The sequence below is a fragment of the Copadichromis virginalis genome, linkage group LG8 (genome assembly GCF_057382275.1).
Source record: "Copadichromis virginalis isolate Kocher_CV1m ecotype Utaka linkage group LG8, C_Virginalis_male_GT1.1, whole genome shotgun sequence".
In the NCBI taxonomy this organism is placed as follows: Eukaryota; Metazoa; Chordata; class Actinopteri; order Cichliformes; family Cichlidae; genus Copadichromis; species Copadichromis virginalis.
This window is the reverse complement of record NC_140625.1, coordinates 1,957,954-2,102,132: the sequence shown is the minus strand read 5'-3', so window position 1 is coordinate 2,102,132 and position 144,179 is coordinate 1,957,954. Positions and strand designations below refer to the sequence as shown.

At 43.7% G+C, this 144,179-nt stretch overlaps 5 protein-coding genes across 7 annotated transcripts in view; 3 read left to right on the top strand and 2 right to left on the bottom strand.

Moving 5' to 3' along the window:
- The first annotated feature begins 5,147 nt into the window (after nucleotides 1–5,147).
- LOC146702496 (uncharacterized) lies at nucleotides 5,148–9,742 on the top strand. Its single transcript, XM_085465401.1, has 4 exons — nucleotides 5,148–5,916; nucleotides 6,655–6,782; nucleotides 7,088–7,158; nucleotides 7,944–9,742. Exons 1-4 carry the CDS (start codon nucleotides 5,894–5,896, stop codon nucleotides 8,031–8,033), a joined length of 312 nt encoding a protein of 103 aa, XP_085321527.1. The 5' UTR covers nucleotides 5,148–5,893; the 3' UTR covers nucleotides 8,034–9,742.
- A 26,138-nt stretch (nucleotides 9,743–35,880) lies between these two features.
- LOC146702493 (signal transducer and activator of transcription 5B-like) lies at nucleotides 35,881–137,058 on the top strand. Of its 3 annotated transcripts, XM_085465398.1 has the most exons (23): nucleotides 35,881–35,951; nucleotides 38,146–38,227; nucleotides 38,677–38,780; nucleotides 42,207–42,322; nucleotides 43,190–43,292; nucleotides 88,035–88,169; nucleotides 88,431–88,587; nucleotides 94,688–94,777; nucleotides 95,660–95,837; nucleotides 105,944–106,074; nucleotides 107,150–107,301; nucleotides 108,602–108,757; nucleotides 109,807–109,986; nucleotides 110,080–110,167; nucleotides 111,835–111,957; nucleotides 112,075–112,167; nucleotides 112,661–112,867; nucleotides 128,530–128,624; nucleotides 128,822–128,964; nucleotides 129,238–129,393; nucleotides 129,486–129,537; nucleotides 130,680–130,787; nucleotides 131,891–137,058. In XM_085465398.1, exons 6-23 carry the CDS (start codon nucleotides 88,042–88,044, stop codon nucleotides 132,012–132,014), a joined length of 2,361 nt encoding a protein of 786 aa, XP_085321524.1. In that variant the 5' UTR covers nucleotides 35,881–35,951; nucleotides 38,146–38,227; nucleotides 38,677–38,780; nucleotides 42,207–42,322; nucleotides 43,190–43,292; nucleotides 88,035–88,041; the 3' UTR covers nucleotides 132,015–137,058. The 3 variants fall into 3 exon arrangements, with proteins under 3 accessions (XP_085321524.1, XP_085321526.1, XP_085321525.1); XM_085465400.1 differs by lacking the exon at nucleotides 42,207–42,322; XM_085465399.1 differs by lacking the exons at nucleotides 35,881–35,951; nucleotides 38,146–38,227; nucleotides 38,677–38,780; nucleotides 42,207–42,322; nucleotides 43,190–43,292 and adding an exon at nucleotides 81,411–81,606.
- On the bottom strand, nucleotides 48,090–49,280 carry LOC146702495 (fatty acid synthase-like). Its single transcript, XM_085465397.1, has 3 exons — nucleotides 48,815–49,280; nucleotides 48,334–48,729; nucleotides 48,090–48,182 (listed from the first exon to the last, which is right to left on the bottom strand). Exons 1-3 carry the CDS (start codon nucleotides 48,922–48,924, stop codon nucleotides 48,152–48,154), a joined length of 537 nt encoding a protein of 178 aa, XP_085321523.1. The 5' UTR covers nucleotides 48,925–49,280; the 3' UTR covers nucleotides 48,090–48,151.
- On the bottom strand, nucleotides 56,627–58,835 carry LOC146702494 (uncharacterized). Its single transcript, XM_085467184.1, has 4 exons — nucleotides 57,999–58,835; nucleotides 57,743–57,900; nucleotides 57,241–57,331; nucleotides 56,627–57,038 (listed from the first exon to the last, which is right to left on the bottom strand). The coding sequence occupies exons 1-4, from the start codon at nucleotides 58,098–58,100 to the stop codon at nucleotides 56,694–56,696; spliced, it is 696 nt and encodes a 231-aa protein (XP_085323310.1). The 5' UTR covers nucleotides 58,101–58,835; the 3' UTR covers nucleotides 56,627–56,693.
- A 5,778-nt stretch (nucleotides 137,059–142,836) lies between the features above and the next one.
- The window catches only part of naglu (N-acetylglucosaminidase, alpha), a 13,930-nt gene continuing 12,587 nt past the window's right edge, over nucleotides 142,837–144,179 (top strand). The window contains exon 1 of the mRNA XM_085465396.1: nucleotides 142,837–143,529. Within this exon, the coding sequence (XP_085321522.1) occupies nucleotides 143,117–143,529 (413 nt within the window). The 5' untranslated portion in view covers nucleotides 142,837–143,116. The remainder of the gene's footprint in view (nucleotides 143,530–144,179) is intronic.

The window sequence follows — 144,179 nt, the reverse complement described above, 5'->3', positions numbered from 1 at the left end:
TATACGTGATTGTTAGGTATTTTAGTACCATGGGAGCATTTACTGGATATTGTTTTATAGTGACATTATGCAGGAAAACTCTGTCATTCAATAAGGCCCCTTTGTTTTAGTTATTTTTCTCTTTGACCCAAGAATTGATGTGTGAGAATCACAGGCTGGTACAAGGTTGAAATACCACAGAGATCACTCCCTCAGCTACATTAGTTTCTTAATCTTTTAGGAGACGCCTGTTGAAGGCCAGATGGTTTGTTTCAGAATTCACTAATGAAAGAACTCTTTATTTCGTGCCTTGAAAATATGTCGCTGAGATAATCACAATTGTAGCTGAACTGATACACTATACAAAGGATGCTTCTTCACCCAAGGGCAGAAAGACGCTCCCTTATCTTGGTCTGTACTGGTTTAAACTGAGAATCTGCTGACTCATGAATTTGTCCCTCTATATAAACTGTTGTACTTGTGAATAAAGTTGAGTCAATTTGGGAAGACAACCTGAAGCAGTCTCTGTTTTCTTGTTCTCCCAAGCTGCTCCCGAGCTCGTACTAACACGCTGAATGGCATGCTTGAATATTACTTGAGAATATATTTGACTGTGTTACAGACTAAGGTACATTCTCTGCTGATAGACGTCCACGCCTCGGAGGAAGCCGATCCACGGATTAGGCCCTGGAAGCCGTTTCCTTCAGTGATAATGTAACACATTATCACAGTTTAGCGCGTTGGGTTGTGTTGGATTGTTACGTTTTTAAAGCTTTGTAATGCGACAGGTGCGATAGCCGACACCACACCTTCACCTGACGTACAACGTGACGTATGACGCACACGTTGGGTATTCACTTTCAAAACAACACTGGGGATAGAAAATAGTGCTCGAGGTGGTTAATGCTCCTTTCGCTGGTTGCCAACCACCATTAAATAACAACAAGAAGAAAATATTGATCTGCTTCTCTTAGTTTTGCACGTTTAAGCCGCAATTCAGACTCAAAAAAAGCTGCAAAGCAGGAGAACGACATGGCCATCAAATATTCTGTGCCACAGATACAGTTCGCTGCAGCACAGAGTGATGATGAGACCGTTAACATGTGCAACTTAGAAGTAGTCAGAGGTAACTGGATGTTCAATCGGGTTAAATGCAAGGTTGATTGGATTATATCTGAAGATCGTATGCTATTCGTGGTAACTCTGCTAGACTCCAAATTGCTGCTCGTCCATGCGGGAGTATCTCAAAATTAAATGAAACCACTTAACACTTTTTCCCTAAAACGGACTGACATGGGACACATTAAAGTTGGATCGGAACCTGCTAATCAGTCTGAAGGTAAGTGTTTTTTTCACTTATTCGAGAGAAGTCCGAAATGCGTTCTTAGTACTGTTTGTTTTGACTTTTAAGCTACCCTACCAGGATATTTTCATTTAAAGACAAATTGTCAATATCTCTGAATGTGGAGACTCAAAAGACTAGTTAGGTAATTTGCCGATGGATTTATGAGACTTGATAGAAACTTGGACGTTTGCAACAGGTGAATCGGTGAACTACCGAGGTTGCGCCCAAATGCTTAAAGCTGTTAGCTGGTCAGTGTTTTCAGGTGTGCTTGTACTACCTGTACGGTCATGTTAAACCCATTAAAGCGTCGAGCTCAAATATCTTTTCATTTTTGTGCACTGTTCTCTTGTTGGCACACATTTTCTGTTTATTGAAGCCTTTTGTGAATAATTTTGATCATGTAAAAACTGGGAATTGGTCCCTATTGACAATACTCTTATTTTTTGCATTGAATATGTCATTCAGGAAAGGTAATTGGTCACTGAAGTTTTTGCAACTGTGTATTTCTAAATTTTGTGGCTTCAGTGCACACAAATTTATATTGTTCAGTTTGCATGTTAAAAGCCTGCCAAGCACCCCAAGGCTGATTATGCTTGGTAAGAAGTCATTTATGACATAGAGCTGATTAGACCATATTAAAATTTCTGTTTGGCACAGGAGCTTTTCGTGGACACAGGTATCCAGTCTCTGTTTTGTTAGCTCAAATTTCTGTAATTTCCTTTATAAACCAAGGTTGTTGGACATGTGTCTCAGTGAATCCAGCAAAGTAACAATATCAAATTTCACATTACATATTACTGATCAACAGTAGTCTAGCTACACCAACAGCAGAAATACTGAAGTCAATACTGTAAAGTTTAACAGCAGCACAAACTATAAACTCCAAAATAACCATACAGTTGATTCACCTCCGGTACTTTAACTGGGCTGACTCTTTGTTAGGTGTGTTTAATGTGCAGAATAATTCCCAATTATATACAATTATAATATGTTAAAATGGACCTATGTACACAAGGCCATTAATAATTAACTGTACGTAGGTATTTGCTTTATGACTATCTAGACAGTGTGAAGAAGTGAAGTATTGAAATTATTTTATGTTGCATAATGACAACATGTTGCCCCTATACATTTAAGGACAAAGTTCAATGACCGCCACCTGCTGGATGGTGAGTGCAGAGGGGCGTGTAATTGTTGAGCTGGACAAAGAGAACACCTGTGCTGATGCAATGTCAGTCTTCTTTGGTTCATTCTATGTATTGAACCTGGAATACCAGGAGTCAGCGGGTGCAAGGTTTTTTGTAAGGATAAACCCTGAAGAGGGAACAAAATGTACCTCCAAGGTTGGGACAAGCAGGAAGACTGGGACCACTGTGAAGCGAAAGGTTGTTCACATTAACCCTCATGTCACAACTTTCCTCCAGTGGCTTACTGAATTTGAGTGGAGAACTTCAAATTAGGGAAATTAGTAAATTTCTTGTATAATTTAAGTGACCAATGTGTTGTTACCCATGTCTCCACAGATGATCCATGGCCCATGCTTTCTGGACATTTACACAAGACGAGCAACAATGAAGACAAGCTCTCTCGCCATCTTGCAAGACGCTGTCTCTGTCCAATAGGTTTTTTTGAGTGCAACAGTTTTGATTTTTTTCCCTTCTTTTACCCATCCATCCATCCATTCACTTCCGCTTATCCTTTTTCAGGGTCGCGGGGGGCGCTGGAGCCTATCCCAGCTGTCATAGGGCGAAAGGCGGGGTACACCCTGGACAGGTCGCCAGTCTGTCGCAGGGCCAACACACAGGGACAGACAACCATTCACACTCACATTCACTCGCACATTCACACCTAGTGGCAATTTGTATTATCCAATTAACCTATCCCCACAAGCTGCATGTCTTTGGACGGTGGGAGGAAGCCGGAGTACCCGGAGAGAACCCACGCAAACACGGGGAGAACATGCAAACTCCACACAGAAAGACCTGATGGTGGAATTGAACTCAGGACCTTCTTGCTGTGTGGCAACAGTGCTAACCTTCTTTTACCCGTTTGTTAAAAATTATTTCAGCTACTTACACTTTAATTGTCACATGTATTGGCTCACCCTACAAATCAATGAACTCAGTCCACAAAGCAAGATCAGGGTTCAGTGCAGGTCAGTCAAGTTTCTTCACACCACACACGCTCATCCATGTCCTTGTGGACCCTGTTTTGTGCAATGATTTGGTCGTGTGAGCCAGTATTTTGGACAAAGTGTATATAAAGGCAGACGTGTGGGGCTTGATATTATATCCATTACAATTCAGTTTGTTTGTATGGTGCCAACAAAATGAATGCCAAGGCACTTCACATTGTAGGTTTGAGACCCTACAAAATATAAGTAAGGAAACCCAACACTTGAGCATGTGTTGTCTGCCATGATATGGATATGACATAATATTGTTATTGTTTGTACAACCATCTGAGAAAATAATGGATTACATGGTTTAGTAAAAACAAGTGCTTCCTCAATGAAAATATGTTTTCAGTTCTTTTCAGTTTTTGATTTTGGAAATGTGTATTTCAGCAGGGAAGAATCAGAATTGAAATAAAGTGGTGTAAAGCACATGAATTATATTTTGTGTGTGTGTGTGTGTGTGTGTGTGTGTGTATCCATCCATCCAACTTTTTTGGAACCCTCCAGTCTCTTACAGTATGTTACTGTTAACTGAAATTACGGTAAATTACGACCTTTTAAAAGAGTAAATGACCGCCTGTTAGGACACGGTGTCCTCTAGCAGAGATGAATATTTTTGGTACTGATGATGCGTACCAACGGTAAGTTACTGGTTAATATATTGCAGTTTATTACCTTGCAGCGGGCTTACAGTGACATACCGTGAATAAACGGTAGTATACCAATTTATTAATCACAGTATGATGTTACTTTGTTGACGTAATTTACGACATAACGACATAACGGTATCTCACTGACATAACTGTCGCCAGTGAGATACCGTAAAAAAGGCTACGGTGCGTTACCATAATTTGTCCAAGAGTATTATACCACACCAGCAAAAAACGGTATCATCCTGCAGAAAGGTAAGCTACCGTAACACGGCGTCACGGTATGACGCTGGCAGCAGTGACGCCAGTATGTTACCGTAAAGTGGCGATGAAAAGTCTAACGGTGCAGATACACGGAGTAATCAGAAAAGTTTAGCATGAATCTGGACATTAGATTTAAGATTTAAGTTTTAAGCTTATCAGATATCACTTGTTAGAAGCTCCTTACCGTTTGAAGAAATCTCTTCTCAATCTGCTGTCCTCTTCTGCTTGCATCTTTTTTTTTTCATCTAACACTGACGTTATTTTTTCTCCGTGAAAAACACAGCAACTCATCTTATCCCGGGGTGCCAGGAAGTCGAGCTGCGGATCTCAGCAGAAAACTTTTCAAACTGATTGCAGGTTGATCCAGGTATACATTTGAAACAGGTTCTCCTCGGTGACGTGACAGTCGGAATGCATCTGCGTAACCATAGTTACAGGGGGACGCTTTGGAGCTCTGCTGCTCAGCAGCAAAATATTTCAGATCAATATGTAAATACTCCAACTCTAAAACCAAGTAAAATAAATATGCTGCATATGTGTATAGTGCGTTCATGTGTGTGTGCGCTGCGTGGTGACGTAGGCGCGTGCATGTGTGCCCCGGTCACAGCTCCTTTCAGCATGGCCGGAGGTAAGTCACTGCCACGTTGCTCTCAGCTAATTAAAGTTTGTTCAGATCCCAAGCTGCAATGTGAATACAGCCAAACCGCCGCGTTTTTGTTTGTCATTAAGAGACTCATTCGGGACAAGTTTTGTGGAGGGCGGAGTTCACTAATATACGCTTATGAGTTTTAGCCGAGAACGCAGCTAAAATGCTAGCATGCTAAGTTAGCCTGATTGCTAGCGGCTACTCGCGGCAGTCTTTTTTTAACAGCATGCACTCTTTTTTCCTTCGTCAGGAGAGGTGTACTGGCAGTCGCGTGACACACACAGATCAGACACATATTTCTGTGTTGCAGGTATGGAGATGTTCTTATGTTTTGGAGATGCTGTCTTTCATTCATTGTTTTTATAAGTACAGTGTTGTACTGCCTGTTAGATGGCGGTTATTAATATAATTGTACTGAAGTATAATGTTTGAACTATAAGTACCAGAATATTGGGTCCTGGTTATTGAATTGTATTTATCTGACTGTTTATTTGTTTTTGAATTATTTTGTTTATTGTTCTTATAAGTTGTTTTTGATGTTTTTTCAGTGACATATTATTTATTTTGTGCTTTTTGTTTTTGAGAGCTTAAGTTAATGTTTTAAAACAATTTGTTGTATTTGATTCATTATATTATTGTAGTGTTAATGAAGCTGCAGACACAGCTGCTTTCAACATGGCCGGAGGAGAGGTGTACTGGCAGTCGCGTGACACACACAGATCAGACACATGTTTCTGTGTTGCAGATGTGCAGTAAAGAGCCAAAGACCCAGTACTGTCTCCTGCCTCTTACTTTCACGCCAGAACACAACGCAAGAACAACAGGCGTAACACATGAACGGGTTACACATACTGAGGTGAGTTGTTGAGGATATGTCGAGCTGTCGATAAGCACGGCTGTTTCTGTGCTCTTATATACTGTTAGCCTGTTTTGCTAGCGTTAGTGAAGCTGTTTTCAACTGGATGTAACATTGTTGAACTCTGATGATTAATGAATAAACTCTCGATGTGACGATGTGAGCATGTAATTGTAACCCTGTGTTCATTTAGTCGTTTGATACCGTTTAATATCCATTACATCTATTGGGTGTTTTATAACATGCCCTGGAATCATTTTAAGTTTTACAATGCCGGTGATTTACGACTCTTTCGCGACAGTCAACTGTGGCGTAAACTCTGGCGGGTCTCAGAGCTAGCTTATGTGAGCAAGCAGTGACATCTATACATGCAGTAGCCTTAAAATACTGATTATTTATTCTCCTGCTAGGTAAGAATTTGTGTTTTATACGTTTATTGTCACATTGTGCGCCATGTTATTGTTTCGGTGAAATGAATTTCTACAATGGCGGACTTAGACAAAATAGTGTTACTGTTAATTTGACTCTCTGCAGTGTTTAAATGCTTACACATACACACACAGTTACTGTCCCTCCACACGTAGGACTCAGTTCTGCTTCTATGCCCCATCTTTGTTTACTCTTTCCCACCCAACAAGTGCATAAATAAGATGTTAAAAACGTCATCATCATATCAAACATGATCGATTTGGGGGGAGTTTGTTTGGCACATGCTGACTGCATCCTAATTATAACCAGAAGAGGAGGTGAGAGGAGAGAACGAGAGTGCAGCAGTTTGGTGAAAGGAACAGGTGAAGAAGAGGTGAGCATCCAAGAGACGAGCAAGAGGACAGTTTCAAAGCAGACATTATGGCACAATAAAAGCTGTAAGAGCAGAGATTCATTCATATCTTTACTATTTTTCTTTAGCTTCTACTCCCGCTGCTTACAATAAATCCGAGATAAAGAACAAACAAGAACAACTCACATGGCATTGATTGTTTAGTTCAGTGTCACTCTGTGATTGTTTGACATTTCATATAAATGTGACTCTAAACTATAGCCAATAATATTAAAAAGCTGCTGTTACTGAGTGAAACTTGAAGGATTATGATAAACTTCAGTTCTTACTGAATCTGTAACATTGCTTTTTTTAAAAATTGTTAAATGACTTTTGTGTCACTGTGCACAGTGAAAAGCTCACCTGATGGTGGTGTAGTGGTGAGGCCATGTTCACCACTAGATGGAGACAACCTGGCACAGGTATTTTCTATACACTAAATTTCACACTGAAAAGCCTTGGTGGGAATTGTTGTTTCATAGAAAGTAAAGGAAAACATGTCTTGAGGTCTTTTTCCTGTGTTTTCAAAATTGTGTTTTTCACATACACATCAAAACTTCACACAGACAAACACACACAGAAAACAATAAAATATGTCAAATTGCATGCACGTGTCATTCATTTTCTGAGAATTTCAACACTTTTAGTTTTTATGGAAAATAACTTTGTCAGGTCAGTGAATAGCTGCCACATAAGTACAAATCTAAATCATACATGTGTATTATAGAAAAAAGCACAAACCGTTGTGCTGTTAGTTCATAATAAATGGTAGGGGTGCATAGTCAGTAAAAGTCACCAAGGCTCTGCAGAGCTCCAAACCTGCTCTTCCACAGACAGAAGCATCAAAAATGTGCGCTGGGAGCTTCATGGCATGGATTTCTACAGCCAACTAAATCTATATGTGTGTGGCCAAGAACCTTAGTCCATGTAGGGCATCTTAGCACAGTTTACTTGTGTCAGCTAGTGGGAGGGCAGAGAGGGCAGCCTTTACATTGTTTTATTGTAGAGTGACAGGAACTGCCTATGAGCTTCTGATCAAGCAGAAGTGTTGACGGAAAATCTATCAAAGGAAATACATTGATGAAAATCAAAGAAGAGAAATATTTATGTGATGTTCCATTTTCCTGAGAGCTGATTGGCTGTGATGACTCCTTCAAGTACTACATGCTACTTTGTCCTGCTAGTTAAGCCTGCTGTATGTTCTCAGGCCTCCTCCTGCTTCACTGCCATATATCCATCACCAGAGGGCTCCACTGACCTGCCTGCTGACATCAGACCACACCCCTGTGTCATGTGACCTGGCAGGAGTAGCAAAGCTGGACTCAGACCTGGCCCAGGCAAGTTCAAAGGCAGCTGTGGTAGAGAGAGTATATGGGCTCAAATTGTGGTCATAAATATTTTGTACTTGTAAATCAGGATTTGTGTGTGTATGGGATCAGAACAATGCCACCTTGACATGAAACCGAAAAAAATATTGAAACTGAAAAAAATATTGAAACTGAAAAAAATGTACAACGCGGCTGCGGTCATTGGTCATTATTTTCCTGTATGAATCGCTGTTACAGTAAAAAATGTCACTTGCATATATCATATAGGAGACACACACATTGATATACACTAAATAGTCATTTCATTTCTCTTTTTTTGTGTTGCCAATTTTTCGCGGGACACGCAATCGTGTTCTCTGATTGGATAGTTAAATTTGTGATTGACATGACATTGGCCAATCAGATGAGAGGAAGAAAAATAGGCTCAAAATTCGTACTTGTAACTTGAAAGTTTAGTGCAGACTTTCACACATATTTTTTGGATAAGTCCACACACAAATCTTTTTTACACACACAAATCCTGATTTACAAGTACAAAACTGATTTACAAGTACAAAATATTTATGACCACAATTGAGCCCATAGTAGTAAAGCACTGGAAGGATGAGGTGGAAACAGGAAGTGTGTAGATACAGTGGACTTGGCATCCTCCATCTGCCTCCATGCTCTCTTTACTGGTCTTCTAAAAACTTCTCCTGTAGCTGTTTAAATGTTTAGGATAGCATTTAGAATTCAACGTTTGTCATTACACATGTCTAAATACAGGGTAACAAAATACAGTTTGCATCTAATCAGTAAGTGCAATAAGAGCAGATTATGTATAAGTTCAGTAGAGAGCAGATATACAGATGTACTGTTGTATACATATGTACAGATATACAGATGGTGTAGCATACAGATGTTCTGTATTGCTGTACAGATGGGCAGATATACAGGTGTACTGTGAACAAATATACAGATGTGCTACATATATGCAGATGTATCGGTGTGAGGTAAACAGATCTACAGAGTGCTATGAATATATCTACAGCAGTGGAAGCGTAGCTCTCTGAACAGACTGTAACAGTGAACAGTGTAGGCACTATAACAGAGACTCTGTCAGTGTCGTAAAACTATAGCAGTAACCAATGTGAGCATGTGGTGAATGTTGTTACGATCCAATGTTGTCAGTGTTTTGTGTTAGGCGTGACTGTTATGTGTTTCCTGTTTTACTTTGAAGGTCTGTCTTATCTCAGTGTGTTCAGGTTACGCTTCCTTGTCTCGTCAGTTCTGATTTGCCCCAGCTGTGTTTCCCTCCTGTTGTCCGTTCCCTGATTGCTCCCTCTATGTATTTAAGCCCTGTGTTTCAGTTTGTCATGCGTCGTGATCATTGTGGTGTTGGTATCGTAGTTTTGTATATAGCTGTAAATAGATTTGTAAAGTAGCAATTGAGTTTTTTTTTTTTCCACCTTGTATTTTTTCCACCTTTTTTCCACCACTCTCCCAAACACGTCACTATAAGACTGGACTCTCACACACGTCACCACACGCACCACCACACATTTCCTATAATTCTATAATTCCTATAATTTATAATCCTTATCTTTATAATCTCTTCTGCTATTTGCACATTCTTTACTGTAAATTCCTAAGTTAATTTGTAAATTTTTGTAGTAAATTGTAAATATTGTAAAACTTTTCTTCTGTCATCTAATGGTCGGGCATTGTACAGCTACAAGCATTTCACCCCCATGTCATACTGTGTATGGTTGTGTGTGTGTGACAAATAAAATTTGAATTTGATTTGAATTTGATTTATATATTGTTCACTGCAGCAGCCTAGTAGGCGTGAGAAGCCATTTTTGTTGATTAAGTTTTCTCCTGTTTTTCATGTAGCGAGTTAGGTAAGTGAATTGTCTTTTGTTTGGTTTTTCATTTTGGGTAGGAAAGCGTAGGGACCATTAGGGAGTTTTGTTTATTTTCGGCACTGCTCACTGCTGAAGCAAATAAATGGCTGCTTAGCATTTTAAAAGATACTATTGTTTGGGTTCTTGTTTTGGGTGGAGTGTGGTGGGCCAATGTTGTGTTGCGTTCAAGACACGCCTAGACTTAGAACGTAACAATGTTGAGAATGAAATCATGGTCACTGGGAGGAGGAGTGTAGAAGGGTTCAGTGAGTGTGGATGGAAAGGTTCAGCGGGGGCTGAGTTCAGTAGGGTGACAGCTGTGGGGGAGGAGCTGTTCCTAAACCTGCTGGTTTTAGTCTGAAGGCTCCTGTAGCACCTTCTGGGGGGGAGGAGCTGGAGGAGTTTATTGGCAGGATGAGAGGAGTCCCTGAGAATGATGCGTGCTCGGCATAGACATCTCTTCTTGTGGACATCCTCAATGGCAGGAAGTGGAGTCCCTGTGGTGAAAACTGCCCAACCCGCTGCAGTGCCTTGTGGCCAGCAACAGTTCCCATACCAGAGTGTGACACAGTTGGTCAGGATGCTCTCTATCACATAGTGGTAGAAGTTAACCAGTATGTCAGTAGACAGGTGGTTCTTCTTCAGTGTCCTCAAGGAAAAAAAGGCGCTGATGGGCCTTCTTGACCAGGCTGGAGGTGTCAGTTGACCAGGACAGATTCTCAGAGATGTGGGTCCCCAAGAACTTGAAGCTGGAGACCCATTCAACAGCTGTGCCATTTATGTAGATGGGGACATGGGGGTCTCTGTTCTCCCTCCTGAAGTCCACAATGAGCTCTTTGGTTTTGCTGGTATTCAGGAGCAGGTTATTGTCAGCACCACACAGCTAGGTGCTTTACTCTTCCCTGTAGCAGACTCATTATTGTCTCTGATGAGACAGTCACCGCGGTGTCATCTGCAGACTGGATGATGGAGTTGGATCCGGACCGAGGTCTGCAGTCATAGAGGAACGGGCTCAGCACACAGCCCTGTGGAGTGCCAGTGTTGAGTGTGATGGTGGTAGAGCAGTTATGGCCTGACCTTACATGCCAGGGTCTGTTGGTCAGAAAGTCCATGATCCAGGTACAGATAATAATAATAATAATAATAATAATAATGGATTACATTTATATAGCGTCTTGTCTAAGGACACAACGACCAGGGGGATCAAACCGGCAACCTTCCAGTTATAGATGAGCTTCCCAATCCCCTGAACCATGGTCGCCTGGAGTTGCTGAGTCCAAAATCCACAAGTTTGGTGATCAGCTTGGAGGGAATGCCTGTACTGAATGCTGAGCTGAAGTCAACAAACAGCATTCTTACATAAGTATTGCATAAATATCTGAGTACACGTTGCAAGAAACTGCATTCCCAGATCACATCCACTGTGTGCTGGAAAATTTGCAACGATTCTACAAAAAAGTTCCACGTGGTGGGTTTTTTTTTCTTCCTACTGGTGATGATCCAGTGGAGCTCCAGTCACTCCAGGCTCCCTTGTGGTTCCACAAAACAAACAAACTCGTGCGTCCATGACTGATACTCCTGCTTCACTTCTGTATGAATTGATCTTTTCATCACGGTTCACTTTGGACAAGCAGGGCCCTATTTCAGGAAGCCGGTTTAGAAAACTCAGAGTGAAAAACGATACTCAGGGTTGAGTAACCCCGAACTGTCCAACTCGGAATATTCGGTTTCAGAAAGGCTGATAACAATTAGTTCAATCAACGCGGAGTTGCTTTAACCCCAAGTTAAGCGCGCGCACGAGGATACATAAAGCCCTGATTAGTGGAGCACAGATTAAGCGAGTCACCATGGAGACGGAGGGAAAGAAGGCGCGGTCAATGTATCTTACAGCGCTTCAGGCCGAAATTCTGATGGCAGTATATGCCGATAACATGCAAATTTTGCGGGAAAAAAGTAACACAGCCTCAGCTGCAAAAGAAAGGGAGCATGCATGGCAAAACAAAGCCGACAGAGTCAATGCATGAGTGTTAATTTAAACATTGATCTAGGGATTTCCACCCATTTAACACGTTATCTTATTATATTTCATTATATTTTATTTTATTTTTTATTTCATACATTTGATTTTGTGATGTGATGTGAGCGCAGGTGCAACCCAACAGGCCCCAAACGTGCCTGGCAGCAAGTAAAGATGAAATATAAAAATATAGTCCAAACAGGTAAGGTGTAATTGTATTATGAGCCATAGTGCTTGGTCTGTTTGTAAATCAATTGCAGTTAGAGGCTACATTAATTTCCCCTCTGTAAGCACTTATTGAAATTATCTGAGCACATTACAAGTACATATTTGCTTACTCTGTATGCTCAAATGTGACCTGTTATAGCCAACAGAAAAAAAAGCGGAGGCCCGAAAAACAGGTGGGGGTCCTCCACCACCACCACTCACAGAGGCTGAGCAGTTGGCTTCCACATTTGTGATAATGTTGGCAGCATCACATATGATCTTCACAGTGCAGAGAACACAAATTAGCATCCATTACTATAATGAAATAATTTGTTAGTTTGAAATGCTACAGGGAACTATGTACCTGTACATTAATGCTGTGGAAAGACTTCCTGTTCACATAGTCTCCTTCATTTACTGAAGGAGCAATGATTGGAATGTGAGTGCCATCTATACAGCCAATCACGCCTGGGAACCGTGAGAATAAATGTAAAATTTAAGTAGTAGTTCAAGTATCACCACATCATGTATTAAGTTTTGTTCATCCTGCTACCTGCAATTTTGTGGCATCCCTCTTTGATAAATCTTGTGGGTCTATGACCGGGGAACACCACAGACGAGTACAGGAGACGTTTCAGTGCAACTGTAACAGTCCTGACTGCCCGACAGACGGTAGCCTTGGAAACGTGCAGCGTCACCAATATTATACAGAAAGCTCCCGTTTGCAAAAAACCGAAGTGCGATACAAATAATATGTACAGAACTGAGAGAATGTCCGCGATGTGTCACATGAGCAATATTAGGCCTGAGGATGTTATTCAAATAACTTATAGATTGTGCTGAAAAACGGTAACGTTCACACAGAAAATCATCAGGAAATGATAAAATGTCCGAACGCGCTCTAATCACTCTCTCCCGGCGGAGAGCTCTGCGGAGAATTTGGGCTTCAACATCTACTGGCTCTTCAAGGAAGGGGCACGCCATGTCTGACACTTCCTACAGTCAGGTTTCTGACAAAGAGGCGGAGAACGTCAGGGTTAGTTGAAGTAAACCTGCTAGGGGGCAGGTTAGCTTCACGGAGTGTGTCGTCATAGTAACTCACTCAGAATTAATCTAAACTCGCTTTGTGAAACCGAAAACCCAGAGTTTTCGTTAACTCAGGGTATACTTACTCAGAGTTTGCACTAAACCGGCTTCCTGAAATAGGGCCCAGGAAACAGAGGTGACGCTGACTTGTGGCTTTGCAGGAGGATTCCCTTTAACAACAGGAGCATGCACACAGTTTGTTTTAGGCCACCATGAATAGCTCACATTGTAAATCACAAAGAGCCAGTATATGATACTGTAGCTTCCACTCACTGTGACGGGATGGCTCGTAGGTGATTACACTCTGCTTCATTTGGTTCCAGTTCAGATTAAGGGACAACACATGAAAAGACAGAAACTGGAAACAAATGTTAGAAAAATATTTACTGTTAGAAAACATTCAGTGAAAACAAAATAGATTTTTCTGTTTGGCTTCAAATCTGAGTCTCCAAAAGCCAGTCAGACAGTAGAGTTGGTATAAACAGAGAGAGGAGATGAATCTTTTTTTTTAGACAGAGGAAGGAAAATATTTAGATTCACTTAAAAGGATAATTCTCTATTTTTAGCACTTTCCACTTTCACTTTCTTGCCATTGAACCATAATTAGCTTTAATTTCACTTCAAATACACGAACACAGAAAAGTAAAAGTGTGATTCTACCAAAGGTAAAACCTAAAATATAGCATTTTGAAAGAGTTCAAGGAGTTCAAATATTTGCTGGTCACTGCATTTTTGTGCGTGCAGAATTGCTAGTTTGTTGCAGAGCATGGTTCGAGGTTTTGGAGAAGCGAGGAGAGACAGCCACCGGAAGACACCTGGCGCGGAGGCGAATAAGATGCTCTTTTGAACTTTTTTTAAAATCGTTAATGAAACTTTTTTGGTTGTGAAACCTACGTATCTATTGTATCTGTTTGACGTTGAAGGGGCGTCATTAAATTTAAGCCCTAATGGTATAAAACATCTGCTCGTGCATTGTTAGTTAGAGATCGATGCTGTCTGCGTACAGCGGTCGTCTCTCCACGCGTGTCATTAAAATCATCATTTGACTTCACCCGGCCGGATCAGTGTTGTTATTTTTTTGGATTACCTCCTGTATCCCTCCTTGATATTTGAACCCTAACACTGCTGTATATGTGCTGGATTATTTGGACTACATTGCATTGTACAGTTAAACTATGATTGTATCTGTGGGGCTTAAAAACAATGACATGTGTGCACACACAGTGGATTCATTTTCACTTCTTTAGGGCTGGTCTGGAAACATTAACTGGCTCTAGATGACAGAAAGCGCTGCAAGGGCAGAAAAAACAGTATTAATCCCTTTTTGGTGCACATTATGACAGCTGGGATTCATGTATTGTGCATGTGTTGAGGTTTTCTCTTTGTGACTGAGGTCCTTACTGGCGGTGGGATTTGTATTGAGCGTGCAGTGCAGAGTGATCAGACACATATGTGCTGTTCCACAAGCGGGATGTTTTTATTGTAGTCACTGTAGCAAGTGAGATCATTGAGAAATAAACCAGGAGAGATCAAACCACAGATCTTAAGTCCATGATACAATCTGAAGGAAGAGACAAGGCTCACTGTGTGGAAGGCTGAGATACTCGTCACTTCTGCAGACGAGCAGCAGAGATAGTTCAACAGGCCACAGAGTATTTTCCCAAAAGTCTCGGGGATCATTGAGATGTTTTCTGGCAAAACTGAGAGCAGCCTTTGTTCATTTTGCTCAGCAGGGGTTTCCATCTTAGAGTGGGGGAACCCTAAAATCAGCTGTAGTGGCTCTTTACACAAATCAACAAGATGCAAGCAGGTATTTCATGAACTGTCCTGGCTGATTTCCACCCTCTACACTGACAGGACGCTGTTTACACAGTCTTTTTTTTCTATATTTAAGCATCACCAGCTGAAATTCATATCCATCTCTGTTACACTTGATGTAACAGACCACGAGCACCACAGCCATTGTGCATCAGTCACACGCAGTTCTTTACTGTAAACTAACCTGATTATCCTGCACTAACCTGCAGAGGATTTTCATGTGCTCTTTAAATAACACAGTTGGTTTGCTTTGCAGCGTGTTTCACAATATGAGAACATGAGGAAATCCATGCAAGCTTTAAATTTGCATCAAGCAGTCCTGAGCAGTCCATACCTTTAAATATAAGCTCTCCTCTTCCTGTCCTGTATTCTTTCTCCATCTCTGAGTGAAGTTATCTCAAACTCGTTTCTGTCTCTGTGAAATACAGCAGCTTTTAGCTGCAACACACTGTGAAACAAACTGCACAAAAACAGTTTGTGTGTTTGCTGATGTTTGTTGAGCTGTGTTAAGGGTTCAATATTTAGGAGGAGAGTAAAAACAACCATGGTCCAGAAGAGCTTGGTCAAACAATTGATTTTAATGACCACACGCAGCGTGGTGAGATGTACACTGCAAAACATCAGCTGTAGATCTCCGCCCAAAAAGACACTTCAGATTGCTTTTGATTCATCAGGGTTAACGCCCCCTCATGCGTCATCAGATACAATACATGCATACGTCAAATCAAAACCACAATGACTTTTAACACAGTTTGAAAAGAACATCGCCTCGTCTCCATGCCAGGTCCATCTTCTGACTCTCGCTTCTCCAAAACCTCGGGCCATGCTCTGCAACAAACTAGCAATTCTGCACGCACAAAAATGCCGTTGCAAGAAAATATATCTGAACTCTCACCTAGAACATAAGCCTACCTACAGTGTGTGCAGGTGTGTGTGTGTGTGTGTGTGTGTGCGTGTGTGTGTGTGTGTGCGTGTGTGTGTGTGTGTGCGTGTGTGTGTGTGTGTGTGTGGCTCGACCTCACACGAACTTTGTCTTATGAGAAGAGAGGCCAATTCTCATGTGCATAATAACCTAATCAAAAGATATAAATGAATAAAAGACAATAATGAATAACCTGGTTATTCAAATAGCAATTCAAATTTCCCACGTGTGGGACTAATAAAGGTTATCTTATCTTATCTTATCTTAGCATCCACACAGCTCCTCAAAGTCACTTTCACTTTGACAAGCACGCTCTGCAAAAGCCTGTGCTTCCTGTCTACTTTAACACAGAGTGTACTCAGAGTTAGGCCTTTCTTTTATAATGCAACAGAATCAGCACATACACATTTAAGATTATAACAAGCATTCAAAAGCATTTAAGATTATAGATTTAACTCAACAGTTTAACGTGGTTATAACTGCACCTGTAATAAAGGCTAATTGGCTACCAATATGTTTAAACATCTGAATACAATATCAATGCTGTAGATTATGTTATTAATGTCATTACTGCAATGGTAATGATGATGACCATGAACCATAGCAGTGAAATAATTTCCCTGATCTCCACAGCTGATAGAAACGTTGCATTTGAAATTACCTGCCACGACATGTTACTCCCTTTATGCTTGATCGTCTTCTGTAGGGCTCATTAGATGCTGAAGTACCGCGGCCACAACTTATGGACACCTGCAGTCGTTCCAGAGCTGTGCCAAAAAATCAAAACCACACAGCGGCCCACTTGGACCCTTTACTATGGCACACGTCATCTCTTTTTATGTGACGTCCCCTGGTGATTATTTTAAATGAAGGCTCAGAGTGACAGAAACAATAACTCCCTGCAAATTTGTTGAACCAAAAGTAACGAGAAAATGTAAGAAGTTTCAAAATAGGGCGGCTGTGGCTCACTGTACAGGGAGTGCAGAATTATTAGGCAAGTTGTATTTTTGAGGAATAATTTTATTATTGAACAACAACCATGTTCTCAATGAACCCAAAAAACTCATTAATATCAAAGCTGAATGTTTTTGGAAGTAGTTTTTAGTTTGTTTTTAGTTTGAGCTATTTTAGGGGGATATCTGTGTGTGCAGGTGACTATTACTGTGCATAATTATTAGGCAACTTAACAAAAAACAAATATATACCCATTTCAATTATTTATTTTTACCAGTGACACCAATATAACATCTCCACATTCACAAATATACATTTCTGACATTCAAAAACAAAACAAAAAGAAATCAGCGACCAATATAGCCACCTTTCTTTGCAAGGACACTCAAAAGCCTGCCATCCATGGATTCTGTCAGTGTTTTGATCTGTTCACCATCAACATTGCGTGCAGCAGCAACCACAGCCTCCCAGACACTGTTCAGAGAGGTGTACTGTTTTCCCTCCTTGTAAATCTCACATTTGATGATGGACCACAGGTTCTCAATGGGGTTCAGATCAGGTGAACAAGGAGGCCATGTCATTAGTTTTTCTTCTTTTATACCCTTTCTTGCCAGCCACGCTGTGGAGTACTTGGACGCGTGTGATGGAGCATTGTCCTGCATGAAAATCATGTTTTTCTTGAAGGATGCAGACTTCTTAGATGAATCTAAGATGGCGCTGGAGTGACGGCAGCCTTTCCAAGTAGCTCTGCAACACCGCACCTTTTTTATTAACTTTAACTTTTTTAGACTAGGCTTTTCAAACTTTTTTTCACCTTCCTCTACTTATACCTCTTAGATATAGCGATACAAGATGGATAATGCACTTTTTAAAACTTCTGGAACCAGTTCCTTCATCTATTCGAGAGCAGAGCTGCTGGCACTAAAAACAAAGGGACAGACCGGCATGCGACACAACATCCCGGCCGAGCTAAAGAGGAGCTACAGAGGCTGCAAAGCTGGAGCGAGGAGAGCGGATCACCGGAGGTGATTCAAACCATCAATCCCGACAGTGATCATGGGCAACGTGAACTCGTTACAGAATAAGATTGACGAACTGTGCGCTCTGAACAACCACAGACTATACCGTGAGTGCAGCTTGTTTATCTTCACGGAGACGTGGCTAACCGAGCTAACGCCGCAGGCTAACGTAGACCTATGCGGTTTTACATCCGTGAGAGCCGATAGGGACACGCAGGCCAGCGGAAAAAGCAGAGGTGGGGGACTCATTGTCTACGTTAACAACAGATACTGTAACCCTGGACACGTCTCCGTTAAAGTTTCGGTATGCCGTCCGGACCTGGAGCTGCTAGCTGTTAGCTTGCGGCCATATTATCTACCTCGGGAGTTCAGTCATGTGATCTGTGTGTGTGTTTACATCCCTCCGAGGGCCGACGCAACAGCTGCCTGTGAGAAAATACACACAGTCACAGCAAGACTTCAGACACAAAACCCCGAGGCTTTCATTATTATATCTGGAGACTTTAACCATGCCACACTGGACTCTACTCTGGCTGCTTTTCACCAGTTTGTGAATTGTCCCACAAGGAGCAACAGGACAATTGACCTACTGTATGCTAATGTGAGAGATGCATACAGAGCCACCCCCCTCCCCCCACTAGGGAAGTCAGACCACAACCTGGTTTACCTACAGCCACAATACACACCCCTCGTCCAAAGGCAGCCTGTCACAACGCGCTCCATCCGGAGATGGACCCCAGAAAAGGAGGATGCTCTGAGAGACTGCTATGACACCACAGACTGGGATGTGCTCCTGAGCCCACATGGTGAGGACATAGAGGGGGCGACACACTGTCTTACAGACTACCTCAACTTTTGTGTGGACACGGTCGCCCCTGCTAAGACGGTACGGTGTTATCCTAATAACAAACCGTGGGTAACACAGGAAGTCAAAGCTGTCCTCAACATGAAGAAGAAGGCTTTCAGGAGCAAAGTGAAGGAGGAGATGAAGGCAGCACAGCGGGAGGTGAAACGCTGCCTGAGGGAAGCAAAGGACACCTACAGGAGGAAGGTGGAGCAGAAGTTGGAGAGGAACAATATGAGGGAGGTCTGGAATGGTGTGAAAACCATCACAGGCCACAACACCAAGAAAAGCACAGTGGGGGGGACTGTGGAGAAGGCAAACGAACTCAACAACTTCTTCAACAGGTTTGACCAGCCCACAACCCCCCCACCCTCACCCTCACCTTCACTACAGAGTCCAATCCCCACTCTCCTACCTCCCTCGCTTCCCCCCCTTCCTGACACCATGACACCCCCCTCCTCCAATCCCTCTCTCAGCAGCAAGACATCTCCCCCCCTCCCCTCCTCCCAAACATCTCCCAGTGTCACAGTGGATCAGGTCAGGAGACAACTGAGGAAGCTTCGCCCCAGAAAGGCAGCAGGCCCAGACAAGGTGTGTCCTAGGATGCTAAAGGCGTGTGCTGCTGAACTTGGGGAGCCGCTACAACGAGTCTTCAACCTCAGTCTGCGACTGGGGAGAGTGCCCACCCTATGGAAGACGTCCTGCATCGTCCCGGTCCCCAAAAAGAACCGGCCCAATGAGCTGAATGACTTCCGACCGGTGGCACTGACGTCACATCTTATGAAGACTCTAGAGCGGCTCTTCCTCAACCTCCTCCGACCACAGGTACAACATGCCCAGGACCCACTACAGTTTGCATACAAGGCGGGTGTCGGAGTGGAGGATGCCATCCTGTACCTCCTACACAGAGCCCACTCACACCTGGATGGGGGAAAAGGCACGGTCAGGATCCTGTTTCTTGACTTTTCCAGTGCCTTTAATACCATCCGGCCCTGTATGCTTCAAGAAAAACTGAACAGGATGGAGGTGGACCCCTGCCTGGTGGCTTGGATCTCCGACTACCTCACCGACAGACCACAGTACGTCAGGCTGAAGGACATCACGTCTGACACTGTGGTCAGCAGCACAGGAGCACCACAGGGAACTGTGCTGTCCCCTCTTCTCTTCACCCTGTACACCTCTGACTTCTGCTACAACTCTGAATTATGCCATATTCAGAAGTTTGCAGACGACACAGCCATCATGGGGTGTATCTGGGATGATCAGGAAGAGGAGTACAGAAGTCTGGTGAGGAACTTTGTCGCATGGAGTCACACAAACCACCTGCAACTCAACACCTCAAAGACTAAGGAACTGGTTGTGGACTTCGGGAGGTCCAGAGAAGGTCCACTGCCGGTTCAGATAGAGGGGGAGGAGGTGGAGGTGGTCAACAAGTACAAGTACCTCGGGCTGTGGGTGGACAATAAACTGGACTGGTCATGCAACACAGAGCACCTGTATAAAAAAGCCCAAAGCCGACTGTACTTCCTCAGGAGGCTGAGGTCTTTTAACATCTGCAGGAAGCTCCTGAGGATGTTTTACCAGTCGGTGGTTGCTGGAGTACTTTTCTATGCTGTGGTGTGCTGGGGGAGCAGCACAGCAAAGAAGGACTCATCCAGGCTGGAGAAACTGATCAGGAGGGCTAGCTCTGTGGTCGGCATGAAGCTGGACACTCTGGTGACAGTGGCAGAGAAAAGGACATTAAAGAAACTGATGGACATTATGGACAATGCTGGGCATCCTCTGCACACGGCCATTAACAACCAGAAGAGTCTGTTCAGTGACAGGTTGCTTCTCCCCAAGACAAGAACTAACAGACTTAAAAACTCCTTTGTCCCACACGCCATCAGACTGTTTAACTCCTCTCTGGAGGGGAGAGGGAGGGGAGACAGGAGGACAAAGGAGGGGGGAACAACTAAGCTGTAGTGCCTCTTCACCTCACTGTACAATACCTTGTGCAATACTTTTTGTAAATAGTCAACAGTGCAATAGACTCAATACTTGAAATGTGCAATTCACTTGTATTTTTATTTTTATTCCTATTTATTCTATTTATCCCCTTCGTATATTTTATTTATATTGTCTCTGTATTTATATATATGTGTGTGTGTGTATATATATATATATATATATATATATATATAATATTCTGTAACTCTGTAACTTCTGTCGGTGCTGTGCTTTTTTGGAAATCGAATTTCCCAGAGGAACCCACCCGAGGGATTAATAAAGTTCTATCTAATCTAATCTAATCTAATCTAAATCTTCTTCCTGTACCACTGCTTGAAGAAGGTGTCTTCCAGAAACTGGCAGTAGGACTGGGAGTTGAGCTTGACTCCATCCTCAACCCGAAAAGGCCCCACAAGCTCATCTTTGATGATACCAGCCCAAACCAGTACTGCACCTCCACCTTGCTGGCGTCTGAGTCGGACTGGAGCTCTCTGCCCTTTACCAATCCAGCCACGGGCCCATCCATCTGGCCCATCAAGACTCACTCTCATTTCATCAGTCCATAAAACCTTAGAAAAACCAGTCTTGAGATATTTCTTGGCCCAGTCTTGACGTTTCAGCTTGTGTGTCTTGTTCAGTGGTGGTCGTCTTTCAGCCTTTCTTACCTTGGCCATGTCTCTGAGTATTGCACACCTTGTGCTTTTGGGCACTCCAGTGATGTTGCAGCTCTGAAATATGGCCAAACTGGTGGCAAGTGGTATCTTGGCAGCTGCACGCTTGACTTTTCTCAGTTCATGGGCAGTTATTTTGCGCCTTGGTTTTTCCACACGCTTCTTGCGACCCTGTTGACTATTTTGAATGAAACGCTTGATTGTTCGATGATCACGCTTCAGAAGCTTTGCAATTTTGAGACGGCTGCATCCCTCTGCAAGATATCTCACTATTTTTGACTTTTCTGAGCCTGTCAAGTCCTTCTTTTGACCCATTTTGCCAAAGGAAAGGATGTTGCCTAATAATTATGCACACCTGATATAGGGTGTTGATGTCATTAGACCACACCCCTTCTCATTACACAGATGCACATCACCTAATATGCTTAATTGGTAGTAGGCTTTCGAGCCTATACAGCTTGGAGTAAGACAACATGCATGAAGAGGATGATGTGGACAAAATACTCATTTGCCTAATAATTCTGCACTCCCTGTATGCTGGACCAGTGAAATTCTCCTTTCTGTCAGTGTAAAGATGACATATTTAACTGTTTTTCTACATGATAAAGAAAAAGCTGATGTGACAAAGACAGAAATCTGTCGGCACGGCTCTTTGTACTTAAATCGTAAGAAATAAACGTGTAAGATTACAGAAAAAAGCCCTGACAGCTCATTGCCCAAACTGCACAGTTTTTCCTTTCGTTTTTTAAACTGTAGTTGTCAATAGAAAATTGATTAACCGCATAAATTAACCGTATAAAGGTTATACTGACAACAGGAGGGAATGTCAATAGAAAATTGTATTTGTTTAGTCAGTATAAGCTTTTAATGATATAAGTTTATTCGTGATAGAATGCTGCATGATGATCTCTTCATTGCTCAGAACTGATTGTTCTTTATGAAACGTGTTCTGATATTCGTATCTGAATCTTTCCACAGCGATAGTAAGAAGTTGAACAAGCAGTTCTGACATCGCACACACACACACACACAAACACACACACACACACACACACACACACGCACACATGCACACACATGCACACATGCACATGCTCATGTCACTGAACGAATGTATTAATTCCTGTTGTATAAAGAAAGAAAGCAGACGGTGACAGAGCGCGAGTCCATGAATGTCTCCTGTGCGAGCGCTCTGTGACCGTCCTCACGAGTAAACACAACTGCAGTGTTTGTGTTTTCTAACTCAGGTGTCTCAGCTGAAGAACTGCGGGGTGATTTTTAAAAATCCCCTGTCAGTAGTCATATAAAACAGAGATTTCTGTAGTAAAAAGTGAAAAACAAACTTTTCTGTCATTTAATTGTTATTTGCTTGATGTCTTTGTGTAGCATGAATGGCAATAAAGGAGGTTTTTATCACTAGGAAAAGCTGTAAAACTTATAAAAACACGGTTAAAAGTCCAAATTTCATGCTTGTGCTTCTTTGTGGTGAGCAGCAGATCCAACAAGTTAAGAATTATTAACGACTTCAAGCGAGCGTTCAGGCCTGTGAAACTCATTTAGACACTCAGACAGTGAGCCATGGCTCTGTGGTATGTGCACACATCTCTGCCATTCAAAGACACTTTGTATAACTTGATTTTATGTTATTTTTCAAATGTACATATTCTTTTTCAACAAAGCAACATTTTATTCAGTGTTTTCATGAAAATAGTATTTTTATGCATTAAGTACTACTTGGGAGAACACACCTGAGGTCTAAGGCCTGGACAAGTTTGAAACAATGGAAAATAGCAGAAAATAAAAACAAGTCTGCACTCAGCTTTGCAGTCTTCCATTGAAATGCAGTCAGATGCTGCCCACTTTACGTTTTCACAGTTGTTTGGTGGTGGCTATGGCGGAGCTGCCACAAGAGGCCAGGTGGATGAGGGAAAGGTGAGGCAGGAGGAGCAGAGGCCCGAGGCGGCCGCCGGTCCGAGTGTCAGGTGAACTGAACTTCAGGTAAGAAGTTATGACCTGCAGTCTATCTGGGTCAGATATAAACCAAGTTTAGGTGGAGTTTATTTTCGTTGTGCTGACTTTTTACAGTCAGTTACAATAACTCGTACTGCGTACTAGCCAGCATGACGGAGTTTCTACAGCTGGGTGGTGCTATGATGTTACTGATAGTGAACTTCATTTTATTCATAAGGTTAGTTAGTAGAGTTGCCAACCGTCCCCTAAAAAATGGAATTGTCCCGCATTCAGAGAAAATATTACTCGTTTCGTATTGAGGTGAAAAGGAGCACAGTTTGTCCCGGACTTCAGCTACAATGGAAAAAGACACAAAGCTGGAGTTATTCTGTGTCTTTACACTGTCAGCTGTCTCTTCTTCTCTCATTCTCTCACCCTCCCTCTCCTGTTGCTACTTCAATCATGAAACTGATCAATGATCAGCTGATCGTCAAGAACTGACCTGTAATTAGACACATTTGTCAATAAGGAACTCACCTGCTTGTTAGGGCTTGAGCCAGAAGTTTGAACTAGGAGTGGGTTTCCATAATCGATATTCCAATTAAAATCGATTTTAGCTTGAATAAAGTGATATTGATTCATTAAATCCTGAATCGATTTTAAATATAAATGTATTTTGCCAGAAACTCCAGAATCTCAGGTTAAACCTCACAAAACGATTTCAACAATCACCAAACAGCTGAAACAGTAAATGAGAGCAGCTGCACGGGTTCCACACAAAGACGTAAACACAGAGCGTGGACCGTTCACCCGACGGCACGTACACAGACGTATGAGCTGACCGCTCACAGAGTCTGAGCTGCAGGTTTTGTCACTCTGACCAAAATTGACTGAACCAGCAGCAAAAGAAGATCCAGACTAGGCTTCACGTTTGATACTCATCGTCATTAAATCTCTTATACTTTGGCTGGTTTGCTTCCACCACAATAAAATCACACTTCCTGTACAGCTCTCTCTCTCTGTGTGCTTCAAGAAAAGTTTCCCATCTCAAGTCTGTTTTCTGCATTATTCGCTGCTTATTATGCACCCGTCTACCGTTGTTTACAGTGCTGTTGGAGGCTGGGGTTTTTTGTTGTTTGTTTGTTTTTGTTTTTTAAACAAAACAGCAGTAAACCAGTAGGCTGTGGCTCCTTGTGTTTGTCAGGTGACAATAAACTAAATATAGCTAGATGGTACAGATTAGAGTCACTCTGTCAAAAGTCGGAATTTTCAACCTCAAAATCAGTAATAAAATAAATGGACTGGTTCTTATACAGCGCTTGCCTGCTCTCCTGGAGTACTCAAAGTGGTCTATACAACATGCCACACTCACTATTATCTATACGGTGAGCGCTTTCTAACTATCATACATATGCATTTATACTCTGATGGATGCATCGGAGAGCAAGTCGGGGTTAGTATCTTGCTCAAGGATATTTGGCATGCAAACTGGGGGAGCCGGGGATCGAACCACCAACCCTCTGATCAGCAGCTGACCTGCTCTACCTCCTGAGCTACAGCCAGCCCTTAAATAAATATATTAAATGACGAGAAACACGAGCGCACACTGAAAAAAAAACAAGGGACTCTGAGACACTGAGGCAGCTGATCTGGTTGGCCAATGTTAGCATCAGATTGATTCTTGTTTTAGTGGTTCCTTCCAAAATCACAATGCCACTAACCAAAGGTCACGAGGAGGGGGGGGGCTAAATGGTTGTTTGTACTGCGTTGTCATGTCCTAATATGTTGATCCATTGGTTGGTGCAGCTCGTGTGTGCAGAGGCAGTTCAAATGGCTGCAGCCTCTTTAACGAATCACAGTTAACATTTGCATTCAGTCATATTCATTGCTTACTGTAGATGTAATATTTAAAGCACAGTGTGCTTGGAGGGAAATTCATTTCTGAAGATTAGTTTCAGTGGTTATTTAGCATGAACCAGACACTGTGCTTGTATGCTGGGCTAATCTGTTCATCTGCCTGAAGTTTTGTGTCCAGAGTGGAGGAAGTGCTTAATGATTGGAAGCTGACAGGGAACACTGCACGGAAGGTTTCTCCAGAGAAGGTATTTTTTACTCATCAAATCTTTACATGCGTGTGAAGTATGCAGAAAGGAAGTATCTCACCTTCATCGTATGATGCTGCATTATCTGAACACAGGGGGAATACACCAGTGGAACCTGGGCGGAGAAGTCGCAGGAAATTAATTTTGCTGACTTCAAGTTCTACATAAGCCACTACTTTCTGAAACAAGAGTGTGAAGAGGATGATGGGAAGGACAACCTCGAGGAAGGTAGAGTCACTTTGTCTGCACTATTATCAACATCAGCTTTTCATTGACTGTTTGTTGTGAATGATGTCGACAGTGTTGGACAGTCCTGCTCAGTGCACATGCAGGCTGTGGTGGAAGGACCGTCACGTTTTCAGAATTTTGTTATCAGAACGATGACAAGCTGACATCCAGACTCCACACCCTTTATTATGTAGCTTTAGTTTTTATTATCCTGCAGGTTTGCAGAAATATTTATTATTATTAACATCATCCCAGGGCACAGCTGTGGGCCTCCATCCTCTGGTTTTCATGCTTTGACTCTGGCTTGTACCACAGCCTGCTCCCACACCACTGTTGAAACACTGATGAAGTAAACCTTGGAAAAAGCACGAGGTTTGGATGTATCCGCTTAAAAAAAGGAATAAACACCTTTTTTCTTTGTACAAATAAAAGCAGGCAAAGCAGAAATGTTACCTGGATACTTGCTTATTTGGTTGTGAATGGCAGTGGGCGTCCACTGAGGAGGGTAGCAAGGCTCCATCTTTGAAATTGAACGCTGCACTGAGGTCTAGCAGGACAAGCACAGAGATGAGTCCACTGTCAGAGGCCATAAGAAGATCATTTGTAACCTTCACTAAAGCTGTTTCTGTGCTGTGATGAGCTCTGAAACCTGACTGAAACTCTTCAAATAAGCCTCTGCAGATGATCTGTTAGCTGTTTGACAACTACTCTTTCAAGGATGTTTGATATGAAAGGAAGGTTGGAGATTGGCCTGTAAGTCAGCTGGGTCTGTCCTGTACATCACTAGAGACACCAGTGATGTACAGGACAGTAAATTACTGCCACCTTGTGGCCGCAACAGAAATGAGCATCTGTGAAAGTCAACCCAGTACAGTTATTTTGGTAGATGTCCCACTTTAATAATCATATGCACCTCAGATGGTGTTTAAAATGAACAATGTTTTTGACACAGTTCTTCTATTGGCAGATGCTATACCGTTGGCAATGCAGGATCTTCTCTGTATGAACAATGATTTCCCTCCACGAGCCCACTGCCTGGTCAGATGGTAAGTTTAGTCTTTACTTTTTATGCTAAAAAACTGCTTCACTCAAAGTGGAGTGGAGTCATTTATCTGCACGCCTCACAGCGAGAAGGTCCCGGATCAAATCTGTGTGGAGATGCATCCTGTAACTGTGCCTGCTGCGCAGGTTTCCTCCACAGTGCAAAGATGTGCATGTTAGGTTTGTTACGGATTCAAATATTGGGGATGGATACAAGAGGAAAAACCAAAATAACAACACTGGTCCAGCCGGGTTGAGTCAAACGATGATTTTAATGATCACACGCGTGGGAGATGGACACCGTACGCAGACAGCATCAGATCTCAAAATGGTGGAGCATTGATCAAACTCTTATAGCCTCTAGTGGCCCCCACCTAATCATAAAGCCTAAACATTCACATTCTTTCCCTCACACGGCGCCTAAGCTACGACCTTGGCTCCCTGTTTATCTGCTCCTGCTGAGATGGGGCAGAAAACCTCTCCAGTATGTTCTGTTCTCTTCTAATCAGACAAATAAGGCGATGACTTTCTGCGAACACTATTTCTTATAACTCAGCAGTATAATGCATCATAAAACAATATCATTCATTCACAATAAATCAGCAGTCTAATGTAATGCAAATCAGTTTAACAAATGCAATAGTTATCAGCTTCGTCTAATTCAGGAGAATAATGCAAACTAAAACTACATAATAATTCACAATCTTTAATTAGGGGTCTAACATGGCATAAAATAATATTATAATCCCACAGGTTAAATGGATATGTGAGCTAGATACAGTGCATAGCATAAAGTGCAACATGAACATATAGTTTAAGTGTGTCTTTCATTTAAGAGAGCAAGTCCAGAAAGTGCAAGTGTTTCTGGCTTTGAGTTGCCAGAAAGACTTCGTAAATATAAGCAGAGAATCATAGATGCGTCTACAAAGAGGTAATTCAGACAATTTCTGAATATTTTATTTTTCTTCAGAGTGAAATAGTAAAATAATATCCCATTGATTAGTGATGGTCTTTATTGTTACCAAGGGATCTAACAGCATACAGAATGAAGCAAATGTTTCTTCCATCCTATGTGGATAAATGTCTGCTGTGATGCTGTATGTCTTGGTAGGTTTGGCATACGAGAGTTTGTGGTCATCAGCCCTGGAACGAACTGTGAGGCCGTCATCAGTGAGTCGAAATGCAACCTGCTTCTAAGCTCCATCTCCATCTCTCTGGCCAACAGTGGCTGGTAAGTTACGGTCATCGCACTGCGTGGAAGGTTTTGTGAGCACATTAGTGCCTCCTGACGGTGTGATGTGTGTTCATGTTTGAGTTTTAAGTGTGCAACTGAAGGAGTGATGGTTCACCCTTTGAAGGCGAACCATTTCTCTCTCACTATCGATAACGCCACAGTTTTCCCTTCTCCTCAGGTTAAGAGCTTTGGTGTCATCCTAGACAGTTCACTTTCCTATAAATCTCACATCAATAATTTCACCTATTCTGCCTGTTTCCATCTATGCAGCATTTTTTTTTTTGCCTGTCCCATTTGGTTCTTTAGCCGTCAGAATTGTTGTCTGAAGACCAACAAGGAGACCCAATGGATTTACTTTGCCAAATGGATCATCGTGGCATTGCCGTACTGGTCCATTTGATCGACCTTTGTTGTTGTTATTATTTATTTTATTTTATTTTCAGTTGTTACAGACGGGACAGACATGACTGAGGGATAGGAAAGGGAGAAAGAAAGAGGAAGGAAAAGAAAAACAGAAGGGGAGAGGGACAGTGAGAGAGGGCACTTAAAAAGAGAAAGAAGAGAAAAAAATCTCCTGGATCACCTGTTGAGAGAAAAAGAAAAGAAAACAAGCAAAAAAAACAAAGCAACATACTAAACACAACACCATCGCATTAATCTAGCTAAGTGTAAACAGCAGTAAATACTAAATATTGAATGTTGTTGTGCAGCACGCAGGACAGACAGCGCACAATGTGCTTGGAAATAGCACCAATAAAGGTGTAGTTTATGTCTATGAACAGTGAACACCCGTGTGCACACCTGTGTGGATCAGCGCGCTTGTATTCAAAAGGTTTCCCCATGTAACGGTCTGCAAGAGGATGTAGAGAGCCATAGCCCATTCTCCAGGGCATGAAGCAGGCATGGAGGAGATCCAGGCTCCAGACATCCAGAGGCCCCAGAGTGTGAGAGCCCAAGGAGGACCACCGGAGGGGCATCCGTGCCACCCTCCTGGGAAGAGCTGAGGAGAGCCCCAGACGAGGGGTCACCCCAGTAGCCACGGAGCAGAAGCCAGAGGGGGCTGCAGTGGCGTGCCCACCGGCTCTGCCGGCAGCCAGCTGTGCCAGAGTGAACCGAGCCGCAGGCCCGGAGGCCCGAGGGCCCCCTTTGCCCAGGAAGAGGCCCCGATGGCCAGCAGAGAACGGGGGTGTGTGAAGACCCCAAACCTCCCTCCTCTCGCTCATGTGTAGTGTTGCTGCGTGTTGTTCTAAGGTGCATTTAAAACATGGGAGAGCATGGTGCTGCTGCCAGAGAGCAGCAGGTGTTAGCACGGCCCCTCCCGAGAACCCTCAATGTCTACATGGATTTAAAGTTGAGAGGTGGGGTATGCAGCGTTAACAGATTACGTCCTTCTCTCTCCACCCAGTCTTCGTCCATTCTTGTCCACAGTCTCGTTACCTCCTGTATTGACTACTGCAATTCTCTTTTGCATGGTCTCCCCCATAAATCCCTCCATAAGCTTCAACTGGTTCAGAACTCTGCTGCTCGCATTATCACCAGAACCCCCTCCTACCAGCACATCACCTGTTCTTCAGGAACTTCACTGGCTCCCAGTGGAGTTCCAGATAATATACAAACTTCTGCTCACCTTCAAGGCCATTCATAACCTCGCTCCTCCTTACCTTTCTGACCTGTTCAGCACTACCTGTTCTGCCCGCTCACTTCGATCTTCTTCTTCTATCCAGCTTTCTGTGCTTCCCTTCCGCCTCAGCACCATGGGAAGCAGAGCTTTCACCTGCTCTGCTCCCAGGCTGTGGAGCTCTCTGCCCCCACATATAAGAAACACTGGTTCTCCCCCAGTTCAAATCTCAACTCAAAACCCATCTGTTCAAATCTGCATGTTCACTGTGAATCCACTGTTTGTTCATTTTATCTCTTACTTTTGTTTTTATTGCTCTTCATTGTGTCAGTGTTCTGTTATGTGTTTTTATCTATTGTACAGTGTCCTTTGGTGTCTTGAAGGGCGCTTTATAAATACAATTTATTATTATTATTGTTATTCTACTGGAAGAAGAGTTTTACATTTAGATTGGCTTTTATTTTTTATATTATTTCACTATCAATCTGAAAAATGTTAAAAAGCCTTTAAATTAACATGGTCTCATCCACCCCATGCCCCCCCTTTAGACTCACCCCTGTTTGCTGCAGGTAAAATGCGACGGTTGCAGGCTGTGACATGTAAACATGGTATCAGACTAAATGAATAGTTCATCAACATATTTGAATGTAGCCTGACTTCTGTAGCTTTCCTGCTGTGATGGAGGACGAGCTCTTTCAGAATAAAGGTTTTAATGATGATCACGAGAGCAGCGCTGCTGAAAGAAGTTTTCTTTCACTTTACCTGAGCTCACCGTCTCAGTAACGCCTCTTTGCTCCTGTCAGTGTGTAAACTTCAGCTCCACGTCAAACTGCAGCGTCATCATCACTGCTGCTGTGTTATCAGTGTTTTTGTTTAACACTGGGGATGTGTGGGCTTAATGTTGTCAGACCTTTTATTCACATGCTGCTCCTAAATAAGTTTGGTTTGCATGGCTGTTTATACTCACAAATGTGGCTGAATAATGTATATGTGTTAGTCCCCGTAGGCCGTAGCGAAATAACTCTGCATTTAACCCATTCACCCAATGCAGCGCCTGGGGAGTGTGTAGGGACCTTGCTCAGGGGTACCTCAGCTTAGCTTTTCACTTGATTCAAACCCCCAACCTTCTGATCCCGGGGCAGCCACTCTACCTACTGACCTATCCCTCACACACGTTTACATCGTTGAACAAGTCTGTGCTACAGAGCACGCTGCATCGCAGCATCGCAGCAAAGAATTGGTTTGGAGGATTTTTTTTAGAAGTGATGAATTGCTGCAGCCCCAGATTACGCCAATGAACACAACATATTAAAACCAGTCTGTGTAGCACTCAGCGGTCCGTGCAGTGACAGTGCTGACATACATGCCAGTACAATGCAGTTCTGCAGCTTGTTGCTCTGTGTTTCAGTCGGACTGTTTAGTTTAGCTGGATTGTTGCTGGTTGAGAGAAACTGAAGCTGGATGTCGGGCGTGTACCAGAGATCCTGCTAGTAATGCCTTCTGCTGTTTATCTTGTGTTCAGTCAGGTGCCGATGTTTGTGCAGATCCAGCAGAAGTGGAGGCGGATGTATGCCGGAGAGTGCAAAGGACCAGGCGTGCGCACCGACTTTGAGATCGTTCACCTGCGTCGAGCGCCCGTGCAGTACAACCACCTGTCCGGCCTGCTCGACATCTTCAAATCTAAGATAGTAAGTGCTCTGGAACAAACATCTTTATATGGATCATATTTCAAGGTTGTTTGTTTGTTTTTAATAAAGAAAAATTAAAATTGTGCAGCCACAGAGCGTCATGTACCCATGTTCTACAAGTATCACCTCAGCATCCTGTTCCAGACCATTTTAGGACGATGTGAATCCTGTTAAATGCAACTAATAATCATAAAAGCATCCACGAAGTGCATGTAAATGTATTTTCTAAAACATTTATTCATCTGGTTTTTCCTGCTCATGTACAGTCTCTCCTCCTCCTCCTCCTCCTGCTGTGCTCTGACAGTCACACAAAAACTGTATTCAACTTGAAAATAACACAAACATCTTATCTTATAATAGGAATATATTCTTGTAATAGTTCGTCAAAGAGCAGGTTGATAACAGTACAGCACACTGCTTAGTTATGTGAACATTGGGAAAACAGAAGAGGAAGAAGAAGACGTCTAATTCTGTGTAAATTCGGTTTCTGGATTTTTGTGAAATTAATTTGTGAATAAAATAAAGACTTAGGAAGTGGATGTTGGTTTCAAGATGGCGCCTGTGTGTTCGGCACGCCGTCTATCGCTCTCCTTTATTTGTTTTGTTTTATTGTTTTTAGTTAACTTTGTGTTACATGTGTGTTGTACTTTTTCCTATGATCGCCAGACATTATTGGAAATAGGTTTATCCATCCGGATGTCTGACCGGCCTGAATATGACAACCAAGGCTTTTTTCCTCCCTATCTGGAACCAATACCACCGTACTGGCGTTCCCTACCACCGTCACCAATACCACCGTACTGGCGTTCCCTACCACCGTCACCGGATCTGCGGAAGCGACGTAGGAGACGGGGTAACCGTGGAGGTCGTCTTGTGAAGCTGAAATCCTGGATTGCTCATTTTCCCCATGAGCTCCGCTGCATCCGCCGCTTTTGTCCGCAACTATTGGTGCCATTGCGTGCCTTGGATCCGGTGGACTCCTGGCTGGTTCCTGTTGTTGGGTCTTTCGAAAATGGTCCAGCAAAACTCTCTCCTCTACGGCATATGCGCTGGCGCGGAGTTGACAAGAAAAATCTTCGACCGGTGGATCTGGTTGCTAATACCTCGGAAGTTTTGGACCCAGTCCCTCTCAGGCTGGGTCTAATAAATACCAGGTCGGTGGTCAACAAGACCTTCATATTGAAGGATTTTTTTCTCTCTCGTGTTCTGGATTTACTCTTCTTGACTGAAACCTGGATATCTCCCGGTGAGTTAAGCGCTTTCATTGAACTAGTACCCGCTGACTGTACCTTTTTTAATGTTCCAAGAGCTTCTGGTCGCGGAGGAGGGCTTGCTGTTGTTTTTAAGGCTCACTTGGACTTGAAGCAGCTTTTCCCTTCGTCTCGCTACACCAGCTTTGAACTCTGTTTATGTAAACTGGGCCACTCGCCTTCGTTGTTATGTGCGATTGTTTATCGCCCGCCGAAATATAACAAGGTGTTCTTATCAGAGTTCTCCGAGTTTCTTGCAGATTGTGCATCACGATATGACCAGATCCTCCTGCTTGGTGATTTTAATATTCACGTTTGCTGTCCGGGGAAGCCCCTGGCCAAGGACTTTCTGGACTTAGTGAACTCTTTTAATTTTGTCCAATTTGTTAGTGGTGCCACTCAAGAACGTGGTCACACACTGGACTTAGTTTTATCTCATGGTTTATCTGTTTGCAATGTACGGGTTGAAGATGCAGTATTTTCTGATCATATGCCTATCTTATTTGATATTGCTCCTTCTAACGCTTTTGCAAATCAGACTGCACCTGCTCGATGTTATCGTGCCTTTGGCTCTGATTCTGCCGAACGGTTTTCTATACTGTTTGACAAATTAATGTCTTATGCCCCCGAGTTGCCCACTGCAGATGACCTACTTTTGTATTTTGATTTTGCTTGTAAATCTGTGCTTGATGTTGTTGCCCCTTTGAGAGTAAGAGAATGTAAATCAAAGACTAATCCTTGGTTAACAGATCATACCCGAGCTATTAGAAGACAATGTAGGAAATGTGAAAGACAGTGGAAAAAAGACAGATTGCATGTCTCCCTGGAAGCCTTAAAGATTAGTTGGAAAACTTATCAGAGGGCAGTTAAGGCCGATAAACACTCCTACTTTTCTCAACTTATTTCGGCCAACTCTCATAACCCTCGTGTTTTATACAATACGATTAATTCTGTACTTAACTTGGAGGGTTACAACCTTTTGCCGTCCTCTGAGGCTATGTGCAATAAGTTTATCACCTTTTTTGTGGACAAAATTGCTAGCCTGAGGCCTCTGATTCCACCTATTGTTGATCCGGCCATGCATTCTCCTTGCTCAAGCTTATTCCCTGCTTTTGCACCGATTTCTCTGCGTGACTTAGAGGAGTTGGTGCTACATGCTAAGCCCTGTGGCTCCCCAAATGATGTTGTTACTCCCCGCTTTCTCCAAAAAGTATTTCCCATCCTTGGACCTTATATCCTGAAAATTATCAATACTAGTCTGTTAACCGGTCAAGTTCCTAGTGGGTTTAAACATGCAGTCATACACCCCTTACTTAAGAAACCTGGCCTTGATAGTTCTACTATGTCAAATTTTAGACCTATCTCCAAACTTCCCTTTTTAAGCAAGATCTTGGAGAGGATTGTACATACCCAACTGTTGGATTATTTGAGCGACTCGCAATTGTCTGAAATTTTCCAATCTGGTTTTAAGCCCTTTCACAGTACGGAGACAGCTCTTGTTAAAGTTATGAATGACATTCTTGTTGCTACTGATCGTGGTAAATATGCTGTGCTTGTCTTATTGGATATGACAGCTGCATTTGATACAGTGGACCACGACCTGCTGATCTCCCGCTTACATCACTGTGTGGGAATTTCTGATCTGGCATTGTCATGGATAAAATCATATCTTTCCGAAAGGAGTTTTTGTGTCAAGCTGGGGTTGGCCGCTTCCTCTGTGGCCCCTCTGCTTTGGGGTGTGCCCCAGGGATCTATCCTTGGGCCATTACTTTTCTCGCTGTATTTACTCCCCCTTGGTGCGATTTTTCGTAAACACGGAGTGTCATTTCATTTGTATGCCGATGACTGTCAGCTTTACTTACCTTTTAGTCATTTGGATACCTCCCCATGTCAATCACTGCTTGACTGTCTTAGCGATATTAAATTATGGATGGCAAATAATTTTTTGAATTTTAATGGTCGCAAAACGGAAGCAATTTTATATGGCCCGCATCGTTCTACTGATTCTCCAGATGTTGATTTTGGTGATTTGACCTCTCATCTGAAAAGTTCAGTCACTAATCTTGGTGTTAAACTTGATTCTGCGCTTACTTTTGAAGGTCATGTAAGTGGGGTGGTAAAATCAGCTTTTTATCACCTCAGACGCCTGTCGAAGGTTAAGCCTTTCCTTTCCAAACCCAATTTGGAAACTCTTATTCATGCTTTTATCACCTCACGTCTGGACTATTGTAATTCCCTTTTAATAGGGGTCGGGTCGGGCACCTTGTCACGCCTGCAGTTAGTGCAAAACGCGGCGGCGCGATTTTTAACCGGTAGTAGGAAATTCGATCACATCACTCCGGTTCTGGCTTCCTTGCATTGGCTTCCCATTGATTTTAGGGTTCGTTTTAAGGTCCTTTTATTGGTTTTTAAATCTTTAAATGGTCTGGCTCCTGTGTACTTAACTGACTTGCTGAAGCCACATGTTCCTCCTCGCTCGCTCCGTTCAGCTGAGCAGCTGCTGCTGTCGGTCCCTAAGTCGCGGCTGAAATGCAGAGGAGACCGTGCCTTTTCAATTGCGGCTCCGATGCTCTGGAATAACCTTCCCCTCCAAATTAGACAAGCGTCATCAGTGCAGGTCTTTAAGTCCAGATTGAAAACCTATTTTTATTCCCTGGCTTTTAACTCTGTAGGAAACTGACACCTTCTTATTATTTTATTGTTTGTAATGATTTTATGGTATTTTTAATTTGGTTGTTGTTTTGATCTGTGTTGTTCAGCACTTTGGTCTGCCTGGTGTGTTCTTAAAGTGCTATACAAATAAACGATGATGATGATGATGATGATGATGTTTAATGATCAGTTTGTTTGAACTTTGTTTATTCCTATTCCTGGAAACACAATGGATTCCCAGACATCACGTTGTTTAACCCTTTCATGCACAGTGGTCTGCAGCTATTCAAAGGCTGTTTTCTTGTATTTGTGTTGATGTTGATGGTAAACTTGCACAGAAACACTACACACTGATGTCTCCATACCCTTCATAAGTCAAAACCGATGTTGTCCACCTAAGTGGACATTTAAAAAATGAAGTTCAAAAATCTTATATTCATTCCTAAAGAAGAATAAAAATCCTGATTGATGTTGTCATCATCCACACATGAGGGTTAAATGTGTTCAGTATGTTCCCAGAAACAGCCGACAATGACGAGGTGTAATCCACGCCTGTACAGAGAGATTAATGCTGCAGCTTGTTACCATAAACATGAGCTGATGTCTTCCTGTTGTCATCAGGGTTGTTCCCTGTTCCCTTCAACATCGCCATTCGCTTCACCTACGTGCTCCAAGACTGGCAGCAGTATTCATGGCCACAGCAGCCTCCAGGTAGGCAGTACATGTTATGGTATTAATACACAAATAAAAAAAATTTAATATTATTATTAAGAAATTATAAAAAATTTTTAAATACATGTCAGCAAGTGGCTGACATCCAGAAACCCTGCCAGTGGCTTTTAGGAGGCGTGTGTGTGATGCAGGTCATGTTGTTGTTTCCTGTGGAACGATTGTACCTGCTGGTTCCAGGTCGTTCTTCTGATAAGTCTTTTCACTCGTCTGTCTGAAATCGTGTGGGGAGCGCTTGGTCGTGGCTGGTTTATCGTAAATAAATAAAAACCCTGCAGGGGCAACGCCAGGTTTATGGCCCCAACAGTGCTCACTGGAACCTTCAGTAACTTAGAAATTCTTCTGTAGCCGATGCCATCAGTCTTAAGTGTGCAAAGGTCTTGAGAGAGCTTGTTGGTTTTACCCATCATGAGACGCTTCTTGTGTGAAACCATATAAATTTGCACTTATTCAAACCGACCATTCAGGATGGTTTTCTATTGTCAACATAAAAATGATCTGAATGAACTGAAATGTTTTCTTTTAACCATCAGCTGCACACAGAGGATTTTCACAGATTACAGTATAATCACAGTAAGTCTCTTTCTGTGGTCAACACTAGACTTTAACATGAAAAGATCACAGCAACAAAAAACGACGTCAAGAAAAGAATCATGAGTCAAAATAAAACGACTGAAATGAAAAAGCTGCTCTGTTGTTCCTATAAAAATGACAAAAATAAAAAAAATGGATGACATCAAATTACAGAAACAAGTCGAGACAGTGACTATAAAACAGTTTATTTAATGTTTGCTTGGTGTGCAGGGAGACGTTGACATGCAGGGTTTAAAACATCGTTACTTTTGCAGCGAGATTCATTCTCTCACCGTCTGAAACTCCTGATGTCGCCATATTTTTACCTGTTCAATTCCATTTTATTTATACAGCACCAAATCACAACAACAGTCGCCTCAAGGTGCTTTATATTGCACAGTATCGTACAATAATAGATACAGAGAAAAACCCAACAATCATATGACCCCCGATCAGCAAGCACTTTGGTGACAGTGGGAAGGAAAAACTCCCTTTTAACAGGAAGAAACCTCCAGCAGAACCAGGCTCAGGGAGGGGCGGGGCCATCTGCTGTGATTGGTTGGGGTGAGAGAAGGAAGACAGGATAAAGACCTGCTGTGGAAGAGAGACAGAGGTTAATAACAGATATGATTCAATGCAGAGAGGTCTGTTAATACATAGTGAGTGAAGAAGAAACACCCAGTGCATCATGGGAATCCCCCGGCAGCCTACGTCTATTGCAGCATAACTAAGGGAGGGTTCAGGGTCACCTGGTCCAGCCCTAACTATATGCTTTAGCAAAAAGGAAAGTTTGAAGCCTGATCTTGAAAGTAGAGATAGTGTCTGTCTCCTGAATCCAAACTGGAAGCTGGTTCCACAGAAGAGGGGCCTGAAAACTGAAGGCTCTGCCTCCCATTCTACTTTTAAATACTCTAGGAACAACAAGTAGGCCTGCAGAGCGAGAGCGAAGTGCTCTAATAGGGTGATATGGTACTACAAGGTCATTAAGATAAGATGGGGCCTGATTATTTAAGACACAGGCATCGAACTCCAGGCCTCGAGGGCCGGTGTCCTGCAGGTTTTAGATGTGTCCTTGATCCAACACAGATGATTTAAACGGCTAATTCACCTCCTCAACATGTCTTGAAGTTCTCCAGAGGCCTGGTAATGAACTAATCCTTTGATTCAGGTGTATAGACCCAGGGTGAGATCTAAAACCTGCAGGACACCAGCCCTCGAGGCCTGGAGTTGGCAAAGCCTTATTTAAGACCTTGTATGTGAGGAGCAGGATTTTGAATTTTCACCATCGTACGTAGAAAGACTCACAATACATCGAGTTTATTTGTTATATTGTTTGATTTAAAGTTGTTTCTCTGCATGTGTGGATTGGATGGGTTGTTACCAACATCTAGTGAGAATTTCATGTGAACATCACCTTTAGAAATATATGTAGACAATTGGTGATGCGTTCAATATGTTTTACGTGTGTGTGTGTGTCACAAACAGAGGTTGGTTGTGTTACTGAACTCCCTGACTGTGAGGACGCCCTGGGTGGGCTCTGGTGACAGACTGCCTGCTCTGCTGTTTGGACGATTATTCAGTTTTTTTGTGTTTTTTCTGGCAGATTTTGATGCGCTCCTTGGTGGCGAGGTGGGGGGGGTGGAGTTTGGGAAGTTTCCATTCGGTGACCGGGAAGAGCCAATAAGGTAAAAACTGATGATACTTTCTAAAAATTACAGTCACATGTTTTCTGCACACTGAGCAGTCGGTGTGACGGCTTTGTTGCTTATCACGTGGTCTCGGAGCCTCTTCATCATCATCCTTATCTGTGGGTCTGAGGAAGACTTACTTTGTTTGCTGTTACTGTGTAATAATAATAATAATAATAATTGTTATTATTATTATAATTAACTCCAATAATAATCCATCAAGACTTTGTGGATATGTTTTAATCTCTGTAAAGATTATTATAAAATGTTGTGAAGGTTTTGTCTATTTCAAAAGGATCTGTATTAGTAAGATAATAGTTTGCAGGTTTACTCGATTTTAGGCTTTTTCTCATGTTAACAGTAATTGAGGTTACAAACGTGGCAGGTCTTTCTTTTAATCACAGCTTTCTGTCACTCTGGAAACACTGTCATTTCTTCTCTTTCAGAGTCTGCTGAAGATATTCCATCAGTGCAAAAAACCATTCAGGAAGCTACAGTTCAAGCGAGCAAGCTCCTGCAGTCCCCCAACCAGGACTACAAGAAGTTAGAGGTCAGTGAAAACTCGACCGGACTTTCCACAAATAATTCAGTTTAAAAGAAAGTATCATTAGATTCACCCAAAAAAGTTTTGTTTTTAAATAAATTATTAATTGATTGTTAACTGTGTTTGTGTTGTAGTTAGGGATGGGTACCGGTGTCCGGTGCCATGATGGCACCGGTTCTGACATAAACGGTAGTAACCAGACCGAAAAGCAGCGCACATTTCGGTGCTTTATTTCGGTGCTTTTTTTTTTCCTGAGCTGTGACACACTTTAGATTCTAGCCAATCATTTTACGTTTCCGAGGATAGTAGGCGGGGCCAGGTACGTACGTTCTTTTAGAGCAGAGCTACAGATTCAAAATGCCCAAGGCGAAGCGGTCAAAGTCTGGCTCTACTTCACAGCAAAAGATGCAAACTCAGCAGCAACAAGTGCTTTAAGCTGATACTGTGATACTGTCAAAGGAGGTAACACCTCGAATCTGATGAAACACCTGGCGACACATAGCGTTTTGTTAAAAGCCGAGAAATGCGCCGTATTTGATAGCTTGCTGCGAGACCTCACACCGAGCACATCTACTGTGGGTGGGTTGCCAGTTATCGGACCCGGAGTTAGCAACATCCCCCGAGAACCCGAAGAGGAGAGTCCTGGCCCCTAGCCCTGCCAGTCTAGCAGACATGATGACAGATGATGATGGCAGCAGCAGCCGTTCTTCTCTGCGTGAGTAGGCTAACCACGTTATTACATTAATGTACGTAAGGTGAACTAGCAAACATCATCATAGCTACATGCGGCTGTCTTCTTGTTTGATGGCAGATGCTCCCTTCACCCTGGCCAAAAAGGCTAAAATGACCAAAGAAAAAGTGGAAAACAGTTAAACATGAGAGGTTTTTGGACAAAGTTTGTGTTTTTCCATTGTTTAAGCACTGCTTCCAGCCAAGAGTGATACCATATATGCCCCATAGCTGCAGAAAAGGCTAACATTGTTATCTTTTTACAAAAAAACAGCTGAACACGAGAGGTTTTTGGGCCAATTTTGTGTTCTCCATTCTTTAAGCACCGGCACCGTTTCAAAAGTACCGGTTTGGCACCGGTATTGGATAAAACCTAAACGATACCCATCCCTAGTTGTAGTTGAGTATGTGCTGTACATGAGGTGATTGGACAGTGTGCACCATGGCTGAGAACTTGGCTGATAATTATTATGGCCATTGATGGCTGAACCATGAAAACAGGGGTGTGGTGCAGTGGGATTGTAGTGGGAGCTGGAGTAATAAACTCCAGTGCTTCCTCAGTGATGGCTAACTTTTTTCTAAACCTAGGTAATTCCTTCGGCTGTTCCCACCTGGGCTCAAAGCTTTTATACTCTGCTGATATCGGATGTGTTTATCAGTGATCGAAAACAGAGACTGAGATTGTTATTATTGAGTTTGATCACACGTTAGGTGCATTAAACACCTGCTTTAATACTGTCCTAAAGTCTGAGAACAATCATCACTTCTTCACATATAAAAATGTTCTTCTCACTAGCACTCAGTATCCATACAGCCCCTTTTCTTTGAATAACACTGTACAGCTGCACAGCTAAACCCCACCATGTTATTTTTGCTTGATTGGACAGTCTTGTTGTGTAAAAGTATTCTTGGCTTTCTCAAAGTACATTTAAGTATGCCATGTATCCACTGTGACTCCAAACACGCCTTTTACACCCCGAGACTCAGCCTATAACGTTCCACGTAGGAAAAACCATGTACAGTGGGGCAAAAAAGTATTTAGTCAGCCACCGATTGTGCAAGTTCCCCCACCTAAAATGATGACAGAGGTCAGTAATTTGCACCAGAGGTACACTTCAACTGTGAGAGACAGAATGTGGAAAAAAAAAATCCATGAATCCACATGGTAGGATTTGTAAAGAATTTATTCGTAAATCAGGGTGGAAAATAAGTATTTGGTCAATAACAAAAATACAACTCAATACTTTGTAACATAACCTTTGTTGGCAATAACAGAGGTCAAACGTTTACTATAGGTCTTTACCAGGTTTGCACACACAGTAGCTGGTATTTTGGCCCATTCCTCCATGCAGATCTTCTCGAGAGCAGTGATGTTTTGGGGCTGTCGCCGAGCAACACGGACTTTCAACTCCCGCCACAGATTTTCTATGGGGTTGAGGTCTGGAGACTGGCTAGGCCACTCCAGGACTTTCAAATGCTTCTTACGGAGCCACTCCTTTGTTGCCCGGGCGGTGTGTTTTGGATCATTGTCATGTTGGAAGACCCAGCCTCGTTTCATCTTCAAAGTTCTCACTGATGGAAGGAGGTTTTGGCTCAAAATCTCACGATACATGGCCCCATTCATTCTGTCCTTAACACGGATCAGTCGTCCTGTCCCCTTGGCAGAAAAACAGCCCCATAGCATGATGTTTCCACCCCCATGCTTCACAGTAGGTATGGTGTTCTTGGGATGCAACTCAGTATTCTTCTTCCTCCAAACACGACGAGTTGAGTTTATACCAAAAAGTTCTACTTTGGTTTCATCTGACCACATGACATTCTCCCAATCCTCTGCTGTATCATCCATGTGCTCTCTGGCAAACTTCAGACGGGCCTGGACATGCACTGGCTTCAGCAGCGGAACACGTCTGGCACTGCGGGATTTGATTCCCTGCCGTTGTAGTGTGTTACTGATGGTGACCTTTGTTACTTTGGTCCCAGCTCTCTGCAGGTCATTCACCAGGTCCCCCTGTGTGGTTCTGGGATCTTTGCTCACCGTTCTCATGATCATTTTAACCCCACGGGATGAGATCTTGCGTGGAGCCCCAGATCGAGGGAGATTATCAGTGGTCTTGTATGTCTTCCATTTTCTGATGATTGCTCCCACAGTTGATTTTTTTCACACCAAGCTGCTTGCCTATTGTAGATTCACTCTTCCCAGTCTGGTGCAGGTCTACAATACTTTTCCTGGTGTCCTTCGAAAGCTCTTTGGTCTTGGCCATGGCGGAGTTTGGAGTCTGACTGTTTGAGGCTGTGGACAGGTGTCTTTTATACAGATGATGAGTTCAAACAGGTGCCATTCATACAGGTAACGAGTGGGGGACAGAAAAGCTTCTTACAGAAGACGTTACAGGTCTGTGAGAGCCAGAGATTTTCCTTGTTTGAGGTGACCAAATACTTATTTTCCACCCTGATTTACGAATAAATTCTTTACAAATCCTACCATGTGGATTCATGGATTTTTTTTTCACATTCTGTCTCTCACAGTTGAAGTGTACCTCTGGTGCAAATTACTGACCTCTGTCATCATTTTAAGTGGGGGAACTTGCACAATCGGTGGCTGACTAAATACTTTTTTGCCCCACTGTATGTGTATAAATGTGACAGTCTTGGGGTCTCATGCTGTCAGGATTGAGCAGACAGTTGTTCTTGTCCTGTGTGCAGGATTTCATTAACCAGCTGCTGAGCATGGAGACAGTCATCACTCAAGCTCGCTCGCTCAAGGCCAAGTTCTCCATTCCTGAGGACGACAGCGGAGAGGCTGCTGATGAACTGAAGAAGTGAGTCGCAGAGTTTGAGCTGCGCTCACTGACAGCTTTGTTTGTGCTGTTGGTGACATGTAACTGTCTTCACCGTCACTATAGATAGTTTGTCAGTAACAGGTTGTCACGATGAATCTGTTAACGTTTCACAAAGACGCCGTCTGAAGGATCACAGTCAGTTCACACGTTTCACCTTTCACCTTGTCACGCCTGCAGTTAGTGCAAAACGCGGCGGCGCGATTTTTAACCGGTAGTAGGAGATTCGATCACATCACTCCGGTTCTGGCTTCCTTGCATTGGCTTCCCATTGATTTTAGGGTTCGTTTTAAGGTCCTTTTATTGGTTTTTAAATCTTTAAATGGTCTGGCTCCTGTGTACTTATCTGACTTGCTGAAGCCACATGTTCCTCCTCGCTCGCTCCGTTCAGCTGAGCAGCTGCTGCTGTCGGTCCCTAAGTCGCGGCTGAAATGCAGAGGAGACCGTGCCTTTTCAATTGCGGCTCCGATGCTCTGGAATAACCTTCCCCTCCAAATTAGACAAGCGTCATCAGTGCAGGTCTTTCAGTCCAGATTGAAAACCTATTTTTATTCCCTGGCTTTTAACTGTAGGAAACTGACACCTTCTTATTTATTTTATTGTATGTAATGATTTTATGGTATTTTTAATTTGGTTGTTGTTTTGATCTGTGTTGTTCAGCACTTTGGTCTGCCTGGTGTGTTCTTAAAGTGCTATACAAATAAACGATGATGATGATGATGTTTCTTTCTCGCTCATGTTGGTGGTCTTATTTATAGTTTTGGTGTCTTCAGGTTTTACATGTTCTTATTTAAGTGTTTTGTTTTGTGGGAATATTGTAACATTTCCCACATTGTGTGTTGTCTCTAGGTTTGTGAGCTCCCTGCTGGAGGAACCAGAGGTGGTAGTGACAGGAGCAGGCCAGGGCCTGGCTGGCAGTATAATCCACAGACTCTTCATCAGTGCTCAGAGGGTAACTCTCACTCTGCCTCCGTGTCCTTCCCACGTCTTGCTGTCAGTTTCATGTATACAGTCATGTATTTGTCATCTATAGAGACATCTTTAGAGGTACACACATACACCAGTCAACCACTTATTCAATATCAGCATCAAGAATAGGTCGGTGTCCCGGTCCTAGAACAAGACATGAAGTCAGCGCTGTTTTATTTATATATGCTTCATGTAGATGAAACTGGAAGGACGTGGTCAGCACTGATGTAAAGACGCAGTGTTGTCTGTCAGTGTCAGGAGAGTCTGCTCTATTGTAACGTTGTTTCTTCCTGAAACACACAATTGCTGCTGCTGTGCTGTGAAGCACGTTCAGAGCTATAAGAACCAGTCTGTTTAACTATCAATGAAAAATGAAGAATTATCAGTTTGACTGTGTGACAATTCTGCAGGAACAAAGTTGTGCAGCTCTCTCCGCAGTGGAGCAGATCTCCTTCCTGTCTTTGACGCTTCTTTTTCTCTTTCTGCTGTAACAACTATTAATGTGCATTTGTATATGTTTACAGTGTTAGCAGAAACAAAGCTTTGGTGGCCGTGACTCCAGAGATGGAGCCGAGTATCTAATCGAATCATCGGTTTGTTCTTTAAGCCTTAAAAGTGTCCATGTGCTCCACACTGGATCCCAGATTGACTCTGATGCATCAACTGGAACATGAATCCAAAATCCTGCTCCTTCAAGGTCTTAAATAATCAGGCCCCATCTTATCTTAAGGTTCAAGGTTCTTTATTTGTCACATGCATAGTTATACAAGTATAACACACAGTGAAATGTAGCCTGACACGCTCCTCGACATGTGCAAAAAAATTGGGGGGGGGTATCGATTCTAGCACCAGTTTTCTACAGAACGTTGTTGGAAATTAAAGAAAAGGGCAGACTTCCATCAAATATGAATTCTGCAAACATTAATCTCCTGCTAAAACCAGGCAAAGACCCTGTATATCCCTCAAGCTATCGTCCAATATCCCTTATAAATGTAGACCTTAAAATAATCTGCAAAGCTCTCTCAAAGAGACTGGAGAAAATAACCCCCCTCTTAATTCATCCTGACCAAACTGGTTTCATAAAAGGTAGGCACTCATCAACAAATACACGTAGATTACTTAATTTGATAGACTACTCATACAGTAAAAACCTAGAAACTACAATATTTTCTTTAGATGCAGAAAAAGCATTTGACAGAGTTAACTGGAAATTTCTGTTTGCAACTTTACACAAATTTGGTTTTGGATCCTCTTTCATAAACTGGTTAAAAATATTATATAATTCCCCAACAGCTTGTGTCAGAACAAATGACCAGACATCCTCCAACTTCTGTCTCTTGAGGGGCACCAGGCAGGGATGCCCACTCTCCCCTTCACTGTTTGCAATTTTTATTGAACCACTAGCAGCAGCAATTAGACAGAATTCAGTAATTAAGGGCATAAAATGCAAGAACGTGGAACATAAAATCAGCCTTTATGCGGATGATGTGTTACTCTTTCTCCAAAATTCACAAACCAATATCTCTGGGGTGATTGAATTGATAAACTCTTTTGCAAGAATATCAGATTACTCAATTAACTGGTCAAAATCTACAGTCCTACCGATTAATTGCTCCCTCCATAATTCCTCTTCTACACCACTGCAATCGGGAAATATAAAATATTTAGGTATTAATGTTTCTCCCAAGCTTGCAGATCTAACTAAATTAAACCATATCCCACTTTTAAAGAAGGTAGAAGATGATCTGGCTAGATGGAAATGTCTACCCATATCACTCATGGGAAGGGTTGCCGCTATAAAAATGATGGTCTTACCAAAAATAAATTATTTATTCTCAATGATCCCAACTAAACCGCCACAAGATTGGTTCAGATCTCTAGATTCATGTATGTCCAAATTCCTTTGGAAAAATAAACCCCCACATATAAGCTTAAAAACACTACAAAAGACCAAGGATAAAGGAGGACTAGAACTGCCTAACTTTCAGCACTACTTCTTAGCCAACAGGCTTCAGTTTATCTCAGGATGGCTAAAACATACCCTCTTAGATGAACCTTGGCTAGATGTAGAACAAGCACTTTGCAATAATCTAGAGATCTCAGACCTACCATTTATCAGCTCAAACATCCAACGACATGAATGCTTCAAAAGCATCAGCATCAGCTCTTCTCTGACAGCATGGTGGGAGTTTCTAAAATTGACGGCGTCTTCATTAATCCCATGCAAACGTACACCTATCTGGAACAACCCTGACATATTACAAAACAATAATATGATAAACTTTTCAGATTGGAGTGGTAAATTAATCAAATATTTAGAACATATACTAGAAGGAACAGAATTTATTTCATTTGACGGACTAGTTACACAATATGGGATCAACAAGAAAAGATTTTTAGAATATCAACAAATTAAATCCATAGTAAAAAAGAAATTTAAACCAGGTCAAGTTGAACTACAAACACCACCAAGTGTGGTTCAATTTCTTACTCTTAAAACCCCCAAATTACTATCCAAAATATACAGAATGCTTTCTAAAACAGATGAATCAATATCACTTCCTATTGCAAAATGGGAAGCGGATTTATCAGTTAACTTAGACCTAAACTTCTGGTCTCAGATTTGCTTAAAAACCTTTCATCTAATCAGAAATCCCAGTCTTCAATTAATTCAATACAAAATATTACATAGAGTGCACTATACAGGTCACCGGATGTTCAAGATGGGCTTTACGTCTACCAACAACTGCTCACACTGCCAAACCAATTCACCGGACATCCACACTCAGCTCCATCACCTAGTGGGGGTGGGGGGGCCACAGCCCTGGCGCAGGGTGCCACCGGTGCATCGAGCCACCTGGGGGCTCTTCAACTGGTGGGGGAGGCTGTTACATCTTGCAGGAGCTCGCCTCTCTCCAGGAACTCACTCTGAAGGTGGGGAGAGATATATGGGAAGTGGAGGAAGATCTCAGCCTGGGTGTCTATTGTCTTGTGTAGTCTGGAAGATGAGTGGATGGTGGGGTGGGTGCAGTTTTCTCTGTGGTGGGGTCAGGCGGCGCTGCTGTTCTGGGCCCCGGTCTGGATGGGCCTGGGCCCCCTTTCCCAAGCGGGTTGTGGAGTATGGGGGTGCCTACTGGGGTCAGTGGGGGAGCTGGCCCCAGGGAGGGGCCACTTGCCCCTCCCTCCCTTCCCTCCCAATCTCCAGCTGCCTCCCTCTTCCCGCTCCACCACAATCACCCACACATGCAGGGCCTTGGAGTAGGGGTATGTCACCAGGGTGCAGAGGAGGCTACACACCCCCCCCCCCCCCCCCCCCCCCGGTCCCCTTCTGGCTGCCTCTGCCTCAATTTTATCCCACAACTTAGACATTCACATTACTCACACTCTCATTACACATACATATAGGATCTTGGGGGTGGGCACGATGCACGGAATCCAAATTACCATCAGGGTGTACAACCTCACCCCTGGCATCATTGCCCACCTCTCAATTTTAAATACACGTAGACATTGAGGGCTAGCAGGAGGGACCATGCGCTTACCTGCTGCTCTCTGGCAGGTAGCTCCATGCCCTCCTGGGTTTAAATGCACCTTAGAACACACATGCATCAACACTACAATGAGCGGGTGGAGGGAGGTTTGGAGTCTTCTCTCACCCCCATTCTCTGCGACCTGCTGGAGCGGGGGGGCTAGGAGAAGGAGTTGGCCGTCCGACTGCGGTCTGGAGTGTGGGGCCTCCCTGCTGCTGCGGAGTCGGGGCGGTCTGCCTCCCCCCACCGCAGGGAAAAGGGTAACAGCACCTGGGTCTGGGTGCAGTTCCCCCCTCCAGGGGCAAGGGTACCTAGACCCGGTTCGTAGAGTACGCTTGGGGAGTGTGATCGTGTGTACAGCGTCTCTTTATGTCTGTCTCCACGTTGGTTGAGTGTGGAGTAAGTGCATGTGAGAGCATGAGGGTGGGAATGGATGTTTGTGTCTGTGTGTGCCTGTATGTCTGTGTCTATATGTCAGGTTGGGTATCAGACGCCACCTCTCTGGGGACATCTCAGGCCCTCCAAGGTTTGGAGGCCTATCTCCCCCCACCACCACTTCCCCTGCCAGTGGCGGACTCCCTCAGACATCGGTGCGTTGGTGGTTCTTTGTGTCTGGGGATGGGCGTCCAGGTACACAGCAGCTCACTCCTTGGCAGCCGCTTATCGGGGCCTGGAGCCTGGGGCTCGCTCGGGCCACTTCGGGGGGTGGGGTGCCCTCCGCCTCTCGGCCTGGGGCTCGGTCACTCAGGCACAGCTGGCTGCCGGCGGAGCTCACGGGCGCGCCACTGCAACCCCCCCTGGCTTCTGCTCCGCGGCTGCTGAGTGACCCCTCATCTGGGACTCTCCTCAGCTCTTACTGGGACAGTGGCGCGGCTGCCCCTCTGTTGGTGTTCCTTGGTCTCTTGTGTTCTGAGGGCCTCTGGATGTCTGGAGTCTTGATCTCCTCCATGCCCTGGAGGACAGGGCTGTGGCCCCCCCACAGTGTGTGGGTGGGTGTGTGGAGATGTACTCAGTTATGTTTGTACACATGATAACACATTTCATATTAACAAGAGTCTTAACAGCTCGATTTAAACAAATACATAAGTGCTTTTTTACAACCTGAAACCTTTTCAAAGATCTTTCTGCATTTAAAAAGCAGCTCTTCATACCGCTTTGTCCTTCTGGCTTGCTATTGGCCAGCTCTCGCAACTTGTTAATGGTGAGCTGGCGGATATCCCTCATGGCCATGACGATGTCATAGTCGCGTTCCAGAGTCTGGCGAACCTCAACGCCCATCAAAGAGTCCAGACCCAAATCAGCCAATGAGGTGTCAGCATTCAGACTGCTGACATCCCGCACACCTGTGAGTGAGAAGAAGTTAAAAACAACGAAGAAATGAGTCGATGTCTGTGATACAAAGTAACCTCAAAGATCACCAAAGCGACTCAGGACGGCGGTCTTTTCTTATATAACACCTTTATGAACGCTAGTTTGGTATAACCTGACTCTTACCTAGAATGTGAGCTACAGCGTCCACCCAAGTCTTTCTGGTTTCCTGCTTCACTCTTTACGACCGTCCTCTCCGCCAGCACAAAGCTGGACACCACTGGGTGCTGCTGGCACAGGAAGAAGTCCAGCACTTCCAGACAGGAGGCCATGCGCTGCGGGAGGGTGCCACCGATCACAACGTCATTCCCACCCATGGTCTCTAGAACCACCCCAACATCACCAATGGCACCCCACTGGACTGCAAGTCCAGGCAGGCCATCATAGTGGCGCTTCTCACACACGCGCTCCATCGCAGAGTTGGCGTAGCCATAATTACTTTGGCCAGCGTTGCCACGGCCACAGCTGACTGAAGAGAAGGCCACAAAGTGTCTGAGCTCTGGACACAGTTTCCTTGTTACTCTAGAGAGGGGATGGAAACATCCAGAGGTCAGCTCATGATGGTACCCAGTGACACACAGAGGGAGGAGCCACTCTTCTAACTTACCTGTCCAGGTTGATGGTGCCGTCATTTTTAGGTTTGTTAACTTCGAGATAAAGCTGAGGAGTTAAATTCTCCAACATACCGTCTTTCAACACCTGAATGCAAACAAACATCAACAAACGGTCACTTTAAACGTTAACTGGCAGTAGTTTAGCTGTTAGCATGTTAGCATCTGATAATTGAGAAACTTGAGTCGACATCGTTAGCATCGTTCTTGCTTTTGTTTTCGTTGCATGTCATGTGACACTGCAGCTATTGAAGTCCAACAAAGGGATCTGACCATCATTCTAGTATGCAGTAATAATGCAGTAATAATGCAGTAATAATGCAGGATCCAAACACTGACAGCAACGTCAGCATTAGACAGCGAGTGAGGCGCCTGCTGGAAGGTGGAAGACGTCGTAAATGTAAACAAACCGTCTTGACTGAGAAGTTACTTTAGAAAATAAAATGTATTGTTTTTAGACTTTCACCTTTACTTTCACCTTTACTTTCACCTCTACCTGGAGAGGGCTGTCGACAGACTTCGGTGCTGGCTTCCCACGACGCCAGGATACGGCAGTCAGACCTTGGATTGGAGTCACAGAAATGTGTCTGTTGTTTCCATCGCTAAGCTCGAAGGACCAATTTAAATGACAGGGGATTTCTTTAAATCACCCCGCAATTCTTCAGCTGAGACACTTGAGTTAGAAAACACAAACACTGCAGTCGTTTTTACTCGCGAGGACAAGTGACAGAGCACTCCTACACGTAAGAGACACTCACGGACTTGTGCTCTGTCACCGTCTGCTTTCTTTATTTATACAACAGGAATTAATACATTTGTTCAGTGACGTGTGTGTGTGTGTGTGTGTGTGTGTGTGTGTGTGTGTGTGTGTGACAGAGTTCAGTGAGACCGTGGAGGAGAGGAGGGGAGAAGGGGCAGAATCGGAAGGGAGTTAAGCTTCCTGACAGCCTGATGGATGAAGCTGTCCTTCAGCCTGCTGGTCCTGGCCTGGAGACTCCGCAGTCTCCTCCCTGACGGCAGCAGCTTGAAGAAGCTTTGCATTGGGTGCGTGGGATCAGCCGCTATGCAAAGGGCTTTTTTAGTGAGACGGGTGCTGTAAATGTCCTGGAGGGAAGGGAGAGAGACACCAATGATCCTCTCTGCAGCCCTCTTATATCACTAAAAGCTTATACTGACTACTCAGTACAATTTTCCATTGACACAGTTCCATTATCTTATCTTATCATGTCAGAGGTCAACTGAAACCATGTCCAACTGAACCTCCACATCTTCTTACACCCCACACCTTTATCTCTGCAGGCTGACAATTACACCTCCTATTGACTAACCGAACCTCCATAGTTTTTCCACCTTTCTCTTTGCAACCTGCTCTTTATATCTGCATCTCAGAGCCCAACTGAAACCAAGTCCACCTATATAAAAACACCCCATCAGACACACAGTATTTTCCTCAGCACTTCACAACTGCCGCAAGGTATATCGTTGTAACTTTTTATTTTTTCAGATCCCAGACACAGCGGTGTGAGGTAGTTAGCACACAATTTTGCCATGTAGAAAACATGAATTCATAGCTGTTCATAAGAGTTTAATTCCTGGATGTGCATTGAGCCGACTTTGCTACCTGTACAGAGCGTTTCTGACAGTCGGGCGCTGCTTATACAATAGAGAAAAGCAACAATACAGCGTGTTTCTCTGCTCCAAGAAATCCGAGGGCCTTTCACAAGGTAAGCATGTCTGTTATACCCAGGGCATAAATGTCTGTATGTCAGCGCTGATTATTCAAACCCTGTTTAAAATGTGACACATATGTTGTCCGAAAACATTTCCTCTAGATTTGCAAAGTTACTGATTTAAAAAATATATTTTTGAATTTTTAGTTGCATGTGAAACATATGATAGCTAAATTCACAAAGGTATAACCGTGCTAAATAAAAGAGGCCCAAGCACCAAAGCACTCTAATGCAAGCCTCTGAACTGTATGTTGATAAGTACATGAAGCGTACCTCTACCTCTACAGCTGAAAACAGTTTGTATCCGCACTCTGAGGGTCTGCTGAATTGTTTTTAATACGCCACTTTTTGACGAACTGCAGATGATGATGAATTCCTCTTTATTGGAGAAACTGTCCCTAAGCTATTGTTGCTCATACTTACTGAGTTCCCTAGCTACTTCCTTACTATGTCAGTAAACTCTTTGAAAAGGAAGCTGTTGTAGATTTAAAGCTGTTGTAGATTTAAAGAAACATCTTAATTGAAGCAAAGGCAAAAAAACTGGAATGAATTTTATGTGACTGTTCATATTAAAGCCAACAACAAGTGAGAATCCAAAACCAGCTCCAATCGTTTGTATTAATGATCTCCCCCCCCCCCCCCTCTCTCTCTGTGTGTGTGTGTGTGTGTGTGTGTGTGTGTGTGTGTGTGTGTGTGTCCGTGTGTGTGTGTGTGTGTGTGTGTGTGTGTGTGTGTGTCCGTGTGTGTGTGTGTGTGTGTGTGTGTGTCCGTGTGTGTGTGTGTGTGTGTGTGTGTGTGCCCTCACAGCAGGAGCTTTTCTCAAATGCATTTCCAATCAGTTTCTTTTTTTACAAGAAGTGTAGCTCATACAATGGTATAAATGTATTCTTTGATATACTTTATAAATATGAAACTCTAAAGATTTTGAGTTCATACAAAATAAAATAAAATAACAGAAGGGGGCGTGATCTGGAAGTGGGTTGATCTTATTAAAGGGTGTTGGTAGGAGTGGCAGCAATTTTCAAAAACCATAGAGTTGGCCACTGTGTCTCTAGCAGCTGCAACTTTGGAAAAGAATGGTAATTCCCATCTGTTGGGCTTGAAATTCTCCATGAAAATGGCATCTTCCAGCCCTTCTGCTCAATCAACTGGTTAGGGTCACTAACCAGTTGATTAGTGGTTAGTGTCACTCTGACACTCTAAGTGTCAGAGTGACAGAACTTGGTACATATCTGGTACTTGGTACCAGGGATCCTGAGCAATCTTTAGTCTCTGAAGATCCAGCCACGAACCCTACATTTGAAGATTGGAGTGAAGATGCACCGTATTCACCAGTGTCAGAGTGGAGCTCCACCACCACAACTGTGGACTATGGACACTGACAACGAGGAATATTTTTTTGTATTTCAGCGACTCTCCCGACATTGATGAGGTAAACCGGGCATGGCCACCCTTCCAAGGCCCTGAGAGATTACTGGAACCGCTATGGGATAATGATGAGGACTTACCCTATGTACCCACGTAACCGGTGATGAATTGTGAAGTTACAATTCTTTTCTGTAAAAAGCATTTTTATTTTTGTTGATGTTGTGCTATGGGATTGTATGTTTCAATTTTACTTATAATGTGCCAAATCACTACAACAGGCGGCTCAAGACGATGCCATCCAGAGTAAGGATCTTGTTAGCCACAGTGTTTCTAAGATTTTTACGCCCGTTACAATAACCTCAGTTTTATCTGAACTCTGACGGGCGTGTCTTTTAATCTTGTCAACAAATCCTTAATCACCTAAATCTGCCATTTATCATCTTGTAAAATGTTCCCTCTGCTTCTGTTGCACATCTCCCCGGACACTCTCTGCTTCACCTGTCCTGTGCAGCTGGTCCAACCCCTGGCTGCGTCCTTAAACTGGGGTGTTTAAATCTCTTTACCTCTGTTGTGAACTTCAGACAAAGTTTGTGGTAACAAAATCAAACTGACGAGGATCTCGTTTGAAAAAAACACTCACGAGACAAAATAAAAACAGACTGCTCAAAGCAAAAGCAGAGTCCTCACAGCTGGTAGTACAAAACACAGTGACAATGTGTATATTAGATACCCTCAGTGCCAAAAGCATAAATATGAAAAATGGGATCACCAAGAATATCCTAAAAATGGCATTGAGGGGGTGTTACAGTGAAAAAAACAAAAAGCAGCCAAATTTTCATCTGAAAATGTTGAATTTTAGTAAAAACAATGCTCTGTAGTTTGATACTGTCGTTACAGACAAAGCAGATTGTTAGGGTTTGTATTGTTGATTGTCATTTATGCTTAGAAATATCTACTTATATAGGCTTAGAGTTTTATAATTAGTTGTAGATTGGTAGAGGTTTGATCCTTAATAGTCTGCAGAGGCTTTGTGTGCATTCCAGAGTGCTCTGGCATTCACGCCCACATCCTGGGAGCATGGGGGAGGTCGTACCTGCTCTTATTGTTTTATGGTAGGATAAACGTAGCTATATCTGTTTTAGTCTAAGTGCCTTTTGTTTAGATGAACTGTTGGACTTCCAGACCAGCAGGTTTAGGGAAGTCATTTATGGGGTCACACTCTGACCCCACACACACACACACACATACTTACACAACGCACAGGCAAGGTACTCTTTGTTTGTATGTAGACGTAATATGTTAATGAACCTATGCATATTCATGTAACCTCAATAAAAGAGCAGTGTTACGGGGGAGCGGATGAGAGCAACTGGGGTCAAGCGAAGGAACGGCGTTTGTCCGGTTCTCTCCCGTGCATGAGAAACAGGAAGAACTTTGCCTACTCGTGTCTTGCTTTGCTGTGTAATTAAATTGTCCTTAACGAATAGGTTTATGCTACAAACCTATCACAGATGTTTAAAGCCTTTGGACGCACATTTGAAACGCACTCATTCTCCTTATCAGCTGGAAACATTAAAGCCGTAAAATGACTTTTTCGAACGGATAAAAACTATTAAACAACAGCAATGTTGAGCCTGTTCCAAAATTTGAATGTACATGTGTTGAAGGTGCGGGTCTTGTTGAATTATTAAACATACATTCTTTAATTTTTCGAGCCACAAAAACAACAACTTTTAATTTTCTTCTGCTTGAGTATCGGCCTCGGGTAGCTCTACTTATCATTGCTCAGTCAGTTGTCTGTTTGTGCTACTTTTTCAAGGAGCAGCGGATTATTGGTAAGAGTGACTTTATGTGTTTAGTTACTTAAGTGGAAGTACTGTGGAAAGTTTTACCTTACATACATAGGGCTGACAGTACAGCTTCTGAGGTAACTGTTTACAAAATGTTATATTCTATCCACAAGTTCTTTGCAATTTTACATTGATAAACATTATCCTTAACACATTTGGCCCATATAAAGTACTATGGCCATCACACTGTCATTTATAATTGTTTAAATAACTCGTGTCTTAATCCTTCCATCACACAGAAAATAAAAAAAAAACATGGTTCACTTTTACATCACAAAATGTTAGAAATATAAGTCGTTCATAACAACCTGAAAGGTTGGGAGTTTAAAATGGAAGCAGCAGTAGAAGACTATAATGTCACAGAGCACATGGTGTCTATTATTGTGTAGACATTTATAAATAGGAGCTTAATAAAGACGCTTCATTTCTTAAGAAATAAACAGGTGGAGTGATCTTTATCAAAAGTGGATGTTGCACCTGTGGCTAAACCACTGCACCCAAAAAACTTTAAAAATCTACTGTGTGTGAGGCTGTGTAAGTAAAGCTTGCCCTTCACACCCGCGTGTAACAAATCATCTGTTGGGGGTTGTGGATTTGACACCTCAGCATTGTGAAAGTGGGGAAACATGTTTCTGGCTGCACTGTAAGAAGTCATCTATAGAATCTACCCAATAAATCTGAGGTAACAATTTGCATTGACTTTTTTGGGGTAGATTTAGTTCAATATATTGTGTATAAAATAACTTCAATAAAAAGCTATGAAATACTTAATTAAATTGGGTAAAATTTACCCCATATTTATGTATACATTCAACAGCTGCTTACTCATTGAAATGAGGTAAAATTATCTCCTGTTTGCTAGTTGGTAATACCTGATAATTACTAATAAAATTTAATTATTATCAGTTGATAAACATTACCTATTCATATAAGGTAAAATGCACCCCCCCCCCCCCCCCCCAAAAATAAAAAATAAAAAAAATATATATATATATAAAAAAAAAAAAACACCCAGCACGCCCCTGCGGGCGGTTTATCCTTCAAGCTCGGGTCCTCTACCAGAGGCCTGGGAGCTTGAGGGTCCTGCGCAGTATCTTAGCTGTTCCCAGGACTGCGCTCTTCTGGACAGAGATCTCCGATGTTGTTCCCGGGATCTGCTGGAGCCACTCGCCTAGCTTGGGAGTCACCGCACCTAGTGCTCCGATTACCACGGGGACCACCGTTACCTTCACCCTCCACATCCTCTCGAGCTCTTCTCTGAGCCCTTGGTATTTCTCCAGCTTCTCGTGTTCCTTCTTCCTGATATTGCTGTCATTCGGAACCGCTACATCGATCACTACGGCCGTCTTCTTCTGTTTGTCTACCACCACTATGTCCGGTTGGTTAGCCACCACCATTTTGTCCGTCTGGAAGTCCCACAGGATCTTAGCTCGGTCATTCTCCACCACCCTTGGGGGCATCTCCCATTTTGACCTCGGGACTTCCAGGTTATACTCGGCACAGATGTTCCTGTACACTATGCCGGCCACTTGGTTATGGCGTTCCATGTATGCCTTGCCTGCTAGCATCTTGCACCCTGCTGTTATGTGCTGGATTGTCTCTGGGGCATCTTTACACAGCCTGCACCTGGGGTCTTGCCTGGTGTGATAGACCCCAGCCTCTATGGATCTTGTACTCAGAGCTTGTTCTTGTGCCGCCATGATTAGTGCCTCTGTGCTGTCTTTCAGTCCAGCTTTGTCCAGCCACTGGTAGGATTTCTGGATATCAGCCACCTCCTCTATCTGCCGGTGGTACATACCGTGCAGGGGCCTGTCCTTCCATGATGGTTCTTCATCTCCCTCCTCTTTCTTGGGTTTCTGCTGCCTGAGGTATTCACTGAGCACTCGGTCAGTTGGGGCCATCTTCCCAATGTATTCTTGGATGTTCCTTGTCTCATCCTGGACTGTGGTGCTGACACTCACCAGTCCCCGGCCCCCTTCCTTCCGCTTAGCGTACAGCCTCAGGGTGCTGGACTTGGGGTGAAACCCTCCATGCATGGTAAGGAGCTTTCTTGTCTTTATGTCAGTGGCTTCTATCTCCTCCTTTGGCCAGCCTATTACCCCAGCAGGGTACCTGATCACGGGCAGGGCGTACGTGTTGATGGCCCGGATCTTGTTCTTACCATTCAGCTGACTCCTCAGGACTTGCCTGACCCTCTGCAGGTACTTGGTGGTTGCAGCCTTTCTAGCGGCCTCTTCATGGTTCCCATTTGCCTGCGGGATCCCCAGGTACTTGTAACTGTCCTCTATGTCTGCAATGTTGCCTTCTGGTAGTTCAATCCCCTCAGTTCTGACTACCTTCCCTCTCTTTGATACCATCCGACTACACTTCTCCAGTCCGAACGACATTCCAATGTCATTGCTGTATAGCCTGGTAGTGTGGATCAGTGAATCGATGTCTCGTTCACTCTTGGCATACAGCTTGATGTCATCCATGTACAGGAGGTGGCTGACAACTGCTCCGTTCCGTAGTCGGTATCCGTAGCCAGTCTTGTTAATGATCTCACTGAGGGGGTTCAGCCCTATGCAGAACAGCAGTGGGGACAGAGCATCTCCTTGGTAGATCCCGCACTTGATGGTGACTTGTGCTATATATATATATATATATATATATATATATATATATATATATATATATATATATATATATATATATATATATATTCAAATGGTTCCTCATCTCAAAGTTTTTATTCCATAAAAATACAGAATAAAGTGCAACACAACAGCTAATGCAGACAACACTTTCAAAGGCCACTCAGTCCATTTTAAAAGCCAAAAGCACAGAAACTCTACAAGTTGTTTCTGTGCATGTACGTTATCAAACAGATAGAACAGAACACTAACACCAACATGCAATAGTTTCTGTGCTTGCTGTCAGAAGAAAAATTACAGCTCCACCAAGCTATGTCCTCTGGGAACAAGAGGGGAAAGGTGTGTGCATTGCATAAGCTTATTTTTGAGGCCGTGGACCCTTTTCAGTAGTTTCGCCCCGTCAAGTTCCAAAAACAGTTTTTGAAAAGTGTCAGATGTGTTCTTCAGCTCCTTCGGATATTCGAGGTTGAGGGCATATATCAGTCCCATCAGCAGTACACATGCCTTTGCTCGGCTTCCACATCCCTCCATCACTTGGTTTCCCTCAATCACAACGGACACATCTGATGGATCCTCCTCAGCCATGATGTTGTGGATCACGATCACCTTCATCATATTGTCTGTGTAATCCTCACATTCCTACGTGTTAAAAAGAAAGAAACAAAAAGCATACACATGTTTTATTTTATTTAAGATGCTTTTTCAATATATTTCAGTTGATCTGAAGAGGGGAGTGGACACGATGGATAGAGAAGGGGAGAACAGGGGATAGGAGAGGACAGGAGAGAAGAACATTAGGATCCCTTGAGTTAATAAGTGAACTGTTATCAATATGACAAACCTGGCAGTCATGAAAAAGATCTTCTTGTCTTTCCCCGAGGTAGCTAATGAGGCAGCAGATAAGGAGATCCCTTTTCTTCTCGATGCTCTGTGTCTGTAGGGAGATACAATTTAGTGAAAAGACTAAGTCGAGTGATTTACTTACATTAAGACTGAATTCCTTAAAAACAAAAACATGGCTGATGCCTCTCTCCAGCTTTCAACAGGTGAGAGGCTGGGTACACCCTGGACAGCCAATCACAAGGAAACATAGAGACAGACAGGATAAACAACCACGCACACACTCAAACCTAAGGACAATTTGGAGAGACCAATTAACCTAACAGCCATGCTCTCTGACTGTGGGAGGAAGCTGGAGTACCCGGGGGGAACCCACACATGCACAGGGAGAACATGCAAACTCCATGCATAAAGACCCTGGGCCGGGATTTGAACCCAGGACCTTCTTGCTACCCACTGCAGCCCTCCATAATTACATATTTGTGAAAAAAGTCAAATAACATAGGTCATTCAAAGTGTCCAGCAGAGGTCTCATCTTGGAACCAGCAGCTCCTCCTTTGGCAGGCATAAGCTGCAAAAGACCTGGTGTGTACTCATCAAGTTTCAGCATGAATGTCTCCACCAAAGAAACTGTGGTGATGCGTCTGAACTCTTCGATGAGCTAAGAAGTAAAGGGACAAAAAAATGACATTTCAATTTGTTGACATTTGTTTGACATTTGTTTTTTGGTGGATAGGAATAGTTATCACACATACTCACCTGAGCCTCAGTGAATAATGCTGGCCACCTTTCTTTTAACTCACCCACAGAGGGGCAGAGGCTGACCACTCCAAGTCTTCGGCTAGAGAACGTTTTATTCATTTTTTCTGCAATTATCTTTGCGTTGTTTTTCTTTGTTATTTCATAAATTAATTCCAGCCTCTCTTTCTCCAGTGTCTCTTGGGTTTCTCCAGTAGGATGCGGAGGGAGATAATTAACCTCTGCTTTTTTTTGGCTTTTTTACATTCTTTGATGGCACTGCATCAGCTGGATGCTTCCTTTTTAAGGCATTAATTTCAATTTCCGGGTAAGAAAATTTTCGAGATCTTAGCTTGGCACGGTAATTGTGCATCTTGTTTTTTATGCGCTGCTGCCAGCCATATAAGCCGGCAAATGATCCTGGCTCCTTAAGACACGCAAACTTTGAAACCAAGGCTTCAGGCACTGAGAGGATCTGCTGATTGGTTGGGTAAGCAGTGTACGAAAAAATTACTTTTGCAAGGTCTTGCATTGTTGCTGATTTAACACTGGCATCCATGAAAGGTCTTCCAGTGTTGCGATATGAGTTGTTTGCCTCAGCGAGGATTAGTTGTATGTCTCGGGAAAACTCCGGTACTTGAAATGGCACTGGCCACGCAGCAGGGCGACATGAATCAGGGAGAATGATGGTGTCACTGGACCTTGACGATGCGCAGTCGGACACCTGTGAGGGTGCATCATGACTGGCAGGGCAGATGTCCGTTTCAGTAGTACTTGCAGGATGGGTGCTCACTGAAGTCGAAGAGTTCAATGCAGACGATGATCCTGATTCACATGCTGGTTGTAAGTCAAGGGTGATTACTGGCTCTTTAAGGATCACTTTAACAGTGGCCTTGTCATACAAGTCAGCAGTCGAGATGACACTGAAAAACTGATTGTCAAAGTCTTTGTCTTGGTATAGCAGTCCAAATTCCCCATGTATCCCCGTCCACTGTATTAGGAATTCCTGTTGGAAGTGTCAACTTTTGAATGCTGTGTTCTTCTAAAACGACTCTTAACTGGACTGCCATTGTTTTTTGGTTTGTGTTTCCTCAGCTGTAGAGACAGAGAAAGAAAAGAAATTGAGACAGGTTATTAATAGTTGATAAGCTTACATGCATATATTTTCTTCATTATCTTCTGCCAGAGAAATAAAAGCAGAGATTTAGTTCAGTAGAATTTGGAATAAATAATTTTTGATTGTCATTTTAAGAAGAGGGAGATAAGGGCAATAGAATAGAGGAGGGTTAAGTATGCATCACGTTTCCATTTTCTTTTTCAATGTTATATGTATTGTTCCTGTTAAATAAACATTACAATAAACAAATAAGACAGGACGCCCGCCCATATAGTTGTTGGTAAAATAATATATTTTTTCAATAATTTCAATAAGTGCACAAACATTTGATATAACAGAAATAATCAACCCATTACACTTACTCTGATGTGCAAATGAAGTGTTTAAGGGACACCATACGGCCATCTGCTGTATTGTATGCAGCCATGTTTCTTTCAGTTCAGAATGTTTAAGGATTTCTGTCTCTCCTGTGGGCTCTACTTTGAAACTCCTCAGGTGTTCACAGCCTCTAAGCAACTTCAGAACAAAAACAGGAGTTCTGTGCACAATGACTATTTGATGGATTTCTGCAAAGTCAGGTAGGCCTCCTGTTGAGCCAAACGGCAGCATCATGCCAATATTATAGTCTGTGCCTAAAATGGTTGCTTTAATTGTCATGTTCACAAAGTCTTCCCTGGAGAACTTCCTTGCAAGGGACTCCTTAATGCTGTCTTTTAGAACATCGACTGCCACTGGAGTCTTCTGGGACACTGACAGTGCTGGCCTTTGGTGGTTGTAATCGTGGGTATGATACGCAATCATCAATTGATGTTTTCTCGCCATTGTCATGAGGATGTTTCTAAAACACCCAGTCTGCCTCACAATCCTTTTAAAGAATCGATGTTTGGCTTCAAATCGCATAGTCCAGAAATGTACAAGTGGCCCGTAAACAGTTGTAAGCAAAGGATAGTGCTCGAGAAAGTGATGTTTTGGTCTCAGTTTCTCCTCTGGGAACACTTCTAAATATCTGTAACGGTGTTCTGAGATCTTACTTTGCATGTATCCTATTGTGTGATCTGTGTGGAGAGGAGCCATGACAAGCTCAGCAACATCTTTCAGGGTCATCAAAACCTCCCAAGCAGGCTCATCTTCTGGTACTTTGTCACCAATCATGAGTGGTATCATTCTCAACAAACACCAGTTTACGTGTGCATTACCTCCTACACTTTTTGTGTAGGGGTATGGAGTGGACTCGACCAAAATGCCCATGTATTTGTCATGATCCTGGGCCATGTTGGCCCAGCAGTCTTAGTATTCATGTCTTTTTGTGTATTGTTCCTTATTTGATTTCCCCTTGTGACTTTTACCCCCTGTGTGCCCCTCCATGTATCTGTGAGCCCTCGTCTCCCCTCCTTGTGTTTCATTCCATGTTTCCCCAGCCCACTATGCCCATGCTCTCTCTCTCCTCCTGTTTGCACCTCTGTGTACTTCCTGTTTTACTTTGACAGTCTCCCGTCAGTGTTGTTTACTCCTGCCATGTCTTGTTATGTTTATCTTTGTCAGCTGTGCTCCCATGTGTGGCCACTTCCCCTGATCATCCCTCGTGTATTTAGTCTCTGTGTTTCATGTAGTCTGTGTCGCGTCGTCTGTGTTCCCACCCTCCGTGTTCCCATGCCCAGTCTTTTGTATCCCCAGCCATAGCATAGTTTGTTCCCAGTTTAGGTTTGTTTAGTTACTGCTCTTGTGCTGCCCTCATTCTTGTTTGTTTCTTTCGTGATCATCAGCCACAATAAAAGGCTCGCTTTTGTTTAAGTGCACTCCCGTATCCTCACTTGTGTTCGCACCTGGGTCCTCAACACACTCTCCACACGGTCTGCCACTGCGACGGTGACAGTACGACGCGACCATGCCGGACCCAGCGACACAAGAGAGGGAGATCATCCAGACGGTGGAGTCGCTATGTAGTAAATGGCTGCAGTGTTCCGGAGTGGAGGAACGGGAGGAGTTAGCCCGCCAAGTGGGAGTATGCGCGTCTGTATTTCCCTGGTTATGGGAGGCACTACACCCGCTGATCGTTGACTTTCTCGTCACCGCTCTCCAACTCCGTCCGCAGCCGCAGCTGCCCAGTGTGCGGGCTGCGCCGCCAGAGCCCTGCTGTTGTCCTGTTTCCCCGCTGCTTCGCGAGCCAGACGCAGTTGGGGTCGGAACGGTGAGGCTCACCACCGACACACCATCCGCTCGCGCCTCATCGGCTTCCGGGTCTTCACCGCGGTCTGGCCACACAGCGCGGCGCACGGAGATGACGGAGGCCATACACTTTGGTGAGGAAGAGCGGCAGCAGGTGTTATGGGCTTATCGGGAGGACGAGCTCCGGTGGAAGCCCTGGCTCATTCTGGAGGAGGAACTCACACCTGTTGCACCGCCTACCAGCCGCTCGCCCTCTCCACCCCGCTCGGACTTCACTTCCCCTGCCTCGCCTTTAGCGAGGATATGGGCAGAGGATGAGATTGCCGCTACGTCACCCTCTGCTTTGGTGGCATCAGCGTCCATCGCACCAGCTACCAGAAAGAAGCGCCGCCGGCGCCGCCGTTGCACCACGCTAACTCCGGTGAGTGACTGTGTTTTTGTGCCTCACGATCCTTCTATGGAGAAGAGGGAGATGAGCATTGATTTGCCGGGGCCGGAAACTATAGCGGAATTGTGCTCCAAAGCCGACAGAACTGTGTTTAGTTGTTCAGAAAGACCTACTACGGAAATCATGGAGTCCGGCCTCTGTGAGCGGCAGCAAGCAGCTTGCACCCACGTAGAGGAGGAGCTCCGGGGAAAGCCGTGGCTCACCCCCGATTGTCAGCACATCTTTCGGGGAACACGCCTGGCTCTCGGGGGCCCTCGGAGCTGCCAGGGTCTGCCACCCCTCACTTCCCCAACAGCCAATGCTTCAGCCTCAGTGGTTTCCTCAAGGAAGAGGCGACATCCACGTCGCCGCAGCACCATGCAGCAGCTGGAGGTTGGTGGAACTCTCGTTTCCTCTCGGACTCCGTTAATAATAGAGGTTAGTGACAATCTTTCGCCTCAAAGTCTTCCTAAATTGCTGGAATGTGACTGCCATGAAGGGTTCGCAGATGCTCCAGAGATAAAGACAATTTCTACATGTGCTGGAGGAGCGATAGCGACCCAGTGCTCCTCAACACCACCCATTCTCTTGCTAAACGATGAAAGTATTGATCACGAACTCATGTTTGGTGTGAAGGGTGGTGATATAACCTCTGGTCATGAGCGGTGTGACTTTAATAATGACACCCTGTCTGTACCCGGTGATCAACTTGACTGTTCCTTAGCTCATCCATCTTGTGACTCATCTACTTGTTATGAATTGTGTAAACCAGAGGAGAACAATTCAAAGCGATCTCTGAGTGATGCTCTCACTCCTGTACTCAACAAGCACAATTCACCTGAGTTTTGTGTTCCAGATCAAGAGAACAGTAATGGCAATGTGGTCTATGCTCTGAACTCTAAGAGTGAATTGTGCCCCCCGGAAGAAGATGGGGCACACATGTCTGAACCATGTAGCTCCAGCCCCCCGCAGGGCGCAGTGAATGCTGAGGCTGAGATCTGGGCCTCCGATACTGTCTCTAATGGTCATGTTTTACCGTCAGTTTGTGTAAATTTGGAACCATGTTCTTTTGATTCTTCTAAATCATTTCAAGATGGGGTGTTGATTGGGAGTACTACTGCTATAGTAAGCTCACAGTCTGCACCACCACTGGCAGCCACAGCTCTATTAGACACTGTGTTAGCTGCACCTCCATTCATAGATGACTCAGAGTCTCTGTCTAAGTCAGCTTCTGGTGGAGGGCTAGCTGGAGAATGCAGGCCTGAGACTGCCAAATACCAGGCCGAGCCGCATGATTCCTGTCAGTCAGAGCATAATGAAGCTTCAATCCCCTCTGACAGCGTCACTTTTGCTTCATTTGTGCCTAATGTGTTTTCTGCTAAAGCTAATGGCTCTGTCAAACCAATCACAGAAGAGTTTATTCAGACTCTTGGCGTTAACCTAGTGCCAGCCGTCCCATCAGAAGGAAGTGTAACTGCTGTATGTGTAAGCACAGACTCTGATCAGGTTACAAGGCCATCACATGACTGCAAAATGAACGTGAATGAGTTTTCTTTGACCAGTTGTGCCGACTTAATGGATGTCCAGGAACCTAGCCATGAACTGATTAATCATGTTTCTAGGAACGGTTCAGTTATAAATGCAGCTCATGTGGTCGAACTAGCCCCTTTGGTGACTGAAACCCTGTCACAGGTGGAGACTGAAGAAACGTCACGTTGTCTTCCTGTGACAGAGGAAATAAACTGTGCTGAGAGCCTTGGGGGTCCACCTTTCGAACAGGGTTTGTCCATAACAGTTAACTTGCTTGCTAGGGATGGCGAGATTTCCGCTAGAGATGGTGCAGAGACTGTTACTGACTCTGGGCAATATTATGGGGTAGATGCTGCCTGTGTGTTCAAGATTAATCAATGTAATTCTGGTGAGGGTGAGGCAGCCAATCTGAGTTTGTGTTTTTCTGTTTCTGAGTTAAAAGAACCAGAGACTGAGAATAAAGACTCTGACTTTATGTTTGTGAAGGAAAACGAGAATATGAATTTGGACAATGACAGGCAGACCTCTGAAAGGAACACACACCTAGTACTTGGCTGCGACACCACTTTCTCTCAGACTGCCATGGACATTTCTGTTCTGGGTTCTGAACCAGATGGTGACCAAATGAATAATGTTTTCAGGGGCGATCTGGTGGGAAATGAACCGTGTGATGTTACATTAAATTCCCCAGAGAGTCAGCGGCATCTTTCTTCTGCCAGAGTAACGGCTCAGCCCCCTGTTCAGCTCTCTGTTTTGCCAGGGGTCTCCATAACTGCTCATCCTGCATCCGTAGCTGAATGCCTGGGTGTGCCACTCCGGCACCCTGCAGCAGCCACACCACTTCACGTCACGTCAGCTGGAGGGTCCGAGGGGCCCGTTCAGCCTCAAGCCACGTCAGCTGGAGGGTCAGAGGGGCCCGTCCAGCCACCATCTACTTCTGCGTCGCCTGGTCCAGCCGCGGCCTCTGCTTCTGCCACGCCTGGTCCGGCCTCCGAGCCTTCGTCCTCCACGCCTGGTCCAGCGATTGTTACACCCCCGTCCAAAGTACATCCAGCACCTTGGCATCGTCGGCCAGTTTCTGGGCCTCTAGCCGGACGTCATCGCCGTCGTGGTCGGCCCCCAGACCGCCTTCGCCTGAGTCGCCGCCATTGCCTTCTGCACGGTCGGCCCCCTGACCTGTCTCTACGTCATTGCCGTCGTGGTCGGCCCCCAGACCGCCTTCGCCTGAGTCGCCGCCGTTGCCTTCCGCACGGTCGGCCCCCTGACCTGTCTCCACTTTTTCACGTGGCCAGCCCCTGAATTGTGAACTTTTGTGCTGTCGCCCCCCGGGTTGACCTTCTGACCTCTTTGGACGTTTGCGTCCCTGTTTTGAACTGTTTTTGTGTCTTTGTGGACTCAGTTTTGGTTCAGGGGGACGTGTTTCAGCAGGTCTAATCTTTTTGTGGTTGTGAAGTTGCACAACTTGCATTTCCAGTTCATTTTCCCATAACTGAGGACTTTGGTTAAGATTAACCACATTTTTAAGGTCAATGTGATTTATTTCATTTAGAAACTTGCATACCTATAAAGGATACACCGGGGGTGGGGACGTGGGTGGGTGCGTCAGCCCTAGAACTGGTAACAGAGTCGTCTATCAGTGAGTCTCTGCTTGTAAAGGACACACGTGAGGACCTGAAAAAGAGGGCAAATAGTGAGTGTCCACATACACAGATTCTTCATGCAACAAAAATAATAAAATACATTACACAAAGGAAATTTTCAGATATGTACCTGGTTACAAGTTATTTATCTAACCTCAAACTTTCTCTGAGTCTCTTTAATGAAGGTAGAAATTAAACATAAGGTGAATATTGTTCTTCACTTTTTCTTTGCTCTTTGCTCCTCTCCTTCATCGTTCTTTCTCCCTTTCCTATCCCTCAGTCATGTCTGTCCCGTCTGTAACAACTGAAAATAAAATAAAATAAATAATAACAACAAAGGTCGATCAAATGGACCAATACGACAATGCCACGATGATCCATTTGGGAAAGTAAATCCATTGGGTCTCCTTGTTGGTCTTCAGACAACAATTCTGACGGCTAAAGAACCAAATGGGACAGGCAAAAAAAAAGTGAAGTTGACTAAAAGATCTCAGAAAACAACATCGTGGACATCTAAAGAAACAGCTAAGAAACACTGAACTCTATCAGTCTGGAAAGGGTTACAAAGGCATTTCAAGCGCTTTGGGAATCGATCCACGATGAGGGCCTTAATCCAGAAAATGTGGAAAACCTGAAGGCCTCACTTGTCTCATTTAATGTGCCCTGAAGCTCAAGTGCACCAGGACAATAATGCAAAACACAGCAGCAAGATCATCTATCACAACAAGATGGCGGCGCGCACGGGTGCAGCGGCTCTTAGCTCTCCAGTTTGGTGCTTGTTTTTACTTTTAATGTGGATATTTTTGAATGTTTGCAACGCCGCCATCTCTTACAGTCGCCAGAACCTAATTGACCTAGGTTTTAAATATAGTTTGTCTGTTTCTGGCGACTATCAGCGAACACACAACATCCTGGTGGAGATAGCGAGACCGCCAGGGTCACCGTGGATGGTCTGCCCGCCCAGCAAGCGTAGAAGGCGACGGAGGGAAAGAAAGCAGAAGAGGGGATGCCGGTCGGGCTCAGACGCTAGGCTACGCAAACATCCACACCGGCCAGCACTTCCGAGCCTTTTCCTATCGAACGCCAGATCCATCACCCACAAACTTGACGAATTGGAGCTACAGATAGCCAACACAAGCTTTGCACGTAACTGCAGCATTATTCTTATTACGGAGACGTGGCTTCACCCGCTGATTCCCGACGCTGCAGTCGAGTTAGCAGGCCGCACGCTACACCGGCATGACAGAAACAGCAACTCAGGTAAAAGCAGAGGAGGGGGGCTATATGTTTACGTGCATAACGAGTGGTGCTGTAACAGCAGGATCATTCACACACACTGTTCTCCTGATTTGGAGGTTCTGGCAGTCTCGTGCAGACCTTTTTACATCCCGAGGGAGTTTACAGTAGTTATTGTGATAGCTGTTTATATACCGCCGGATGCTAACGTTAGCACGGTTCTCAGCCTCTTGCTCAACACCATAAACAAACAACAGCTTGCCCACCCCGATGGGGTTTTTATTGTCGCCGGCGACTTTAACAAAGCGTGCCTAAAGACTGTGCTTCCTAAATTTGTCCAGTTTGTGGACTTTGCTATGAGAGGAGAACACACTTTGGACCATGTCTATTCAAACATCAGGCATGCTTTCAGAGCGACACCCCTCCCCCACCTGGCTGGATCTGACCACCTCTGCATGTCCCTCACCCCCACCTACACCCCCCTGCTGAGAAAAACAAAGCCCCAGACAAAGACAATAAAAACCTGGCCTGAAGGAGCCCTTTCTCAACTGCAGGACTGCTTCTCAACAACTGTATGGGATTTATTCTCCAGCCACAACCTCCAGGAGTACACGGACACTGTACTCTCGTACATCAGGAACTGTGTTGACAATGTCACCGTCAACAAAAGGGTCAGGGTATTTCCAAATCAAAAACCCTGGATGAATAGCGAAGTGCAATCCCTCCTAAAAAGCCGCAACACTGCCTTCAAGTCAGGGGACAGGGCTGCGTATAGGGCAGCCAGGGCAGACCTGAGTAGAGGCATCAGGAAAGCTAAGGCTGCCTATAGGAGGAGGATTGAAGATCACTTTGCTGACAACGACCCCAGAAAAATGTGGCAGGGGATCAATCACATTACCAACTACAGAAGCAATAACCAGGCAACATCTAGGACTGATGCCTCACTGGCTGAGGATCTAAACCGTTTCTTCGCCCGCTTTGAGACGACCAAGCCCTCAGCTGCCACACCACTTCCACCCGCCCCCAGCACTGGCACACTAACACTTAGGGAGCACCAAGTGAGGTGTGTTCTAAGGTCAGTGAATCCCAGGAAGGCGGCAGGTCCTGATGGAATACATGGAAAGGTTCTCAGAGCATGTGCTGACGAACTGACCGGAGTCTTCACTAAAATCTTCAACCTTTCCTTGTCATCAAACACCGTCCCGCCCTGCCTCAAAACCTCCACCATCATCCCCATCGCCAAGAAGACAGCTGTGGCCAGCCCAAATGACTACAGGCCTGTTGCACTTACGCCTGTAGTGATGAAGTGCTTTGAGAGACTGGTCTGTCAGCACATCAGGGCCGGTCTGCCTCCCACTCTGGACCCCCACCAATTTGCCTACAGGACAAATCGTTCCACCGAGGACGCTATCACCATAGCGCTCCACACTGCGCTGAGTCACCTGGAGCACCGAGGAAGCTATGTGAGAATGCTCTTTCTGGACTTCAGCTCAGCATTCAATCATATCATCCCGGAGATCCTGGTCCAGAAACTGTCTCACCTGGGACTCTCCACCCCCATCTGCCTCTGGATCAAGGACTTCCTGACAAATAGACCACAGTCTGTCAGACTCGGCCCCCACCGGTCCAGCACCATCACACTCAGCACCGGGTCTCCACAAGGATGTGTTTTGAGTCCCCTCCTGTTTACGCTCTACACATCCGACTGCTCCCCTACCCATCTCTCAAACACCATCATAAAGTTCGCGGATGACACCACAGTGGTTGGACTCATCTCAAGGGGGGATGAGTCGGACTACAGAGATGAGGTCAACAGACTGACTGAGTGGTGTTCAGTTAACAACCTCCAACTGAACACCACGAAAACTAAAGAACTTATCTTGGACTTCAGGAAGGGCAGAGCAGACCCGGCCCCACTTTACATTCACGGGAGCTGTGTGGAGAGGGTACACTCCATGAGGTTTCTGGGCGTGCAGATCTCTGATGACCTCTCCTGGACTGCAAATACTACAGCGGTGGTTAAAAAGGCCCAGCAGCGTCTCCACTTTCTGAGAGTGCTCAGGAGGAACAACCTGGAGGAGAGGCTGCTGGTGACATTTTACAGAGCCACCATAGAGAGCATCCTAACGTACGGCATAACAACATGGTATGCAGGGTGCTCAGCTGCAGACAGGAAAGTACTGCAGAGGGTCATCAACACAGCCCAGAAGATCACTGGCTGCTCTCTGCCCAGCCTGGAGGTCACTGCAAACTCTTGGTACCTCAGCAGAGCTGGCAATATCATCAAGGACCACTCTCACCCCAGCAACCAACTGTTTGAACTATTACCGTCAGGCCGACGGTACAGGTCACATAAAACCAGGACAAACAGATTCAGGGATAGCTTCTTTCCCAGAGCTATCACCGTAGTAAATAAGCACAAAAACAATTGAACCTATTCCATACCGTCACTGTCATTATATTATGCTGCTATTCATACTGTCATTATATTAATGCTGCTATCCTGTATATATTGTACATACTATTGTTTGAGTACTTACGATTGTTTTTTTTTGTACCTTTTATATTTTACATTTATATTTATTATTGAAACTTGCACCAAGGGAGTGGCACTCCAATTTCGTTGTACTCTGTACAATGACAATAAAGGCTATTCTATTCTATAAAGGCTATTCTATTCTATCTCTGACTGGCTCAAAAAACAACATGGAGGTTTTGACCTGGTCAAAGTGCAGACTGCAATCAGATTGAGATGGTTTAGCATGACCTTAAAAACTCAGCCTATGCTGGAAAACCCTCCAAAGTGGCCGAATGAAAACAATTCTGCAAAGAAGAGAGGACCAAATTTCCTCCACAGCGCTGTAACACACTCATCACCAGTTATTGCAAATGCTCGATTGCAGTTCTTGCTAGATGACAAAACCACTTATTAGGTTTAGAAGGAAATGACTTTTTCTACATGAGGTAAAGTTGGAGCTGTTTCCCCAAACTAAATGAAATCATCATTTAAAAAACTACAATCTGTATTTACTCTGAACATCTGTGTTAACATTTGGAAACATGTAAGTGTAACAAACATGTTAAAACATAAGAAATCAGGAAGGGGCATGTATAGGAATTTCTTTTACTTATGTATTAATCACATTATTTTATTGTATGATACCTTGGTGCCACTGGATTTTAACATGTCTCACACTCATACAGTAAGACAAATGGTGGGGGTGTAGTAAGGAAGTTGGAGGGAAGCAGACAACTCCACAGGAAGAGTCTTTTGTGTCTTCGAGGACTCTGGGAGGCAGCAAGGGAGTGGGAACCTTAAGGTGTGAAACAGCTGTGTATTGCCTTTTGTTCCTGGAGAAGGTATTTAACTGAGAGCCATGCTGGGCTCAGGGAGACTCTGCTGACCGTCTGTCCCGCGGTCATGCAGGGACTTCATCAAGCTTGTCTGTTCTTTGTGTGTTTGATTAAAGAACGTTAGCTACCGCTCACCGCTCGTCTGCAGGCTTTATTTGAATGGAAAACTTCCACAGCAGGCAAAAAAAAGCTTTTTGCTAAAAAAAAGATTCAGAGCAGAAGTTTTTTGCACTGCATTTTAAAATGAAAACATATTGCATTTATTTACAATTAAAGACACAGAGCAGGAGTTGTGTTACTGTTTTACATCCACAGACACACAAGAAAAGAAGCAGGCAACATGAGGTCAAGTTATGGCAATTTTATTTGTGCATTTCAGTGCATGTATTTAGATTAGAGTTTTTAAAAAACAAACAAACGTCCCAAGAAGAAGGATGGGGTGAAAGAAAGGTGGAGAGAGGAGGAAGAAACTATTGAGATGCTGCTGGGTCAGTTCTTTCTCAGCAGTCTGCTCCAGAATCCCCTCCTGTCCTCGCCTTGCTTTTCTTTTGCCTTCAGCTCTTTTAAGGTTTTGTTGAGCTGCTCCTCGGCATCTTTAAATTTTTCTTTCAGCTGCTGTTTGGCCAGTTTCGCTTTGTGTTTGAGGAGCTCTTTAGCTTCCTTTTTGTGCTTTCGCATTTCTTTAAGTGCGTCTTTGCAGTCTTTCTTGGTCACCGCATTCTTGGTCACCGCTGGGAGACTTCAATGCTCCATTGCCGAAGCTGCTGCATTGAGCTGCGGCCGCAAGGTGGTTGGTGCCTGCCGTGGTGGTAAATCCCGGACCCAATGGTGGACACCAGAGGTGAAGGGAGCCACCAGGCTGAAGAAGGAGTCCTATCGGGCTTGGTTAGCCTGTGGGACTCCGGAGGCAGCCGACAGGTATCGACAGGCCAAGCGGAATGCGGCTCGGGCAGTGGCTGAAGCAAAAACTCGGGTGTGGGAGGAGTTCGGAGAGGCCATGGAAAAAGACTTTCGGACTGCCTCGAAGAGATTCTGGCAAACCGTCAGGCGTCTCAGGAGGGGAAAGCGGTGCTCTACCTGCACTGTGTATAGTGCTGGTGGAGCGCTGCTGACGTCGACTGAGAAAATTGTCAGGCGGTGGAAGGAATACTTCGAGGACCTCCTTAATCCCACTGACACGTCTTCCGAGGAGGAAGCAGAGTCTGGGGATGAGGGGAATGACCCGCCAATTTCCGGGGGTGAGGTCACTGAGGCAGTTAAACAACTCCTTGGTGGCAGAGCCCCTGCTGTTGATGAGGTCCGCCCCGAGTTCCTGAAGGCTCTGGACGTTGTAGGGCTGTCCTGGTTGATACGCCTCTGCAATGTTGCGTGGAGATCAGGGGCAGTACCTGTGGACTGGCAGACCGGGGTGGTGGTCCCCATCTTTAAGAAGGGGGACCGGAGGGTGTGTTCCAACTACAGGGGGATCACACTCCTCAGCCTCCCTGGAAAAGTCTATGCCAGGGTGCTGGAAAGGAGAGTTCGTCCGCTAGTTGAACCTCGGATACAGGAGGAACAATGCGGTTTTCGTCCTGGTCGCGGAACACTGGACCAGCTCTTTATCCTCTCCAGGATACTTGAGGGTGCATGGGAGTTTGCCCAACCAGTCTACATGTGTTTTGTGGACTTGGAGAAGGCATTCGACCGTGTCCCTTGGGGTGTCCTGTGGGAGGTGTTGCGGGAATATGGGGTGTCTGGCCCATTGCTACGGGCCATTAGATCCCTATACAACCGTTGCAAGAGCTTGGTTCGCATTGCCGGCAATAAGTCGGACTCGTTCCCGGTGGGTGATGGGCTCCGCCAGGGCTGCCCTTTGTCTCCGGTTCTGTTCATAATTTTTATGGACAGGATTTCTAGGCGCAGCCAAGTGGCGGAGGGCTTTCACTTTGGTGGCCTCAGAATCTCATCTCTGATTTTTGCGGATGATGTGGTTCTGTTGGCTACATCGGGTGAGGGCCTCCAGCTCGGACTGGAACGGTTCGCAGCCGAGTGTGAAGCAGCGGGAATGAGGATCAACACCTCCAAATCTGAGGCCATGGTTCTCAGCCGGAAAAGGGTGGAGTGCCCACTCTTGGTCGGGGATGAGTTCCTGCCCCAAGTGGAGGAGTTCAAGTATCTCGGGGTCTTGTTCGCGAGTGATGGGAGAAGGGAGCCGGAGATCGACAGACGGATTGGGGCTGCAGCTGCAGTAATGCGGACGCTGCACCGGTCCGTCGTGGTGAAGAGGGAGCTGAGTGTAAAAGCGAAGCTCTCAATTTACCGGTCGATCTACGTCCCTACCCTCACCTATGGCCACGAGCTGTGGGTAGTGACCGAAAGAACGAGATTGCGGATACAAGCGGCAGAAATGAGCTTCCTCCGAAGGGTGGCTGGCCTCTCCCTTAGAGATAGGGTGAGAAGTTCAGCCATCCGGGAGGGGCTCCGAGTAGAGCCGCTGCTGCTCCACATCGAAAGGAGCCAGCTGAGGTGGTTCGGGCATCTGACAAGGATGCCCCCTGGGCGCCTCCTGGGTGAGGTGTTCCAGGCATGTCCCACCGGAAGGAGGCCCCGGGGCAGACCCAGGACACGCTGGAGAGATTATATCTCTCGACTGGCCTGGGAACGCCTTGGTGTTCCACCGGATAAGCTGGAGGAGGTGGCTGGGGAGAGGGAGATCTGGGCCTCTTTGCTTAGGCTGCTGCCCCCGTGACCCGGCCTCGGATAAAGTGGATGAAGATGGATGGATGGATGATGTTATAACAAAAGCTGTCACCAACACAATTGTCCCAAGTGCTTTTTTTAACCCTCTGATGCATGAATTATGAAAGCCTTGGTCAAGATTTTTTTCTTAAGTGCTTTTATTCTTCTCAGGACCTGAAAAAATTAATTTATAAAAAAAAACAAAAAAAACAACAAACACCCAGCACGCCCCTGCGGGCGGTTTATCCTTCAAGCTCGGTCCTCTACCAGAGGCCTGGGAGCTTGAGGGTCCTGCGCAGTATCTTAGCTGTTCCCAGGACTGCGCTCTTCTGGACAGAGATCTCCGATGTTGTTCCCGGGATCTGCTGGAGCCACTCGCCTAGCTTGGGAGTCACCGCACCTAGTGCTCCGATTACCACGGGGACCACCGTTACCTTCACCCTCCACATCCTCTCGAGCTCTTCTCTGAGCCCTTGGTATTTCTCCAGCTTCTCGTGTTCCTTCTTCCTGATATTGCTGTCATTCGGAACCGCTACATCGATCACTACGGCCGTCTTCTTCTGTTTGTCTACCACCACTATGTCCGGTTGGTTAGCCACCACCATTTTGTCCGTCTGGAAGTCCCACAGGATCTTAGCTCGGTCATTCTCCACCACCCTTGGGGGCATCTCCCATTTTGACCTCGGGACTTCCAGGTTATACTCGGCACAGATGTTCCTGTACACTACGCCGGCCACTTGGTTATGGCGTTCCATGTATGCCTTGCCTGCTAGCATCTTGCACCCTGCTGTTATGTGCTGGATTGTCTCTGGGGCATCTTTACACAGCCTGCACCTGGGGTCTTGCCTGGTGTGATAGACCCCAGCCTCTATGGATCTTGTGCTCAAAGCTTGTTCTTGTGCTGCCATGATTAGTGCCTCTGTGCTGTCTTTCAGTCCAGCTTTGTCCAGCCACTGGTAGGATTTCTGGATATCAGCCACCTCCTCTATCTGCCGGTGGTACAGGGGCCTGTCCTTCCATGATGGTTCCTCGTCTCCCTCCTCTTTCTTGGGTTTCTGCTGCCTGAGGTATTGCCTGAGGTATTCACTGAGCACTCGGTCAGTTGGGGCCATCTTCCCAATGTATTCTTGGATGTTCGTTGTCTCATCCTGGACTGTGGTGCTGACACTCACCAGTCCCCGGCCCCCTTCCTTCCGCTTAGCGTACAGCCTCAGGGTGCTGGACTTGGGGTGAAACCCTCCATGCATACATACAAGACCCCAGGTGCAGGCTGTGTAAAGATGCCCCAGAGACAATCCAGCACATAACAGCAGGGTGCAAGATGCTAGCAGGCAAGGCATACATGGAACGCCATAACCAAGTGGCCGGCATAGTGTACAGGAACATCTGTGCCGAGTATAATCTGGAAGTCCCGAGGTCAAAATGGGAGATGCCCCCAAGGGTGGTGGAGAATGACCGAGCTAAGATCCTGTGGGACTTCCAGATACAGACGGACAAAATGGTGGTGGCTAACCAACCGGACATAGTGGTGGTAGACAAACAGAAGAAGACGGCCGTAGTGATCGATGTAGCGGTTCCGAATGACAGCAATATCAGGAAGAAGGAACACGAGAAGCTGGAGAAATACCAAGGGCTCAGAGAAGAGCTCGAGAGGATGTGGAGGGTGAAGGTAACGGTGGTCCCCGTGGTAATCGGAGCACTAGGTGCGGTGACTCCCAAGCTAGGCGAGTGGCTCCAGCAGATCCCGGGAACAATGGTAATTTACCGTTGCCATTTTACAGTTATTAACTGTAATTTTTATGCACATTTCTTATAGTGCAGTTTTTATCTCTCTCCTACCAAAACTCACTGAACCAGCAGCAAAAGAAGATCCAAACTACGCTTCACATTTGATAAACATCGTCATGAACTCCCTCTGACTTTCACTGCTCTACTTCCAGCACGATAAAATTCACACTTCATGCACAGCTCTCTCTCTCTGTACTTCAAGAACAGTTTCTCATCTCAAATCTCTGTTTTCTGCATTAATCATTCGCTTATTACTAGGGGTGCAACGATACACAAAATTCACGGTTCGGTTCGGTTCGATACTTTGGTGTCACGGTTCGATATATTTTCGATACAAAAAAAATTTTCATGCCTTTTTAATTTGTCATTTATTGAAATTATAAATATATATTTTAACTCAAAAGTACAGTTTTTCAATTTAATGTTGCTGAAACAAAAGTAATTAAAAAAAATAAACATATCTCAGGGCTCTCAAAATTTCAAAATCCCTGGTAGCCCTTCGGGCAGGGACTCTTCAGTTTTTGGTAGCCCAAAATAAATGTAAGTAGCCCGAATAAAAAAGAGAGCAATTTTTTGATTGATGTTTTGTTTCTGTTACAATATTATACATTAAAGTATAATATTGTAAAGGAAACAAAACATTAATCAAAAAATTGTTGAAAAACAAATTACAACATTGTATAAAAATGACAATCATCAACTCAAATACTTGGTTCTAATTGAACAGAAATTTCTATGAACTTGTAAGAACTGTGTAGGACATGAATCAGTCTGTGTCAGATCCTGAATTTAAAATTTCCACTGAAGTCACGGGTAAGAGACAAGTGGAACCAAGATCGAGGCCATTTGCTGTTTGAAGTTTGCACAGACTGCTGCATTGTGCCAGTGGTAGTTCACTCTTTGCAACATAGTAGCTGTTCTAAACTGATTTTTCAGGTTTATTTTTAGGATGTTATTTGCAATTGGTGTTTGTTCTGGGAAAGATATTGCAGACTGAGCAATAATGCATTTCTTGCATTTCTCATGGGTTCTATTGGGGGCCTTTCTTAAAATGACTGGTCCCAGTAACAAAGGCGCTTGTCGACTCAGAAATCGAGAGAAAATCAACAACACACCCGGCAGAACATTATGTTATTTACACGGGTGCACATAAGTGGTCCGCAGGTGCCGCATTCGCTGTCAAAATAAAAGACGCACCAGATAAGAAGTTGCAACGCACGTTTGCGTCCATATAAAAAGCACTGTTTTTGTCCGCTAGAGTGGGATTTTCACGACACATTCCGCACCACATCTCTGTGCGTTCATCATTTGTTTGAAGCCAGCTCACCTCCTGCAACCACTTTTCCGAAAATACACGCTTCTTTTGTGGTTCAGACTCCTTCTGACATTTGTTTGGAGGTGGAGGAACACCAAAGTAATTGCTTAAAGGAGCTTGCTTCTTCGACATCTTTAAGAGTTCTAAACAAATGTCTGTCCTCCAGAAAATCTTATGTATGCAAACACGCGTTGCAACTTCTTATCTTGTGCGCGTTTTTGTTTTTTTTTGTTTTTTGACAGCGAATGCGCACCTGCGGACCACTTATGTGCAGCCCTGGTTATTTAGCTCGTCATATTGCAGCCACAGAAATTATTTTGTCCATGAAACCATAAAGCTGCACTTTCTTTTTGCCTTATAGTCTGATTTGTCATAACTTCTCCGTTTTGTGGTAAGCTTTTCTTTGGCTGTCACTTCTTCACCCTGACCTGTCTTATTTGGCTCAGCAGAACTAAAATATATATCCTGCTGCTTTTACACACACACACATAACGCTCAGCGATTCTCTGCGCGATCAACCTCTCACATGTTTAAGCTGCGGGAGATTTCACTTGTCATGTTTGCATAGTAAGCTAACGATTAATAAGACGATGTCAGAGGAATTGGTGCGCAAATTATCATCACTCACCAATCAGTGCTGTCGCTGTCTATACACAGTTCGCGCGATTGCAAAGTGAAAGCAAAAAAACAAGCGCAAATTCAAACGCGACTTCAATATGTCACATATTGACAGTGGCTCACCGATGCCAATGACATAATTACCCAGCTACATTTCCGAAAGAATGCAAAAGCATTGACATATATTTTTCCTTCCTGCGATAGGCCGACGGGCAGGGCAGAGATAGATTCTGGTAGCCCAACTGGAAAAATTTTGCGAGCCCTGTATCTGATTGAGGAATCACTCATCTTTGGAAAAGAGAGTTTATTACAGAGAAATGGCTCTTTCCAAAATAAAAGCTATACTATACGCTTCTTCTGGGCTATATTCTCAGCAGCATATTGTAGCGGGTCAGGGCTGTTCGGGGTTCTGTTTGTACAGTTATGTTTTGTTTATGTTGCCATAGTGACGGGTGACGCCCTCTCGCTGCGACGGTGTGTCCTTCCAGGGTCAGAGGGCGCCCTGTGTGTTGTTGTTGTTGTTGCTGTGCGGTTGCCGCGCTGAGCAGTTAGCTAGCGGCAGTGTTCTTCTGCAGATGTCAATAAACGGCTGTGCTCCCTGGCTAGCTCACGGGAAGCAAGACCAAACGACACCTCCGTCTCCTCCTTGTCTGAGCTCGCCACAATATTAAACATATCAGGTCCCCTTAAGGAGAATCATGTGCTAACGGCTGTCTAAATGACTCGGGTAAAGTTTGTAGCATGCATGCTTGTTGTTTTTGTCTGCTTCCACTTGTCTTTGCACTAGGATGCTGTCGGAGTAAATGTGCAGTCATATTCGTTGTGTTCCCACTAGTGCTGTCAGCGTTAATCTCGTTGAAATGACGTTAACGCCACAACACGGCAAATCTCCGTTAACGAGCTACCCCTGATCGCACCGTGCGTGGGGCTGGACGGCCAACACGTTAACGAGCTAACTGCGCTAACACACTAGTTCCCACCCATGTAATTGAGCATTGCGTGGCACATCCAACATACTGTTTTACTTTAGTCCATGACGCGCATACGTCACATGAAAACCAAAATAATTCCAAACGCCAGATCTGAATGAGGGTGGGGGAGGTCCATGTTGCAAGGAGAGCTTAACTTCTGTCTTGCTAGCTTGCCCTGCGCTCTTCCTTCTGACTATGCTGTCTGTGTGGAGCGCTCAGTGGATCTGCGCTCGACAGTGCAGCCTAGGCGGACTAGTCGAACGCAGATCCACTGAGCGCTCAACACAGACAGCATCGTCAGAAGGAAAGTTGATAAAATAAATTACAAATTTTGTATTGTTCGATACATATGCGTACCGAACCGAAAGCACTGTATCGAATGGTTCAATATATATACGAGTATCGTTGCACCCCTACTTATTACCCGTCAGTCTACCGTTGTTTACAGCGCTGTCGGCTGCTGTCTTTTTTTTTTTAAAACTTTACTTAAATGACCTCGGACAAGAAATCCTAATTTCTGCCGTTCAATACTGATGAAATTTAAACTTTTTAAAATTATGCAAACTTGCAGAATATTTTTAAGGTTACCTGCTATAAAAAGCCAGGACTGGAAAATCTCTTTCATGTTTTTCTGTTTTATCCTCAGTTACTTTCACACAAAGGCATGTGCTGTGATGCTCACACCTCTGATGAAGTCTCACAGTGTCAGTACTGATAAATGATCAGAACTATAATATTTCTGACTGTCTGAGGCTAAATCCAATCAAATCGGGACCTCGTGAATTGGAATCAAATGGATTATAGAAATCAGTGACGATACCCAGCCCTAGTGAGCAGCCTAGGCCCGGCAGAAGTGGAGGTAGCTGTGGGTAATAGTAAAGATGAAAAGAACTATTGATAACTTTTTGTTAAGGCCTGATCCGTCTGAAGTTCATAGCCAGCTCTGACACGGAGCCATCAATCTCTGAGCGTTGAAAAAGCACAGTGTATCCAGAAAACACATTACAGTATATGCTGCGATAAATGCACTGCCCAAGTGTCCCCTCTAACACTGCCTTTCAGCAGCAGGCAGCAGCAAACAGGTCGTCAGAGGCCGATGTGATGATTAAGTTTGACATTGTCTACAATATTGCCAAAGAGTGCCAACGCTCTTTAAGCACAAGCACTTTTTCAGTAACTTATCTTTCTTGTAGAAATGTGCTCCAAACAAAGAACTTTGTGTTGACAAGATTGTTAGTTAACCATTTACAAATTAATAGTGTCTGTATGGACAGCAATTTCCCCCCAAAAAGTGCACATGTAAAACTGTGGTTTTAAGCAATGTGGTTGAAAAATTTGGGTGCGCCTAACTGGTGCTGGTGCGTCTCAGAAAAAAAGAAAGACGCACCAGTGCAACCACAGCAAAAGGTTAGTCTAGAGCCCTGGTGTGGCAGATAAGTTAGACAGGAATTACAGGACTCTTTGCTTTCTGAGAACTGCAGTTTGCTCCACCTTCTGAAATGATGAAATAAGCCGTCTATCAGGTGACACAGTTGTCTGTGGGCACTGAGAACTGGCTAACATCTGCTAAATGAATTTAGAATATAACACTCATGGGGAGTGTAATAGTCTAGCTTAGTTATAGCACAGAGGCTAACAGTAGCCTGGCTAACAATAGGCAGATTTCCACACATAGTCAGACCCTCTCTGCACGCTCACTTTGAGACAGCAAAATTTACCTGAAGAATTCTAGAAAACAAAAGCACAGCACAGGGTTGAGACAGCTTTGTTAAGAATAAACTTATATGGAGGACGGGGCTGTGGCCCCCCCACACCCTCTAGCAGATCATTACATGAAGGAACCTTTAAAAAAACAAGCGCGTCCATGCTCACAGGTGTACACACGGGTGATCACACCCGCAAACTACACCCTTTTTGGCTCCTACCTCAAAGCACACTGTGTTCTGTTGATCTTATGTGCTGCACAATAATGTTAAATATTTAGTATTTACTGTCATATTCCCATATATCATTGTGATGTTGTTTATTCTATTACTCTTGTTCTCTTCTGCTTGCTTTCTTTTTTCTTTCTCAGCAGGTGACCCAGGTGATTGATATATGCATTTTTTTTTCTGCTCATTCTGTTGGTTTTTGTCTTTTGCCCTTCTCCCCCGTCCCTCTTCTCAGCTGTTTCTCTTTCCCTCTTTCTTTCTCCCCTTCTTTCCTCCAGTCAAGTCTGTCCCGTATTCAGTAAGTGAAAATAAAATAAACAATAAAAGGTGAATCAAATGGACCATTACGGCAAGGCTGGGATGGTCAATTTGGTAAAGTAAATCCGTTGGGCATCTTTCTTTGCCTTTAGACAACAATTCTGATGCAAAAGAGCCAAACAGGACAGGCAAAAAAAAAGAAAAAAGAATAAACTTATAAAAGTTTAATAACTAGATTTACTCATCACTTCTACAAAAATAAATACATTCTGGTCTATATTTACACACATGTATTGCTTAATCTGTGTAGCGGACCACCAGGGGACTCCACTCACACCCAGCGAGAAGGGAAATGGGAAGAATGATGTTTCTGGGTTCTAAGGGATGTTTTGCCTCCTTGTGAAATCAGTTTAGTAAGCTGAGAATAAAGTTGGAGAGAAATGTGACGAGCTCTTGCGTCGTCCTTACATACCTCCACACCTGGATATTAGGGATGCAAAAAAAGAGTAGTTCTGAATATCTCTAAAGATTTGTTAGCTTAACAACCTTGAATGTTTGTTCCTGCTTGCTTTGATTTGACCTTCCGCTGTTGTGTGGAGAGTGCGCAATAGTTAGCAATAGAAGAGTCATTGTTTGGAAGTACTTGCTTCTCATTGGGTGAACACAGAGATAGAGCTGATCTTAATTTCTTTCATTCAAATACAAGCAATGAGAAAGAATGTTAAACAATCGTTTTTATATCCAAACACGTGCCTTAGTTGACTTTTTTGAGTGCAGGCCGGTCAGCCTTTAATCATCCCATTCTTCATCCATTATTTGTCTCGACTCAGCCAATGTGGTTGTGTTGGTCGCTCTGGCACAAACAGCACACACAAACTGGTCCCACAAGTGTCCATGCAGCGCTCAGCATAGCGGTCTCTACATCTGTACTCCTTGACCCTGTGATCCAACTGCTGTAGGCAGAATCTGGACTCAGTGCTGAACATAACATCCCTCCACTTTTTCAGCTTCCAGTGGCATGTTGCTGACACCAGTGCAAACAGGCCTGAGTAGGAAGGGCAGTCATGGCAGGCCTCCTGGCAGCCCTGTGAGGCCAAAGATTGGCTCAGTGTAGTCTGTTCTGGATTGTCTGACTGTGGGCCATATTGTCCTGCAATCCTTGACTGCAAATCTGTAGAAGACTGCCTACAGGTCCCAAGTACTGACACAGGGAGGAAATTATCTTCTTGGGACGCAAACGTCACAGCCTGTCCCTGACATCTCCCATTGGAACTTGACCTTTAATTTGTAGATGGTACTAGGGCTCACTCCAAATAATGCAGCAACTTATTTGTTGGAAGAAAATATTGAAGTTGCCCTGTGGCATTCGCCCTATCCACATCAGTCAAACGTGGCAGACACCACCTGACCGCTGTAGCAGGGTCCATGCTCATAGATCCTGACAGTCAGGCACCTGATTGTCAGCCCATGAGGTACTAGAAGCTCAAAACATGAGCCAAAAATTTGCTGTTTTGTAGTGGCAGAGAAGAGCTGGCAATTTTTTTATGGGACCAACCCACAAATGTGTCCCTGTTAATAAAATAAACAGGCTTTCCAACAGTGTAAGATTTAATGCCAAGAAGCATCGTTACAGCAAAGACATAATTGGTCAAACACACTTATTTTTACATGTCAAAATGACGCCAGGAAGAGGACGTTCAGTACTAAAGGTCACGGAGTAAAAATAAACATCACAATTAGGTATTTACATAATCTGCCATTAATCAAATAACAGCATGAAAGGTAATAATTTCAGACTCTACATGGCCACACAAAAGCCCGAGCAGCGGTGGAAAACATTTCTTTTGAACATTTATACACGTAACCAGGTGCCTCAGCTTACTGGCTAACAAGGATTGTTTATGTTCTGTATATCATGTCCCAGTCTCGGTAATGGAACTAATAGACTAACTGCAGCTTTCTTATAAGAGGTATTTATGTACAATTAGCTCACCTTAAATTGTAGGTGAAATAAATAAAGGTGAATATTAACGCACATTCACACCACTGCCCCAAAGTGCCGCCTTCCTCTTTTCCGTTTACAGATTTAATCCTTAAAACCATTTTTAAGGCTCGCGCAGCCGTGTTTGTACCTAACCGCGTGCGGGATGCAGGTGGGACTGTTCTTGGAAATGGCAGGAGTTGGCAAATATGTTTGAAGTTAGCGTAAATACAACCGGAAATGATGAATGTTGTAGCTGTATTTAGGCTTAAAACAAATTGTTTAATTAATGATAAACTACAGCAGGAAATACAATGAAATCTGAAATTTTTATTAGACTTATTACTATGGACTTTCTTATTTTGAAAGACGACACCGGAAGTTGTTTTAAATGCGTATTCGTTTATTATACGGGTCAACAACTGCTGCTTTACCAGAAAGCAGAAGGTGATCAAGTAACGTAATTTGGCGATGTGACATGTATGTCAGCCAACCTGCGTACGGTTGAAAAGTTTTCAGTGTGTGTTGTCCGCTGTTTTAAATGGTGCTGCGGTAAGGAGTGCTGCAGTCTTGTAAAAGGTGAGTTATAGTCGGAGCAGTTAACTACTTGTAGCGCATGAGAGCGAAGTTTTGGTGGAGCTGCAAGCTTCCCTACTTTGCTAGCTAGTAGCTTACCTTTTCTAGCCTGCTAAAGTAATAGAGCGTTGGCCACACCGAAATAACGAAGCCAACGTAAACTCAACACCTTTTCATTCACTATAGTCGCATCTGTTCAGCAACACTCGCGCCATATTTACGGTTTCAGGCTTCAGCGAGCCGCTTTGAATGTACACTTAAGTTAGCAAGCTAAGCTATCTGTTAAACTTCCCTGTTCCGCTCGCTAGTCAAGTGCCAAGGATGTAAACATATGGCTCTGTCGATACCACCGCTGTTCTCCGCTCAGTTTGACTCTTGTTTTTATTTTTTAAACACACGCTTTGGTTCATTATCTTGTCGTCCACGTCACATTGGTTGGTAATACAAGGCAATGCCTCAGTGATAAATTAGTCATATGTTTCTTAGAAAGTTCCAGTCAGACTGATTTGGGGGTGTGAGCTCATATTGTTTACATCAAAGATGTTTTTCTTTTTTAATGTTGTCATTTTCTTTGAGGAAAATTGGAATCGTAGTTTTTACTTATTTTTCGGGAATGCATGCCCCAGAGTTGTTAACAGCTCATCTGCATAGCTCATAAAAACTGTCTGATTAGCAGTTTCATGGTCAGATAAGGCCTGTTCCTTTGTTGTGCCAAAAACTGATTGCCAACGTTTTTTTTTCCATGTGTGATGTCTTTACTTATGTTGGTAAGTAGACTTAAGTAAACAGGATTTACAAAGTAGTTATATAAAATTGAAAAATTACCTGTTCTTTAAGTGTTTTTGTGTATTATTTCACCCATATTATACATTTGGCCATCTAAAATATCTTTAGAGAAGTATTGTTATATTTGTTGCAATTTCTGACAGACCTACCTTGGAAAAAGTCATTTTTAATGTCAATGAGACTTTTATTTTTTTAACTGAGTAAATAAAGGATGTATAAAAGCCAGTCTGCCAAAAACTGATTGTGCCTACTTCATATCATTCATGAGGGATACATTTGACACATATTTCATATGTTGTAGGCCAACAAAATATTTTTAGCAGTTTAAATATGGGCAGTCACTTACCGGGAATCATTTTTTGGCAGTAGATCACTTTTTGACACAACACCTTCATTTGGTCGCTATATAAGGTAACCCATATCTGGAGTTGAATGCACTTTTGAACTTGCTTTTCGTATCTTTACATTGGTACTTTTAATTTGAAGTCCAAACATTTGTCAGTGCAAGTGAAGGAGCCCATCATTAGGGAGAATGAAGAACAGATAAACCTATGAGAAAGGCAGATAAAACTTTAAGAGTGGCCAAATCAGCGATCTGGTAAATTCTTAAAAAAAATAAATGCATTTGGCACCTCAGCGAATGGCCTGGAAGGCCTGTGTGGAAAATCATCATGTATATTTTTTTTTAATACATTAAAAAAAAAAAATCATCATTTCCGTCACACTTAAAGGTCCCTTTTTACTCCTGAGATGGGAAGATCTAAGATTAATTTTGGTTTAAACATTATTTATTTTCTGTCAGAGGTTGAACATGAACATACATAAATCAACTGTAATGTATTACTACTGTATTTTAAATAAATAACAGCGGTGTATGTATAATAAACAAAATTATTTATTGTGATTAGGCAAAAGTTTCATGTGTTTCAGAAGAACACCAATGAACCGGAAAACGGAGTATTTTGGTCTGTTCCAATAAAATAAAGTAGCTATTAAACAAAAAATCTGATAGTGTATTGTTTTTGGTGTAAAAACAGCTAGTTTGAAGTTGCTGGGGAACAATTCCACAAATAGATAAAGGAGGAAAAAGAACATATTTTGTCTCCTCAGTAGAAGATCAATAACTCTTTAAACATAAACAAAACAGACACTCCAGTTAGGGCTGGGCCATATTATACCGTTCACGGTAATACCGGTATAATGTTAGGCAACGATAGGAAAATGAAATATCGCGATAGAATGGGAGTAAAACGCGCATGCGCAGTGCCTTTGTTTTCATACGCACATGGCCGATTGTTGAGTGAAACAGATGAACCAGAATTGGTTTGTAAAAATGGTGCAACTTCCGTGATGTGGAACTGGTTTGGTGTTTGTCCGTCAGATACACGACAAAGCACATTTTTTTGCAGAACATGCAAGCGGCCGTCGTTATTGTCATATTTGTCGGACTAAGATGCTCTTAAATCTGGGAGTAATCTGGGTCCTAAACTCCGTATTCTTCAGGTCAAACGAACACTGCAGCATCACTGAGAGTTAAAAACTGTCTCAATTCTTTCATCTTTAATAAAACGATCAGCATTGCTGCTTTACCAGGTGTAACTATGAAGTTTAACTTCCAGGCATCCATGAAAACAAAATTTATTACATTTAACGGAGTTAGAAGTTAGCAGGAAGCTAGCGGAAGTTAGCTCGCTAGTTTCGCTAGTTACCTAAGCATGATATAGCATGTTCTGACTGAGAGATTTCTGAAAAAATTCAAACGTACAGCTCTGCTATCACTTCCAACATAAATGAAGACAGGAAACTAAACAGCAGTGACGTTTGTAGGGTTACTGAAGTTGGGCTAGCTGGTATATAATGATGTGCTACCTGATCGCTAGCGACACAGCTATGTTAGCATAACATAAACAGTGAAGCTGGAGGACGAACACTAACACTTTTCCACTTATAAAAGTTAACGTTAAAGTTCCTAATAGTTAGAGACAAATGCAATTGCATGGCAGGATGCTGTAAACGGACCAAACTTCAGTCAGGAGAACAACTGAGATAATCCATCCACAATACGAGGTTAGTCATTAATATACTGCAACAACATGGGAATAGAGCAGCTGCCAGAGAATTCAACATTAATGAATCAATGGTACAGAAGTGGAGGAAACAAGAAGAATGAGTTTAATAAAGTTTGATTTATCTGACTGCTTCGTTTCGCTTAATGTGCCTTATAATCCCGTGCACCTTATGGTCCGAAAAATGCGTACTGCACACTGCAGTTTAATGTTGCAAAGCACCTCTTTTTAACTTCAGTGGATATTATACATGGTTATGCTCAGGATATGTCAGCCCATTTCTACTGGAAATGCCTTTTGGTTAAACTTTCAGCAAGGAATTTACATTTGCACTGTTAAATTTTTATAAAGCTTTAATGTACATAAAAACCAGCTTCTTGTTTAAGTGAAAATAAATGGAAGGTTGTCTTTTTGCGCTAGTAATGTTGTGCAGTTGTATTTTGTCTCGCATCAATTATATCGTCAGTTATATCGTTATCACAAAATTTCAAATATATATCGTGATAAATATTTTTGGCCATATCGCCCTGCTCTAACTCCAGTTATTCTCCAAGGGGAACAGAGAGAACATAAAGTGTGGTTAATGACGTGGGCAGTGAGACTCTCATATGGATCCAATGTTGTAGTGAAAACAGCTGTTCAGCAGCGTCTCTAGCCTCCATGTGTGTGGGGAAAAGCCCAGTGAGAGAAATGTTAATGATCACAGAGCTACGCAGGTCAGTTACTTTAATGAGCTGCATAAAGCCGATGTTTGCGATTCTTGTCTTATAACGGCGTTACCTGGCTTTGGGGAAACAAACTTCAGTCCTAACATACCACTGTGTAGCAGCCCAAACATTAGGAACATTAGCTGCCGGTTGCTCCTCCTCCACTCTCACAGGGCTCCAATTCTACTTCAAACACATGAATGATTTGTGCAGCACTATTGTCGTTGGGCTTTCATGTTGTCTGTCAAAATAGGGATGGGATGGGCTCTATTGACTATATATATTGACCATGTTTTCTGAATAATTATTTGGTTTTATCACCCAGGTCTAGACACTGGCATGAATGTGAATACAGAACATTTACAACAAGGTGCAAACCACTGGTTACACTCAAGAACAGGAAGGGTGGATGCTACTAGATTACTTGTATAATGCAAATGGATAAGCATAGCAAAGCATACCACAACAGCAACGTAAGGGTGTCTAAGAAATGTGATATTCTCCCATGGCCAAGTCAGCCACCTGATCTCAACCCAGTAGCGCATACTTTTCAGTTACTGTGGTCCAAAGTGAGGGCAGAGAGACCTACAGACAAGCACAGACTGGAAGTGGCTGCAGGCCTGACAGAGCATCTCAGAGACTAAGCATTTGATGTCCATGGGGCTTAGGGTAGTCACTGACTGCTTGTTCACCCAAGTAATGAACCTCATCTTCAGTATTAGCGTGCTTGTTTGTCAAAGCGTTTTACTTTTTATCCTCTGGAAGTTGGAACTCTTATAAAAATACTTTTGTCAAACCCCCTTGAGTGACTCAAGTGCAGTCTTTCAGTCTGCACTTGAGTCACGTCATAATTGTTTGATTTAAAGTCCACTGCTACAGTGTACAGAGGCAAAATAACATGGAATGTATTATTGTCCAACTTATGGACTTAACTCATATTATTTGTAGGATATATTTTTTGCATTTCATTGTGTGAAAATCAGTAACGTATCTGTCATATGGCATCAGCTGATATTGTTTGCCTAGTGTTGCTCGCCCGGTCCTCTTCTGTCATTATTGTGTGAATGCCGTGATCACCAATTTTGCTTCCCGGGCTGAGCCATGTTTTAGCTCAGTGAGATGAGCAGCTGTTCTCAGAGTGGGAGGCCGGGGTTCAAATCCCGCTTATGGCAACATTTTTTTCAGTTAATAGTTCAACCTTTTCAGATCTTTTCAACGAGAATGTCAGCTTCTTCACCACTTTTCAGCATAATTTTCAGTGTTTTCACCTCTTTTCAGCACAAATTCCAGATTATTCAGCTAATATCAGCACAAACGTCAGATTCTTTACCTCTTTTCAGTTTCTTCAGCTCTTTTCAGAAGTTTGATTTCCTTGAGCTCTTTACAGCCAAAAGTTTAAATGTTCAACTCTTTTTCAGCACAAATTTCAGTCACTTCTTCTCTTTTCAGCAGTTTTCAGCTTCTTCACCTCTATTCAGCATAAAGTTCAACAACTTCACCTCTTTTCAGCAGAAATCTCAGCCTCTTCTTCTCTTTTCAGTATAATTTTCAGGTTCTTCATCTCTTTTTTTGCTGAACATTCTGCTTCTTCACCTCTTCTGAGCACCATTTAGCTTCTTCCGCACAGTGCACATTTTTTCTCTCATCATATCTTTGTTTGAGACTAGAACTGGTTTGGCTCAATGGGTTGAGCAGCCGCCGTGAGATTTGGTGGCAAAGGTTCGAATCCTACATGTGACATTTGCTGCACATCTTCCCTGCTTGCATGTACTCTGCTTTATTGACGCTGCTTGGTGTACCCTTTCAAAGACAGCCATTTTCAGCAAAGACTCCAGCTTCTACACAGTGTTTTTTCAGCAGGTTCTCCTTCTGCTGTTTTCAGATTCCACTACACGGCATTCACACAGCAGTTTTCGCAGGAAATGCAACTTTTTCTAGTTCTTTGTTCTTCTACCATATTCTAGTTGTTCCAACCTTTGCTGGTTAACTCCTCCCTCAGTTTTCAGCCGATATTCACCATTCAAACTTTAAACTGTTCTGCTCCTTCTGCTAATGCCTGCTATATCTTTTGGTGCTCATAACTTTTATACTTTTTGAGATATTAAGCTTTTTATGCCATTTTTTTGGCCCATTTTGCTGAATGGGACCACATTATCAGTTAACACTTCAACTGTTTAAACTCTTTTCCACACATTTTTCAGCTTTTTCACCTCTTTTTAGCAAAATTTTCAAAAGTTCCAGCTTCTTCAACTGTTCTCAGCACAAACTTCAGGTTCTTTACCTCTTTTCAGCAAAAAAATTCTGCTGGTTCACCTCTTTTCAGAACAATTTTTAGCTTTTTTTCACCTCTTTTTAGCACAATATTTAGTCTCTTCTGCTCTTTTCAACACGATTTTCAGGTTCCTTATCTCCTTATCTTTTTGCTGAACATTCAGCATTTTCACCTCTTTTCAGCATAATTTAGCTTCTTCTGCACAGTGCACATTTTTTTTCTCTCATCATGTCTTTGGTTGAGACCAGAACTGGTTTGGCGCAGTCGGATGCGCAGCTGCCGTGAGATCTGGTAGCAAGGGTTCGAGTCCTACATGTGACAGATGCTGCACATCTTCCCTGCTTGCATGTAATCTGCTTTCTTGACACTCTTCATTGTACCCTTTCACATACAGCCATCTTCAGCAAGCATTTCTGCTTCTACACCTCTTTTCAGCAGATAATTCTGCTTTTCAGCTGTTTTCAGCAGATTCCACTACACGGCATTCACACTGCATTTTCGCAGGAAATGCAACTTTTTCTAGTTGCTAATTGCTGTTCTTTTCACTCTGTCTAATCTGCTGACCTGGCCTTTTTTCCTCCTGTGTTCCTGGATTCACAGGATAACCATGGCAATGTGGATCCAGGCCCAGCAGCTGCAGGGTGATGCCTTGCACCAGATGCAGGCCTTGTACGGCCAGCACTTCCCCATTGAGGTGCGGCACTACCTGGCCCAGTGGATTGAAGGCCAACTCTGGTATGCAGAATTACACCAGTCTCTTTCCAGTCCTGCCCAACTTTATTTAGATGGCACATTTAAAACGGCAATATTAACCAACGTCATGTACATAAAATAGGGTCACACACACGATACTCAGTAAATAAATAAATAAAAACTAACTGTAATCAGTGTGTTTCTGTGTGTGTTTATATAACAAACCAGACCTGGATCAGTGAGTGGTGTTGGTGAAGGCTGTGCATTCTATTAACAGTTTAAAAACAATGGTACCGTTCACAGGGACTCAGTGGAGTTGGATAACCCAGCAGAGGAAACCAAAGCCAAGCGTCTGTTGGATAATCTGGTGGCCGAGCTCCAAAAGAAAGCCCAGGTCCAGGGAGGAGAGGACGGCTTTCTGCTCAAGATCAAGCTAGGTCACTATGCTAGCCAGCTAAAGGTACGTGTTGGCTACAAGAAAAATGATGGTGTGTTACTACTGGAACCTTTGTCCCAACATTTCCCTCATATATTTTGTGTAAACTTGTGCTGATGTTGTTTAGTTTTTATACAAGCACATCTCCACAGCTCAGATCTAGACCCTGGGTCGTGTTTATTAAACTTCAGTCTTTTCTAATACGGCTGAGGAGAAGCCCTCAGATTTTCTTGTCTACATGTGTGTTTGGGTTGCAGAACATTTAGCTTCTTTCCTGTCGGTTTGTCTTTTTTCATTAATGTTAATCTAATGTTCTGATGTGTGCCGGGTGGCGGCCAGGAGCGGAGGCCCTGGCGGACTGACCCCCGGCTGCCAAGACTGGCAATAGGGACATGGAATGTCACCTCTCTGGTGGGGAAGGAGCCTGAGTTAGTGCGTGAGGTTGAGAGGTACCGGCTAGATATAGTCGGGCTCACCTCTACGCATGGCTTGGGCTCTAGAACCAGTCTCCTGGAGAGGGGCTGGACTCTGTCTCAGTCTGGAGTTGCCCCTGGTGAGAGGCGGCGGGCTGGGGTGGGTATTCTAATATCCCCTCGGCTTGCTGCCGGTACGTTGGGGTTTTTCCCGGTGGACGAGAGGGTTTGTTCTCTGCGCCTTAGGGTCGGGGAACGGGTCCTGACTGTCATCTGCGCTTATGCGCCGAGTGGCAGTTCGGAGTACCCAGCCTTCTTAGAGTCCCTGGGGGGGGGGTGCTGGAAGGTGCTCCACCTGGAGACTCTGTTGTCCTGCTGGGAGACTTCAATGCTCACGTGGGTAACGACAGCGAGACCTGGAGGGGCGTGAACCCAAGCGGTGCTTTGTTATTGGACTTCTGTGCTAATCACAGTTTGGCCATAACGAACACCCGGTTCGAACATAAGAGTGTCCATAAGTGCACGTGGCACCAGGACGCTCTAGGCTGTAGGTCGATGATCGATTTTGTAATCGTATCACCAGTCCTGTGACCATATGTTCTGGACACTCGGGTAAAGAGAGGGGCTGAGCTGTCAACTGATCACCACCTGGTGGTGAGTTGGATCAGGTGGCGGGGGAGGACGCTGGACAGACCTGGTGCACCTAAACGCGTAGTGAGGGTGTGCTGGGAACATCTAGCAGAGGCCCCAGTCCGCGAGATCTTCAACGCACACCTCCGGCAGAGCTTCAACAGCATTCCGAGGGAGACTGGGGACATTGAGTCCGAATGGACCATGTTCAGCGTCTCCATTGCCGAAGCTGCTGCATTGAGCTGCGGCCGCAAGGTGGTTGGTGCCTGCCGTGGTGGTAATCCCCGAACCAAATGGTGGACACCAGAGGTGAAGGGAGCCACCAGGCTGAAGAAGGAGTCCTATCGGGCTTGGTTAGCCTGTGGGACTCCGGAGGCAGCCGACAGGTATCGACAGGCCAAGCGGAATGCGGCTCGGGCAGTGGCTGAAGCAAAAACTCGGGTGTGGGAGGAGTTCGGAGAGGCCATGGAAAAAGACTTTCGGACTGCCTCGAAGAGATTCTGGCAAACCGTCAGGCGTCTCAGGAGGGGAAAGCGGTGCTCTACCTGCACTGTGTATAGTGCTGGTGGAGCGCTGCTGACGTCGACTGAGAAAATTGTCAGGCGGTGGAAGGAATACTTCGAGGACCTCCTTAATCCCACTGACACGTCTTCCGAGGAGGAAGCAGAGTCTGGGGATGAGGGGAATGACCCGCCAATTTCCGGGGGTGAGGTCACTGAGGCAGTTAAACAACTCCTTGGTGGCAGAGCCCCTGCTGTTGATGAGGTCCGCCCCGAGTTGTAGGGCTGTCCTGGTTGACACGCCTCTGCAATGTTGCGTGGAGATCAGGGGCAGTACCTGTGGACTGGCAGACCGGGGTGGTGGTCCCCATCTTTAAGAAGGGGGACCGGAGGGTGTGTTCCAACTACAGGGGGATCACACTCCTCAGCCTCCCTGGAAAAGTCTATGCCAGGGTGCTGGAAAGGAGAGTTTGTCCGCTAGTCGAACCTCGGATACAGGAGGAACAATGCGGTTTTCGTCCTGGTCGCGGAACACTGGACCAGCTCTTTATCCTCTCGAGGATACTTGAGGGTGCATGGGAGTTTGCCCAACCAGTCTACATGTGTTTTGTGGACTCGGAGAAGGCATTCGACCGTGTCCCTTGGGGTGTCCTGTGGGAGGTGTTGCGGGAGTATTGGGTGTCTGGCCCATTGCTACGGGCCATTAGATCCCTATACAACCGTTGCAAGAGCTTGGTTCGCATTGCCTGCAATAAGTCGGACTCGTTCCCGGTGGGTGATGGGCTCCGCCAGGGCTGCCCTTTGTCTCCGGTTCTGTTCATAATTTTTATGGACAGGATTTCTAGGCGCAGCCAAGTGGCGGAGGGCTTTCGCTTTGGTGGCCTCAGAATCTCATCTCTGATTTTTGCGGATGATGTGGTTCTGTTGGCTCTATCGGGTGAGGGCCTCCAGCTCGCACTGGAACGGTTCGCAGCCGAGTGTGAAGCAGCGGGAATGAGGATCAGCACCTCCAAATCTGAGGCCATGGTTCTCAGCCGGAAAAGAGTGGAGTGCCCACTCTTGGTCGGGGATGAGTTCCTGCCCCAAGTGGAGGAGTTCAAGTATCTCGGGGTTAGGGCTGCCACGATTAGTCGACTAGTCACGATTACGTCGACTATCAAAATCGTCGACGACTGATTTAATAGTCGACGCGTCATTTGAAGCTTTGTAAGATCCCAAAAGCAGGAATAAGTAGCAGGATTTAAGAGTGTAATAACGGACTGAAACAGAAGATGGCAGCACTGCATGTACAAGGATGCCAGCTGCCGTTAAACCCCGAAGAAGAAGAAACTGTGTCCCAGAATTCATAGCGCGGCCCAGCGACAACAATGGCGGCAGCTAGTTAGTTTTAATATTACTCTTATTATTCTTTCTGGGTCACAAAATAAACGTTTAACATATTTTCAGGCGAGAATGTAGCTGTGTAAACCTCAAATATCTGCTCAGTTTATCAAGACACCACATATTTTCAAAAGCGCTCCGACGTTTTCGGAGGCGTCTGTTACCCGCTAGCTCGATAGCTAGCCGGGGGCCATGAGAGCACCGGACTCCCGGCAGATCGTTTTCAAACCCACCGCCCTACTCAGGTTAAACATATACAAGTCACTTAGATAACTTAAAAATGTTATTGTTTGGCTTTTTTCAGTATTTTATTTGTTCCTGAGTAAATCGGCTGAGTTTATTAAACTCCACCGAAACAATCTGCACATTTAATTAGAATTCAATTAACTATCATCTTGTCTTTATTTTTAGTTAGCACAGACCTTAAACACTTAAAGCTGTAAGCTAATGATAGTTATATAAGAGCAGATGCTGCTGGTGCAATAAGCTGTACTTTTACGTTCAATGGATGATGATCTGATTAGTCGACTAATCGCAAAAATAATCGGTGACTAGTCGACTATCAAAATAATCGTTTGTGGCAGCCCTACTCGGGGTCTTGTTCGCGAGTGATGGGAGAAGGGAGCCGGAGATCGACAGACGGATTGGGGCTGCAGCTGCAGTAATGCGGACGCTGCACCGGTCCGTCGTGGTGAAGAGGGAGCTGAGTGTAAAAGCGAAGCTCTCAATTTACCGGTCGATCTACGTCCCTACCCTCACCTATGGCCACGAGCTGGGGGTAGTGACCGAAAGAACGAGATTGCGGATACAAGCGGCAGAAATGAGCTTCCTCCGAAGGGTGGCTGGCCTCTCCCTTAGAGATGGGGTGAGAAGTTCGGCCATCCGGGAGGGGCTCAGAGTAGAGCAGCTGCTGCTCCACATCGAAAGGAGCCAGCTGAGGTGGTTCGGGCATCTGACAAGGATGCCCCCTGGGCGCCTCCTGGGTGAGGTGTTCCAGGCATGTCCCACCGGGAGGAGGCCCCGGGGCAGACCCAGGACACGCTGGAGAGATAATATCTCTCGGCTGGCCTGGGAACGCCTTGGTGTTCCCCCGGATAAGCTGGAGGAGGTGGCTGGGGAGAGGGAGGTCTGGGCCTCTTTGCTTAGGCTGCTGCCCCCGCGACCCGGTCTCGGATAAAGTGGATGAAGATGGATGGATGTTCTGATGTTTAATAGATGATTGTGTTTAAGTGCACACTGACTGTTTTCTGGCTTCTTACATCTTAAGTTACAATGTGTATATTTCTTACTACAATACAGCATCTTTATGAAATTGGTAAGAACAACAGCTGCTTTAGTTTTAGGTTCCAAAGCCTTCTTGGAGACTATATATGAATTGTGGTCAGGAAGTTCCAGGAACAGCCTTTAAAATAATCAAAAGCATGACCTGAATAAAAGTAAAGACCTTCTTCTTCTTCACCTCCTCACAATTTTCAGTACAGCTGTGGTTTTATCTCTGTGTACAAGTCTCATCATGCTCAGTTGTCCGTGTCTCTGATGACTGCTCGATGTTCTACGGTCTGTCAAAACTGTTATTCCTGAGCTTGCACTTCATTTTCAGGAAGTATTAGAAAGAATGACCTAAAAACAGCTGATGATGGAGTTATCTGAACATATACAAATGTCCTCAACATAATCAGTACCATGGCTCGCTAGTGTTAATGCTTTATACTGTGGACGCTGTCCCTTTCCTATTGGTGGAAAAATGCACCACGTCACGAAGCATTTGGTTACTGAGAAAAAGGGAGAAGTTGTGGGAGCGATGGCAAAAGTAAGAGTGGCAATATCAGCAGCAAGTTTTGAGATTTTAGAAATTTAAGACATTTGGCACGTTTGGAATGTTGTGTAGTCATTTTTGTGTGTCAACACAATAATACGACAAAAGCAGACTGCAGTGTAAACGCTTCCTTCAGGTAGACACAGGAGTGATGCGCCCTCGTGTTTGTCAGACATGTGATGTGCTTCTGTCTTGACAGGAGCGATTCCTGATTGATCTGCAAATAGTTGTGCAAAAACCACAGAGGCTGCATCTTAATGTAAACAGTTTTTAAAGGTGAAATAGTCAAAATGGTCAGTTATACCCTTGACCCCACATTGTCTGGATGGTAGTATCTGTATATACCCGTACATACTTTTCATCACTGATTAATAGAGAATAACTTTACCTCCATTTAAGAGATGCAGGCTTTTGAACTGAGCACAAATAACAAGCTAGCTGGTGTCTTTCCTGTTTAGTCCGGACGACGCTGCAGCCGCGTTTGTCAGTAAGAACGTCAAATTTCATTTTGGCTGACCTCAGAACAGTTTCCCACTTTGCCTCAGTCCATTTTAAATGAACTTTGGCCCAGACAAGACAGCAGAGTGTCTGCTACTACTTCTACGACTACTTCTGAAATTCAATTCAATATTGAGTTTCTACCTTGACCCTTGCACACAGAGATTTCTCCAGAGTCTTTGAATCTTTTGATATCATCACTGTAGATTATGAAGACTTTGATAGCACTATATGTGTGTGTGTGTGTGTGTGTGTGTGTGTGTGTGTGTGTGTGTGTGTGTGTGCTGCATTTGCTCGTCATGTGAGCTCATATACAAGCTGAAGCAGAAAAAGTTGTGACACCTGTTATCCTGTTATCTCTGACTCGAGCGTCAGGTTTTGTCAAACCAGTTAATTCAAAGAAGCCTTGCATGTGTTCTCAGAATGAAAGATGTGTATAATAACTATTGTAATAAACTCAGTTTGGGTTTATGCATATAACATTAAATTACATCAATGACCACATAAAGAGGCTTTATGCTGTTAGGTAAAGACCCAACAGGAGAAAACTAATCAGTCACACAGTCTGAGAAAGCACTCTGACCTGTCCTCCAGCAGAGCCAGGCCCAGGGAAGGGCAGCTATCTGCCACGACCATGGAGGGTTGAAGAGGTTGAACTGGCATTAGTTTGTTGAGTTTGTATGCTTAACTCTGTGTCTGGAGTTTTTTGTTTTTGGTGGGTTTTTAATGTGTAGTTAAAAGATTTTGGATCTTTCATGCATATAAAATATTTAAACGATAATGTCAAAAATCAAGCCTGTATTACTTGATTCATGCCTTTGCTTATATTAAACTACACATAAAGAACGTTGCATCCTGATGTGATTAAGTGTGTGTCTGTTTTGTAGAGCACCTACGACCGTTGTCCTCTGGAACTGGTCCGCTGCATTAAACACATCCTGCAGTCAGAGCAGAGGCTCGTTCAAGAAGCTACAAATGTAAGTCGAAGAAATTGCTGCGTTAATACTGCAGGAATCAGGGTTGTGGGTAGGTTAGGAACCATACATAACAGCTACAGCTTTTGTCTATCTGGCCTGTTGGAGCTTGCTAGGCTGCATATACCAACAACTCGGAGCACAAGAAGAAACAAGTCCTCCTGAGTAGTAAGAGGATACGTATCCCCATTTGTTCTAGATATAGGGGCAGGTTGATAACCACGGTGGAGCCCAGAGGGAGCAGGAGGACGGGAGAAGCTCACAGTGTGGAGTGCCTAACCTCAGTCTTTAAACCAGCATGTTTGAAGTTACCAGGTTAATGCACAGTTCAGTTGCCAACTAATAATATGTGAAAGCGCTTCTCGCTTTGTTTTGGTCATCAGTATGTTCAAGATGGAAATCACGGCAAAAGACAGAGCAGAATGATACATGTGCAGACAGTTTGACTGTGATATGAAAACTTGACAGTCCAGGGGTCGATTGATCCGATTAAAAAGGTGTTTTCAGTTTGAAGCATACGTCCCCAAACAAAAATACAGCGGAGGACAGAGTGCAGAAACATCTGTATGTGCACTTATTCTGCAGGAGTAACATTAAGCTAATATGTAGAGCAATAAACAATAGCATCATACTGACTGCATTATATTTCATGCAAAATAAATAAATAGCAAATTTCTGGGGAAAGGTTTGTAGTTGGTACATACAGTTTCACCAGAAAGCACGCCATCCCACATCCTACTCACCCCACTCAATGTGTCTTCCTTGCAGGTGTTCATATTCAGTTGCCTTTAGTTATTGTCGTACACAGAAGGTGTAAATAAGAGTTTTGGGAGCAGATTTTGTCCTGATTTTGTTTTAAGCCTTCATCATCTGTTTGGTGTCTAGGCCAGCAGTGGAAGTGGGAGCCAGGCCATGGACACGCTATCACAGCGCCACCAGCAGATCAACCAGGCCTTTGAGGAGCTCCGACTAGCCACACAGGAAACTGAGAATGAACTGAGAAAGCTGCAGCAGAGCCAGGAGTACTTCATCATCCAGTACCAGGAGAACATGCGCATTCAAGGTAAGGAGGAGAGAGAGAAACACAAGTGGTAAGAATGTAGAAGCAAATAAGCCCACCAGTACAACTGGAACCATTTTAGATTTGAATCTATTCTTTAAGTTCTGCTGGTTTTCCCACCAGAACACAACAACCTGTAACTGTTTGCATCACACTCGGAGCTCTTTCTCCCTATCCCTGTCTCTCTCTCTTTAGACAATATGCACAAAAAGTTAATTTACTGAAGACTAAAGAAAACTGCAACCACATTGCTCAATCAAACATAAACAGCATATCAGATGTTTAAATGGAGAAAATGTGTAATTAAAACAAAATATCAGTTCATTTTAATTAGACTCTTTGGACTTGAACCTAACCTGCTCCGGAGCAGCTATGACCTTCACTGGACCATCGCTCTGACCTCCGTGAATAACAGGAGGGCCCAAAGTCTGTCTTTCACATCAGTGATAAATTTTGTTATTCTAGTTCTAAAATTTAATATATGATCCTAAAACAGGACACCTACAGTGTACTGCTGACCTCATATTAAATTTTTGCTAAGCTGAAATTCTTAAAAGTTGAGAGAATCAGAATCAGATCTTTGAAGCTCCACGCCAAAAAACCCGTCAAAAATTGTCCTCAGTGTAAAATTGTAAAGACTTTCATATCTCATCATCTACAGCAGGGCTGTCAGGATTTACACTGAGAGCCACATACAGCTCGATTTGATCTGAAGCGGGCCGGACTCATGACTCTGTTTTCTGTCATTGTAAAGAAGTCACATATTTAACTGTTTTTCTACATGATGAAGGTAAATCTGCTGTGACAAAGAAGGAAATCTGTCAGCACGACTCTTTGGACTGTACGAAATAAACGTGTAAAATTACAGAAAATGTTCTGGTAGCTCATTGACTGTCCAGTTTTTTTGTTTTTGTAGTTGTAAAAAAACTGAAATCTCAATAGAAACCTTTCTCTTTTTCACAAAGTTACATTGTTTTTATTAGAGACAGAGCTAAGTGTTGCAATTTGGCATTATTTTGTGAAAGTTGAAATTTCTTCGGTGTTGAATAGCAGAAATTAGCCTTTCTTGTCAGAGGTACCGTATTTTTTTGGACCATAAGGCGCATAAAGCAAAACAAAACAGTCAGATAAGTCAAACTTTCCCCAACTCATTCTTCGTGCTTCCTCCATTTCTGTACCACTGATTCATTAACGCTGTATTCTATCACAGCTGCTCTATTCCCATGTTGTTGCAGTATATGAATCACTAACTTCGTACTGTGGATGGATTATCTCAGTTGTTCTCCTGACTGAAGTTTGGTTCGTTTACAGCATCCTGCCATGCGATTGCATTTGTCTCTAACCATGAGGAACCTTCACGTTAACTTTTATCGAGTGGAAAAGTGTTAGTGTTCGTCCTCCAGCTTCACTGTTTATGCTAACATAGCTGTGTTGCTAGCGATCACGTAGCACATCATTATATACCAGCTAGCCCAACTTCAGTAACCCTACAAACGTCACTGCTGTTTAGTTTCCTGTCTTCATTTATGTTGGAAGTGATAGCAGAGCTGTACGTTTGAATTTTTCAGAAATCTCTCAGTCAGAACCAGAGATGGGCAGTAACGCGTTACAAGTAACGCGTTACTGTAATCCGATTACTTTTTCCGAGTAACGGGTAAAGTAAGGGATTACTATTGCAAAAACGGTAATTAGATTACCGTTACTTTCCCATAGGAACGCTGCGTTACTGCGTTACTAAAACCGTGATTTCTTTGCGAGAATGTCTCATGACAGTGACGTAAGCGAGTGCGACGTTCGTGACAACAGCTGTGTGCAGATCAACAATGGATCACATATCGAGTGCAGGAGAGAGTATGAGCGTGCAGCGTTTAAAGCGTGGAAGTACTGACCTTACTTTGAGTTTGATTCCATAAAAAGTGACAAAAACATTAGTGTCCGCTGTGCGTGGGAAGAAAACTTCTTTTTACAGCGAAAAAAAACCCTAAACTTCCAACAAGCACCGAGTAGCTACGACGTAATGGGAAACTCACAAAGAAACTCGCGGATTCTTCCACTGACCGCGGCACACCTGCACCAGGGTAACCCTCCGCCTGCCCCACTCCTGCTTTACAGGTGAAAATAGAGCAACAGGACCGCTGAGTCTTTGACTTTATTTATTTTCTGCTGTGTTTTACTTGCATCTATTTGAAAGAGTGAGTGTAAACACAAAAAATATTTTATGTGCTCGAATGTGCAGAAAATAGGTTTAAATGTTAAACAAATTTCTTCCAGTCAGAGAATGTTGCATATAATTAAATTTTTGCTTGATGCATAAAGTTAAAAGCTTAAAACTAATAAAACAAGTTTTAAAAAGAGACTTTTCCATTTGATTACATTTTGTATGATGGATTATGTAGAAAAAGTAGAATTGGGCTGAAAGATCTATCACTTTATCACCTACTCAGGTTGTAAATCGTGTTTTTAAAAAGTAACTAAGTAATTAATTACTTATGAAAATAAGTAATCAGTAAAGTAACGGGATTACTTTTTTGGGGAAGTAATCAGTAATTAGTTACTGATTACTTTTTTCAAGTAATTTGACCAACACTGGTCAGAACATGCTACATCATGTTTAGGTGGAATCGAGCTAACTTCCTGCTAACTTCTAACTCTGTTAAATGTAATAAATCCTGTTTTCATGGATGCCTGGATGTTAAACTTACTTGTTACACCTGGTAAAGCAGCAATGCTGATCATTTTATTAAAGGTGAAATAATTTAGACAGTTTTTAACTCTCAGTGATGCTGCAGTGTTCGTTTGACTTTGGGACCTGAATTTACGGAGTTTAGGACTCAGATTCCTCAGCGAGGCTCCTGACTACCTCCTGACTATGGCAGCCGTAAAGCTCCAACAATCCAACAAGCGGTGCGACTTCATAGCAACCAAAGTCGTACTAAAACATTTTTGGCAGATTTTTGAGCGCCGTGTAGCACATACACCACATTGTTAAGTTTGTGTATGCTGTACAGTGCAGCGAGGAATGCTCAGACCTCTACATTGGAGAGACCAAAACAGCCACTTCACAAGCGCATGGCACAACACAGAAGAGCCACCTCCACAGGACAAGACTCAGCAGTCCATCTGCATCTTAAGGATAAAGGACACTCTTTCGAGGATGCCAATGTTCACATTTTGGACAGAGAGGACAGATGGTTTGAAAGAGGAGTGAAAGAAGCATCTATGTCCACTGTGAGCGACCATCTTTGAACAGAGGCGGGGGTTTACGACACCAACTCTCTGCCATCTATAATCCAGTTTTGAGATCCCTTCCCAGACGCCTTAACGCCCACTCACATCCTGGGCCATCTGACCTCAGGAATTCGCATGATAAGGTGGGGCCAGGTTTCACAATGAACACACCCGAAACTCTGACTGATTGGGACCCACGCCCAGTTTCCCACCTTGGCTCAGGCGACTAGAGGATCATCAGGGGGTCCTTTTGTCCCTCTGTGGGGGGAAACTCCCACTAGGTTTATATCTGGGACTCTCCACCATTTGACCTTAGAACTGAAGAAGCTTCTCGGATGAGAGGTGAAACGTCTTCAAGTAACTTAAAGAAGTCCAGACGCTTTTCTTTGCAAGCTCCTTTGACTACGATGACCTGGATGACTGAGAACCTTCACAGACTATCCCAGAGAAGTGAAGCGAGTGTGTAAGTTCATCCCTGAATGTTTGCAGAGTATTTCCATGTTAAGCTTAACAGCTGATATATGGAGCCACAGCTGGACTGGCCATCGGAGCTCCATACTGAGGTGAAAAGGAAGCGATTTGTCCTGGACTTCAGCTAGAATTAAAAAATGGACACAAAGCTGGAGTTATTCTGCCTTTGCTGCGCAGTTGTATCTACTTCTCTCATTCTCTCCCCTCCCTCTCCTCTTATTACTTCCATCCATCCATTCGCTTCCGCTTATCCTTTTCAGGGTCGCTGGAGCCTATCCCAGCTGTCATAGGACGAGAGGCGGGGTACACCCTGGACATGTCGCCAGTCTGTCGCAGGGCCAACACACAGGGACAGACAACCATTCGCACTCACTTTCACTCACACATTCACACCTAGTGGCAATTTGGATAAATCAATTAACCTATCCCCACAAGCTGCATGCCTTTGGACGGTGGGAGGAAGCCGGAGTACCCGGAGGGAACCCACGCAAACACGGGGAGAACATGCAAACTCCACACAGAAAGACCCCGGCCTGATGGTGGAATTGAACTCAGGACCTTCTTGCTGTGCGGCAACAGTGCTAACCACCGTGCCACCGTGCTGCCCTCTTACTTTTATTACTTCAAACAAGAAATTGATCAATGATCAGCTGATCGGCTTTTCTGCCGCAAGTCCAGTCTTTCTTGTTTGTTTATCGCCCACTTTTCTCTAGAAAGAGGAGACCAGCGGATAGACAACAGCAGCACGTTTAAGCTTGATCAGCTGTTGTTAGAATTTATTTAATACTACTTTCTAGTATCAGCTGATGTTTGCTGGAGCCACAGCTGTAAAGCTGCTGGTCATGATGTCGGTTTGTTTATGTGGTGAGAGGGAAACATGAAGATGAAACCAGGAGATGTCCTTACTGGATCATCAGAGCTGAACTGGTGATGGAGAAACAGGTTTACCTTTTAGGTGACATGAATGAGTTGAAAGGAAGTTATGAACTGTTTCTGAGAGACAAATAACACCAGGATCCTTTTCTATGTAGCTGACAGCTGGTAACTGTGCAGGGGCGGGTCTAACAAAGTTTTGCCAGGGGCCCAGGTAGGGCATTAACAGGGAGAGGGGGGCACAAGGAAATACTTTTCTTTGTTATGTCATTTAAAACTTTGAATAAATAATTATCTGAATCTTACAACAAAAGTGGTTATCTGATTAAATGTATAGAAGTCCATTACTGTATATAGTAACTGTTAAGTCTAATATACCCTAGTAAGCTATAGTACTTTTTCCTTTGGGAAGATACCATCTGTGCAGTCTGCAGTTCTGTTGAAGAAAGATGTTGAATCTATTTAATTATTGTAGAAAAATAATTTATTTCTGTCCATTTGTTTTACACTTGCATTAAATTAAAGTTGATTACATCAATTAAGGGTGGGGGGTGGTTCCCTAATACTATTAGTTAACCCTATTAGTTAGGTAGGTAAGTACTCTTTAAAATACCAGAATAGGGAGGATGGTGTAGGTTTAAATTTATTAGATTGATCAGTGATGCTGAACTATAAAATGTTTTGGGTGCAGTGTATTTTTTGCATGCAGGTATAACAGAATAGCTTCAATTCAATTTCAATTCAATTGTATTTATATGGACAATCTGATATCCTCGTGTTGGCGTTGTTCCCACATCATCATAATTAATGTTTTTCCAGGGTCCACATTACAAGTGACCAATCACCTTCTTGTGACATCATACTTTTGCGACTTCGAAAAATACCCGCCTTCAAAAACAAATGTTCTTCGAGAAAACGGCTTTTGTCCGCCGATCCAGCAATTTGAATTCCACTCAAGATACTTTTCTTTAATAAACAGTAAGCATTATACATATATTTTCCTTGAAATGGCTGAAATGGATAGCTGTTTGTTTGCTAGTGATAGGCTACTTGCGAACCAGTGTTCTCCAGAGAATTGCGTGTCAATGTATTATAATATATAATAAATGTACAGGTGAATATAGCTGTCATAAAAATGTTGTCAGGCAACATTGCAGTAGCTTCCCTGATCATTTTACAAACATAAGTGAATAGAATTTGAACTAAAAGGCCTAGACTAATGGTTCTGTGAATCAAAATATCACCTGGAAACATAATTAACTGGTCCATAGCTGTGAAACTGGACATGAGTTCTTGATTCTATGGAGATTAACAGTAATCCAGAAATTTACAAATTTATCCTGGGCCATCGTGTTAATGTTTTAATTACACAGTCTCCCAGGGACAACAATTACACAGTGTCCCTGCAATTTTGCCTGACCCAACCCCCGGGCCACGAAACACCAAAAAAGTTGGGGAACGCTGGTCTAGAGAACACTGGTTGGCTAATGCTGTCGTCAAGTAGCCTATCACTAGCAAACAAACAGCAAGCCAAGTGAGGAACATATGTATAATGCTTACCGTTTAAAAAGTATCCTAAAAGAACTACAAATTCGGCGGACAGGCGGCGGTTTCTCGCAAGTGAAGCGGAGCGCTGGATTGACAGACAGAGGCGGGCACAAGTGAAGAAAATTTGTTTTAAGGTGGGTATTTCGAAGTCGCAGAAGTATGACGTCACAAGAAGGTGATTGGTCACTTGCAATGTTGAACTTGGAACAACATTTATTATGATGATGTGGGAACAACGCCAACACGAGGATATCAGATCGTCCGTATTTATATAGCGCCAAATCACAACAAAAGTCGCCTCAAGGCGCTTCATAGATACAGAGAAAAACCCAACAATCATATGACCCCCTATGAGCAAGCACTTTGGTGACAGTGGGAAGGAAAAACTCCCTTTTAACAGGAAGAAACCTCCAGCAGAACCAGGCTCAGGGAGGGGCGGGGCCATCTGCTGTGATTGGTTGGAATGAGAGAAGGAAGACAGGATAAAAGACATGCTGTGGAAGAGAGACAGAGGTTAATAACAGATATGATTCAATGCAGAGAGGTCTGTTAACACATAGTGAGTGAGAAAGGTGACTGGAAAGGAAAAACTCAGTGCATCATGGGAATCCCCAGCAGCCTACGTCTATCGCAGCATAACTAAGGGCGGATTCAGGGTCACCTGGTCCAGCCCTAACTATATGCTTTAGCAAAAAGGAAAGTTTGAAGCCTAATCTTGAAAGTAGAGATAGTGTCTGTCTCCTGAATCCAAACTGGAAGCTGGTTCCACAGAAGAGGGGCCTGAAAACTGAAGGCTCTCCCTCCCATTCTACTTTTAAATACTCTAGGAACAACAAGTAGGCCTGCAGAGCGAGAGCGAAGTGCTCTAATAGGCTGATATGGTACTACAAGGTCATTAAGATAAGATGGGGCCTGATTATTTAAGACCTTGTATGTGAGGAGCAGGATTTTGAATTCTGGACACAACAGGAAGCCAATGAAGGGAAGCCAAAACAGGAGAAATCTGCTCTCTCTTTCTAGTCCCTGTCAGGACTCTTGCTGCAGCATTTTGGATTAGCTGAAGGCTTTTCAGGGAGTTTTTAGGACTTCCTGATAATAATGAATAATGAGTCGTCCAGCCTGAAGTAATAAATGCATGAACTAGTTTTTCAGCGTCACTCTGAGACAGGATATTTCTAACTTTAGAGATGTTGCACAAATGGAAGAAAGCAGTCTTACATATTTGTTTAATATGTGCGTTGAAGGACATGTCCTGGTCAAAAATGACTCCAAGGTTCCTCACAGTGTTACTGGAGGCCAAGGTAATGCCATCCAGAGTAAGAATCTGGTTAGATACCATATTTCTAAGCTTTTCAGGGCCGAGTACAATAACCTCAGTTTGATCTGAATTAAGAAGCAGAAAGTTAGCGGCCATCCAGGTCTTTATGTCTTTAAGACATTCCTGCAGTTTAACTCATTGGTGTGTGTTATCTGGCTTCATGGACAGATAGAGCTGGGTGTCATCTGCATAGCAGTGTAAATGTATGCTATGTCTTCTAATGATGCTGCCTAAGGGAAGCATGTATAATGTAAACAGAATTGGTCCTAGCACTGAACCCTGTGGAACTCCATAATTAACCTCAGTGTGTGAAGAGGACTCTCCATTTACATGCACAAACTGGAGTCTATTAGATAGATATGATACAAACCACTGCAGTGCAGTACCTGTAATACCTACAGCATGTTCTAATCGCTCTAATAGGATATTATGGTCGACAGTATCGAACGCTGCACTGAGGTCTAGCAGGACAAGCACAGAGATGAGTCCACTGTCAGAGGCCATAAGAAGATCATTTGTAACCTTCACTAAAGCTGTTTCTGTGCTGTGATGAGCTCTGAAACCTGACTGAAACTCTTCAAATAAACCTCTGCAGATGATCTGTTAGCTGTTTGACAACTACTCTTTCAAGGATGTTTGATATGAAAGGAAGGTTGGAGATTGGCCTGTAATTAGCTAAGACTGCTGGGTCTAGAGATGCTTTTTGAGTAAAGGTTTAACTACAGCCAGCTTGAAGGCCTGTGGTACATAGCTGATTATTAGAGATAGTTGATCATATTTAAGATCGAAGCATTAATTAATGGCAGGACTTCTTTGAGCAGTTTTGTAGGAATCGGGTCTAAAAGACATGTTGATGGTTTGGAGGAAGTAATTATTGAAGTTAACTCAGAAAGATCAATTGGAGAAAAAGAGTCTAACTTAACATGAATGGTACTAAGAGTAGGTGTAGATAATATTACATCTGTGGGATGATTACTGGTAATTTTTTCTCTAATGATAAAAATTTTATTTGTGAAGAAGTTCATGAAGTCATTACTAGTTGACGTTAAAGGGATTGTTGGCTCAAAAGAGCTCTGACTTTTTGTCAGCCTGGCTACAGAGCTGAAGAGAAACCTGGGGTTGTTCTTATTTTCTTCAATCAGTGATGAATAGTAAGATGTTCTGGCTTTGTGGAGGGCTTTCTTATAAAGCAGCAAACTATTTCTCCAGGCTAAATGATGATCCTCTAAATTTGTGACACGCCATTTCCTCTCCAGCTTACGAGTCATCTGCTTTAGGCTACGTGTTTGAGAATTATACCACGGAGTCAGGTACTTCTGATTAGAGGCCTTAGTTTTCACAGGAGCTACAGTATCCAGAGTCGTACGTAGTGAGGAGGTGAAATTATCAGACTCTTGTTTTTTTTTAAAACGTGAGTATGAACTTATACAAAATGCAGCAATATATTTATAAAAAATAGTTTTATTGATCACAAAATATATCGGATTCATATCGGTATCGGCAGATATCCAAATTTATGATATCGGTATCGGACATTAAAAAGTGGTATCGTGCCATCTCTAGTAATAATATTGTCAAAAGACTCATGATTCGGCTCAGGTGCTAGAACAGGTTGTCTGCCAATCAGACGGGTGGTGGATCTTCAGACAGCACTGAATTAAAAACAGACATGATTCTGTCATAAAACTGTCATGAACTCAGGAACACTTGCAGAAGTTGTCTGTGTGTTGTTGTCTCTGACTCTATTGACTGTTTCTTATATAGCATGTTTATACCCCTTTAAACCCCAACCCATCGCCGGTGACAGGTTAGGGTTTAAAGCAGGAGTGAGCAACTCCAGGCCTCGAGGGCCAGTATCCTGCAGGTTTAGATCTCACCCTGGGTCAACACACCTGAATCAAATGATGAGTTCATTACCAGGCCTCTGGAGAACTGCAAGGCATCACACATTCATACATGTCCTTTTGTTCTATGCTGAAGTGCTAACATGTGCACACATTCAATGATGGGTACATTGAAGTATCTTGCCTAAGGATATTATAGGATATTAGATATACAGACTGAAGCAGCCTGGAGTTGAACCACCAAGCTTTGATTAGTAGATGAGCTGCTCTACCGAGGCCTTTGAAATAAAGGTGGGAGGGACAATACTGAACCACATACTGCAGCTGTTCCAGCAGCACAGCTTCATAGAAGAGTGCAGGTGTTGAACTGCCTGCAGTCCAGACCTTTGACTGACCCGAAACATCTGATACACCATGAAATGAAAAATATGGCAAAGCAGCGAAAAGCCTCTTCAGAGAAGAAAGGGACAACAGTCCTCTCTGAAGTCCAGCGTGGTTTTTGGTTTTTTCAAATTCAAAATGAGCTAATTTTTTCATAGATTTGCTCAGTTGAAACATTTGATTTATATTCTTTGTTCTATTTGTAATAAAATGTGGATTTAGATTTCCAAAACATTGCATTCTGTTTTTATTTAAATTTGATAAAGTGTCCTAACATTTGTTCTATGATCTGTGGCTATAAATTGACTTAAATCTTAATCAGCTCTCGGTGACTAAGTAGCAGCAGGTTTATGGAAACAGATGCTGCGTCACACACATTTGTACAAAGCTGCATGTGTTGATTAATTGTGATCGTGTTTAACATCTCCTACGTCTTGCTTTGTCAGCCCAGCTGAGCAGCTTGTCTTCACTGGCTCCAACTGAGCGCACCCAGCGGGAAACAACCCTGCAGAGCAAGCGAGCCACTGTGGAGGCCTGGCTCGCCAGAGAGGCCAGCACACTACAGAAATACAGGCTTGTATGGAGACACATCACACATACACTTCAGAATGGGTATCAGAAGATCTCCCTCCCCCTCCCTCCCTCCATTTCTTGTTGCTCTTGGTATCTAATTAGGCAATCATTTGGCAGCAGCTCAGTGCATTTAGTTGTGTAAGCTAGGGTCGTGCTGTGTCACATCCACGGTAATGCCAGTATGAAAATACCCCTGATATAAAATGTCATACCATGATATCGTTGATATATCTAGTGGTGCAAGGAGACGAGCTGGGGCGCGTCTGAAAGAGCTGCAGCAGCAGCTACATGGCAGCCTGCAGTGACTTTTACTACCTAAAACAGCTTCTGCTTCAGCAGCCTGTAGCAAAGCACAAGAAACACATGCAGATAAAATGCAGTTGAAACTTGACCAGATGCAACATTTTCTATACAGGTTGTGTAAGTGCTGTGATAATCTCTACAGTTAAAAAATAACAACAATGAAAAAATGCTGTCTCTGGTTTGAAGACGACTCCCACGGCCCATTCAGTGAACTGCTGTCAGATGTCTGCTTAGATCTGACCACGTGCGCTCAGCGCAATGATACTCCTCAATCATTGTGGGCTAGAAGGAAAACTCCAGTGTTCCTGAAAGGAACAATTATCTTTTAAACTTTAAGCCAAAATTACAAAATAACTCCATTAGGCCTGTGTGACTCTACATCAATAAATATCAGCCTAATACAATTGATAAGGCAAAACTGAGCTTACAGTTTTACGATGCTTGAGATTTGGTAGGACCACCTTTGGCTGCCAGTAGCAAAGCACCTAAAGAAAGAACTTAACACTGTTTGTCTGTTATATGTAGAGACAACACTCTCTCATGTTAGGAGTGAATGATCCAGATAAGTGAAAAAACAGTCTAAAGAACACATTTGAAAGGTCTTTAAACAATTCTTTCAAAGTCTGCTTCCTAATAAGCAAAACGGGGGAATAATGAAGGGTCAAGCTTTTAGCACACAACTATAAAAGACACACTGGCGCCATGTTAATCTGTAATTTACAGAGTTATATTTTTCATACGCACTTGTTTCTCAGTGTGTGGCTGTACTTTGGCAGGACCTGGCAGAACAGCACCAGAAGACCTTGGGCCTGCTGAGGAAACAGCAGACTGTGATCCTGGATGAGGAGCTCATTCAGTGGAAGAGGAGGCAACAGCTGGCTGGCAATGGGGGTCCTAATGAGGGGGGGCTGGATGTTCTGCAGTCCTGGTAATTGTTGTTTTACATTCACGCATTAAAATCTAATTTTACCAACTCCAACAGCTGTTTTTGTAATAGTGTAAACATGTGGAGAGTTGTTGTTCAGTAATGACAGTGATTAGGACATAACACACGAGTTTAGGATTTTCCCCCTTTTTACTTTGTTTGTTTAGTTTTATGCATATTTGTCACATAAATGTTTCAGGTCATCAAACAAATGTAGATGTAAGACAAATATAATCAGATATATATCAGAAAATAAGTAAGTACAAAATAGAGATGATTCGATTTATCCAAACTGACCCTGTAGGAAAAGAGTAGCTGGCACTTTAAAGCTAATAACTGGTTGTCCAGCCTCTGCAGCAAGATCTGTGCTGACGGCCAATTAACCTTTCACATCTCTGTGGAGGAGTTTTGGAGTTATCTTAATACAGACACACTGGAGGGTTTCTTCAGCATGGATGGCTGAATGGTTCATGCTAAAGCATCTTGGTCGTATTTGAGACTGGATTTTATTTATTAGGCCACTCCAACTTGTGTGCAGTCTCTTATTGTTGAGCTCTAACCTTCACTGAGACAGTGAGTCCCGCCGTTCTTTAGATGATGTTCTTCTGTAACCTCCTGGATAAGTCATTGGTGTGCTCTTTGGTTAGCCAACCATTCCTGGGAATGTTTACACCTGCTCCACGTTTTCTCCATGTGTGGATAATGGCTCTATCCATGGTTCAGTGAAGTACCAGAGCCTTAGAGACGGCTTTTTCACTCTTTCCAGACTCATAGATTGGCTCTCATCTGTTTCTTTGGATCGTGGTGTGACCTGTTTCATTCTGTCAGGCAGGTCTTTTAGGTCATCATGATATAAAAAAGACATTCTGTCCATATTAACCCCAAGTTGCTCTGTAGTGCATCTGTTGGAGTGTGACTGTGTGTGAATGAGCACTTAAACGTAGAAACAAGTGCTTGCATGGGTGAATGTTGTGCAAAGCTCTTTGAGGGCTCAGGTGGAGTAGAATATGTTTTATAAGATTCTGCATATTTACCATTTACAGTTACAAATAAATCTGTGAATCCACAAAAACGTGTGAATGAATACAGGACAGGCTCAGACTTCTGTCTTTTTACACATTTATCATGAAAGAAACTGAGACTTACTGTTGAAATTGATCTTATTTTTCTGATGTTACAAACATCTGTTAAATGTTATGATAAATGCCTTTACGCTGATGTAAAGGACAGTATCAGCGGTTCGCCCCGCTCGATGTATGTGGCCGGTGATCTCTGGTGATCCTTCTGCTTCCTTGTTGCTCAGGTGTGAGAAGCTGGCTGATCTGATCTGGCAGAACCGACAGCAGATCCGACGCTGTGAACATCTCACCCAGCAGCTTCCTCTGCCGGGGCCCATGGTAGAGCTGCTGAGCAAACTGAATGCTGACATCACTGACATCATCTCTGCCCTGGTTACCAGGTGAGGAAAATTCAAACCAGATTACAGAGGCTCCATCCTCTTCAGATGTGGTCAGGAGAAACTTAAGAGCTTGATATGGTGACAATTGTAAGAGGTGGAGACTTGGCGTTACAGACTCTTAACACCACTTTCAAACTAATTAAAATAAAAAATATGTCCAAGTATACTGTGTAAAGAATGTTTGCAGAGAGCTGTCCATGGAGAAAAAGGCTGGTAGGCAAGATGAAGCATTGGTAAATGGACCGTTTCTTCCGTAGTGGTGTTCTACTCTGAGCACTCTACACTGTTTCTCAGCGCTTCCTAGCTAACATTCATACGCCGATGTTTGCATCGGAGAGCAACATGGGCTTAGTATCTTGCCCAGAGATATTTGGCATGCAGACTGGAGTAGACTGGGATGGTATCACCAGCCTTCCAGTTAGTGGGTGACCTGGAAGAGTGTTGGTTGGCTCACAGGTGCAGAAAGGCAGTTTGACAGAGAGGTCCTGGATGGAAAAGATGTACAACAGGACGTCTGAAACTAATGATCTAGAAACTGAAAATGACAACAAAGAATCCTAACAGTGAAGGATCCACACAAACATCTGCTGACTACTGGAGAGTTATACGCGTCTCTCCACAACACGATGTGTCACATAGCGTAGGGTCCACCTGTGAAAGTGTTAGCTTCACACTGCCAGTCAACCAGACAAATTGATGGTTGACAAGACTCAGCGCTGTGACAGACATGCCAACGTCAGCTTCAGTAAGGAGCTGGGTAATCTGAGGCTGAAAGACCTGAAGCAGAGTATAGCCCAGAGCGGTCGTCATGTTCAGAGGAGCGTCACGAGCCTTAAGGCCCAAACAGGAAGAGAGGCTCAGCTTGACTCCAGGAGCAACACAGCACGTCTCAGGACAGAAGACTGACGTGTGTTTGGGACCTTCGTACTTCACCATCTGTCAGTGACTTTCTGAAACATAACCCACGTTTACATACCGAGTTTGTGTCACTTAATGCCTTTGCTTATCCTGCATGGTGTCTGTAATGTCATTATCGCTCTTCTTCACAGCACCTTCATCATCGAAAAGCAGCCGCCCCAAGTGTTAAAAACCCAGACCAAATTTGCAGCCACAGTTTGCCTCCTGGTGGGCGGGAAGCTCAACGTCCACATGAACCCACCTCAGGTCAAAGCTGTCATTGTTAGTGAGCAGCAGGCCAAGGCTTTGCTGAAGAATGAGAGTACGCACAGGTGAGGCTGTACAGGTGACATAAACATGTCGTTTTAACGTCATCATCATTGCTTTGAAGAACAGTCAGTGAGAATATGTTCAATCCTAAACAGTGAAAGCAGTGGAGAAATCCTCAATAACAACTGTGTGATGGAGTATCACCAGGCCACGGGCACCCTCAGTGCACACTTCAGAAACATGGTGAGTCTCTCTAAATAAAGCTGTTACACTTGTGCGTTTCTCGGGCATTTTTGTACGTTTTGGTTTTTTCTTGAAAATACTTCAACGTTTGATCGTTTTGAAAAAGGCTTACGTTGGTTTAGTGATTTATGAAAAGAAGCAGACATGATTACGTAGTTCAACTAATATATATATACAGCAGGTAAAATAACGTTGAACACGTCAGCAGTTCTCTAAGTAAATATATTTCTAAAGGTGCTTTGATGTGAAATTATCACCAGATGTCGGTAACAACACTTCCAATCCAGACGTGCAAAGGAATCAAACCACAGATGAAGTTGTGTAATAATACAAAGTGACACAGGGACATTTATTTATTACTTTATACAAATGTTGGTGATGACAGTTCATGGCAGCTTCTGTATGGAGAAACCAGTCCCATCATTGCTCATGACTTTGACCCACTCACCACACAAACGGTCTCTAAATCCCGAATGCTCCGTGGATCCTTCCCACAGATTCGGCTCAGGTGATTGGCTGGGCCGTTCCAGCAGCTTTACTTGATTTCTCTGAAACCAACGGTTTCCATTGGCTGTGTTTGAGATCATGGTCTTGCTGAAACATCCATCCTTGTTTCATCTTCATCATCCTGGTAGATGGCAGCAGATTTTAATCAACAATGTCTCCATTCATCCTTCCTGGAGTTACGTATACTTAATGTCTCAGTGCTGTACGCTGAATAAACAGCCCCCCACCAGGATGCTCCCACCTCCAGACTTCAGTGTTGCTGTGGTGTTTTTGGGGTGAAGCCACCCAAACACGGTGTGTTTACAGCCTTCAAAGAGTCCAGTTTTGGTCTCATGTGACCAAACTATATTCTCCCAGCATTACACAGACTTGTCTAAATGTTGTTCAGCAAACTTTAAACACACTTCAACATGTTTGTCTTCAGCAGTGGAGTCTTGGTGGCTGAGTGCCTCACTGCGGCGGTCCCCAACCCCCGGGCCTCGGACCGGTACCGGGCCACGAGAGTTGAGGCTCAGGTGTGAAATGTCTGGTTTTCAGCGTTATTTTGTTATTGTTTTTTATCATTAACTCGGTTTTCCTGGGTCTTTTCACGTGTGTTATGAATAAATCTTCTTTTTTTCGGCACCGGTACTAGTTTTATTTTGTTGTATTTATCCGCGACACCTTAAAGGCCGGTCCGTGAAAATATTGTCGGGCATAAACCGGTCCGTGGCGCAAAAAAGGTTGGAGACCGCTGCCTTACTGCACTTTAAAACAATTGTAGCTGCTGATTCCCGGTGGTTTGTAGCTCTCCATCAGCGGCCCTTTGCAGTTTTTTCACCTGTCGGTCTGAAATCTTGTGGGGAGCAACCACAGCGACACAGCACAGATTAAAGATGGTACACGTCTCCTTTTCTTGACCAATGTCACTCTCAAACTAAACGGTTTCTATGGCACAGTGCAGTATGCATAAATGTTGATGACTGTTAGGACATAACAGAAGATGTAAATGTGATATATGCATGTTTTTATTTTTGTCTCTTCACTGTGACTGCATAGAGGAAATCCATCTGTAACAGATCCACTCTGACAAAATAAATGACAGACTGAATGTGATTATGAGTCACAACATTTACTGTAATCAGATAATCTGGTTAAATGTTCGTGTTTGTGTGTCACAGTCACTGAAGCGGATCAAACGCTCGGACCGTCGAGGTGCAGAGTCCGTGACAGAGGAGAAGTTTACCGTTCTGTTTGAGTCCCAGTTTAGCATTGGGGGCAACGAGCTGGTCTTCCACGTCAAAGTAAACCCCGTCTCCGTGTCTGATCTTTTTTAAACATGAGTTAAACATGAGCAGCCACATTTACTAGAGTAGACTGGAGTTTATAATTGAATTGTGGTGTGTTTCTGTAACCTGCAGACTCTGTCCCTGCCTGTGGTCGTCATTGTGCACGGCAGCCAGGACAACAACGCAACAGCTACGGTCCTGTGGGACAACGCCTTTGCTGAGCCGGTAGGTTAGCCGCCCCTCGTTGGCTGGTGACCTCAGTGCCTTCTTTAATGTTTGAGCACGATTTATGTTGTTTTTCCTCTGCAGGCCACGACAGCAGACTTGTGATTGAAGAGCAGGCTTTGAGCTGTTCAAATGAATTTTACAAAAAATTCACTTGAACAGCTTAAGAATTACAGCCTGTATATTAAATAAGATGTAGCTGAAATGCCAACAAACTGGGGGTTCTGCTGAAGGGAAGGCCTCACGCCTACAGAACTATGTTCTGTACAGACTAATGATGCTGTGGAACCTGTGCCAGGCTGACTAACCCATCTCGTCCTGTTTCTTTCTGCCATAGAGCTCCACTGCTGTCCAAATACTCGGACGTGTCCTCACGCAGCCTCAGTGTTATTCTGTGACCTGGAATAAATCCACATATTTTGAAATAAACAGTGAATATGTGGAGACAAATAAAATGCAGTTGGAAGCTGAACTTTTTTCCTCCTCTCATCAGGGCAGAGTGCCGTTCATTGTGCCAGAGAAGGTGCTGTGGCCCCAGCTGTGCGAGGCCCTCGATATGAAATACAAGGCAGAGATGCACAGTGGGCGTGGCCTGTCAGACGACAACCTGGTCTTTCTTGCACAGAAGGCTTTTTCAAGCAGCAGCAACAACTCTGACGACTACCGCAGCATGACCATATCCTGGGCCCAGTTCAACAGGGTGAGTCCCTCCTGGGAAAACAAACAAAAACAAACAAACAGAAAGCTCACAACTATGGGACAGAGCAAGTATCAACAAATAACCACAACATGGCAGGTCATTGTGACCACAGAAGCAGTCCCAGGTGCACTCAGGGCCTTTCAAGGATAACCTCAGACATCCGAAAACCAAACACAGAAAATACAATAATAATAATAACAATAATAACAATAACAATAACATAACAACATTGATAATTACAGAAAGAATTTTAAAAATAAAGAACTCAAAAAAAAGTGAGCAAAACAGAAAACCCATCATGTGAACCCCCCCCCACCATCCCCCCACCCCTTTACCCCTGTATGGCTCTCAACCTCATCACATTCGTGTATCCAGACAGCCCATATTTACACCTATCTATAGAAACTCTCATGCACAGGAATCAACACCCCCACGATAAAACTGCAGCATTCAGGAAACCGAGTCAGGAGGGCCCAACCGGGGCTCAGCTCAAGGCAGACCCAGGGGGATTTGCGTCACCTCCATGATCTGTTAGGTCCAGAGACGGTCGTACTGCCAGGAAGGGGCCCCAGATTTTTCCAAAGGTTCCATATTTCCCTTTTACACTGTGCGATATCTTCTCAGGTGTGCAGTAGCTCATTAATCCCGTGTCTCAGTGTTGGGGAATTTTCAGCTTCCCAATGTAGCCGAATACATTTTTTCACTGCACTACTCACAAGTAAAATAAAATATTTCTTATGATAATTCACGTTGATAGAACCTGTGTCACCTATAATCCATAGTTTTGGGTCCAGTCCGATTTGGGTCCCCATTACCCTTGAGATTGTTTCAATGGCCCGTCTCCAGGACTCTTCTATCACTGGGCAGCATGTGCAGGAGATCACCATCTGTCACCTTACATCTCAGACATTTGGGGGAATAATTATTATCAATTTTATGTAACCTACAGTGGGGCAAAAAAGTATTTAGTCAGCCACCGATTGTGCAAGTTCCCCCACCTAAAATGATGACAGAGGTCAGTAATTTGCACCAGAGGTACACTTCAACTGTGAGAGACAGAATGTGAAAAAAAAATCCATGAATCCACATGGTAGGATTTGTAAAGAATTTATTGGTAAATCAGGGTGGAAAATAAGTATTTGGTCAATAACAAAAATACAACTCAATACTTTGTAACATAACCTTTGTTGGCAATAACAGAGGTCAAACGTTTACTATAGGTCTTTACCAGGTTTGCACACACAGTAGCTGGTATTTTGGCCCATTCCTCCATGCAGATCTTCTCGAGAGCAGTGATGTTTTGGGGCTGTCGCCGAGCAACACGGACTTTCAACTCCCGCCACAGATTTTCTATGGGGTTGAGGTCTGGAGACTGGCTAGGCCACTCCAGGACTTTCAAATGCTTCTTACGGAGCCACTCCTTTGTTGCCCGGGCGGTGTGTTTTGGATCATTGTCATGTTGGAAGACCCAGCCTCGTTTCATCTTCAAAGTTCTCACTGATGGAAGGAGGTTTTGGCTCAAAATCTCACGATACATGGCCCCATTCATTCTGTCCTTAACACGGATCAGTCGTCCTGTCCCCTTGGCAGAAAAACAGCCCCATAGCATGATGTTTCCACCCCCATGCTTCACAGTAGGTATGGTGTTCTTGGGATGCAACTCAGTATTCTTCTTCCTCCAAACACGACGAGTTGAGTTTATACCAAAAAGTTCTACTTTGGTTTCATCTGACCACATGACATTCTCCCAATCCTCTGCTGTATCATCCATGTGCTCTCTGGCAAACTTCAGACGGGCCTGGACATGCACTGGCTTCAGCAGCGGAACACGTCTGGCACTGCGGGATTTGATTCCCTGCCGTTGTAGTGTGTTACTGATGGTGACCTTTGTTACTTTGGTCCCAGCTCTCTGCAGGTCATTCACCAGGTCCCCCCGTGTGGTTCTGGGATCTTTGCTCACCGTTCTCATGATCATTTTAACCCCACGGGATGAGATCTTGCGTGGAGCCCCAGCTCGAGGGAGATTATCAGTGGTCTTGTATGTCTTCCATTTTCTGATGATTGCTCCCACAGTTGATTTTTTCACACCAAGCTGCTTGCCTATTGTAGATTCACTCTTCCCAGTCTGGTGCAGGTCTACAATACTTTTCCTGGTGTCCTTCGAAAGCTCTTTGGTCTTGGCCATGGCGGAGTTTGGAGTCTGACTGTTTGAGACTGTGGACAGGTGTCTTTTATACAGATGATGAGTTCAAACAGGTGCCATTCATACAGGTAACGAGTGGGGGACAGAAAAGCTTCTTACAGAAGACGTTACAGGTCTGTGAGAGCCAGAGATTTTCCTTGTTTGAGGTGACCAAATACTTATTTTCCACCCTGATTTACGAATAAATTCTTTACAAATCCTACCATGTGGATTCATGGATTTTTTTTCACATTCTGTCTCTCACAGTTGAAGTGTACCTCTGGTGCAAATTACTGACCTCTGTCATCATTTTAGGTGGGGGAACTTGCACAATCGGTGGCTGACTAAATACTTTTTTGCCCCACTGTATAAGGGGTGTAATATATCCTATGAAGTATGTTAAATTGCATTTGCCTGTTTTGTAGAAATTAACATGGTCTGTGCCTGTTCCAATAAATGGTGCCATTCTACCTCTTCATAGACATGGCCCAGGTCTGTCTCCCATTTTCTTTTTATCGACGCTTTGTTATGGTCAGGTAACTTTTTATTGATAATAGTATATATAGAAGATGCTATTCCTTTTATTGACTTCCATGGTTTGGTGCAAAGATGGGTTTCAAGAGGAGTTTCTTTTGGTATCTCGGGGAATAACCCTTTGGATTTCTCCTTGACCCGCTCTCTTGTTTGTAGCAATTTGAAGAAACTTTGTCCTGGGAGTTTGAATTCTTAGATTAGAGATTAGATTAGATAGAACTTTATTAATCCCTCGGGTGGGTTCCTCTGGGAAATTCGATTTCCAAAAAAGCACAGCACCGACAGAAGTTACAGAGTTACAGAATATTATATATATATATATATATATATATATATATATATATATATATATATATATATATATATACACACACACATATATAAATACAGAGACAAATATAAATAAAATATACAAAGGGGATATATAGAATAAATAGGAATAAAAAATAAAAATACAAGTGAATTGCACATTTCAAGTATTGAGTCTATTGCACCGTTGACTATTTACAAAAGTATTGCACAAGGTATTGCACAGTGAGGTGAAGAGGCACTACAGCTTAGTTGTTCCCCCCTCCTTTGTCCTCCTGTCTCCCCTCCCTCTCCCCTCCAGAGAGGAGTTAAACAGTCTGATGGCGTGTGGGACAAAGGAGTTTTTAAGTCTGTTAGTTCTTGTCTTGGGGAGAAGCAACCTGTCACTGAACAGACTCTTCTGGTTGTTTATGGCCGTGTGCAGAGGATGCCCAGCATTGTCCATAATGTCCATCAGTTTCTTTAATGTCCTTTTCTCTGCCACTGTCACCAGAGTGTCCAGCTTCATGCCGACCACAGAGCTAGCCCTCCTGATCAGTTTCTCCAGCCTGGATGAGTCCCTCTTTGCTGTGCTGCTCCCCCAGCACACCACAGCATAGAAAAGTACTCCAGCAACCACCGACTGGTAAAACATCCTCAGGAGCTTCCTGCAGATGTTAAAAGACCTCAGCCTCCTGAGGAAGTACAGTCGGCTTTGGGCTTTTTTATACAGGTGCTCTGTGTTGCATGACCAGTCCAGTTTATTGTCCACCCACAGCCCGAGGTACTTGTACTTGTTGACCACCTCCACCTCCTCCCCCTCTATCTGAACCGGCAGTGGACCTGCTCTAGACCTCCCGAAGTCCACAACCAGTTCCTTAGTCTTTGAGGTGTTGAGTTGCAGGTGGTTTGTGTGACTCCATGCGACAAAGTTCCTCACCAGACTTCTGTACTCCTCTTCCTGATCATCCCAGATACACCCCATGATGGCCGTGTCATCTGCAAACTTCTGAATATGGCATAATTCAGAGTTGTAGCAGAAGTCAGAGGTGTACAGGGTGAAGAGAAGAGGGGACAGCACAGTTCCCTGTGGTGCTCCTGTGCTGCTGACCACAGTGTCAGACGTGATGTCCTTCAGCCTGACGTACTGTGGTCTGTCGGTGAGGTAGTCGGAGATCCAGGCCACCAGGCAGGGGTCCACCTCCATCCTGTTCAGTTTTTCCTGAAGCATACAGGGCCGGATGGTATTAAAGGCACTGGAAAAGTCAAGAAACAGGATCCTGACCGTGCCTTTTCCCCCATCCAGGTGTGAGTGGGCTCTGTGTAGGAGGTACAGGATGGCATCCTCCACTCCGACACCCGCCTTGTATGCAAACTGTAGTGGGTCCTGGGCATGTTGTACCTGTGGTCGGAGGAGGTTGAGGAAGAGCCGCTCTAGAGTCTTCATAAGATGTGACGTCAGTGCCACCGGTCGGAAGTCATTCAGCTCATTGGGCCGGTTCTTTTTGGGGACCGGGATGATGCAGGATGTCTTCCATAGGGCGGGCACTCTCCCCAGTCGCAGACTGAGGTTGAAGACTCGTTGTAGCGGCTCCCCAAGTTCAGCAGCACACGCCTTAAGCATCCTAGGACACACCTTGTCTGGGCCTGCTGCCTTTCTGGGGCGAAGCTTCCTCAGTTGTCTCCTGACCTGATCCACTGTGACACTGGGAGATGTTTGGGAGGAGGGGAGGGGGGGAGATGTCTTGCTGCTGAGAGAGGGATTGGAGGAGGGGGGTGTCATGGTGTCAGGAAGGGGGGGAAGCGAGGGAGGTAGGAGAGTGGGGATTGGACTGTAGTGAAGGTGAGGGTGAGGGTGGGGGGGTTGTGGGCTGGTCAAACCTGTTGAAGAAGTTGTTGAGTTCGGTTGCCTTCTCCACAGTCCCCCCCACTGTGCTTTTCTTGGTGTTGTGGCCTGTGATGGTTTTCACACCATTCCAGACCTCCCTCATATTGTTCCTCTCCAACTTCTGCTCCACCTTCCTCCTGTAGGTGTCCTTTGCTTCCCTCAGGCAGCGTTTCACCTCCCGCTGTGCTGCCTTCATCTCCTCCTTCACTTTGCTCCTGAAAGCCTTCTTCTTCATGTTGAGGACAGCTTTGACTTCCTGTGTTACCCACGGTTTGTTATTAGGATAACACCGTACCGTCTTAGCAGGGGCGACCGTGTCCACACAAAAGTTGAGGTAGTCTGTAAGACAGTGTGTCGCCCCCTCTATGTCCTCACCATGTGGGCTCAGGAGCACATCCCAGTCTGTGGTGTCATAACAGTCCCTCAGAGCATCCTCCTTTTCTGGGGTCCATCTCCGGATGGAGCGCGTTGTGACCGGCTGCCTTTGGACGAGGGGTGTGTATTGTGGCTGTAGGTAAACCAGGTTGTGGTCTGACTTCCCTAGTGGGGGGAGGGGGGTGGCTCTGTATGCATCTCTTACATTAGCATACAGTAGGTCAATTGTCCTGTTGCTCCTTGTGGGACAATTCACAAACTGGTGAAAAGCAGCCAGAGTAGAGTCCAGTGTGGCATGGTTAAAGTCTCCAGATATAATAATGAAAGCCTCGGGGTTTTGTGTCTGAAGTCTTGCTGTGACTGTGTGTATTTTCTCACAGGCAGCTGTTGCGTCGGCCCTCGGAGGGATGTAAACACACACACAGATCACATGACTGAACTCCCGAGGTAGATAGTTGTTGAAAGTCAATAAATGAATCATTACTGTATAAGTCGGCAACAGTTAGAATATTTCTGTCCTTCCATCCCTGCAGTATTGGGTCAGGAATATGATGAGAGAAGTCAGGGTTGCCCCATAGGGGTGTCCTTCTAAGAAAGGAGATATTTATTTTCAGAAGTGAGGGGGATTCCTGCCAGACGCAGAAGGTGTTTATTATCAAATAGTTTGTGAGCTTGGACATTTTTTGTACCTAAAAATAGAACATCTTTTAATGGGGGTTCACCTCATGTTGTTCTATTGGAACCCATCGAACCTCACTGCTCTCTGCATGCAGCCAGATCCAAATTGATCGGTACTGGGAGGCAAGATAACAGTTCCTAAAGTTTGGTAAATTAAGACCTGCCCTTGAATATGGGGCCTGTAAAGAGGAGAGTTTGAGTCTTGGATTTTTCTTTTGCCATATGAAAGAAGTTATAAGTTTATGAAGCTCTTTGAAGAAACTTTTAGGAACCTTTGTAGGGAGACATTGAAGTAAGTAAATGAACTTAGGCAACGTGTTCATTTTAATAACATTAATTCTGCTTATGAGAGATAATGGAAAATCCATCCATCTCTGAATATTAAGTTTGGTTTGCTCAACAGTTTGATATAATTTAGTTTGAATATTTGATCCTCGGATTTACCAATTTGTATACCAAAGTACGTGAAGCCATTATCACACCACTGTAATGGGTCAGTCAGAGCTCTAATACGGCTGTCTTGTATATTTGATGGCACGATCTCACTTTTGGTGTAGTTTAACTTGTATCCTGAGGCTGCACTTTATTCTTTAAGACACTTCATTAAGGAGGGAATTGATTTAAGAGGGTCCGTTATGTACAGTAGGAGGTCATCTGCGTATAGAGAAAGTTCACTTGTGCCAAATTTGATTGCAGATATGGAGGCACTAGTACGAATGGCAGCGGGTAGTGGTTCAATCGCAATCGCGAAGAGCAAGGGGAGCTTGGACAGGCTTGTCTGCAGCCTCTGGTTAAAGAGAAAGTGCCTGAGAGCACATCATTTGTTGTGATATTGGCTCTGGGGGCATTAAAAAGTGTCCTAACATAACAGGTGAACTTCTCTCCAAAGCCCATAGCTTCCATCGCCTGAAATAGAAAGCTTGTCTCAATCCTGTCACATGCTTCATTAGCGTCCATGGAGATTGTTAGCAGGGGGTCTTGGTTTTTTTGAGCAGTGTTCAGTATATGGAGCAAACGTCGCACATTATCTGCTCCGTGCCTGTTTTTAATGAAGCCTGTTTGGTCAGCGTGTATTATCTTAGTCATGATGTCTTCCAATCTCAGTGCAATTACTTTAGATAATATTTTATAATCTGCATTTAAGAGGCTGAGGGGTCTGTAAGAGTCACATCTGTTTGTCCTTGCCCGGTTTCAGGAGTATTGTGATTGTTGCGATTTCCAATGATTCTGGTAATTTATTATTTTCTAAAGCTTCTTTAATCATATTTGTAAGTGGTGTCAATCATTTATTAGAGAAAGCCTTATAATAATCGACTGGGAATCTTATTAATTTGTAAACACTTGAGGGCTCGGAGAACCTCCATCTCAGACATATCTGCATCAAGCCGTTCTTTGTCCTCATTATGTAATTTAGGAAGAATTATTCCATCTATAAATCTTTTTGCAGCAGTAAATGGCCTGTATTTACACTGAACAAAAATATAAACGCAACACCTTTGTTACTGCTCCCATTCCCCATGGGATGGACGTAGAGACCTAAAATTCATTCCAGATACACAATATAACCATCCCTCCCAAACAGTGGTCACAAATCAGTCCAAATGTGTGGTAGTGGGCACATCTGCTATATTGAGATAATCCATCCCACCTCACAGGTGTGCCACATCAGGATGCTGATCTGACATCATGAGTAGTGCACAGGTGTACCTCAGACTGCCCACAACAAAAGGCCACCCTGGAATGTGCAGTTTTGTCTCACAGCAAAATGCCACAGATGCCACAAGCAATGAGGGAGCGTGCAATTGGCATGCTGACAGCAGGAATGTCAACCAGATCTGTCGCCCGTGCATTGAATGTTCATTTCTCAACCATAAGCCGTCTCCACAGGCGTTTCAGAGAATATGGCAGCACATCCAACCGGCCTCACAACCGCAGACCTCGTGTAACCACACCAGCCCAGGACCTCCACATCCAGCAGGTTCACCTCCAAGATCGTCTGAGACCAGCCACCCAGACAGCTGCTGGAACAATTGGTTTGCACAACCAAACAATTTCTGCACAAACTGTCAGAAACCGTCTCAGGGACGCTCAACTGCATGTCCGTCGTCCTCATCGGGGTCTTGACCTGACTCCAGCTCGTCGCCGTAACAGACTTGTGTGGGCAAATGCTCACATTCGATGGCGTCTGGCACGTTGGAGAGGTGTGCGCTTCACGGATGAATCATGGTTCACATTGTTCAGGGCAGATGGCAGCTGAGAATGTCCCAGTTCTTGCATGGCCAGCATACTCACCGGACATGTCACCCATTGAGCATGTTCGGGATGTGCTTGACCGGCGTATACGACAGCGTGTACCAGTTCCCACGAATATCCAACAACCTCGCACAGCCATTGAAGTGGAGTGGACCAACATTCCACAGGCCACAATTGACAATCTGATAGACTCCATGCGACGATGTGTTGCACTGCATGAGGGAAATGGTGGTCACACCAGATACTGACCGGTTCTGGGTCCCCAGACCCCCAATAGCGCAAAAAACTGCACATTCCAGGGTGGCCTTTTGTTGTGGGCAGTCTGAGGTACACCTGTGCACTACTCATGATGTCAGATCAGCATCCTGATGTGGCACACCTGTGAGGTGGGATGGATTATCTCAATATAGCAGATGTGCCCACTACCACACATTTGGACTGATTTGTGACCACTGTTTGGGAGGGATGGTTATATTGTGTATCTGGAATGAATTTTAGGTCTCTACGTCCATCCCATGGGGAATGGGAGCAGTAACAAAGGTGTTGCGTTTATATTTTTGTTCGGTGTATATAGCGCTTTACTAGTCCCTAAGGACCCCAAAGCACTTTACATATCCAGTCATCCACTCATTCACACACTGGTGATGGCAGCTACATTGTAGCCACAGCCACCCTGGGGCGCACTGACTGTCGACCCCTCGCTCATATTTATACAAATCTTCATAGAACCGTTTAAACTCGGCCTTTATGGGCGCTGATTCATCAAGAAGTTTATCATCTTCTGTTGATATTGTCCGTATAAATTTATCAGATGTTTCTTTCTTAATTTGCCAGGCCAGTAGTTACTTGTTTTGTTTCCATATTCGTAGTAGTGATATTTAGTTCCTGCCATGGCTGCTTCCGCTCTGCTGGTGCATAAATTATCATATTGCATCCTTGTTTTTGTTAATGTATTGAGGTATTCTTCCTTTTTTGTAGCAATATATTCCTGCTCCAAGTTTTTAATGTCAATCTCCAATTTAGTTATCTTCTCTCTAACTTTTTTAACCTTATTGGCACCGTATGACATAACCAAACCTCTCATATAGACGTTGAGAGCTTCCCAGATATTGGCATTTGAAGAGGAATTTGAATTGGCATCTAGGAATATTTCAATATTAGTGTTCATATATGAAATAGTCTCGTAGCATGTAACTTTTAAACCTCCACCTGTGGGTTACAGGTTGTGACATGTTGGTAGCCCAGGAGAGTTTGATGGGATTATGGTCTGAAAAAGTAGCTGCTAAGTAGGAGCAATCTATCACTGTTGCCGTCATATGTTGTGGTACAAGAAACATCAATTCTAGAGCGTGTATTATGTACTGGTGAAAAAAGGAAGTCCCTCTGGCCTGGATGAAGGTTTCGCCACACATCAGTTATGCCTATATTAGAGCTGGGCGATATGAGATTTTTTCATATCACGATATGTTTTTTTCATTTCAGGCGATAACGATATCTATCACGATATCAGCCAAATAACTATATTTGTAAGATTTAAATGTGCCGTTGCTCACAAGTAAAATGTGAAATAATCAGCAGCTTGTTATTATTTAAATATTTATTTCCCATAATAAGTTCAACAGGGTAGATGTACTTAAGGAACATGAGACTTTTTCAGATAAAGGCAAATATTGCAAACTACACAAAAGGCAGCCGCTAAAGCGTTTAAGTTTCAAAATAGAACAAACGAAACAGACTAAATTGTCAATTCCACTTAGAAACAAAATATTAATTCTAAAAATAAATCTTAGTTTGTTTTACAGAAGAACAGACAAAACTGACTAACTTTTGTCAATATCAAATAAACTGAGAACTAAAAGGAAATTCTCAATCTCTCCTTGTTGTATAGCTGAGCTTTTCAAACAGTTTTAACAGTTACTTTAGTCTGACAAAAGCCGAATGACGAATTAGCGCTTCCGGTCAGAGACTGAGGCTACGTCCACACGTACACGGGTGTTTTTGAAAACTGAGATTTTCCGTTTTCGTTTTGAAAAATAATCCCGTCCACACATAAAGGCAGAAATGAAGGAAAACGCTGCTATGAACATGCCAAAGCAGCAGGTGGAGCTAAATTCCTAACCGTGCAGAAATGTTGGCCAATCAGAAGTCTAGAAGCCTCGGTGGGAAAAAGTAAACAAAGCTGGGGCATAGAAGCAGAACCGAGTCGTATGTGTGGACGGACAGTAACTGTGTGTATATGTAAGCATTTAAACACTGCAGAGAGTAGAATTAACAGTAACAGTATTGTAAAAATTCATTTCACCGAAACAATAACGTGGCGCACAGTGTGACGCATGCACCAGTTTATTGTATTTCCAGACTTGCTTTCGGCACAATTTACAGTGCACGCTACTCTGTTTTTCGTCAGACTTGAAATAGCCGAAATACCTTCACACTACGGAACTTCTATGGCTCTTCCGTTCGACAATCTCTCCGGCGTTGGAACCATCATCTGTTTTCTCTTCGGTCACGCTCGGTTGATTTTTCTAGTCGGCACACTCATTTCCTCCATTACCCGCTGGCTCCATTACCCGCTGGCTGCTTCCCAAACAAACACATGTGCGGCTTGGCACTTGTGCTGTATGTAACAAGTCACGCGACGTGACGCTGCGGCTGTGATTGGTTCAGCTCTGCGCTACTTAATTTGGATTGGCTGACCTTTTTTTTTTTTTTTTTTTTTTTTTTGAGGACAAGAGCAGCGAGGTCTATCGCGATAGCTTAATTTCTCTATCGAGTAAAAGTTATATCGCGATACATATCGTTATCGTTCTATCGCCCAGCTCTAGCCTATATCCTTCATAGCTTGGTTCAGTGCTGTTGCTGCCTTGGATAATAAAGATGTTTTGGGTGAGGACTGATCCAGAGAAGGATTTAGGACCAAATTAAAGTCTCCACCCACAATATACTGGCCCTCAATTGTAGCCAGTTTCATAATTAAGTTGTTAAAGAATAAAGGGTCGTCGTAGTTGGGCCCATATATATTTACCAAAGTTATCTTATTTCTGTTTATTTCACAATCTACAAGTAAGAATCTGCCATTTTTGTCCTTTTCAACTGAGTTTAGTTGAAAGTTCAGGTGTTTATTAATAAGCAGGGAGACGCCTCTTGCTTTGGAAGTATATGACGAGTAAAAAACATTGCCCACCCAGGTCTACGTAATTTTAAATGTTCAGCGTCTGTGAGGTGACTCTCCTGGATAAAAGCGACATCTACACTCTGCCTCTTTAAGGATGTCAGCATTTTCTTCCTCTTGATGGGTGAATTGATCCTCTAATATTCCAAGATATACAAGTTAGATGAACTGTAATTTAAGTTTTTTATATGAATATCCTGGACGGGTAAGTGTCATGGTATTCAACTCTGGGGATTTCTGAACACATTCCTGCTTTCCTGAGTTTCAATGTGGTGAAGCTCTGCACATGGGTATAATAGTAAGATACGGCCTAGACCAGTGAGCTGTATGAACAGTTGTGTGAGTAAAATGTTTGGTAAGAGACCAAACATAACCCCAAAACGTTAAAATAAAACCCCTGTAACAAAACCACATTAGGTAGGTGACAGTAGTGGAGGCCCAGGCAGCTGCTAAGGTTCAAACTTCCCATATGGAAAAGAAATAGTAAAAACTTAGGTGATTACTCATGAAAGTGGCCACTTTCGCATTACTTTCATATATTGTTTTAGTAAGTATCCAAAACATACAAGTTTCATTATATAATTTTTCAAGGGATCTTATATCTGTTTTCACTCTTATATGCTTTTCATACAAGTTTCACACAAGACAGATACAAACGTTATAAGATTTATATATATCGTTTCCATATGGGTTTAGCCACTCTCAGTGAAATATTTACAGCTAAGCACTGAATTTTACAGTCAGATATAGAACATAACTGTATAAGAGACAAATAAACTGGTTGATCAAGATGTGATCACACTCATCTAGTAGGGGGTTGATATCATGATCATAAATGCTCACAAAATCTGTACTTTTATGAATTCGTACACATTATTTTAACTGACTAACGAGCAATTATTTCTATTAGTTATCTAATACCGGATAAGTTGTATCTCCAATTCGTCTGAAAAATAGAGGATGGAGAGTTTCTATGTCAATGATTGATGTAGTCTTTTCTTCCTTCATGTCGCCCCCACCCCCAAAGTTAACAGTGGAGGGCTTCTCATCTGAGAGTACCTATAAGAGCGAATTGCTTTGTTGAAATCACATTAGATCACTTTAGTCTACTGACTCGGAAGATCTTTTAGAGAGCGTTGTGCTTCGGCAGGAGTGGGGAAAACTTTGATAGATCCCTGGTGCCTGATGCGAAGCTGAGCTGGGTACATCAGCGCATATTCGATCTCCTTCTCTCGCAGCCATTTTATCGACACGGTTATGTGCGTCTCTAATGTCGTCTTTGTTTGCGCTCCGTCTCCTCAACCTGCTCAGAAAGCGCATTGAGACAGGATTCAGTTTTCGTCAGGGTTGTTTGTATGTCGGCCGTTTTTTGTTTTTTTGTTTTTGTTTTTTTTGTCAGCGTGGTTCGTGAGGTCCTCTTTAGTTTCCTTGATAGCATTGAGTAGTTTGCTAATTGTCAGTTCCTCCTCCCCATCTGCCATATTTCTTGTTGCTGATATGTGCAGGTGCCCTGAAGTTTTAGCCGTTTTCTTTCGAGTGTCGTAAATTATAACTTGCCATACAGAAGTTTCCTTAGTAACTTTGCCTCTTGCTATGGTCCAGAATTATATGAGGGTAAGTCAGGATAAAGATAGATTCCTGGGCCTACAGCCGAGCTCATGAACACACGTCTGCTCTCTTCCGCTGTGAGCCATCTTTTAAAAAACAAATCGCTCCTCTGACTCTTAAATCACACGTTTGTTGTGAAGCTGTGTTCCCACACCAAAGCTCACCAAAACGCTGTAACGCGTAAATGATGTAGACAGGATAATACCGTGTCTCGTTATTTTATGACACATATTACATTTTTATGTAATATGGACTTATTTTTCAAGTCCATATTACACGTTGTGACATTCAGCCATGAAGCTAGCACACCAACACCTGCTGATAGCTGCGTGCTGTCATGTTATGTAATAGCACTACTGAGGGAGGTAAAGAGAGAAGCACAAAGGTCATTCTGTGTGCACGGCGTAATCCCAGCATTACTGTGAGGCTCTGAACACTCACAATGAGTTGCAGCACAGAGCCAGAATCCTGGCACCGTGCTCACAGCACAGAGCCACCTGTGCTAATTACTTAACATCTCCCATGTGCACAAAGTAAGAAATGTTTTTACGTAGAATTTAGTGCAGTTTGTAGTAACTTCCCAGCCACAGACCTTAGTAAGGCGTATTTGTTTGAGACACTGAGGACATGGGTTGCAGGCATCGGCGCACTCTGACGTGTCTGATGTGTCGATATGTATAAAATAGCAGTTAAATGCAGGTGTTCCCCACTCTGTCCAAGGGCAGTGCTGATGGACGATGGGGGTCAAAGGTAATGGTGGTTGCTCGGCAATGAAGGTGATTCTTTTTTTTAGCTATTTATTCTAATAAATTAACGTCATTATAAATGTAATCTGTAGTTTCATGTTGCAACACACGTGTCATGGCATGCATGGGTCTGCAGACAACCCTCGTTTGTGCACAGACTTCAGCATGCTTTAAAGCAGACCTTCCCAAAGTGTGGGGCCCGCCCCCTGGGGGGGGGGGGGTGGTGCGCAAAGCCATGGCAGGGGGGGCGCGGGATGAAAAGGGGTGGGGACAAAACGCTTGGACACTGCTAGCACGGGCGCCTACAGAAACGCAAAGCAGGAGATGAAGCATCGCTGAATATGTTTCCAAACCAACTTCATTCTGAGCCAAAGACTAGAAGATATGGTGAAGCAAATCTGCCCTTTGATTTCACCAGCACAGGTGCCGAGGTAGGTCTCCCTGCAGGGTTGGTTTCCCTGCGTCGGGAGCAGCGCTGGGCTGTTTAAATCACGGACAAACAGGATCCCACATTCTTGATTTAGTTCACAAACACTTCTTGTAATGACTAACTACTCCTGACATTTTGGAGATATACATACTATACTATACTTTATACAGTAAAGTTACAGCGGGATACAAATAACATCAGGCTGATCCTGCCACGATTGTTCAAATCACAGACAAACAGGATCCCACAGCTGTTTATGTTTTTAACCCCTTTTTGCACAGAGAGGCATTTTTTGAAAAATGTATTGATGCAATGTTGAACATTATTACTCAGGAAAAAAACTACAGGTAAAATAATCACACTGCCTTTGTAAATGGAAGTAACTGCGTGTAAAACCTGCAGACAGTCAGATTAACAGTATTTGGTCTCTATCTGCCATTCTGCGATTCATCTCCTGTAAACAATAACGTGGCCACAGCGTGATGTGAATAAAGGCGCATACCTTTGACGTTGCGTGATGAACTCTGTATTCCTCGTCCACACGTAAACGCAAAAAATGATTTTTTTTAAAAAACCTCCATTTTCGGTGATTCAAAACATCGTTTACGTGGACGAAACAGCTGCGTGTTCAAAAATACCCGTGTAGGTGCGGACGCAGCGTAAAAGAGTTGGTAGTTTATTTTATTACTACCTGTCATTTATTGCAGTTTACTTTTATTTGCTTAATTGTTTACTACATGTTTGAGGTGTGAAATAAACCGCAATGGAGCAAAATATGGGCGTGTGTGGTTGGAGGAAGTGTGCGTGCGCACGTGCAGGCGGGGGGCGCGAACATTTTTCTTGAAAAGAAAGGGGGGCGCAGCAAAAAAGGTTTGGGAACCACTGCTTTAAAGTGTGCGTGCGTGCGCTTTTGTGAAAAGCTGCCTCAATCCATCATCATGATTCAAGGATACGAGGATTTTTATTATAATTTCAGCACACGTGCTCACACAAGGTGAAACACTCTCTGTTTAGAAGCCAAAACGAATGAGAACACAACCGAGCGAAATCAAAGAATAAAAGTATATTTACAGTGTAAACTACGTGTAAATAAAAGAGTTGGAGCAACAAGCTGACGGACACGTAGCTCTGGGTTTGTTTTGTTTTTGTGATTCTTGCGTGGTCTGGGCCTGGTGTGAATTTGATTGGACATCCGCTCCTGGGAAGATTGTGTTTGTATTAGCACACACCCTGATGCTCTAGACCAGCATACGTCCAAATCTTCTGCTTTTGTCGAGGTGCTCACACTTTCTGGTCATCACTTAATCACGCACATTTGATTAGCAGCACCTGGTTGCTACTTGTTCTCTTACTTCCTAAGTAAAAGTGGACTTTTCCATAGTTTTAGACTGGAGAGGTTTCCTTTTTAAGGCTGCAGAGACAATCAGGAAGCAGCATCATATCATTGGAAACATAAAGGTCATAAGCAGTGTGCATATGAACCCACTGAAGAAATGTGTTTTACACAGGAAAGCTTACCTGGACGCAACTTCACCTTCTGGCAGTGGTTTGATGGAGTAGTAGAGCTTATGAAGAAACACCTGAAGCCTCACTGGAATGATGGGTAATCACTTTTATTTATGTTCCTTCTGCGAGAATCTGGAATGAAGATTTGTCTTGTATGATAGATTGAAAAATGATCTCGACTGTCAGCTTTAAACGAGCTTTGTGCTGTAGCAGAGCTGGTGGGGTGAGGGCAGCACAGTGCACTTGTGACAGTGCACCGGTGGTGTTTTAGTGTGTAACTGTGTGTGTCCGCAGGGCCATTCTGGGCTTTGTAAACAAGCAGCAGGCACAGGACATGCTGATGTCCAAACCCAACGGCACTTTCCTGCTGCGGTTCAGCGACTCTGAGATTGGAGGCATCACCATCGCCTGGGTGGCAGAAAACCCCAACAAATCAGGTACGCAGTGGCTCTGCTTTCTGGCTCTGTTACATATACAATGCACTGCTGCCACACAAAACACACTTTCAAAAAGTCCACATGAAGCTTTTGCTCTGCTGGAGACACAGGTTGATCATCTTCTGTCAGTCACAGCCTGTGAACTTGTCCTTGAGTGACATGTCCACACAGAAACACTCAGCGTGGCACAAAGCCCACTGATGATTATGAGACGCTGTCTCTGCGTCCGTCCTTTTGCATGCGATCACTGCAATCCTCGGTTCTTTTGTGTAGGTGAGAGGCTGGTCTGGAATCTGCTGCCTTACACAACCAAGGACTTCTCTATTCGCTCGCTGGCTGACCGCATCAGTGACCTGAACCATCTCCTGTATCTGTATCCTGACCGGCCCAAAGACGAAGTCTTCGCCAAGTACTACACCCCCCCACTTTGTATGTGTCAGCTCATTTTTAACATCGACACTTCACTGTTACCATAACACATATCTACTGTTTTATTTTATCTTTTGTTTTGTTCTTACCAGCAAAAGCAGTTGATGGATATGTGAAACCACAGATCAAACAAGTCGTGCCAGAGTAAGTGTCTCTGTGTCAAACTGCCACAGGAAATCTGCTACCTTTGTGTCAGTTTGTCACTCCCACATGTGAAGCTTTGTATCTGCACCTTTTGTTTTCCTTATTTTTGTTGAGCAGGATTAAAATTTCAAGCAGAAAACGCTACGACCCAGCAGAGTATTTCTGTGTTAGTCATAACTTTACTAGCAGCTATAAAGATCGCTAACACTATAATTTAATGTAAAACTAATCTTCTTAAACGTTCCTTTAATGCATTACGTTACTTAACTAGGTTTAAATATAAGTTATAGTTCTGCACAGTGATAGTTATGACATCATGTCTCCGTTTTCCTCACCTGCCTCCTCGCTCACTGACACCTCCGTGTTATTCCTGCCTACCTGAGGCTCTAACACATGAAACCGTGCAGAAACATCTTCATACCGTTACCGTTACTTGTTGTTAATTACCTCCAGTTTAGACATGTGTCCCTGCTGTTGCTGGGCAGCTGGCAACGAGACACTGATTACATTCACCTCGTATTAGAGTTTGTTGTTTAAGTGTCCAAGCCAAACAATGTTAGATCAAAAAAAGTTGCATTAACGGCAAAATGTGACCTTAGAGCACGGTTGTCATGTTCAACAGAAGCAAGAACAGCAACACCTGAAGTTCAGGATTTCCTCAGCAGCTCACCTCAGTATCAAACTTCTTACATTAACAGCGTCCACCACAGTAAATAGGATATATGCTGACAGCTGACTGACAGCCTGCACTCACTACAGGTGAACAGCAGCTACAGTAGCTGGATTGTAGTCTGCTGACATCTAGTGGTGAAAATGTACACTGCACCAGTAACATCACTGGTTTTCTAGCTTGGCGTTAGCTTGCTGGCTGGGAAGATGGTGGAAGAGAGTTGATGTGCAGCAGCTGTTTCTTAACCATGTTGTTCTCTCTCCGTTCTCCACTCGCTCTTTTTTTGCAGTCAAAATAAGAATAATGTTGATATCTGCACTCAAAACTTATAAACACTCAACTCAATATTATCTGAATATTAACCTGAATATAAATATATTAGTAATATAAATAAAAACGAATATCATTGTAAAATGTGCTCTTTTAGTAATGCTGCAGTAGGCTAAAGTGAAGTGTGGCATGTCTCTGATAGATTCACCACCCCGAACCCTGAACCCAGTGCAGGAGCTACTGCATTCATGGACCAGACTGCTTCTCCCTCTGTGACCCACCCCAACAACTTCAACGTCTACCCTCCCATGTAAGCAGCTTTCTTTTTGCACGTGTGCATATGTTTAATAAAACTCTTATAAACATGTGAAAACACAAAATTAGTCAGAATGCCTTTGACATTTGTGCTGTGCAGTAGTACTTCATAACCTTCATAAATCCAGGAAACGTTTTGTTCTTAAGTCAGATTCACCAAGAACACTGAGGTTTGGCAGCACAGCATGTACACATGATCATTGCTTCATGCAACAAAATTCTGTGGTAAAAATCATCATGCTGATATTTAAAACAATAATATTTATAATAGATATGTAATGGATATATTATACATGATCAATATTGGCATTCAGTAAATGCATCAGGGGAAAGCTGGTGCTCAGTATCATGTCCAAAGATATTGCAACATGCAGACTGGAGCAGCCTGGGATTGAACCAACAACCTGTGTGGCAGAACCAGGCTCTGGGAGGAGCGCCATCTACAGGAAGACGGGAGAAAGACACGCTGTGGAAAAGAGCCAGTGATTAATAATGGTGATGATTAAACGCAGAGTGGCATGTAACCACGTAGTGAGTGAAAAAGGTGACTGAAGAAGAAACAGCCTACGCATAATGCAGCATAACTCAGGCAGGAGTGGAAACTGGAAGCTGGTTCCACAGAAGAGGGGCCTGAAAACTGAAGGCTCTGCCTCCCATTCTACTTTTAAATACTCTAGGAACAACAAGTAGGCCTGCAGAGCGAGAGCGAAGTGCTCTAATAGGGTGATATGGTACTACAAGGTCATTAAGATAAGATGGGGCCTGATTATTTAAGACCTTGTATGTGAGGAGCAGGATTTTGAATTCTGGATTTAACAGGAAGCTAAAACAGGAGAAATCTGCTCTCTTTCTAGTCCCTGTCAGGACTCTTGCTGCAGCATTTTGGATTAGCTGAAGGCTTTTCAGGGAGTTTTTAGGACTTCCTGATAATAATGAGTTACAGGCTGCAGCCTAGTCTAGACAGTTTGTAAACAATGCAAACTATCAATACTGGTTTTGGGTGTCTTTGTTGTCACTGCTTCATTCAGGAATGTAAACCATCCATGATGATGCTATAACATTGTTTTCCATTGACCATCTTCGCTGCTGTCCTGTCAGGGCTGACGGCATGTTGGATCCCGATGGGGACTTTGATCTCGAGGACACCATGGATGTGGCTCGTCATGTGGAGGAGCTGCTCCGCAGGCCTATGGCCAACCAGTGGAACAGCCAGCAGTCCTAAACCAGACACCCGCACCTGCGGCACACCCCGAGGTCATCTCCATCTGGAAACACTCATGCCTGCAAAACCACCTGGACTGCAACCAGTCCAGGTGGTCGGGCAGATCTGCGTCACATTTTGTTATTCAGGTTTCTCTTTAGCTGTGTCCAAAATGAGAATACACCTGGTGTCGAATCCTTGTCTACTCGCCCAAGACTTTTTAAAGAAGTAAAGTCAATGTTACTGCCATTCAACAAGCTTTAGATCCTCTCCTGCTTCCTGTAGTTTCTCACTGCTGCTGTCTGGAGGCAGTTTGCTTCAGTTGGATTTTTATTAAAGACTGAGACGGGTCGTTCTCAGCAGAAGCTTTGCCTTTGTATGCGCACGCTGAGCATCAGGAGACGTGCACGACACAGATAACACACAGCTTAAGTCCCTTTCAGACACGCACTCACTTTTCTGTTGCATTGTGATGTTAAGGGCCGGCTCATTTACAGTAACGTCTGAATCCACACGGGCACAGCTGGAGGAATGACTCTGTGTCCTGGACCTGTTTGTTGTTGCTCGCCTGTTTCTATTTTACAGTATGATTAGACTGATGCATTTCCCAATCAGGAAGCCTGAAGCTGTCTCACACACTGATCTCACTGTGGAGAAGTTCAGCTACACCTCACTGCGTGTCTGAAAGGGCCTTAATATCACTGTGAGGAGCTCTCTCTCCCAGTACACAGGCAGTACTGGTTACTGTGACGCATAGTTAACAAATGTATTCTTTTCTGTATTACAGAGATGATTTTCTTTATTATTGTCAAGAAAAATGAGAAGATTTCCAATCAAGACTTAAAGAAAGACGATGTAACTTATTCCAAATCTTGAGTAATAGCTTAAAGTAGAAAGGGACAGCCAGAAGGAAACAAACTTGTCTCCTAGTAAGGTACCTATTTATAATTAGCTCCTGAGCTTAGCTGTGGCCTAAGCTTGAGGACAGGTTTACCCTCCTAGGACCTGCCGTCCACATATGTGGACATCACATTTTGGGTTATCTAGACCAAAATATTGAATTGTGCTGTACAGGAGCCTGATATCTACTCACGAGGACATTATACTGCTACTAATCTATCAACATTTTAAACGAATATCCTCATATGTGGCTCTCATGTTTCTTAAAAACAAAAATAAGGTAAAAAGAAATCTGGTAATTCTTTGGGGCCCGATCAATGTAAAAACAATGTGACCAAATATCAAAGAGAAATTAAAAATGCTGCTGTGGAAGAGTTCGGGTCTCACGAGGCTAAAGCTCCCTGTTGGCTCAGTGTGAGCCAGCGTCTGTGGGCCGCAGCTGTTTCAGTGTTTGGTTGAACCTGCAACAGCTGCTGTTTCTGTAACATGCTACACACCTGAGAGCAGCTGCAGACTGAACGTTACTAAAGTGACCCTGTAGTGTGGGGTAGTTGTGGGGCTTGCTGGCACCGACTCTAAATTGTGAATGTCGATTGGTTTGTTGCATCTCTTCCCTCAGAGGTTACTTGGTCTTCCTCGAAGTCCTGACAATAAACTGTAAGAGGCGTGTTTAAAACATTTCTACCAATTCATCTGTTTCTCTGTGACGACGTTGAACCGAGCTGCCTTACAGCACAGCGCACTTAGGTGCTATCACTATAACTGCTCACTGCTTTGAATTTTGTTGTTTGTCTTCTCTCAGATGGAGTTTTATATTATAGCAATGAGATGAACACAGACAGATTTTATTTTTTATGATATTTTGTTGTTGTTTTAAATGTACAGAGTGGCCTGAGACCCCTGAGAACTTTAATGCCATTTGAATAAGAAACAGTTTGTTTACCCAAAGCTCTTCAACAGTGCAAATTTATTTGTGGTAATTTCCACTTTCATTCATATTTAAAGGGTGATAACAATTACTTTCCAAAACATCTTGTTAGCATCTCCACACCTCCAGGCTGGTGGATTTAATGACAGGACACTAGTCCAGCCTGCAGCCGGGGTTCATGTTTGGGATGCAGGTTCGGGCCATCAAGGCTTTAAAGCAGCCACATGTGTTTCACAAAGTGAGCGAATAGCAGCGAGTCTTTCATGTGGGCTGTATGTGTCTCTGTTTCACTTTGTGCCTCCTCATCTGCTCAGCTTGACTTTCATCAAAAGTACACCTGGCATGTATGTTAAACGATCGTGGGCGATCGTGGCTCAAGAGTTGGGCGTTCGTCTTGTAATCGGAAGGTTGCCGGTTTGAGCCCCGGCTCCGACAGTCTCGGTCGTTGTGTCCTTGGACAATACAGCCGTTGTCTGCTGGTGGTGGTCAGAGGGCCCGGTGACGCCAGTGTCCGGCAGCCTCGCCTCTGTCAGTGCCCCAGGGTGGCTGTGGCTACAATGTAGCTGCCATCACCAGTGTGTGACTGGGTGGATGACTGGATGTGTAAAGCGCTTTGGGGTCCTTAGGACCAAGTAAAGCGCTTTACAAATACAGACCATTTACCATTTTTAAACCATCAGCAAGCAAAATGTGCTCTGTCCCGTCCATGGAAACGTCTCCCTGAGTGAACTTCATCACAGACGCTCCTGCTGCACACAAACACAGCTTCTCCACACTCTGCATTCATCAATTATAAATCAGAGAAAACAGTTGTCCATATTTCAGAGATCTGATGGCCACTGTACTGTCACACAGAGGATACCGCGGTGAGTGACACAAACAGCATGTTGGCTGTATGAGCTGGAGTCTCCAGCCCAACACCTTTTTCAAACTGGAGGTCTGATCACACTCAAGTCTAACCAGTGCCTTTGTCTAATTATAAACCAAGTTGTGCCATTTAGCATGGGTTTGAATAGCACTCTGGCTGTAAGATACATGTAGGCAGTCACACAGCATGTTTTCTTAAAGCTGATAAAGTTCTCACAGTGTGTGAACTGGGACTGATATCTGGAGGTGTGCACGGATCTGTTCATTGTAACAAACTCGTAGCCTTAGAGCACGTTGGCATGTTTAACTAATGACATCTGACGTTTAATCAGTGACACACATGTTAATGTGTGCTAAACGCAGCTTTCTGTGTGGAGGCCTTGAAGCCGCGTCCGAAAAAACAGCGATTCAAACTCTTTCCATGGTGGAGACGTTCTGTGTTTCTGTGGACGAAGAAAACGGACGTTTTTGTGCCGTGTCAAAGGTGTTGGTCGGCTTCTGATTGGACAGCATTTCTATGAGGGCTATTTCAGCAACTGGTACTCAGGCCTGCTCTTTACATATCTGATGTTTTCACGTGAATAGTGTTTTCAGTCCCCGTTTAAACGGTACCCATGTAGAGAGTGAAGCCACCGTAGTGATTGTTACGACCACGGCTCGTAATCACAACCATCGCAGCCGTCCTGTTAGACGACTCGTAGATTTGGGAACATTCACCGAGGACCTGAAAGCAAAGAAGGGACAAAACTTACTCTTACCTCAGTGTGTGTGTGTGTGTGTGTGTGTGTGTGTGTGTGTGTGTGTGAGATGTACTGTTTCATTATAAATTTGTGACAATGAGAAGGATGGATGGTGAAATTCTCCGACCTCTTCATACTGTTAAACTTTTCTTAGGCATATAATTTTAAATATTATCTGATGTGATGTGCGTCTCTGTACAATGATCTAAAAAGCCATAAGTAAGCTTGCACACTCATCTGAAAAGGGCTGATAGTTCTCTAATGCTTACCCACCATCACCTCATCTAGCTGATTATTTGTAAATCGCTCCGTTTCTCACGCTGACCGATTCTTCATGTTTGTTTGTCACAGTAACTGGAGTGTTAGTGACGTGTTAGTGGCGTGTTAGTGGCGTGGCGCTCACTGTCATTTCTCTAGCTCACTGCATCTAGAATGAGAACCCAAGAAATGTTATCCCAGTAAATATCGGACCTGTGCAGCACCCATGTGCATGCGTGCACAGTTAGTTAATCGCTGCCTTTATCGTATGATGTTTGTATAGGCTACAAGCACGCAGTCAAATGTTAGACGGACAAGCAGACGAGTCCTCAGTGTATCCACGTGTCCATCAGCCGCTGTACACGTCGCAGGAAGAAGTAAACTCCCCGTGGCGCTGGCGGGTAATCGGCAGCTGCTCCAACGTTTCGAGACTGCTCTCTGGCATGTCGTCCTTCAGTTATTATTGAATGCTCTAAAGTGTAAAAAGGTGAGTAACCCAGATGATACCGAATGCATACATGTTCCCCTGCGAGGGAAGAACGTGCAGAATGTTGTCGAGCGTAGGTGTGCGCTCCATCTTCACGCCATGTCTCCTCCACTCCCAAGTGTTTCTTCTTTCAGACCTTGTCACAGTTTATTCTCACTTCTTCCCAGGTTTCAGTCCAAACTTTAAAAAGATAAACTTTAGAGGTTTTAGAGCAGGAGAGCTTTGTGAATGCGGGCCCAGGTAGATGATGAACTGCCCGGATTGTTACTAAGCAGTTTTAACCGTGTGCGTAGTTTCTGTTCAGATGTTGTAGCTCTCGTATGTTGCCTTTCTCTTTCAAGCTTCAAGAACAAATTGGGTGTTTGTGGGTGTTTAAAATGTGTGGAGAGCATTCAGGCCGTCACAGGTCGCTCTTCTTGACTCGTTTGCTTTGGGTCACTGTTTCGTTGCAGCCTCTCTTCAGTTTGGACCACTGTTGCTTTATTGAAACGTCCGACTCCAGGTAGCTTTTGGGAAGTCTTCATTTTCTTTATGGGGCAACAGTGTGAGGTACGACTCGGTATGTTCAACTCGCACTGAGTCGTACCTTAGTTTGTGTTAGATTGTTATATAATTCTGCAGAAATACCGGCCACACCGAGCTGTTCTTGAAACGGTTTGAACCTCAGCCGAGTCCACGTTAGTTGGATCAGTCACGTGAGTCAGTGTGGTTGAGCCTGATCACTGATGCAACAGTCTCTCCAACATCCTGAATCAGTGTATCTGTCTGTGTGTTTGCTGGCTTCTGTTAGCTCTGTGCTCTGTCTGTTTTACTGAATTTGTCCTACAGTTTACTGGAACTTTGATGTTGGGATTGGAAATATGACAATAAACTTTTTTTAATGAATCTTTCCGTCGTGTTTTTCTGTTCTTGTCCTGGCACACATCAGAGATGTTTGTGTGCAGGTTTGATGAAATGATTTGGCCTCTTACGAGTGTTTTTTGACCAAAATGTTTGTTGGGGAAATAAAGTGTTTGTGGCTTCTTGTTTGATTCTGTTGTGGAAAAAAATGGCAGAAACATGAGCGCAGTCACTACGAGATGGGTCACAGTCAAAAGATGAGGGCGTGGAGTAGATCTGACTGTATTTATTTGTTTTAACCAATGGCAGCAGCAAAGACATTACCATTAGATGTGTTCAAGCTTCACAGAGATCTGAAGTTCACAGAGGAGAAAGTCGCCGTGCTTTAAAACCAACACAGCCGATTTCAATGGCTCAATGACGTCCTCAACATGTCTCATGTTTCTAGAGATAACGAACTAATCACGGGATTTTTACATGCGTTTATTATGTAGACCCTTTTCAAATTTATATTCAGTACTTTGTAGTATTGGATCATGATTATTGATAAATCAATGATTTGATTTTGATTGATTTGATTTGATTTTATTGATTAGCATTCAAATATCTCAGTGAAGACAGAACAAAGATCTGCCACAAAGCAAGAAAGCACGAGACAAGGCTAATCAAAAGGTACTGGCTGAAGCATTTGCTTATTACGCCAACCCTTTAACAAAAGATCTTTTTGCATGCAGCTCCTGTACACAGGGCTCGAAGCAAAGAATAAAACCAAGCAAAAACCAATCAAACAAACAAGAAAAAAAACTTTCCACCTTAGAGAAGTAACTACATCAAAGCAAAAGAATCAAGAGGGTTTTTTTGTTTTGTTTTTTTGGTCTTTTCATTCTTGATTTATATATTTTTCTAATACTATATTTTTACATTTTTAAAATACTTCATTTTCCTTGTTTAAAAATATGTTTAAAAATAGAACTACACCTTTTTAAATCACTGTCATAACTATTCCACAGGTTAACTCCTCTAAACACATCTCTGCTTTATATTTGTCCTCATCTTGTTTTTCTTAAAGAAATCTGTTCCCCTTAAGTCATATTGACTCTCTCTGACTTTGAACAGCTTCTGAGTACTGCGGCAAAGCAAGTTATTTTGTGCTTAATACAATACAATAACTCTTTAATGTTCCACCTCAATGGAACTTCGAGCTACACAGAAACAGAAAAAATGTAATCTATAATAATAATATAATAATATATATAATAATAATAATAATATATAATACTTTCCCGTAGGAACGCTGCGTTACTGCGTTACTAAAACCGTGATTTTTTTGCGAGAATGTCTCACGACAGTGACGTAAGCGAGTGCGACGTTCGTGACAACAACTGTGTGCAGATCAACAATGGATCACATATCGATTGTGGGAGAGAGTATGAGCGTGCAGCGTTTAAAGCGTGGAAGTACTGACCTTACTTTGAGTTTGATTCCATAAAAAGTGACAAAAACATTAGTGTCCGCTGTGCGTGGGAAGAAAACTTCTTTTTACAGCGAAAAACCCCTAAACTTCCAACAAGCACCGAGTAGCTACGACGTAATGGGAAACTCACAGAGAAACGCGCGGATTCTTCCACTGACCGCGGCACACCTGCACCAGGGTAAACCTCCGCCTACCCCACTCCTGCTTTACAGGTGAAAATAGAGCAACAGGACCGCTGAGTCTTTGACTTTATTTATTTTCTGCTGTGTTTTACTTGCATCTATTTGAAAGACTGAGTGTAAACACACAAAATATTTTATTTTATGAGCTGGAATGTGCAGAAAATAGGTTTAAATGTTAAACTAATTTCTTCCAGTCAGAGAATGGTGCATATAATTTAATTTTTGTTTGAAGCATAAAGTTAAAAGATTAAAACTAATAAAACAAGTTTTAAAAAGAGACTTTTCCATTTGATTACATTTTGTATGATGGATTATACAGAAAAAGTAGAATTGGGCTGAAAGATCTATCGCTTTATCACCTCTTCAGGTTGTAAATCGTGTTTTTAAAAAGTAACTAAGTAATTACTTTTGAAAATAAGTAATCAGTAAAGTAACGGGATTACTTTTTTGGGGAAGTAATCGGTAATTAGTTACTGATTACTTTTTTCAAGTAACTTGACCAACACTGCTCTTAACAGGACAGGGTACCAAAGTCACTGTGTTCCACACACAGTGCCATTTATGAGGTCCTGCAGGTTTTTCCAGTTGACCAGGAGTGAAGGAGTGACCCTGCATATCAGAGCTGACATCACACAGAGAGGTCTCCTTGTCCCAGAGGTGAACATCTGTCAGGTCTCCTACAAAGGACTGTTTTGCATTGAAGCCTCCACCGCAAGTGTCTTGATCTTGACCCAGAATGATACTCGGAGAGCGGGTCAGAGTGATGCTGAAGGATTTTCCGGTCGCTGCGCTTTCCATTGACTCACATTGTTGTCATCCCGTTTGAGTTCCACGTAGCGAGTGGAGTTCCATTCAAAAAGAAATGCTGTCTTCAAAGCAACAAACACGCGTGCCTCCTGTGGAATTTTCTCACATGTGTCAATCCACATTTTCAGTTTATCTGTGATGTGTGTGGGGCGGAGTCTGACTTTGGTAACGACGGGACCATGGTAACCAACTTCAGGCGCACACTGGGATGCAGCAGGCGACTGAAATGTTACCCAGACAAATGCTACTGTTAGACGTTACCCGCTGCTTCAGAGGGTTAGTTCAGCGCCGCCAGGATGTCTTTGCCTGCTGTTTGCCGACCCTCAGATTTAAATGTTTTGCTTCAAACGGTTCATTTTCTCTGTTAAACCTGTGATGAGCTTTCTATGTTGCACTGTCAATGTTCAGCATTTGAAGTACATCATTATGTCCTTTTTGTGTTTGTTTGAATCTGACGGAGATTATTTCTTTTTATTAGAATCAATAAAGAAACAAAAAAATTGTAGATAAAAATCTAAAGTGGTAACTGTAGCTTGTAAAGTGAGGAAAACCTGTTACAAATATTCTTCAAACGTCATAGCGTCCATTCTTACTCTCATTATTTTGTGCAGCACTAAAAGTACAAAGTCAGAACCTGTGTCCTCGTTACCTTCAGTCACCGGCTCGCTCACCTTGGTGCTGAGCATAAGCTGTGCAGACTGAGGTCAGCAACAACAGCAGCTCCTCCATCGTCTCCTGCTGTTGGACAGTCGGACAAGATTTGCTTTTGTTGGAGAAAATTTGGAGACTAAAAAAAGTCTGAACTGATTCTGAGCAGTTACAACAAGTCAAATGACTCAGTTCACCAAGAGATTCCCTGATATGGACCAGAGCTGCACAAGTGTTTGTGTGTGGTTAGCTGTTTGTGTGTACTTGTGTTACTGTCATAGTGACACGTTGTGGCTGCTCGACCTGCTTTTGGGATCAAAAGTCATGGCTGCACAACAATCAGTCTTTTCAGGTAAGACAGATGCTGTGCTCGTCCCCACGTCGGAGTTATCCCCAAACTTTTTGTTACATCAGTCATGATGAGAGAAAGCAAAACTACGGGGTATGAGTCATATTTGAGGTGACAGTGATCGAAGTAAAGACTCTTATTCATTTACTCGTCTGTGCCTTCCCTCTGTAACCTCTCTCCCTCTCCTGATTGGCTCCTGACTGTCTGACACGCCCTCTTTTCACCTCCACAAGTAAGGTGAGTTAATTTTGATCCTCTCCAGAGTTCATACGACTTCTTTCTTTTTAAATGGACGACTTCAAATCTGACCTTGTTTTCTCTTTCAGAGTTGAGCTGTCCATGTGTGTCTGTGTTAAGTACACAACGAGCTGAGGTCAAACAACACTGGAGAATCATTGATGGCTGTGTGATGATAACAAACCTTTGAACAGTGATAGTAACTGAGTGTTAGCCTGCTGGCGGTTGATAAAGTTACGCTTGTTTCATAAGCTAACCAGCATATGTTAGCCTCCTAGTATCACCAAGCTAAGACGTCAACCAGCTGAACTTTACTGAAAAAACAAGCAGCACTAGCTGGCAGCTCATGTTCTGAAAGATATCATGGTCAAATATGGATCACCTTACTCTGTGGAAGGAAATGATTCTGCTGTGTTTGAACTTGAGTCGATTACATTTAGACGATATTCATACACTCAGATATTATATTAAGCCCACTAAGTTGTGTTTAATAAATATACCTCAAACAGGAATTATGAACATTGTCTGAATAGAAAGACCATTTGTTATTACTCTGTTTTATTTAAAAACACATTTAAAACAGAAGCTGACCCAAAGTGCTGGAGCCGCTGAGACCCAGCCGGTTCATTTACTTCCTGTGTAATGGACTTTATGGTCGATATGTTTTGAATTATTTGAGCTACCCTACCAAGTCCTGATGTACTAAACAGAGGCAGGAAAACGTTCAGCTGAAAGAGGTTTAAAACAGCCACGTTTATAAATGTGGGTCTCCAGAACACCCAGTTTCTAAATACACTGCTCAAAAAAATGAAAGGAACACGTTGACAATACATCAGATCTCAATGTCTGTATCATGCTGATGCAGACTGGCTATGACTGATGGAAATGAAAATGATGAACCTACAGAGAGAATTCAAAGACATCCTGAAAAGTAAAAAGCTGATGACGTGGACTATTTTGCTGAAATATCCTTGGGCTCACTGTTTAGCTAAATGCAAAACTGGTGATTATTTATTTCTATGTCAGAAAAGATGAGGGGAAACGTGTCAGGCCTCCACCTGTTACACCATTACAGGTGATGCCTCTGCTGAGCAGATCAGTATCGCACGTTTAACTGCCTTGATGCTGCACTCTGATTCAAAAATGCTGCTTTTTTGTTTTGCATGAAAAGCTGAAGCATGTTTTATTGTGTTGACTAATACCATACCATACCACCTTTATTTATAAAGCACTTTAACATAAAACCAGAGTTCACAAAGTGCTGTACATGCTAAAAGCATAAGTAAAGAAAATTAAAATGAGATAAGATAAAATAAATAACTAAAAAACTAAAATAAATTGAAACATGTCAAAACAAATTTCTAATCATTATGGAAAGTTCAACTCAGTGTTCATGTACACATTAATGATGATTCAGCTCATGAATCACAACACGCTGCTCTTCCCTGCATGGTGCAGCAGGGACCATGCCTCTGACCACCACCAGTAGGCAAACATGGGGTTAGTATCTTGCCCAAGGACATTTGGCATGCAGGCAGGAGGCAGCCTGGGATCGAACCACCGACCTTCTGATTAGTGGCTGACCTGCTCTGCCACCTGAGCTACAGCCACCCCATCATCTTTGCTGTGGCGTGCTGGGGTGCAGGCATCAAAGCAAAGGACACAGACTGAACAAACTCATCTGGAAGGTCGAGTCTGTTGTTGGCGTGAAGCTCTCCACCCTGGAGGAGGTGATCGGTGACAGACTGCTGACTGCTGGTAATCATGGACAATGACTCCCATCCTCCATAACACACTGGACAATCTGAAGAGCAGTTTCAGCAACAGGTTCCTTCAGCCTGGCTGTCTGAGGGAGCGTTACAGGAAGTCGTTCCTTCTGCTGCTATCAGACTCTTTAATTCACCCACTTGGGTCAGATCCACACATTTGGAACAGAACTAAGAACACCTCAATGCCCACTGTCACTGTACACCACGACACATACTATTCTTTTTATATTTACACCTATATCTCTATACTTGTCTATTTATCCAGCATATCTGTTTCTACACTGATTTTCTGAGTGCTTGATGTTTGTTGTATATTTGCTGCTATGACCGCTGTGAGTCTGCTGAGCTGTGTTTAAAGCGTCGGTGCCGTCGGTAACACTGGCTTTAACAGTTTAACAGTAACTCGCACAACACTTCTCTAAGTTTACTGTCATGTGACAAACTGATCACGTGCCAAAAAGCTTTCAGGAAACAACGCTCGATTGGCTGACAGTCAACGGAGGCCGCAGCGCTTTCTCTGATTGGCCAGCAGGCTTTTGGTAAAGCTACGCTTCCGGGTTCTCCGCAAATAGACAAATAAACTCGTTTTTAAACTTATGCAACGGTGGGAAAGTGTCTCCCGTGGACAGGGCTCAAAATGTCAGGCGGAAGCGGCTGCTGCTTGGCTCTGTTGCTCGTCTGGAGCCTGTGTGTGAGCGCACGCTGCAGGTTTCCTTCTCTGGACCACATCAGACCGAGAGCCAGCGACCGAGCGCAGGGCAGAGCGGTGACCGAGCTGCTGAGGCGGCTGCTGGGGAACAGATCGGCCGAGTTCATCGTGTCGATCAACGGGAGCCTCTCCAACGACAGCCTGGACGTGTGCGAGCTCAGGTCCACCAAAAACAACAAGGTCGTCGCCACAGGCAGCACCGGGGTGGCCGTGGCCTCCGGGATTTATAATTATTTGAAGTATTTTTGCAACTGCCACGTTTCCTGGTCCGGGAATCAGCTGGATCTGCCCAGACCTTTGCCAAAGCTCACCGGCGTCCTGCGCATCAGCACCCCGCACAGGTCAGTGACCCGCACCGTCCTCACAAAGGTTTCTGCAGGCTTACAAGAGACCTGCGAGGGACCCGTTTAATGCGCCAAGTCCTTACAAAGGTTGGTGTCAAAGCCCTCTGTGACTGTCTCACCTGGTTAGACCGTGTGTCCAAACTGTGAGCAGCTCACGTTTCATTTTCATGTCAGAGACAACAAACTGACACTTCCTGACCTCACACACAGCAAACAACAGGAGGAAAGAAAGTGTGTGTGCTTTCCCCACACAGACATCGGATCAGCTGTAATGCGTTTAGACCCCCAGAACTTGAAGTGTGGGCAACATCTGCTACATGAATTGAATCTTTATTTTGAACGTGGTACAAAAAAAAATACAACCACATAGAAAAAAAAAGAGACAAACAAACAAAACAAAAGGAAAACAAAGAAACCGCAACAAAAAAAAAAACATGCATTTTAAAAGAATTCTTATTTTAAAGGTGAAATGTTTGTCTCACTCCTAGAAGTGTGTGTTTTGTGAGTATAAGATAAGAGATAAGATAAGATTGAGTCTATTGCACCGTTGACTATTTACAAAAAGTATTGCACAAGGTATTGCACAGTGAGGTGAAGAGGCACTACAGCTTAGTTGTTCCCTCCTTTGTCCTCCTGTCTCCCCTCCC

Bases quoted from the DNA above. Each gene is read 5' to 3' on its own strand.
- LOC146702495 (XM_085465397.1), bottom strand. From the start codon at position 48,924: ATGTTTGTTTGCATTCAGGTGTTGAAAGACGGTATGTTGGAGAATTTA. The intron at 48,730-48,814 runs GTAAGTTAGAAG...TCCCCTCTCTAG, and splicing joins GGCACCATCAACCTGGACAG to AGTAACAAGGAAACTGTGTC. The intron at 48,183-48,333 runs GTAAGAGTCAGG...TCTCACTCACAG, and splicing joins CGCTGTAGCTCACATTCTAG to GTGTGCGGGATGTCAGCAGT.
- LOC146702494 (XM_085467184.1), bottom strand. From the start codon at position 58,100: ATGAATAAAACGTTCTCTAGCCGAAGACTTGGAGTGGTCAGCCTCTGC. The intron at 57,332-57,742 runs ATGTTATTTGAC...CTCCCTACAGAC, and splicing joins CTGGACACTTTGAATGACCT to ACAGAGCATCGAGAAGAAAA. The intron at 57,039-57,240 runs GTTTGTCATATT...TTTAACACGTAG, and splicing joins ATCTTTTTCATGACTGCCAG to GAATGTGAGGATTACACAGA.
- LOC146702493 (XM_085465400.1), top strand. From the start codon at position 88,042: ATGGCAATGTGGATCCAGGCCCAGCAGCTGCAGGGTGATGCCTTGCAC. The intron at 128,965-129,237 runs GTACGCAGTGGC...TCTTTTGTGTAG, and splicing joins AGAAAACCCCAACAAATCAG to GTGAGAGGCTGGTCTGGAAT. The intron at 129,394-129,485 runs GTATGTGTCAGC...TGTTCTTACCAG, and splicing joins GTACTACACCCCCCCACTTT to CAAAAGCAGTTGATGGATAT.
- LOC146702496 (XM_085465401.1), top strand. From the start codon at position 5,894: ATGAACGGGTTACACATACTGAG. The intron at 5,917-6,654 runs GTGAGTTGTTGA...AATTATAACCAG, and splicing joins AACGGGTTACACATACTGAG to AAGAGGAGGTGAGAGGAGAG. The intron at 6,783-7,087 runs GTAAGAGCAGAG...CACTGTGCACAG, and splicing joins ATTATGGCACAATAAAAGCT to TGAAAAGCTCACCTGATGGT.